We start from the raw sequence: 144179 nt of genomic DNA, 5'->3' as shown, positions 1-144179 counted from the left end.
GGTTGGGTGAAAACGTCTTGAAACAGGTCCTCAGAGAAGAAGAATAGCAAGCAGTTTACATCTGCTGGCTACTTCCTGTCTCCTATCTTTCACGGGTCAAAGTTGGCCCATGGGCTGTAACTTCCCCATATGTCTGAATTGTATTAGCTGGCCCTCCAGGAAGCTGTTAGAAAAGTCAGAATCTCCATGAGTCCTGTCCAGCCAGTGTGCAGGTCTAGTGGTCTCTCCCTGTTGGGCAGAGCCTAGCATAGTGCTCCCTTACCTTTAGTGCCCACTGTGGCCCTGGCTTTACAACCACAGCGTTAATATGAGTCATATTATCAACTCTTCCCAGTGTCCCTAACCCTGAGACTAGCTGCTGCTCCCTCAGCAAAGTAACCTGTTTTGTATGTTTGAGGCAAGTACTTTATTTATTTATTTTTTTTGCACTGACTAGTCCCTCTGCTTCGTAGGAAGTTCTTGTGATCTTCAAATATCAGGATTTTGGGGGATCATTTTGAGCTCAACTCAAATGTTACCTCCTCAGAAAGGCCTTCCAAAGACTAGCACAGCTGTCCTTATTCTCAGATAAAGAGATGCATTGACACCCTTCTTTTCTTAAGCTTGTTTCCTTATTTTTTAAGAAAGCAATTACTTTTACCCTACCAATGAAAGACATTTTATGTTGTAAAAGGAAAGGGTGTGAATCTGAGGCCTCAGCTTACTCTCACAACCTGCGGCCTGACAATTCACATAGCCAAACCACAAGTGGAATTAATGCCTCATTATAGCTTCCCATCACATCTGACCTACTGTGAATCAGCCCCCCACCCCTATCAATATCAAAATTGGCTTGTTCAGGATGTGAAGAGATGCCATTTCTCTTCCTCTTTCTTTTTTACTCTCTTTAGAACAATTAATTTTTACTTAGAACTCCTGGCCTGCAGTAAATGTAAGTCTGGCAACTGAAATTTAGAAAACAAAGTCAGTGCAAATATAAGAGGTAGCTTTTACATTGTTTCCTTCCCCCTTCATCTCTTTGCTCCTTTCCTCCCAAGGAACAGTGTCTGGGGGAGTCCCTGCTACCACATCCTCAGTTCTTTATTCCACATACTTGGGTCATTCAGGGTTTCTTATCATCTTTCGTCAACACATGCTAAATAACTCACAAGGCCCAGGAATTCATCTTGTGGCAAAGATAATACATAATAAAAATTAAAATAAAATGTTCTAGTATTTTCCCTGTAAACATTGTTTAATTTAATTTAGGGTCCTTCAAGGAAATAAAAAAGTGAATTGACCAATCATAGTCCCTGCTTCAAAATTAACCGGAGTTTTATAGACTCTGCTTTCTTAGTTGTCCCACTGCCAAGTAACTTCTATATAAAGGAGAAGGATCAGAACTGGCATCTTTATTTAACAAATTCAGAAATAAACATTGTCATTAGCAATTTGATTCCTTGGTTTCCAGGTAGTATAACCATCTGCTTGTGAAACACGCATTTCTCTGACATCTTGACCATGTCATCTTTCCTCCAAACCAAATGCCCCAGTTTTTTCCAGTGTCCCTCATGTGAAATGGTTCCAAGTCTCATTCTCTTTGAACTGTTTTATTTTATTAGAGTTTTCCCCAAAATGTGATTCCCAGAACTAAAGATAAAGCTCCAGCTGTGCCCTGAGAGGGGTGGGACGTGGGACAAAATGAAGGAACCAATTCCTTTTTAGCAGAAATAGTGTATTTCTTATAAAAGAAACCACTAATGAAATTAAATACATTTATTTGCTTGAAGAACTTCAGTTAGCCATTGAAAATGTGGGCCAGGGAGAAACAGCTTGAATATAACTGTGGATTTTGAGAGAAAAATATTCATATGTTATCTTGAGCACTATGTTTGGTAAAACCTCACTAGTCTGGTTAGCTGATTTGGAATTTTTACTTGTTGCCAGGGGACTAAGATAAAGATAATCTTTGGCCTCCCTAAGTGGATTCAATAAACAATAAGTAGTATAAAGACTGCAAGAATATAATTAATCTACTTGAGGGGACACATTTTTCAAGTACGCAGTCTGATATCATCTGTTTATGTACTCTCAACTTATATATTAATAAAGTAATTCTTGTTGCTTTTGATAGCAAGTCTATAAAAATATCTACTTGGCAGTACTCTTTTTTGGACATCATTATGTAGATATCATAGGACATCATTGTTTAGATATAAAACCATAACATGGCATTTATTTAAATAGTATACTATAGTTCATAATTTTCATTCCTTTAGACTGATCTCCTCAGTTTGTTTGGGCTGAATAAAAGTTGCACACAACACTTGGTAGACCAGCTAAGGGTTGATCATTTTCTTGACTTAATTACAGATGTTTACATTTTTGTCCTTTATATTATAACCTGGTGGTTATTACTATCCGTGTGGCAAGTATTTCTAAAAACCAAACAAATACATGACAATTTGTTAATCTTTCCCACAAAGTCATGTAATATTTAATAACAGTAGACCCAGTTTTTTTCTGCTTCTTCTCTTACAAATTCTTAGTCTCCTTCCTATGTTTCCTCTTCCTCCTTTCCAATCCCTAGAGCTGGCGCTTGATCCTTAAATTTATCTTCTCTTTTGGAGAATTCCTTCACTCTTATGGCTTTACCTCCACTTAACCTCTGTCACTGACTTTCTGATCTATGTCTCTTGCTCTAACCTCTGGACAGATTGCTGCCACTTGATTTCAAAAACAAGTAAATATTTGTCAAGCATCTACTCTGTGGTCTTTTCATAACAGTAACCTTATTTAATCTCATAACAACTTTGTGAGCTAGGTTGCATCATTCCTGTTTAAATATGGAGAAACCGAGGTTTAGAAAGTTATGCTCAACATTACCTTAACACAGCATTAGAGAGGATAGTTGGTTACTGTCTGTCACCATGATGTCTCCATCATGTTCAGAGACCATATCTGCTTTTGCTCAACAATTGTTTTTACTGCCCTGGTAAACAGTAAGCACTAAATAAACATTTGAGAATGAGTGAATGAATGGTCAGATATGCATTTAGGTAGATGATAGGTAACAATTATTTTGATTTGAGGAGTTTAAAGGCATCAGGCAAACTAGGAAGCAATTGCAATAGCCCAGATAAGAGATGATGTGGCTTAGTGATGGTGGTGTGGTAGGGGATTGGAGAGCCATGCTTTTAGTTTACAGGAGAGAGGATACTTCATTCATACTGAAAAGTGCTTTGCAAAGATCTTTAGGTTCTCACAGTCATAGTAAATGAAAATTTACTGGACTCCCAATTTTCTGGCCTGGGGACCAGGTATATGACATTGCCACCAGTTCAGTCTAGAAATACAGGAGAAAATCTACTGCCAGATTAATCTTCCTCAAACACCAATCTCAACATGTTATTCTCCTGGTCAAAAATCCATAAGACCTTCCACTGCACCTCAAACCAGATGTTGATTTTTATTTTTATTTTGGTATCCAAAGAACTTATTTTGGTATTCTATCATTTTGTACCTTCTCCTCTCCTGAGCACAAATGAATTATAAATCCCTGACAGGCCGGGAGAATATCACAGTTTTTGTTGCTGTTAAGTGTAGTATCTAGCATAGTACTGGTTGAATAGTATCTCTGTAATACTCATTTCTTCAAAGGATTTTAAAGCAATTATGCCTTTGAAATTCATGATTTTGAATATGGAGTGATTTAGAAAAATAATAATCTAACTTGCCTTTACCTGAATCTATGTTACAATTCATAACACAGTTGACTCTTGAACAACATGGGTTTAAACAGTGCAGTCAAATGTTCAAGGATAAACTATTGAAATTCAATAAGAATTCTTTTTTTTAATGTATTTTTTTTTATTGATTTCAAAGAGTAAGGGTGAGGGAGAGAGAGATAGAAACATCAATGATGAGAGAGAATCATTGATCAGCTGCCTCTTGCATACCCCACACTGGGGATCAAGCCCACAACTCGGGCATGTACCCTGACCGGAAATTGAACCATGACCTTTTGGTTCATAGGCCAACCACTGAGTCATGTTGGCTCAATAAGAATTCTTGCTATAATGTCTTATTCAAAATAATCCTATATTGTGTTTTGAATTTCTGAAACAATTAACTGTTTATGACAATCTTCAGGAGCTTTCTTTATTTCACAGTTAAAGCTTAATAATCATACTTTTTTACCACCTTGCTGAATTGAACATTAAACATTACCAATAGTTATTATTGATATCAGTTGTGATTTGGTGACCTAAATTTTAATAAGTAATTCACTAGGAATCAGTCTAGGCTTATCAATTCACCAAAAGAGGGGAGAATAAAAATAAGTATCTGTCACTGAATAGTATTGGCTGTATTTAATTGTAAAATGTTTAGAATAGCCCCCCAGTCCATAGCAATATTCAGTAAGTGTAAACTATTATTATTATTATTATTATTATTATTATTATTAACATAAGTATGAATGGCCTATAACAATGATCTTCTCAGGAGAGTATTGCATTTTAGATAGTGGCAGCAAGAACTATTTATGGAAGGTGAACTATGCTCCCAATGATCTCTGAGAGCTCATTTGAGATCTCTCATTCATTATTTTCTCTTATATTCCTGCCGAGTCCAGGGCATTCGTAGAGCAGATAATGTACTTTTCTCTACTATAGAAAAGTTGTATTTTCCCCCAAGTGTATGTTCTGGGTGACATCTGGAAACTCAGTACCCTAAGTTCAAATCTAGAGAAAATAAGGATTTATTTGAACTGCAACTGACTACTAGTCAACAATTTATTAATTAGAGAAGATAAAAATTTTAGTCATTTTTATCAAGTGTACCCTGTAGGTTTGATGCCCTGTGTAGTTATGGCTTCAACTACTTTTCCATTTGTTATGTCACTTGACATTAATATTGCTTAACAAACCAAAAAATAAAATATTCAAAACAAAGAAATCCACAAGAAAAGGATTGTGACTCATGAAAGGGGTACCCCTAAGTTTCCTTGCTGGGTAAAATGAATCATTACTGGATAATGACCTCAGGACAAACTTTTTCAAACAAAACATAATGTTTTCATTTTCCTTTTTATTTGAATTTCACTCTTATGGATTTGTGGTTATAATGAAACATCCTTCATATTTATTTCAGAGTTAGCATCTGAAGCTGGAGCCATTTCTGATCCAAAGCTATAAACCTCAGAGAAGCCTGGCCAGACACACTGGGAAATTAATGTGTGCAAATGAGCCAATGGACTATGGTGTCTTTGAGACCAGTGGGGATATAGTCAAGATTCCTCCCAATCTTTGGGAATTTCCATCTTCCTGCCCTTTTCTTTTACCTTCATTTTACCTTCCCTTGCCTATTTCCTGCATATTGTTATCTTCCTTTATAGTGGTCTCTCCTAATCTGTTTTGCTTTCCACAGTTTCAGTTAACTGCTATTAACCGTGGTCCTAAAACATTAAATGGAAGATTCCAGATATAAACAATTCATAAGTTTTAAACCGTGTGTTGTTCTGAGTAGCATGATAAAATATCGAGCTGTTCCTTACTTTTAGGGTTCTGCTCTATATCACATTCTATGTCATGCTTCTATCTAGCTGTCCTCTGGTGCCAACAGGACCTGTTCAACTTCTTCAAGGTGGGAGAAGCCATCTTTTCAGCTCACTTCTTCCCTTCCCTGATATTTGCTGGGTCAGCCTCATCTTCTAGGCTGAATGATTCAGCTATTAATTTATTATGGTATTTATTCATTCCACAAATATGTAGTAAGCCCTACACATAATAATAAAGTTAAGGGCAATAGACCTTTTCTTTTTCTATATGTTGCATGTTTTCTTGAGTTTTCCACTATAAATTCTACTGAATCTAAGAAAGCAAATATTGTTATACGTTTCATCTAGCCACATTCAAACAATGCCAGATAATTAATTTTTATACAAAATTAAACCTAACAGAGTTTTTAAAGTAAGGTATAATCCCCATGGCACCAAACACTTACTCATCTCATTTCATTCGCTCTGAGTATGATGTCCTTATAAAATTAAGCAGAAGAAAACTGGATAATTTACAGAATTTTTCATTTTTGATTAAGACATTTTGTTCTTGCTTAGGGCCTAAGCCTTAGATAGGTGCAATGAGAATGTAGTATTAAGTATATTTTCCCCTATTATTATGTGTCTACCAAAAAAAGAAAACACTACATGAAAGATATTGCGATGTCCATGAGGAATCTGACTTATCTCAAAGTGCACCCACTAGCAGAAAAATTAAGTTTTAGAAGCTGTGTGTGGTGAAGTCAATGGATGGGAAATTAAGATCCTTGGTCATTCAGAAAGAATAACTTTTAATTTGACTCAATCAAAAACAATGCTCAACATTCCTTACTATGTGTCTTTGTTACTCCAACCCCCAAAGATCTGAGCAAAATATTTTTAATTTTAATATTTGTATGTTAAAAATAACAATGTCATTAAATTGTTTACACTTATAAGCACTGTTAAGTTTTAATTTGTTTTTCTTTTTAGATAATATTTAACAATGAATGTTTTATTTGTGAAGCAATATACAGATGTGAATTTTGAATATACTATTTTTAGTAAGATTTTCCTTAGCTAGACAAGTACTCTAAACCAAGTGGACAGCATAAAATCACCCTGCCTTTAGCAAAATAAGCATTTTGGAATATGCATCCCAAATGAGAAAACAGGAGAATTCTTTTTTTTTTTTAAATCTTTATTGTTCAGATTATTACATTTGTTCCTCTTTTTCCCCCCCATAGCTCCCCTCCACCCAGATCCCACCCCCCCCGCCCTTACATCCCCCCCCCCCGTCGTCATCCATAGGTGCACGATTTTTGTCCAGTCTCTTTCCGCATCTCCCACACCCCTTTCCCCCCCAAGAATAGTCAGTCCATTCCCTTTCTATGTCCCTGATTCTATTATGATCACCAGATTATTTATTCACTTGATTCTTAGATTCAGTTGTTGATAGATGCATATTTGTTGTTCATAATTTGTATCTTTACCTTTTTCTTCTTCTTCCTGTTCTTAAAGCATACCTTTCAGCATTTCATATAATACTGGTTTGGTGGTGATGAACTCCTTTAGCTTTTCCTTATCTGTGAATCTCTTTATCTGACCTTCAATTCTGAATGATAGCTTTGCTGGATAAAGTAATCTTGGTTGTAGGTTCTTGGCATTCATCACTTTGAATATTTCTTGCCACTCCCTTCTGGCCTGCATGGTTTCTGTTGAGAAATCAGCTGACAGTCATATGGGTATTCCCTTGTAGGTAACTGAGTTTCTTTCTCTTGCTTCTTTTAAGATTCTCTCTTTGTCTTTTGCTCTTGGCATTTTAATTATGATGTTTCTTGGTGTGGTCCTCTTTGGATTCCTTTTGTTTGGGGTTCTCTGCACTTCCTGGACTTGTAAGTCTATTTCTTTGACCAGGTAGGGGAAGTTTTCTGTCATTATTTCTTCAAATAGGTTTTCAATATCTTGCTCTCTCTCATCTTCTGGCACCCCTATAATTCTGATGTTGGTACGCTTGAAGCTGTCCCAGAGGCTCCTTACACTATCTTCGTATTTTCGGATTCTTTTTTCATTTTGCTTTTCTGGTTGGGTGTTTTTTGCTTCTTCACATTTCGAATCTTTGCCTTGATTCTTGCGATCCTCTGGTCTGCTATTGGGAGTCTGTATAATATTCTTTATTTCAGTCAGTGTATGCTTAATTTCTTGTTGGTTCTTTATCACAACATCGAGGGTCTCATTAGGTTTCTTGTAGATCTCAATAAGTTTATCGGCGGCTTCTAGACAGTTCTTGAGAGACCTTAAAAGTGTGGTTCTGAACTCAATATCCTCCATTGACAGTTTTGTCCTTTTTCTTTGTTTCCACATTTTTTATGCTTTCTTGGTGCACCCCCTAGTGGTCTTTGTGCGCAGTCTTGTTGTAGTTAAGCATTGATTGTTGTAGTTAATACTAAGGGGATTTGACCTCCAGGCCAACTGGCTGTGAGAATCAGCTGTGTCTGCAGTGGGAAAACTTCTGTCCTCTGGGGAGGTGCTAATCTAGCCTTTGCCTGAGGCTATCTGGAAAATGGCTCTGTGCAGGGCTTGGGCGCGGCAGGTAGCACAGGATCAACAGGGCGGGTGGAGGGAGCAGTTATGGCTGCTCTCAGTCCCGTCCCCAGAGGCTCTGCCTCTCAGAGTCCCAGCAACCGCTGCAAACCTCGGAGAGAAAGCTGCCTTCGAGTTCTGACCGAAGCCAGACAGTCCAGCTTCTCCCGTTTGAGTCTGGGTCCCTAGAGATTCGCCCAGAATTGGAGCTCAGAATCTGAGACTCCTTCCCAATTGAAAATGACAACCACGCCCTCAGCCACCAGCCCGCTCCGCAGGAACCTCCGCACGCACCTCCGCACCTTTGTATTTTCCACACTATGCCTCCTCTGAGTCTCGGTATGCTGTTCTCTTTCCTTCTAGTTGAAGAATTTCCCCTCAGCCAGCTTTCCTGTGGTTCTGGGCGATGTCTGTTCTGTCTTTTAGTTGTATTTTTGAAGTGGTTGTTCGAGGCAGCACACTCCTGTGTTTACCTATGCCGCCATCTTGGTTTCCTCCGAGGTGGCTCTCAGGAGAATTCTTTGAGTCTGGTGTTGTTTGTGCCTCAATGCAAAACTACCACATCGCGTAGAACATTAAACAGAGAAATTACACCACATGAGAAGGCTAAATATAATCACTTTTCTAATTTCCCACTAGCCTATACTGGTTTAAGCCTAAAATGTGAACTGCAGTATCTTCTTTTGAAGAACAATTAAGGGTAAAGAATTAACATGAACCGAGTCCCTGTGATGTACATCATCTCATTTATTCCTTTAAGATTCTGAGGTAGATATTAGTATCCCCATTAGACTGGTGAGGGAACCAGAGTTCCAAAAGTTTAAGTCGGTTGTCTAAGATCATCATGCCAGAGACGTTATTCAAACCTAAGTCTATTAGACTCCAAAACCCATGCTTTTCCCCACTACATATTTTTCTTCCTGCTGCTTGTGTTTCCATTTATGTAATAAAGTCACTCTGTCATCCACAGTTGCTCACGGCAGAGCAATTCACTGAGTGTTGTTCACTGAGGATAGAGTCACAACCTTCCCTCTTTTTTTTTTTAAGTGATTTTAGAGAGAGAGGGAGAGAGAGAAACATAGATGTAAGAGAGAAACACCCATTGGCCGTCTCCCGCACACCCACTACTGGGGATCAAGCCAGCACCGCCAGCACGTGTCCTGACAGGGAATGGAACCTGGACCTTTTGGTGCATGGGACCACACTCAACCAACTGAGCCACACCAGCCACTCTGCTCTTGAGGAGTTCCAAAAATGCCAGCTCTGAACACAAGGAGCACAGGATTGGAAGTAGGAATCCTGCACAGGAACCTTGGGAAGGGATATCGGAGACCCATGGTGAAGTAGGTGTGGTGGAAAGCCAGTGGAAAAGTCCCATCAGGGAAGTTAAGCAAAGACAGATGAAGAAAGGAGGGGACAGGCAATGCAGAGAAGCATGGGGAAAGTGGTAAATGCTTAGAGAAGGGAGAGTGAATGAGGATTATCAGGAAGGCACAAGTAGGGCTTTGTGGTGAGAGGAAAGGGTGGAGGCCAAGGCAGAGATGAGACGGGAAGAAACTTTGCCTAAAGAACAAAGAAGAGTAAGTTGCAGTTTTATCTTCATTAGAAAAAGTGGAAGTTAGTCTTCTGTGACAGGCTGTTCCAACCCATTGTGTTGTGTTAAGATATTAAATTATCTCAACTGTTTGCCATTAGAAATGCGTAGATTCCCCCAGCCACTTTATAGGCAATGCTTAACGTGCCTGAGCTTGTGGAGTGTGCTATATGCAAGGAAGAGGCGAAAACAGCATGTGATGATAGCCACCTGCTTTCTCATCAATTAACCACAATCTTTCCTATTTAAAAGAGTATGCACAGATGAAAAATAATTTTACAAAGTAGAAATAACTCATTTCTTGGGGCAAATTAAATGTGATTCATAGATTTCCTGGAGGTAAATTACAGTTTAAAAATATACCGTTCTTCACCAGGTCCTAAAAGTCCTGTTGAAGTTTGTTGGAAACTTTGGTAAACTTCCTTAGATACCCAAAGGTCATACTAGGTTCACAGCCTATTTTATGGAGATTTGCAAACCTTTCAGCAATGCTGAATTGGATTTCAGTTGAATTGCATGCAAACTTGGGTCAAGTTTCAAGGGAACACTGGGTAGTGCTTTCAGGTAGAAGACAGGTGAAACTCTAAGGGTCCAAAGTGGGTTTTGCTTTGAGTTTCTTTGGGGTTCTGCTTGAACGTGACACTCAAAGCGAAACTCAGGAGATCTGAACCTCTTGCAAACTCAGGCTCAAAGGGAGGTATTTGGGAGCAAACTTGCATGTTGAAAATGCTGAGCTAAGAGTGCTAATTGGTGCTTCAGTGTGCTTTACCCAAACCTTTAAATACTAGTAGAGTTTCATCTGGAAAAAGAAGGTCTCTCTTAGCATGTGTAGAGTTTTGTAAAGCTTTGCAAGAGGTCTTTGCTCTTGCTGACAGAGAATCTGCAATAGAATGCACAAATTGCCATAATGCCAGATTGCTAAAGCAGGCTATGGAAGGATCAATCTTGAGTCACATCTCTGAATTGGGATTGTAGGCATCTTGGACAGTTTATCTGGGCAATTCAAATTAAAGCTGAATATGTTACCTGTATTACCTAGATAGTTGGCACTCTATAGATTTGACCACAGTGACATAAAAATATTCTCTTACTTATCAGAATGAATAACTAGAAAGAGAATTCTGGTCCCCCTCTCCATTAAACATATCCATAAAGATAAATATAGAATGTCAATACATGAGCCAATCACCTGTATGTTTAATGTGGCTTTACTTTTACAAGATCTGTTTCTCACCTTTCTCACCTGATTAGGGTTGGTGCTAGGGCAGAGGAGACTCAATTTACCTTTTGCAAACAAGTCAAATACTAAGTTAAACTTAACAGAAATGAGGCTGTTTTTTTGAGAAAGGAAACAAGTTGGCAGAACTTTGGCATATCAACAAAAGGAAATCACACAAAGGAAAGGATTAGTTGAAATAAAGATCAAATGAAGATAAAAAATAAATTGGCTTCGACCCAGGAAACATTTGTTGCATTTTACAAACAGGTCTTTCCTTCCCCGGTGTGAAGAACAGAGGAGCCACCAGACCTTCCCCAAAAGGTCATCACTGCATAGTGGTGATGAAATGCTCCGGAGCCCCTAAGGTAGCCCAGCACAGGTGTACAATTGGAAAGAAATGAAAACCTCCTAGTCCTAAAACTAGAAATGACATGAAGGCAATGAATATTGGTGAGCAGATTCTAAGGAAGTGGTATATCAAGTAATCATACTTCAGAAATACATAATGGCTGCTTTAACAAAATGAATAAGTAATATCTGTCTCTTTATCTATCTTCCTGCCTATCTATCATCTATCTATCTATCATCTATTTATTATCTTTCAATAGAGCAGGCATTCTGGAAGATATTGAACTTTTTTAGACTTCAAAGGACCCTGTTTGATGCATAAGTATGACCAACACCATCTAATCTCTGAGGCCCAGCACAAAATGAAAAGGTGGAAACCCTAGTTCAAAAGCAAGAAAAATGCTGTTAAAGGGACTTTACATTAGGCTTTTTCTTTGCTTTTAAGGTTGCTCCACTTATGTTGTGTGTTTTGTTTTCAAATTTCTTATTGAATGTAATATTAAGTAAAGAAAAATTAAAATTTGAAATTATTAGCATGAAATCTTACCACTTATCTTTATTTTGTACACAGCCAGTCTAAGAGAATTGCTTTTGTATGTGGAATGACCAAAGTTGCACAATAGTATTTTGTATGCTTTCTAATCTTACCAGAACAGTGGACATGTTCCACAGAATTAACTGTTTTTATCACTCCTTGATGTGCACACCTTCTACCAGCACTCTACCTTTAGCTTAGTGGTGAGGAAGGATGGGCTGACAGGAAAGGTAATGATGGGTTCGCCCTATCTTTCCCTGAACATAGAGGATTTACAGAAGGCTTGCTGGAGAATGTGACATCCAAAGATAGTATGAGTAAACTATGGACATGAGAATTTCAGGATAATATCATTCTGATTAAGAGGCAATTACTGTATGAGATGAAATAAACTTTAGCACAATTGATGATCTTATTTTTGGCTTAGTTTTTTTCTTGTTCTTGCATCCTTTGGATTCCCTGTAATCAAATGACACATTTTAAAATGAGGTATTCATATTCATCATGAGAATTAGATTGCCTCCAGCAAATGTAACTGTCATTCAGAAACTTTCATCTTTAGGTCACAGGTTGTAAACCCATTCTTGACTAAGCCATTCAGACAAATATTCAAGATGTATTAAAACTATGTCTAAAATGAAATTGTACTGAGATTACTAAATTCTAGATTATACAAAGGATCTAAAAATGGAATGATGCTGGAAATTGAAACATTATTTAAATCTGATATGGGACCTGCAGAGAAATTGAACTCAGAGGTCCTTGTGATACTATAATCATTTTGTCTGTTTAGGGAACTGAGGCTCCAATTTGGGGAATCCATTCATTCTTGTGTTTATTGCACATATTCATGTTTAAGTGAAGAAATACAAATAATATTTTAATATACCCTTAAAAAGTGCTATATATTATTTTATGAGTTTGAAATGCATTTGCTCATTAAGTTGTTTCATTATTTTGTGAAAATAAACACATTTACAACCTAAATTACTCACACACATGCACTCATTTTACTGGTATATGTGAGTAAATAGATACATAGATATATCTGCTTAAGGAGCTATTACACAAGAATGGATAAGTTAGATGAATGGGATAACAGGGAGGGCATATACTACAATATCTCTTCAGTTTTGGAGTCGTGAACATTTGGGACATGCCCGTAGCTGATAGACTGGCCTAGCATGAAGCCATCAAGCCTGGGGCTATCTCCCAGGGAAATATCTGTGCAGAACCTGAAGAACTAATGGCTTGTATATTTTTATTGGAGGCATAAGTCCAAGAGCCAGCGTAGAAAACACAATTTTTCTTAACAACACAATTACAGTTAAATAGATCATTTAAAAAAAATCAAACTGAAAAAGAAAAGAGGAGAATGAGGACTGGTCAGCCAGTTGGGTAGAGCATGTTTATAATCAGGGTATGGGTCCAGTCAGCGCTATGTACTCCATGGCCACAGATATTCCGCTAAATCATAACCTCAAAGCTATGCTTCATTAGTCATATGGAGAATCACAGAAGAAAATGTGGGTTAGTGTGTGTGAATGAAACACCACTCCAGGAAAAAACAGCTCAAAGTGTGTGCCCTGGAGACCGTGGTTCAGAAACATTTCACACAAGGGAGAAATAGTCTATAAACAGCATATGCCATATGCTTTTAATTGTCAATAGTAGAGGTGGCTTTCCACACTCATTCAGTTTCCCTTGTGACCAAGCATCTGGTCCCCAGCCACACAAAGCAATGACCACAAACCCTGTATTTAGTAGGTCTGTACTTAATTGTTAAACAGAAATAAATTGCCCACTTAAATTTTTATTTATCATAACCTAGACCTTGTTTACCTGGCTTGCTTTTTACCATTGTAAATCTAAAGTTTAAAAAAGAAAGATAAATTTAATTTTGACACACATGTTTGGACTTGACTTCTGGGGCCATTTATTTTGTGACCCCCTTTCTCTTTTTGTAAATTTCTTTGTGAAAAGGACAAGCCTTCAAAAGCAAGTGGTCTGCTTCTGCGGTCTGTTTCCTTAGACTTGCCTGGCAGTGTCTGTTCATTTCTTCACAGCCTGACCTAAATGCCACTGATAATGGCATAGGCGTGACAGAACAAGGGAAATGTCAACCAGATTAATTTGAATCAGTTAAGTCCAAGGCTTCCTTTATTCCTGGAATTTCACTTATGTGCTTTCACAAATTGTAGAAAGTGGACAAAATTGAGCAAATACATTTTTAGTAATATCAAGAACATAGTTTGACCTTATGAATCCCTGAAAGGATTTTGGGAAGACCACACTTTGAAAACCATTGTTGTGACACCTATTATTCCCATCGATGATTAATAGCATGATAGGTCGTATTCTATATAACTCTTCTTCACCAGGCTTGCATTTCACTTAACAATGTATCTTGTAGATCTTTCCACATCAATACAAGAAAATTGTCTTCACTTGCTTTTATAATAGCCTAGTATTCCATTGTCTGGATTTATCCTAATTTATTTTAGCAGTTCTCTTTTTTTAAAAAAAAAAATATTTTTATTGATTTCAGAGAAGAATGGAGAGGGAGAGATGGAAAGATCAATGGTGAGAGTAATTGATTGGCTGCCTCTTGCATGCCCCATACTGGGGATCAAGCCCGCAACCTGGACATGTGCACTGACTGGGAATTGAACTGTGACCTCCTGGTTCATAGGTCAATGATCAACCACTGAGCCACTCTGGCTGAGCTTAGCAATTTTTTTAAAAATATATATATTTTATTGATTTTTTTACAGAGAGGAAGAGAGAGGGACAGAGAGTTGGAAAGATCGATCAGCTGCCTCCTGCACGCCCCCCCCCCCGCCCACGCCCCCCCCCCCCCCGGGGATGTACCTGCAACCAAGGTACATGCCCTTGACTGGAATCAAACCCTGGGACCCTTCAGTCTGCAGGCCGACACTCTATCCACTGAGCCAAACTGGTTAGGTCAGCAGTTCTCTTTTGATAGACACTTGGGTTCCCTTTGCCCCATTACAATTTTTTTCTATAATAAACAATAACGATGTGACAGAATTTCAAATACAAGCAGGTAAATTTCTAGGGGGGAAAATGGCAGAAGTGGAATGCAAATTGCAAAGTCTGGCCAAAGTGCCCTTCGTGGAATTTGCTCCATTTTTGCATAGCTATCCAAAATACATGAACAGACATTCTCCCCCAACTTGCTATTGGGAGGTCTGCTAATCTGGTAGGTGAGCAGTATTATCTTAGCGTAGTGTTACTGTGCTTTTTTGTTGTTATGAGTAAGATCTAACATCTTTTCATATGTTAGGATACCTTGTATTTCCTTTTTTGTGAACTGTAGATTTTCTTTCAGATTGTTGATCTCTTTTCTTCTCAATTTCTAGGGGCTTTTAAAGGATTAGAGAAAGAATCTAGGGGCCTTTAAATTAGTGAATTTCAAATGCTGTATCTCAATTTGTCATTTGATTTTACATTTACTTATGGTAGAATTTTTCCATTCATATGTAGGCAACGTATCAACCTTTTTCTTAACCTTGGTTCCTGCATTCTAAAACTTGGTTTAGAAAGGCTTTTTCTAGTCCAAACTTATAAAAAAGAATGCACAGACATTTTCTTCTTGTACCTGTATCTATTATTTGATAGTTTACATTTAGTCATTGGCACCTTTGTAGAGTATCTTGGTGTATAGTGTAAAAGGTGAATCTGATTTAATGTTTTTCTATTATACTGCCCACTTTTCACAGCACCACTTATTGAAGAAGTCCTTATTTTCCACACTGAATTGAGAAGTGACTTTTATCATATAATACATTCTTAAATATATTTGTCTCCAGTAGTATATGAAAAATTGAAATATCACAAATTAGTAGAAATACATTCCAGCAGTGCTAGAATCAGTTTTTTTCATTAGCAGATTTTTATAATCCATAAAAATTTATTGAATACTTTTTGTGTGTCAAGAACTATGAGGTATGCTATATAGCAGGGGTGGGGAATGTCTGGCCCATGGGATGTATAAGGCCTGAGAAAACATTTGGTCTGGTCCTGCCAAGGCATTAGGGCTGAGTTAATGAAATATTTGACCAAATGTAGCAGGCTAATTTTTAAGTTGATAATTTTGTATGGCCTGTGAATTATGTTATAAATACCCAAATGGCTCTTGGCAGAAAAAAGGTTCCCCACCCCTGCTATATAGGCATTCTTTATGATAGATATTCCAAGAAAAGCAAAAGGAAAGAAAAAAAAAGAAAAAATGAAAAGCAGCAATGATTAGGTTGGCCGACATCTTTGTCTTTCTTCCTCATTCTGCCTTATGCTCCTTCATATGTGCTTTCTCCTAGTTGCCACACCCCACAGCAGCTTGTCCCAGATGGCAGTGGGGGCCAGGCAGCAGGAATTACTCAACTCTGAAAGGCTTTCTCTGTGTATGGATGAATGGATGGGTGATCATGTGTTTACTTTACTATTTTTAGTGTTTTGTTTTTGAAGTTAGATTATAGGCAGCATAAAAGAGCTAGGCAGCCTTTGGCCTACAGGTGTCTGTTACTACTATTGTATGGTGAGACACAGAAACAATATGGCAAGCACCAATTTTGATTGGTGACACCACAGATCAAATGACTTCTCTGCTCAAAAGCCTTCATCTTCTTTCCATCTCACAACACAACAAAGCAAAATGAAATAAGTCCTTTTAGTGGTCTATAGGACCCTACACAATTCCACTCCTACCTACTATTCTCTGGCCCAATTCCAACCGCCAATATGTGCATCTCCAAGCTTGAGGATGCTTTTCATAGACTGTAGAAGGCCATTTTGCCCACCTATGCATCAGGCTTAAGGATTTACAACCATCTCCCTGCAAAGAGCGACCTTTCATTGATTATTCTTAGCATTTACTGCATAAATACTGTAGCTCTTTTGCTCTTCCATGAAGGGGGTTGGAGTAAGGAGATGGGGGAGTACTTCTAAGACTGAAATAGCTGTCTTCATAATGCACTGCTTATTGGCCGCCTTCTCTTCCCTCTATCAATTCTCTACTCCCCTACAGGTTGCACCCTTCAACTAAACTATTTGGGGTAACCCAAACCAACACACTAAATATTGGTTATTGTTGAATGGATTACAGTAAATCTAGATTCATATTTAGAAAAAAAGTCAGAAGAGTGGACAGTTGCAGGATAGATTCATGGAAGGTGGAGAATTAGCTAAGCACCCTGGAGATACTGCTATCAGCAATAGAGAGCAGAAGAGATGGTCATGCTATGGGAAAAATGAAAATGGATTCTTGGCAGCATCTGAGAATCTTTATCTGTAATTGAGTTCTCAGAAACCTACCAGACTAAACACAGAAACAAGTACACATAATGCAGTTGCACAGGGCTCCATGCTCAGAATGACCCTCTACTTGGTTTAATGCTCTGCTATTGACATCTTGACATTCTTAATAATTTTTGAACAAAGAGCCCTACATTTGCATTTTATGCTGGGCCTCACAAATAATGTAGCTAAGCCTAGGTGTACACCATAGTTTTGCATTACAGTTGAGGGGGAGGAACAGAATTTCAAGGACTTGGAATGAGAGAAATAGATTTTATAGGTGGTAGGTCACTAAGAAATTTTCAGGATCTTCCCATTGTCTACTTTAATTGAGAGTGCTAATTTCTCATTTCAATAATTATAGCAGTCTTGGGGTCAGAAAGAAGTAAACTAACAATATTTCATGGTACTAATTATTTGGTATAAATCATGAAATTTTTTTTGATTGTATATAATACATATTCTTAGTTTTTAGTGTTTTGTTTTTTTCAGAGAAGAAATACATTTGATACTAACAAGAAAAACTTTGATAGAATACTTGACAAAAGGTCATATTTGTCATCTTCATTGACCTGTAATATTCCGTTTTTGTGGAATGTATCCTGTTTTCTGTGTATGGCATTTAATTGATCATTCTCTTGGCTTTCCAGTTAGAAGGCCATCAAGAATTTTGTGTATTATCAGTTTGACAATTGTCATGTGAGATGCTATTTTAAAAATATGCCATTTACTTTATTTCCATTTAATATAGTGGAGATTTAAAATAGTACATTGAAATACGAAAAAGATGCTTTTTGATATAGAAAAGAAAGAATTATTTGAGAAAAAAAATTATCCCTTGTGGGAAATTTTGGTATGTGGACTTTCAACCAGGGTGGCAAGTCAGTAAAATATTGTGGCATTTTCCACTAGCTAAAAACAGATGCCATGTGATGATGGGTGTTACATCTGCAGCTGACACCCACTTCAAAGAACAGGTGCCTTTAGATGTTTTAAAAAAGAAAAACGCAGCTCTTGTACTAGTCTATAGCAACCTTCAGGAAGTGATGAGTGGGAGCAATGGGAAAACTGGCTCATTGGCAGTTCTGGGTCACTACATCTCGAAGGTACATTAAGCACTTAGGTTCTCATTGCACTTTCCTCTGCATGCACCTTCAGTGTCAGAGGTCAGATTGCTAGATGACAACTTCTATTAAAAAGTAATGACTTTAGCCCTGGCACAGTAGCTCAGTTGGCTAGAGCAGTGGTCGGCAAACTGCGGTCCCTTGAGTGTGGCTCTTCCACAAAATACCACATGTGGGCTCACACGTACAGTGCGATTGAAACTTCGTGTCCACACTCAAGGGGCCAAAGAGCCGCATGTGGCTTGCGAGCTACAGTTTGCCGACCACTGGGCTAGAGCATTATCCTGATAGCCCAAGGTTGTAGGTTGGATCCCTGGTCAGGGCATATATAAGAGTCAACCAATGAATGCATGGATAAGTGGAACAACAAATTAATATTTCTCTCTCTCAAATAATTTTTTTTAAAAAGTAATGACTTTAGATTCAAAAGAATGAATTGGACCCTAAACTTACATCACATATAAGAATTAATAAACAATGGATGAATGACTTAAACATAAGAGCTAAAATTATAAAACTCTTAGAAGAAAACACAGGAAAGCTTCATGACATTGAACTTGAAAATAATTACTTAGATAAGACAGACAAAAGTACAGGGTATGAAAGAAAAAAGAGATAAATTAGACTTTATCAAAATTAAAAAGTTTTATGCATCGAAGGACACAGAATTAAAAGCAACACACAAAATAGAGAAAATATTTGCCAATCATATATCTGATCAGAGATTAATATCCAGTATAAAACTCCTCCAACATAGCAATAACAACAACAAAAAACAAACAATTCAATAAAAAAATGAGCAAAGGATTTGAACGGACATTTCTCCAAAGAAGATGCGTAAGTGGCCAATAAAAAATATTCACCATCACTAATCATTTGGGAAATTCAAATCAAAACCACCGTGAAATATTACTTCACACCCATTAGGAAGACTACTATCCTAAAAACTAAAAAGACAGCAAATGTTGTCAAGGAAGTGGAGAAATTGGAGCCATTGCACATAGCTGTGGGAATGTAAATGGTGTAGCCACTGTTGAAAAACATTATGGCAGTTCCTCAAAAAAGTAAACAGAATTATCATGTGATCTAGCAATTTCACTTGTAGGTATATGATCAAAAGAATTAAAAGCAGAGACTTTAGCAAATATTTGTACACAGTGTTCATAGTTGTATTATTCACAATTGCCAAAAGGTAGAAACAACCCAAATGTCTACGATAAATAAATAAAATGCAATATATACATACAATGGAATATTATTTGACTTTAAAAAGAAATAAAGTTGACACATGCTACAACAAGGATAAACTTTGAAAACATTATGCTAACAGAAATAAGAGAGACACAAAAGGACAAATATTGTATGATTCCACTTACATGAGGAACCTAGAAAGTAGAATAGTGGCTACGAGGGGGTGGTGAAAGGAGTAATAGTTATTATTTAATGATTAGAGAGTTTCCACTTGGGATTGTGAAAGAGTTCAGGAAATGGATAATATTGATGGTTGCACAACAATGTGAATGAACTTAATGCCACAGAGCTGTTCAGTTAGCATGGTGAAAATGATAAACTTTATGTTATGTATATTTTACCCAAATTAAAAAAAGAAATCCTTTACTTGGTCAGAAAAAGATAATGACTTTATTAGTTTTTTTTAAAATGTGGTAACATATACATATGAATTTTAGGCAAAAGAGAAAAGTACCAGGTAGAAAGCAATACGTCTCCCAATTGCCTCTCTTCATGATGAGCATAATTTCAGACATCTCCCTTTGCATTTATTTAAGATGATTGAATGAATGAATAAATGGGTTGGCAGTTGTATGGATGGAGAGATAGAACTTAAACAATTTAATAGGAATGAGGTCTTATTATACATACTACTTTTAAAATAGAAATATTATATTTGATTTGACCTAAATATAATGCAAGAAAACAAACGAAAACTGAAGGAATTGCTGAGATTCAGAGAAATGTTTCTTTTTCCACAAGAGCACTCTGGTTTAAAAAAAGAGATTAGAAACATGTATTAGGACAGTGTATTACTGACTCCATGCCATGAAAGAAAGGTTATTAACACTCTTCCAGGTCTTCTATTCCAATCTCTCAATTTTTGTCATTTATATTATTTTTACTTTATTGGAATTTATAGCATTTACACTCTATTGTGAAAATATGGTTTGCCAAAATTTTAGTTTTAATTTTACTTTTAAATGGATTTAGTGATCATGATCAGTCTTTTTTTTTTTTCCTATACTCTGATGTTACGTCTTTAGTTTTGATTCACCTTTAAGTTGGTTAGCTTTTACTGTTAAAGTTAAGCTTTTCAAGAAGGGCTCTATTCCCTGTATGATTTCACACTGAAGAATGCCTATACATTGGATGTCAAATTGCAGGGTACAGTATTCCTGAATCATATCTTTTCTCCTTCTGAGCACTGGAAGCATTGCTCTACTGTCTTATGGTATTGAATATTGCCATGAGGATACCTGAGGCCTGACTGATACACCTCTGTCCCCTCATCTATAGATAACTTCTCTTTTCGTTTGAGTTCCAAAAGAATTCTTTCTTTAATAGTAAAGCTCAGTGACTTAACCGGTATATGTCCCAGTGTTGGTAATCTGTATCAATCTTTCTTAGAATACAGGGTGTCCATTTGATGTGCAGAATTAGCTATTCCTTCATTTTAGAAAGATATAGATGAATTACATCATTTAATAACATTTTTATTAACTTTGTTGAGATGCTATTTCAAGGACAAAGTTATTTTTACATTGGATAAATTATTTGTCTTCTAATTTCCCAATTATCTTTGTCCCCCACTTTTCTAGTTATTTTAAAATTTCTTTTTTTATCTTTTGGATTTACAACGAGTATTCCCAGTTTCTTTTTGTTCAAATATCAGGTAATTAACATCCATATATGTGAAAAATTATCTGCATACATATATAAATACATTGTAATCTATAGATATTATCTATATATATAAAAGCCTAAGTGACTGTTAGGGTCGGATGACCAGAATGACCAGAATGACCAGTCAGTATGACGCACACTGAGCAGGCAGGCAGGCAAGCGGTTAGGAGCAAGCAGGCAGGCAGACGAGCAGTTAGTAGCGAGCGGTCTCAGATTGCGAGAGGGATAGCTGACTGCCAGCTGTCCAACTGCAGGGATTTGGCCTAAACCAGCAGTCAGACATCCCCCGAAAGGTCCTGGATTGCAAGAGGGCACAGACCGGGCTGAGGGACGCCCCTCTGGGTGCACAAATTTTGTGTACTGGGCTTCTAGTAATCTATAATGGTATAATTTTGGTTTTCAATTTATTTCATTTCTCAAGAGCAGGGATCAGCATGCTTTTTCTGTAAAGGGTCAGAGAGTAAATATTTTATTCTTGGTGAGCCACATATGGTCTCTGCCACATATTCTTTGTTTTATGTTTTTTACAACCTTTTAAAAAGTCAAAAAAAAAACACAAACAAACACAAAAAACCCACCCACCCATTGAAATAAAAACTTCGATGCATAAGAAAAAAAATGTAAAAACAATCTTAGCCTGCAATCACAGGCCATTCAAAAACACCTATAGTTTGTGGGCCCCTGCTGCTGAATCACTTTATCATCTCATTCTGTTGTTTATCAGCTTGACTTTTTGTTCTTTTTATTAAATCTATATATTGTTACATTGCTTTATACTCTTGAAAAATCTGCTTGTTTCTTTGTTATTTTTCTTTCAAACAAGGTTCTTCACCTAATTTTGCTGCAAATATGGTTTCTCTCCTCTTCTTCCTCCTCCTCTTCTTCCTCCTCCTCCTCCTCCTCCTCCTCCTCCTCCTCCTCCTCCTCCTCCTCCTCCTCCTCCTCCTCCTCCTTCTTCTTCTTCTTCTTCTTCTTCTTCTTCTTCTTCTTCTTCTTCTTCTTCTTTCTCTCTCTCTCTCTCTCTCTCTCTCGCTTTTTTCTCTTCCCTCCTGCCCCCTCCTTTCTTCTTTCCTCTCTCTCTTCCTCCCCTTATTTTCTCTCTCTCTCTCTCTCTCTCTCTCTCTCTCTCTCTCTCTCTCTCCTTTCTCTCATTTATTTAGTTGCCCTGACATTTCATTTCTTCTTGTTCATATTTTATTTAGACAGCTTAGTTTACTGTGTCTTCTATAATATAGTGTGGGTGTATTCTCCTTAATTCTTGTCTCTGGGCCTATTTATTCTTTCCCCTCTGGGCTGTTTGAGGGTATTTTTATTTTTTCAGTTCACTTTTTCTCTAGCATAACAACAAAGAGATGAGGGAAGAGAGAGCGTGAGCTTAACCTGGGCTGGTGCAGTGCTTGATGGGAAATCTTGTTCTGCAGAGTTTTTTTAGGGTGTTAAATGTCCTGTTCTATGGCCCACTCCAGTTAGCCAGAGGTATACCCCACCTATGGGCTTTATCTGACCACCCTGTAAGATGGTCAGCCTTCTGGTCAGCTAAGCTTCTGTTAATTTTAGGTACTTCTACTCTTGAGGAATTTCTCTTGACTTCTCCTACATCTACCTAGAAGCAGAAGCCTATTCTACAGAATTTTTAGCTCATCTTTTTTACTCCTTACTGGTTATGTCTGGGAAAGATTTAGAAGCTATACAATGTCATGTTGTGCCCATCAAAATTTTTTCCTTCTATTCATGCCTTTTATAATTTTATAGTAAAAGTTTATTCTCTTTTCCTACTTTTTTCACAATTCCCCAGAAATGAAAGAAAAAAAAATCTCCATAGTAAATATTCCTATGTGTTCTACCTCAACACCATGCCAGACAGTGTTGGTTAATTACAAAAACAGTGATAATTTAAATCAAATAAGTATTATAGTACTTAAATACCAGTGCCAGACTGTATTGGAATCATGACAACAGTTAAATAGGCAGCATAATCTTGGGAAAATCAAAACAAAAACATGGAATCGCAGGATTGGAAATGATCCTTGAAAGGCACATTTTGACTATGTACTGTCTCTGGGGAACGGGGCTGGTAGAGTGTCTGCAGTCTGCTAGAGAGGCTGGATACATCACACACACACACACACACACACACACACACACACACACACACACTCACCCTCCCAACAGTAAAAGATGATATAACAGGAGATAGTCTGATTTTAGTTGTCAGTGGAAGGGAGGACACACAGGTCTGGAGAGAATGGTGAAGACTTCCTGTAGGAGAGGGAATGTGACCTGGATCTTCAAGGGGACATAGAACTTATATATCTGTTTCTTGATTTTTAAGTTAAAAATATTGTTCTTGGCTCATAAATTGAATTATCTCAAACATGCCATGATTCTGGGCCTACATCACGTAGGTCAGACTTTGAGAAATATTGTGGGGAAAACAGCAAAGTTTTATGACTAAGTGGAAATGAGTCTAACACCTTGTTTTTACTAAATGATTATCTTGGAATTAAAGGCATAGAGAAAATAATTCACAGCTTTTTCTACTAGCATGTTCTATAATCTACAACCTTATTTTCTTCAACCAATCAAAAGTATTGCAATTTTAAGCACTTTATGGAATAAAAATATTTTAATAGACTCCTAATAAAATATTGTAGATCCTTAGTTTTATTTATTTATCAAATTTATTGGGGTGACATTGGTTAATAACATTATGTAAGTTTCAAGTGTACAATTTTATAATACATCATCTGTATATTGCATTGTGTGCTCATCACCCAAAGTCTAGTCTCCCTCTGTTACCATATATTAAAATTCTTAGCTTTAAAAGTATGTTAAAATCACTTTTAAATTTATTTGGAAGAAAATCTGAGAGACACTTGCTATGAAATTTTATAAAATAAAAAGAAGTGGGAGAGATTTGTCCCATGAGATTTTTAAAAAGTAATATAAAGCCACCATAATTAAAATAATGTGGGATTAGTATAGGAATGAGCAAACAGCAATGATATAAAAAGTACATAAACACAACTGAAAATAAGTATGTAATATGTAAATAAATTGGTATTTCAAATCAATGGGGGGGGATTGATAGTTATTCAATAAAGGGTTTTATAACCAGTGTCTAATCATTGAGGAAAAATACATAAAATATATATTATATACTCCTTTTATGTAGGAACCTCTATGTGTTTTCCTACCTCAAGTAATGTCCAAAAAGAGATCTCAGAGATATTATGTTTTTAAGTTTGGGATTAGCCAAAGATCATATCTGCACAACCTATACACACAGACAACAGTGTGGTGATGGCCAGTGGGAAGGGGAGGTGGAGGCAGGAGTGAGCAAAGTGGGGGAAAATGGGGACATCTGTAATAGTGTAAATAAAAATAAAGTTAAAAAAACACGTAAAATCTTTAAGTGCCAGAGAACTAGTGTTAATATTTTTACAATCTTTGGGTAGAGTGAGAATTTTTAAGTTTAGTGCCAAAGTTAACAGAGTAAATTACATAAAAATGAGTGGAAACATTGACTTTTTTTGGTAAAAATATCAAAAATTAAAAAGAAAAAGAAAAGAGACTAATGAAAATATTGCTACAAATATAACAAAGGAGTACTACCTAGAGAGCTCACAGAAATAGTAATAAATATAAAAGTGATGAGGTATTTAATAGTTATTTCACACAAAAAAGTATAAAATGAGAAATAAATATATTTTACATTTTGAGTATCATTAGTAACCAAAAAATACAGGGCTTTAAAAACCTAGAAAGGTATCATTTTAAAAAACAATAAATGGGCAAAGACAGTTTTTAGTGATAACATTTATTGTTGGCAAGGTTCATTCATTGCTGGAAGAACTTTGGCAAGCATTAAAAAATATTTAAAACCTTTGACCAAGTAATTCGCTTCCATAATTTTATCCCAAGAATTTGACTGTATCTGTGCACAGGAATCTTCACAGCAATATTGCCTGTAAGTGAAAAAATTGTGAACAACCATATGTTCAGTTAACTAAATTACTGTGTATCCATACAATAGAATTTCAAACAGCCTTTTAAAGTGATTTGTACAAGGATATTTAATGACATAAAAAGTCTATTGTAGAAATAAAATGCAAATTAGAAGTATTGCATGTAGTTTAAAAATTTCCATTCCCCTCTCCCTTTCACAGGCCTGTGTTTTTCTCAGTGATGGTATTTTTGGAGATTTTTATTTTATTCTTTTTCCTTTGTACTTTCTAAAATTTCTACCATAAACTCTTACAAAGAGAAAAATGGTAAATGTTTGATAGTAAGTGTTGTAAGTTTTTGCCAGTAAGTGTCTTCTGAAGGAACCGCCCTGATAACACTTTGTGGTTTGATATAATAACATCTGCTTTCCAGAGTGAATTTAATCCTGATGTAGTGTCAGGAGAGTTCCTTAATCGGAAAGACCAAATTGCTTTGTTCTCTGAAACAACACAAAATTATTTTCACAATCAGGCTTAAAAACAGAACTGAAAAATGAGGTGCATTGAAAGTATGATGCTGGTATTAAATAGGTGTAAATGCTATTCAACTCTCTCCTAATAACATAGAGGAGAATAGCAATGAGAGTGTGCACAGGCTGGATTGGAAATCTGAAGACCTACATTGTAGTTCCATTTACTCCATCAGCTAGAAGTATGCTCTAAAGCTAAAGAGAATAATAATAATAATAATAATGATAATAATAGCAGGTTTTGCCCTAGCCGGTTTGGCTCAGTGGATAGAGCGCCAGCCTATGGACTGAAGGGTCCTGGGTTTGATTCCCATCAAGGGCACATGCAGCGGATTGATGATTCTCAACATTGATGTTTCTATCTCTCTTCCTCTCTTTGAAATCAACAAAATTATATATAAAAAATAAATTAAATAAGTAAATAAATAATAACTACAGGCTTTATTATCATTAACCATTTGATTCTAATATATTACTTTCTGCAGTGCTTACTGTATTATCTCTAATCTTCACAACTTCTTTCTCAGGGTATTAAGTGTCCTTATTTTACCGTTGAAGAAACTGAAGTTCAGAGAGCTTGCTGACTTCTAAGTTGCAGAGAAAGGTATGATGATATTTCTCATTTGTTTCATTCACTAAAGTCCTTATTGCCCCCAATAAACATCAGTTAAAGGCAGTAATTTTTACTTTGGTGGCAGTGACTAAAAAGAAAGGCTCCCTAAATTATACTGACCCAAAAACTTTCACTGCTATTATAATTCTATTCAGGAAATACTTAACAAATACCTCTAAATACAAAGTACTATGTTAATTATGGCAGGAGTACATGATTGTTGAAAACGATCCTTGCTCTGTAGAGGCTTAAAATCCAGAGTGTTGCCTTTGGACCCCAGGTCCTTCACATAGGAGCTGTGTGTACCTTGGGCTTTAACTTCTGTGTTTCGCAGCTTCTTTATCTGTAAGGGTAGAGGTCCAGTGCATGAAATTTGTGCAAAGGGCTTAGCCCTCACAGCCCCTTGCAGCTCTGGCCTGCCCTCGCAGCCCCTCGCAGCCCTGGCCAGCCCTCAGAGCTTCGGCTGGCCCTCTCAGCTCCGGCTTCATCTGGAAGGTCATCCGGACGGTTGTCTGGAATGTCGTATGGATGGTCGTTCAGCTGTTTGGTCTAATTAGCATATTAGCTCTTTATTATATAGGATGAGGTAAATAATAATACCGCTCTCAAAATTTGTTAGAAGGATTAAAAGAGTTATATGTAATGTACTTAGAATACTAGTTGGCACTTATTAAAGTGCTAATATGTATTTATTAAACAACATGTAAATATATATAACCAGTCTAGTGGCTAATTATGTAATGTTGATAGTGTTCAGTGAAGAACTGCACTCCTTTGAATTCTGTACATGTGTAATTCCTTCTGGCCACATTCATATTTCTGTTGAGGAAGGACCCTGTGTATACAATGAACTAATTTATGCCTTTTTCCTACCTGGTCCTCTGCTTGTTTAGAGTGTCTGAAATATAGGAGCACTAATGTTACCAAACTCATTGGTTCATTGATTAGGTTAAATGGCACAGATATTTGAAACACTTTTTCACTAAAAAAATGTATTTATAAAGTCAGAAAAAACAGTCCTATTTCATAAATAATAAAAGTTATTAAACAAACATGAAGAAACAAATAGTGACTTGGTGAATCACACGGTATGAATTAGTAGCAATTGGCATTGCTTTCTGGGCCTGAGACTTTTCATCTCTAGAAGATTCATGACTTGATCATTCAGATGAGTCCCCTTCCATGTCACCTATACATGTTAATTAATTAATAAAATTCTTGGCAAAGTGCTGTTTTCTGCTTACTAAGTCAGATAACATTGTTAAAATGTGATATGCAGAAATGCACATATTCCCTTTCAGTTTGGATTATTTTTCTATGATTTCATTGCAATTCAAAAAGACCTCATGCAAATTATGATGTGCCAAGTACCATGGTAGTTAAGGGGAATAAGACCCACACTCAGGTCTTTGGAGGACATATTTTCTCTTTTCTTTAGAGTATTTCAGGTTATTTCCTTATTTAGAAATAATCAGTCCCTAAAAAATAAATAAATAAACCTAATTCCTTAGTGGAGAGTTCAGTTGCATCCAATCTCCTATCAGATGAATTCACTCATTATGCAGTAGTGAGAATATCTGAAGTGGTTAGTATCTCAGAAGATTGTTAGCCTCAGGCCAGGCCATTTTCTCAAAATTTAACCATAATCATGCACATGTCAAAACTCATTTACTATGAAACTAATATTGGTTTTGAAATAGGTTAATACTTGTTTAAGTAAAGGCAGAGAAAATATTTCATAGAATTTTCTCTCCCTCTCTTCCTTTGCTTATCTTTAAGGTTTCAACGTTTGAAATACACTGAAATAGCATTTTTATAATATATCTTTGAAACTTTTACTTCATAGCTAACCTGCTATTTTAAAAAATATTTTTATTCTTTCCAAAACTGATCAAGAATGGAAATTCGAAATGCCTCCTGCATTACAAAAGTGTAACCAAGACTTATGTTAGACTTGAAAAGACTCAGAGTATTCAATCTTATTTACATTAAACAATGGAATAAAAATTCAACAAAGCCTCAAGGGTTTTAAAAAAAAATTGTTTTTGGAAATTAAAAAAAAGCTTAATTTAAGCAATAAAGATAATTATCATGCTTCAAAAATAAGTTGCAGTGAATCACCAAGGACCATTTTACTATGAGTCATAATGATATGTGGTCAGAGTCTTTAGTAGGTATACTTTTTTTTTTTTTTTTAAGAATACCCTTTGGTGGTTTTCTTCTGATTTTGGAGTTTTCATAATTTGGCATTGTGTTCTGGGGCTGAGACTTTTCATCTCTAGAAGATGCACTACACTATAAATACAGTTCTTGTGGTTCACAAGTTGATCAGACAGATGAGTTCCCTTCCATGTCACCTATACAGCTCCTTTCTCCACCTCATCTTGTCTCATGTGCAGAAACATAAAATGTTCAGTTGATAAACAGGATGGTTTAAGGTGAAAGGTGAGAAGGGAAAGGGGATCATACGAAGGTTTTTTGAGGGTAGATGTATTATATCTTTGTACCTATCCCCTTGTGATAGCAGCTACTCTGTCCCTAACAGGACATCAGTACATATTTGTTGACAAATAGAATGAATGGATAAGTGAATAATCTTTGAGAATAGTTCATAGCCTCTTTTACTGTAATTGAGAAAGCAATTTAATCAAAACAAAATTGTGAATAAGGACACTAGAATAATAACATGTTAATAGTATGTTATAAAATTTTTTAAGCACTTTCACATAACTTACCTCATTTCAACTTCACAAAACTCTTATTAGGGAGGCAAGTGTTATTATAGGTGGAAAATATAAGTTTTAGGATCAAAAGATGACAGTGTTTTCCTTCAATATCTCACTAACAAAGTCCCAACCTCTGGGAGTGTCTGTCTCTGGATAGCATATCATTAGTTGTGGCCATTGTGGTGAGCAACAAACCATTCCAGAGATTAGCACTACATCAGTTTAGTGCTGAAATAATTAATCCAACAAGTGGCCTTTATGTATAGGAGGACAGAAAGGTAGGAATCAGATGGGATAGAAACTTACAAACTAATATTACACAAACAATAAACATTTAATGAGGACTTACTATGGGCCAGGCACTTTGATAGGTCTATTGTCATACATTTTCTTCATTTTGCAAATGAAAAAAATTGAGCTCTTAAAAACCAAATGACTTTCCCAAGGTCACACAGCAAGTATGTGTCAGGGGTGGAATTCTAATATTCAAAAAGTATGATAGAGGTTCTTGTCTTGAAGTGCTTGAAATTTGGTTGGAGGAAAAACCATGAATTCCACACATCATCTAGATAAACAGTTATAGTGTTACAGAAGAATGGAGAAAAAGCAAGCCACGCTTAGAGAAAGGGGAGTTACATTTTAATTATGTGCAGGCCCAGACCAAAAAAAAAGTGTCTTTCAAATTCTGAGCCCCCCCAACATGGAGGAAGCTTTTTCTATTTATACTTTTTCTAGCTCTTTGTCTCCCAAATTTGGAATGAGACTTCCGGGCCTTCTGAGAAAGAAGGCCTGTGTGCTGGGAAGGGGCCATGAGACCATATATCAAGGCCTGGCCTGGTGCCAGCTCTGACAACTCTGTCTGGGGCATAGTTTATGGCCTCTCTGGAATGGGAGTAGTCTTATTTTCCTTATTATTTAAGCAAGCAAGGGTTTACAGAATCCAAAATCGCAGGGTTAAAATTTCAAACAGCAGTTTTTATATAAGATGGATGCTTCAATAGCACAGAACAAACTCGTGTCCAAATTAATGACTCAAACAGTGGATATGTATGGCCTGAGCTAGAGTGGTTAAATTCCTAGAAGAGGTGGAAAACTTGAGTTGACCCTTGAATGGTGAGAAGGGTTTAAATAGTGTACATGTAAGGGAAAGGTGTTTCAGGTAAAATGAAATGCATCAGTGAACTGCCAATACAGGAGTGAACATAACCGAGTTAAGGGACAATAAACCACCTGGGAATATATTCATGATCATTAACAACTGGCATCTTACAGGACTTAGGGCATAGTGCTGGATAAGTTAAAAATTCAGAGGCATTTGGCATGTGATACGAGGGGTCAGACAGGGTAATCAAGGCCCAAATTGGTTGATAAAGGTTTCATGAATGAGCTGATTTCAGCTCAATTCTAACAAATTCCTGGAACTTAGATATGCATAGAAGAATAAAGGGAGAATGCTGTCGGTCAAGACACGCAGGGTTTATGGTGTGTTTTTAGGGAACAGCATTGCTCTGGGCCTTCAAAAAGACATCTTTTTTCATTATCTTACAGATTCTAGGCTAAGGGGATTGTGCTTTTTCAGTCAAAATGTATACCATTAAAACTTTGGAGTTGCTTGTCAAGAAAGACAGACACAGGCAAAGACTTTGTTTTTGTAAAACCGACAGAAGAGCTAGAGTTAGAATCATTAGGAGGCTATTAAAATAATTAAGCATTGGCATGTGAATGGGCAGTGGAAAAAGAAAAGATAGATGGAAAGATCTAAGGCCCAATTGGACATGGATTGAGGAGGAGAGGGAAAAGAGAAAAGGGTGCTAAGATTCCAGTCTGCTAACTGGCAGCCTCAGGGCATCTTGGTCATCTGCATTATAATTTGTAATATTCACCGGTAAATTCAGCCTTCACCCTATTATGAACCTATGGAGTATTGGTCATTTTTCCTATGTATGAAATAGGAAACTGAGAGGTTAAACCCGGGGCCCCGAGGCCAGGCCAGTAATGCCAGTGGACACAGGAAGTTAGTGGTAGGGAGTGGTGGAGATTGTGAAAAACTGGGAAGCACATATCTTATCTTCCATATTTGATAGATTCTATTTGTTTGCATTTTAACATTTCTGAAATTGGGGTGCATCTTACAATCCTATAGTCACTGTCAGTGAGGTGACAATTATAATGTAGCTGCCATTGCCTGAGCATGCATGAACTTGTCATAGTTGTATTATGATTGATTCAGTTTAATTACATGCATTGTTGACACTACATGAGCTTAATTGTCACATACGATGTCTTTTAAAATAGAGGCCTTCCTTCCCCCAGCTGCTGGCACCGGCTTCCCTCTGGCACCCTGGACCCAGGCTTCCCTCTGGCCGCCAGCAGGCCTCCGGGACCCAGGCTTCCCTCACAGCTGGGCTTCGTCTGGAAGGTCATCTGGAAGAATGTCTGGTCTAATTAGCATATTATGCTTTTATTATTATAGGTAGATCAGAAGTCTGACACAGGTTTCACCAAGCTAACATTAAGATGTTGGTAGGGCTGCCTTTCTTTCTAGAGCCGCCAGGAGAAAATATGTTTCCAGCTTCTAGGGCTGCTCACATTCCTTTGGGGCACAGGTCTTTTCCTCCATCTCCACACCAGCAACCGCTGAATGACTCCTCAAATCACATTTCCTAACCCTTCTTCTATAGTCACATTTCCTTCTCACTCTGACCTCAGCCGGGGAATGCTCTCTGCTTTTAAGAACTTGTGTGACTAGGTTGGGTCTACCTAGTTGATTTGGGATAATCCACCCATCTCAAGGACCTTAACCTTGATCTTTACATTTTTATATCTTAATCTTCACATCCGTAGTCTCTTTTTTCCACGTTAACTAATCATATTCACAGGTTCAGGGGATTAGGACTTGGACGTCTATGGAGGCCATTATTCTGTTTTACCATGTTCTTTAAAGCAAATATCCATCTTTTGAGAAATGACCACATTTACATATTTTCTTGCAAAACAACCACCAGTACTTTATGGGACCTTAAAAGTAGGTTATCACAAAGCAGATGCAACTATATTGTATTTGGTTACTGAGATATTTGCAGATTTTATTACAAGCCAAACAGTGCAACTAAATAAAGGGGAAAGCACCTAATCCCTCAGAATGGACATAAAGTATTTCAAAGCCAAGAGGCTACCCTGGTAGAGATTTCGAATAGCAGAAGGATAATGATTTTCTAGACCATTTAAAATCTGGGCCACATAACTTCTCGCTGTTTTGGTGTCTGCATGTGTTCAGTGTTTTTTGCTCAGTTAAATTCTAACCTATTTCAACCTGCCTTTATTAGAACTGTAAAGTGCCCTCTCTCTGCTCCTTGACCTCTTACTATGGTAAGAGTAAAGGAACCAGATAAGCTTTATGAGTCGGAGTATGTGTTATTCCTGGGCAGGAGTACGTTAGTGACAATTTCCAGTGTGGGTGGGTTTTAGCTTCTGAAGGGTGACTATTTTCCAGTTTGACTTTCTATCAACATCAAAGACCCTATTGTCATATCTGCTCCCATTTACTGCTTCAGGCTTGTATCTATTATAAAACATGTTTTCAACCTTAAGATCTTTTACAGAGGTCTGGCTTCATATATTTAAGTTTATAGTTAATTAAACAAAGGCTTTTTGAGTACATACCTATGCTAGAGGCTTCAACATATGTCAGTGTATGGCATTAACCCTGAGTGTGTCCAGGAAGTGTGTAGCCTGTTACTGGGAGCTGGGTCTCATTTGCTCCCAGTAGTGTCCACCGGGTTAACACTCACTCCAGCTATAGTCTAGACTTGGTTCCATGTGATATTGGCTGTACCCAGTAACCAATCCTATTCCAATCTCAAATTCAAAGATTGGCTAACATGGAAGTTACTGAAAGCTCCAAAGACTCTGGTAAATGTTAGAAATATTGTAATACATATAGAGCCTCCCAATGCTTTTAAGAAAACAATAGTCATTTAGATAATTGGCTTCTGGTGCTTTTTTTTAGCAAAAAAAAAAAATCAATATTAATTCTTAGTCCTATTTGTGTGAGAGTTGCAAGTGATGAAAACTAACCATGTTTTAGAGCTAAATCTCTAGTTCCTTTAGATTTTCTCAACAAATATGATTGCACAATAAATGTGAGCATACATACATGACTGAAAAAGTAAAATACTATTAGGCATTGCAAAAATCTAAAGAAAAGTTGCTGGTTAGGTTGTGAGGAAATAAATAAATAAAAAGAGTAAAGCAAATAACCTGTTTATGCAAATTTCCAGTTCCCCTTCCAGTACTTCTGCTCCCCTGTATTGGTACCCACCGAGCCTAATTCTACTGGTTCTTATTCTCACTTATAGTGAAGGTGTTGGCTGATAAAGGATTAAAATGCTAGCTTTTGGAGAGCTGGTTCACCAGCTCACCACCGGCATGGGTAATTTCTATACCCCAAAGGAATAAATATGCACTATTCCCCAATTAATATTTACTCACGTCATCTCAGCTGACCCCAAGCCCAGTCAGCTGAGCTATCACCTTAAGAGCCTGTAAGATTATAGGCAACATAAAGATCTGCAGTAGTTACTAAATATATATGGAGTGCCTGCTACACACTGTGGGTACAGTGATAACCAAAGTCAGGTACAGTCCCTGCTCTCACGGTGCTTACAACTTGGTAGAGGAGACTGATGTTATTCAATGAATAACATACATAAATGTAAAATTCAGCATGGCAAGAGCTGTGAAGGAGAGATATGTAGTTAACAGCATGCATAACAGGAGGATGTGGCCTGGCCAGGAAAGGTAAGTGATTTAAAGAAATGGCAGGATTTAAATAGATAAAACTGGGGAGGTACACAGTACCTGGCACACAGTAGATGCCCAATTAAGATAAGTGGTGGGTAAATGGTGTCCTGCTCATGTACTGGATTCTCTGTGCAACCTTGATAGTAATTTTCTGGGAAACCTGGGTTTCTTTTGATTTCAAAAGCATATCATTCTGGGACAAGAACTAGAGGTGCCTTTTTGGCTTCTCTAGAGTCTCTTTCAAAAACTGTTTTCAGGGTCCGTTAGCACCTGCTCACTGGAAGTACTCCAGCTCTGTGTGAGATCATGTGATAGGAGAGACATGGCCTTTAGCTACACACCAACCACACAAGTAGCTGTGGTTTGCCTAGTTAAAAAAAAATTCTACTTTAGAAGCCCAGAAACTGCCAGGCTCTGGAGTTGTTGTGGCGCTGTCTGTCTCTGTGTCTGGCTGTTTGTTCCCATGTGTCCTGTGACTCGAGTTCTGTCTTGTCCCTTTGCCCTGTGGTTTACAGAGGTAAAATTCTCTCAAGGAAAAAGCAACAACCACCACACGACCATTATTAAAGTAGTGGAACTTAAGGTTTGTATGTAATTATATGTGGGATGTCAGAATATTTTGCTCCAAGAAATAAATCACAGCCCTAACTGGTTTGGCTCAGTAGATAGAGCGTCGGCCTGCGGTCTGAAGGGTCCCAGGTTCGATTCCGGTCAGGGGCATGTACCTTGGTTGCGGGCACATCCCCAGTGGGGGGTGTGCAGGAGGCAGCTGGTCAGTGTTTCTCTCTCATCGATGTTTCTGACTATCTGTCCCTCTCCCTTCCTCTCTGTAAAACATCAATAAAATATATTAAAAAAAGAAAGCATAATAATAGTCCTATTTAATAAAAGAGAAACATGGTAATTAGCGTACGACCGCTACCCTTCCCATTGGCTAATCAGGGCAATATGCAAATTAACTGCCAGCCAAGATGGCGGCCGGCAGTCAGGCAGCTTGAAACTAACATGAGGCTTGCTTGCTTCAGTGACGGAGGACTCCAATGTTCCCCGCCTGCCACTGCCAGCCTCTGAGCTGCAACTCTAAGCAACTATGTTACAAATATAGAAGCTAAACAAAACCCCAGAAACCTGTTTTAGTCCACCGAGCTTCAGCCAGCAGGATCGCAACATTGTTTCAAATACAGAAGGTAAACAAAGGCCAGAAACCTGCTTTCAGCAGCGGAGGCCTAAGAGCTGGAGCCAAGCCCCAAAGCTAAAGCTGGCCCAGAATAAATTTTAAAAAAAAGAAAAAAAGGAGCAGTTGGGAGCTTCAGTCACCTGCCAGCCTGAAAACAGCCCTCAGCCCCTCACCCAGACTGGCCAGGCACCCCAGTGGGGACCCCCACCCTGAAGGGTATGTGACCAGCTGCAAACAGCCATCAACCTCTCACCCAGGCTGGCCAGGCACCCCAGTGGGGACCCTCACCCTGATCCAGGACACCCTTCAGGGCAAATCAGCTGGCACCCACCTGTGCACCAGGTCTCTAGCCTATATAGTAAAAGGGTAATATGCCTCCCAGCACTGGGATCAGTGGTGCCGCGAGGCCTCCTGGCACCGAGATCAGTGTGACAGGGGGCAGCGCCCAAACCCCCTGATCGCCCTGCGGCTCTGTGTGTGACAGGGGGCGGGGACACAACCTCTCTATCGGCCCTGCTCTGTTCATGACAGGGGAAGGCGCCCCAACCCCCTGAGCAGCCCTGCTCTGTGCCTGATAGGGGGGAGCTCCCCAACCCCCTGATCGCCCTGCAGCTCTGTGCATGACAGGGGGCGGCGCCCCAACTCCCCAATTGGCCCTGCTCTGAGCCTGACCAGGGGCTGCACCTAGGGATTGGGCCTGCCCTCTGCCACCTGAGAGCAGGCCTAAACCAGCAGGTCGTTATCTCCCAAGGGGTCCCAGACTGCGAGAGGGCACAGGCCGGGCTGAGGGACCCCCCCCCCCCCCGAGTGCACAAATTTTTGTGCACCGGGCCTCTAGTAATAATAATAAATAGTAAAGGCGTTTATTACTGTTTAGTGAAAAGGCAGGAAGGCGTGGAAAGGAGGCAGGACACAAGTGTTATTTGGTGAAAGTCATTGGTAGATATGCCAAATGGGATCTGTTGTGGGAGAGCGCAGCTGCCTCATCAATGGACAAAGCTCATGCAAAGAGGCACAGGTTCTGAGATTTATGGGTTAAGAAGGGGAAGGAGATGGTTGTCCTCAACTATCTGGCCTCACTGTGTAATTCAGCCATCACTGCTCTGATGTTTAGCCCTCAGCACTCCCAGCTCTTTCTTTTTCACTGGGTCTCACAAAAGTATAAGACAGTTTTATGTCTGAATTCCTATGTCATGACATTGCCAAAGAACCCAAACTTTTTCTGCATAGTCATCTTTAATACCATGGCTTGGTTCTTAATCACTGTTTACATCAGGAGCAGAAAGAGGTCCTCCTAACGCTAATGGCACCCATATATTGAGTGTCTGATGTGTGCCAAGTATCAGGGTTCATCCATCATACTGTAATGCTCACATACCTTGAAGGAGGTATCATCTCCATTTTATAGATAAGGAAACTGAAGTGTAATGATATTAAATGGCTTAACACAATGCACTTACCCAGGGGTTTGTGTGAATATGTGGCTCTAAAGCCTGCATTCTTACTATTGTGTTAAAACAGTGTATGTGTGTGTGTGTGTGTGTGTGTGTGTGTGTTGGAGTTGGAGGTTTTTGTTTGTTTGCTGTGTTTGTGGTTTTGTGTGTGTGTGTGTGTGTGTTGGAGGTTTTTGTTTGTTTGTTGTGTTTGTGGTTTTGTGTGTGTGTGTCTTGGAAGTTTTTGTTTGTTGTGTGTGTGTGTGTGTGTGTGTGTGTGTGTCTTTTTCTTGGGGGGAGGGCATAGTCTAGTCATTGTGGATAAGAATTTGGAATAAATTACTTAGCTGCTCTTTCCAAATCTCAGACTAATTTCCACCAGTTTTAGCAACGACGTAGCCACAATAATATTCAAATGATGGGTTGAGGATAAATTTCCTTCTCCTTCTCCAAATGTGGCTGGAGTTAAGTAAAAATAAGTGTCATTGTTTTTCTGAACACATCATTTAAATATAAAGATATTTAAGGGTTTATGAGTGCCTGGCATGTTCAAGTGAAAGTCACCTGTGCTGAGTTCCTGCTGATGGAATATTCTAAACAGAGCCACCTATACCCACTTACCATGATTACCTTTGAGGCTTTAAAATCCAGAGTGTAGAACCACAACAGTAAAAACAGACACAAGGTGTGTAATATAGAAACACAAAATTGAGAGACTTTATAAAACTCATAATAAACTCAGATCCCAGTCAACCTGGAGGAAATCTATAGTAATGAAAGCATAATATGCTAATTAGACCGGATGTCCTTCCAGGCGACCTTCCAGACAAAGCTAGGGCTGCGAGGGAAGCCCGGGTCCCGGGTGTCTGCTAGCGGCCGGAGGGAAGGAAGGCCTACTCTTATAAGAATTGTGTGCATTGTGCCTCTAGTTATTACATAAACAAAAAGAGAAAATGCATTAAGACAGTGGTTCTCAACCTTCCTAATGCCGAGACCCTTTAATTCAGTTCCTCATGTTGTGGTGACCCCCAATTTCATTGTTACAAATTGAACACAATTAAAGCATAGTGATTAATCACAAAAACAATATGTAATTATATATGTGTTTTCCGATGGTCTTCGGCGACCCCTGTGAAAGGGTCGTTCGGCCCCCAAAGGGGTCGTGACCCACAGGTTGAGAACCGCTGCATTAAGAGAACTACCTTGTGGGAAAGCAAAGTGAAATCAGTTGAATTTGTCTGTCTGTGGTATGCTTGCATACGCAGAAATACATTCAAGCATAATTCTGAATTAGGTGATCTTGATCAGATCATCCTTAGAGTCAATCCATGGCAGCACATCCCTCTGTGCCTGTAGCCATGGGTAATACCGGCAAGAAGTGTGTCAGGGATGTCAAGTCAGCATGTGCTATCCCACAATTCCCTGCTGAGGGGCTCCTTGCGGCCCCAGGAAGGATAAAGCAGATCTGAAATTTGCGAGGGACTCCAGGCCTAAACCAACACTTAATTGGAAGTAATCTTAAAGCCTGGCTTATTTATTTGTGGGGAGGAGGGAGTTCCAAGTTTGACTCGAAGACATACACCAGTGTTGCTGTTTTAAAAAACACATTGTAATCCTCCTCCTCCACCCCTTGTTTATCCTGGATAACCTTTGCTTTGACAACCCAAAACCAATAACATAGGTTGTTGTTCTTTCTTAGGGTTTTCTTGGTGAAATATTTCCTATATATAATTTTTAATAAAAAATACCTCTGAGGTTAGAGTGATTTTTTTGCTTAATTATTTTGATGATTACAGCATCTCCACCAAATTTACAAGGTTTTTCATTAATTTTGATATTTTCTGGGAGGCCATGCTTTAAATTTGCAGTGTACATTCCATTCTTAACAGGTTGGATAGTGTAAAGATTGAATTTTAGAAACTGCTACTTATTAATTAATTTATTCATTCATTTTTGCCACTCTAACAAATTATGCTTTTCTATATTTTACTATTAGAAACACTACTTCTAATTAGATTGTTTTCATGACTATTACATTATCGATAAAATATACTGATTTAAAGTAAATATTTATTTTTTCTTCTGAATAGATTAAGGGTTGAGCAGCTGTAAATGAAACCTACAAAATACTGAAGAGAGTATTCTTCAGTTTTTTAAGCCAACATATTTACTGATCAAATGTATAAAAACACTAAAAAAATTATGGTTGTGTATATCTTTCACAGCAGGAATCAAGCTAGCATCTTCAGTGATTAGACTGAAAGGTTACCTCAATGATTAGTCCTAGGAATTTTGAGTACTTATAAGAACACTTTGCAGTCTGGGATTGCTGACGTGGAAATTATCTCTAAGAATATACTTAGCATTAATTTTAAGTACACCCTTATATAAACTCTTTGGGTCATAGCAGAAGATGAGGAAATAGAATATTTCTTAGAACTATACACTAGAGCAGAATAAGGACATTTCAGACAAAAGGGTATTAGATAAAGATAGAAAGGAGTTTCATTATAACTATTAGATTTTAAAACATAAAAAAGAAATAATTACCCTGTTTCCACAGTCCATGCTATGTCCCTCTCTAAGCCCTCCTTTGAGACAGTTGTCACTGCTTCTGACCTCCCCTTGTCATTGGATGTTTCAAATCACTTATTTATAAGAGCATAAACCATATTCTTTGCAGTTAATGACTATGCAAAAGTGGCTTATTTTTTGAATTTCTTGTGTCTCTGTATTTTTTTTCTCTCTGCTAGGTCTTCCAGATAGTAGTTGTTCCAAGAACCTGCTATAAATCAATCTTCTCATGTGTCAAGCCTTAGGAAGATAACCTTAGTATGCTGTTGATGGCCCTGCAGACAATCTGACCATAACACCTCTTTACTTTTATTAGAAAAGTATTTCAATATTTCTTCAAAGGGCAATAAAGTCTATAGAGCAACAAAAGTAGACTTTTAAAATTATACCTACTGATATAATGAATAATTTCAGATTGCATCCAACACTAAAAGCATGTATGAAAGAATGTGATACAAGGAGATATGTGGAAACCATGGTCATCTTATCACCTGTCGTAATAAAGCTTTCTTTGTTTTTGTTTGTTGTTTTTCTTTTTAAGAAAGTAAGAATGGAGGAGAGGTAGACACGAGTTTTTAAAAATGTTAGTAATAGGTTAAATAAGTACATTGTTGTATTTGAGTAAATCTTATTGAATAAGCCATGAAAAATTTTCTGGTAATTGAATAACAAATTGAGTAACCATAGTTGTATGTTCATTATGAAAATTCAAAAAAGAGACAAATACTTGTCTTGCACACTGTGGATACCATTTCTCACAACTTTAGGGCAAATGAAAGACAAAGCTTCAGAAAGAGTAAAGGTGTTTTTACTGGATAGTAATAGGTCTTTAAACTTTTTTATTTTTCAGAAAATATATTATGAGATCTAGAAGTGAAATATTATTTATGTACTATATATTCCTCTCCTGAAATAGGTTTTTCCTATTGGTCTGAGAAACCCTTTCAAGGTAGCTTAAACAAAGGGTAAATGTACCACAAGTTCACCACTCACCTACTGTTATATCCATGTCATTTTATGCCATTACAAATGAGAGCTGCAATCAACATCTTTGTACATATATCCTTATACTTGCTATGAAATAAATTCCCAGTACTGAGATTGCTGAGCTAAAAATATATGTATATTTTAATTTTAATAGAAGCTATCAAAATGTTTTCCAAAAACATGTTTTATTATGTCCTATTAAAGAATGTATAGAAATCACCTTTCCAAATACAATTTCTCTGCTTCATCACCAGTAGTAAGCATTAGTACTTTTAAGTTTTTACCTTTTCTGACAGAGTAAAATGAAATCTACTCTGGTAAAAACTACTACAACTAATAAGGGAATTTATCAAGGTTGCAGAATATAAGGTCCATATAAAAAATCAGTTCTATATCTTTACATTAGCAATAAACAAGTTGAAAACATATAGATAACAATAGCTTGAAAAGCATGAAACACTTAGGGGTAAGTTTACCAATATATATGGAAGACCTATATAATGAAAATTACAAAATAGTTCTCCTCAAATTGATCTATAGAGCCAATGGAATCTCAAACACACTATTTACTTGATAGTAGTGGCCATCTATACTAATAAAAGGATAATATGCTAATTAGACAGGACATCCTTCCGTATGTCCTTCCGGACAAAGCTATGGTGGCAGGGGCTGAGGCAGAGGCAGTTAGAGGCGATCAGGACAGCAGAGGAGCAGTTAGGGGGATTAGGCCGGCAGGGGAGAGCAGTTATGAGATTCAGGCTGGCAGGCAGAGGTGGTTAGGGGTGATCAGGCAGGCAGGGGTCCCAGATTGGAGAGGTACCTACCCCCCCACCCCCACCCCGGCTGTGCACAAAGTTCCTGCACTGGGCCTCTAGTATTTGAATAATTAAAAGTAATTTCTCGTGATCAGATTGTATCAGAATATTAAAACATAATGCCTAATTTGCCCTAGGAGTTAGTAGTCAAATATGAATACCAAACACTGTTTTATACAATGCAAACTAAATTATTCAAAATACCTAAACATTTCTCTTAAAAAAAAAATGGGGTAATTTTACATTCTTTGTTAGTCAGAAAGAGTTCCAATATATACCACTTGTCTTGTCATAATTATTAATAATGTTCTCTGTCACCCTCAAAACTACTTTGATTTGATGATAAAGTATATGGTCATCTTACCTAACAGGAGTAGTATTTTAATTTCACTACATTAAGCAAAAAAGTTGAATGAAATTTAATAATAACCTGTTTTTATGTTAAATTGCTATGTTCTCATGTAACATTTTAATTCCCTTGTAGTGTGTTTATACAGATTAGGGCAAAAGTAAGTTTATAGCTGTGGGTACATGAAACACGAAGTTAACTCTTATATGATTATTTATTAATTATTGCATTATTTTTCATACAAACTATAAACCTACTTTTGCCCTACCCTGTGTTTGTGTGTGTGTGTGTGTGTGTGTGTGTGTGTGTGTGGTGTATTTGTTATTTTCTTAGTGCTTTCCTTAGGGCTTATCATTAGCATGTAAAACCTTTTTTTTAAGTAACAATGATTTAAATTCAACAGTATACAAAAATTTCGTTTTAATATAGCTCTGATCCTTCCACCTCCATTGTGCTGTTATTGTCTTAGAAATTATATCTTTATAGATTATAAGTCCCTCAATGTAGTCACATGATTGTTGTTTATACAGCTGCATTTTAAATCAAATAGGAGAAAAAAAGAATTACAAAAATTGCACATATGCTGTCTTTTTATATTCACCTGTGTATTTTTCTTTGCTTTCTTTTCTTCATATGGATTAGAATTATTGTCTAGTGTTCTTTCATTTCAGCTGAAAAGCCGATCTTTAATATTTTTTATATTTTGTTCATTTTATAATGTCTTAATGTCTCATTTTTTTTGAAGAATAGTTTTGCTGGGTAAAGATTCTTGGTTGACAGTTTTCCTCTTTCCACACCTTGAATATGTTATTACAATGTCTCTGGCTTTCATGAATTCAAATGTTGTTACTGAGGATACCTTGTACATGTTGTCACTTTTATCTTGTGCTTTCAAAATTCTTTGTTTATCTTCAGATTTTGACAGCTCGATAATGATTTATCTAGGTCTTGATCTCTTTGCATTTATCCTACTTGTATTGAGCTTCTTGAATGTGAAGATGGTTTTTCATCAGATTTGGAAAGTTTTAAACAATTATTTCTTCAAATATTCCTTCTGCTATTTTCTCTGTCTCCTTTCCTTCTGGAACTTCCATTATTATATCTATCTTGGTATAATTAATGTTTTCCCACATATCTCTAATGCTCTGTTTATTTTTCTTCATTCTTTTTTCCTCTCTGTTCTTTAGGCTGGATAATCTCAATTGATTTCTTTTCAAGTCCACTATTTTTTTTTTATTCTGTTAGTTCAAATTTGATATCAAATCCTTCTAGTGAAATTTTCATTTCAGTTATTGCATTTTTCAACTCCAGAAGTTCTACTTGGTTCATTTTTCATAATTTCTACTTATTTATTGATATTCATTACTTGATGACACATCATTCTCATACTTCCCTTTAATTCTTTAACATGGTTTCCTTTAGTTCTATAAACAAATTCATAATATTTAAAGTCTGTCTAGGCAATTCAATGTTTGTGTTTCCTCAGGTATAGTTTTTATTGACTACTTTTATCCTGTAAGTCAGTCATACATTCCTGTTTTTTGTGTCTTGCAATTATTTATGTTGAAAATTGGACATTTCAAATAATATAATGGGGCAACTATGGAAATCTTTAAACCCAAGGTTTTGTTGTTGTTGCTACTTCTGTTTGTGTATTTAGACTGTTCGAACTCATTCTATGAAGTCTATTTATTTTGCTTTGTGTGGCTACTAAAGTCCCTGCTCAGTTAACTTAGTGGTGAGCAAGCAATTGGTCACAGATTTTCTTAAAATGCCTCAACTAGTAAATGTATTCCCTTTGCTGAAGGGTTCTGTGTGCATGTACACATATGTGTATATGGGTGTGGAGAGGCGTACTTTCAACTCTAAGGCAGAGAGCTTTTATTATGTAAAAAGGGATTACTTTTATACCATATCATGTACCTTCTGTATCTTAAATTAAAAAGCAATGTAAAAATCCCCCAAACATTTTTATATAACAAAACTCAATGCTACTTTTCTCTAGTCTATGCATTGCCTTTGTTTTCTAATTTAAAAAATGACTTTCTTACTGTGCTCACACATAAAGGACCATGTGGCAATGCTTACAAACGCCTTCTTTCTACAGAAAAATACTTGCTATTCACAGGAATAAATATGTTATGCTTACATTAGACTAGAATGTAATAATTGAGCAGGCAGAAGTCCTGAACAGATTGTCTATTTAAATATCATTATTAGTACAGTATAAAAAAAATCTCACAGGGAAACCATGCTTCCAACAATTCACTATTATACTGCAATATGCCCTCTGGCATATGGAGCGGCAATGTTTCAGAATGTTTTTAAATGTTCTGCTGCATTTGATGTCTTTTTGTGTATACCCCAAAGCATGATTAGACTTTAATGTTGTTTAGATTAATAAAAATTCTGAAGACACTAACTATGAAGAGCATCCGTAAAGGCTTATTTCATCTAATTTAAGTTTAAAAGGTTTTAGGGGAAACTCATGTTTAGAATTTGGTGGAACAGCTTCCATGTTTCTTTTGGAAATTTTTATACACCACTTTTTATAGTAAAACACATGCTTAATGCATAGAAGCTGCTGGCTTTTGCAGTTCCTTATGTATGAGACTAAGAGGGAGAATGGCTTCCCCCAAAATAAAACTTATTGTAAATATAAGCATGATATTAAATTAGCTTCAATATTTGTGTCTTTAGTTTCCCATAATTAGTAATGTCTAATTTAATTATTACATATTTTGACTGAATCAAAATTTCATACCAGGGATGTGTATTAGCCATGGGAACCTACAAAGATTTCTGAATCTCATCCAAGAGTTTATGCTTTAAAATTTATTTTGCTAATCAACCTATTTATTAAATAAATAAACTTTATTCTTCACAAATGTTGAACTTCATCTGTTCATTTGTTAATTCAAAAGGTATTTACTGAGCTCTAGCTGGCTTGGCTCAGTGGATAGAGTGGCAGCTGGTTACAGGTTCTGGGTAAGGGCACATACCTTGATTGCAGGCTCCTCCCCAGTCCAGGCCCTGGTCAGGGCTCCTGCAGGAGGCAACTAATTGATATGTCTCTCTCACATCGATGTTGCTCTCTGTCTTTCCCTCTCTCTTCCACTCTCCCTAAAAATCAATGGCAAAATATCCTCGGGTGAGAATTAACCACACACACACACACAAAGTATTTATTGAGCACTTTTCGTGGGCCTGTTAATGTGTAAGGTATTAGGGATATCATTGGGAGAGGAAAGGCAAGATGTTTTCTGCTTTTAATTTCTAAAAATAGGCATAATAAAATTGTTGGGTTTAATTATAAGGAAAAATTGTGAGTTTATAGCTGATGTATTTAATCATGTTTATGGAGTTGGAGGTCTTTTGAAGGTGAGGTTTAAGTTGAAACCTGAAGGAGGAATAGGAGTTGAACAGGTGATGGGAAGTGGAATGGGGGGATGAAGGAGGAAGTGGGGCAGAGTGCGTGAAATGGGGAGGGGGTCAAGAGAAAGAGGAGTGGAAAAGAATATTCCGGAAAGGGAATAGTTTCTATTCAATGACACTATTGTTTTCTCTAGACTGCAATCTCCTCACAGTTTTATATTATTTTTCATTTTTCAGTTTGTATCTCCAGCTTCTAAAGAAAGGCTTGTCATAAGTAGGTTTTCAACAAATGAATGAAAAATATGAGTGAATGTTTTCCCTTTTTCCAAAATATTGAGCCTCACTGATTTTCCTGGTGACCAAGATTCCAACTATTAGGCACTCATATCTTTAGGTTTTGGCATTTAGGTTTTAGGAAGCCCAATTTAAATCCAAAGATCCCCTCCCCCGAAAAAAAAAATAATACATTGAGTCATATTCAGTCAATAATAAAAAAAATTGAAACATTATTAGCATTTGAGGATTCTCTGCGGCACTAGAGGTTTAGGACTTCAAAGAAAAATCAGATGTCATATTTAACTTTAATTAAAACTTTCAAATATAAAATATCAATATTATTTGCTCACTCTTCTAATATGGAATTAGAAGACTTTGCAGCTATTTCATTTAACATTTTTTGGTTTCCATTTTAAATGGGTATAGGAATGGAAAGCTACTTATTAGTCTACATGTGAATTTTTTCTAACAAAATTCTTAAAAATCTAATTGATGAAATGTTATTCTATGAACATAATAATAAAAATAACATATGACCTCTTTCTCAGGTCTATATAATCTAATTTTTATCTAGACTAAACAAATAAGCACAAGCACAATAACCAACCAAACAAAACAACTCCTTTAGTTAAATTCCTAACTACTTAACTAGAGTAAGTAACAAAAAACGAAGGAAGGGAGGAAGGGAGGAAGGAAGGAAAGGAGGGAGGAAGGGAGGGGAGGAAGGGAGGGAGGAAGGGAGGATAACTTCTTTTTCTGTCACATAGTATCATAGTAAAATCAAGTCAAGGTCAAACAAATGTAAGAAAAGTCAGGTGAAGAACAATTAATTATACATTTACAAAGTAAGGATAGAGAGCCTAATGTACTATAATTTTTTAAAAAATTAAGTCCCTAGGAATAATAACTACCCTGATCAATATATTCTTTCTATATAATAAAAGCATAAAATGCAAATCAACCAAATGGCCAAACAGCAGGATGACCATCTGAACAACCATCCCAGACCACACTACGACACCCACTGGTGTCAGGCCAGCCAAGGTGGGTGCGATGCGATTAGTTGGGGGCCCAGCCATTGCCCCATGATCACCCCTCAGAGGGAGGCCCAGACCACTGGCTGGCGGGATGATCAATTGGGGGCTCCATGATGGTCCCAAAGAGGGAGGCCCAGGCCATCAACCCGTGGGCTGGGGTGGGTGGGTGGGACCTCCCTCTGTGAGAGAAGCCTGGGTCCCGGGTGCCCGAGGGAAGCTGGTGCCAGCAGCAGGGGGTAGAGTGGGTGGTGGTGGGGGGGGAGGAAGGCCTACTTTTGCATGATTTTTGTGCATCAGGCCTCTAGTCAAATAATAATACTCTTACTTTATTGTAGATGTGGTTTCTGAGGTAGGGAGAGGCTGGTTGAATTAATTAGGAAAGTGTGGTTTTGAGAGGCTAGACTTTGCAAACTTTTAAATATGTTCTTATCTTAGAATAGTTTAGCTTTCAGGGGAACAGTTTCTTATATAAAGTTGGACATAGTTAAGTTAAAGTGTCCTATTAAAGAATGTATAAAAAATAATCTTCACTTTCAGTTATAGATGATTGGACTTGGCCAATAGTTTTTACAGGTAAAATTATATTATAATATATTCACAAATAACTAAATAAAGATTCTGGAGCAAAAAAAAAAAAATAGAAGAAACTGGGAAATGTTGGGGAGATAGAATACATTTTCTATAAGTATAGTTAAGAGAAAGCCTTTCCTTCCCACTAATGTACAAAATTGACTACAATGTTTGAAGCAAGGAAGAGTTATATTCCCAATTTCAAACATGACATTTGAGAATGAGTCAGGACAATATGTATAACCTCAATTTTAAAATAATGATGAAGTCCAAAGTAAAATCCTTTCCTAAGTTTTACTAACTTCTCAGGCAAATTGACAGTTTGTCTCTTTGCACTCATGTAATAAAGTCTAAAAAAACTTATTAGATGATCTTTTGCCTGGGTGTTTAAAAAAATGTTTCTTCTTTTCATCTTGTGGCTAATGTTTTCCTATTATCAAGACTTTGCATGTTTTTAACACCCACCCAGCCCCATCACATTATTTTTTGGGGGTTTGAGGTCTGAGTGACAAGTACATTGATACAACTGAATCATCCTTCTGCAGGCACGTCTTTGTTATCAGATTGGTTTCCAAGTAGATTTACATTTTAAAAGTGCATCCGTTGAGCAAGATTAGTCTTTGCAAAATGTGACATTTATCCTAGCGATGGATGACAGAATTTTACACTTTAGACATGTGAACCAAACCAGATAGTAAGCTGACATGTTTTTAAGTAGTTCCTTTCTTTCTGGTTATCAGATTAAACCACCAAAATGAAGCTGAAAGGGTGTTATCATGAAAGTTAATTGGATTAGGGCCAATTTTCTACCCTCCTAAGATGCCAGGATTTTCCTACAACCAAGCCAAGTTAAGTCTTGCCTCAATATAATGGAGAATTCAGAAAAACTGACAACTGAGAGGTGAAGTAAAGAAGCAAACAGAAGTTGACGTTTTCTTGAATTTATCTGCTGAGCCTAAGAAGCATTCCAAAGAGGACCAATTGAAATACAAGAAAAGTACAAAGTTGCTTTCTGTTGTTTTAGGAAAGATGGCATTAAATATACTGTTAAAGTATATTCCCTAATCATCATGCTCCATAAACATATGTTACTAACAAAACAAAGATCTGAAGTGTTATTACTGGGAAAAATGCTAACAACTTAAATATTAAGAGTATTTTTTGAGGGATAGCTGGTGGACTTTTAAAAATCTAACAATTACATGATATCGCGTAGTGTGAACAACTCCAGACAGGTTTTATTAGCTTTTAAGGAAGTTGAGCCCTAGCTGGTTTTGCTCAGTGGATAGAGCATCAGCCTGCAGACCAGAGGGTTCTGGGTTCAATTCTGGTCAAGGGCACATACCTTGGTTGCAGGCTCCTTTTGGCCCAGGCCCTGGTCAGGGCGCGTGCAGGAGGCAACCAATCGATGTGTTTCTCTCAGATCGATGTTTCTCTCTGCCTTTCCCTCTCCCTTCCACTTCCTCTAAAAATCAATGGGAAAACATCCTTGTGTGAGGATTTAGACAAAGGAAGCTGAGTGAACTATGGTCTCCCTTAAACAGCAGAGGATTTAGGCAGGGAGAGTAAAATTATTCAAGTTGAAATTTGACCAGGATGTGAGGATATTAGCACACCTTGATCTTGACATACCGAGTAATCTTTAATAAATACAAATGTCTGAAGGGTTCAGATTTTATTTTCCAGAAAAGTACTTCCTTTTGTTTGATGGAGACATAACATTATAAAACAACAACAACAAAACATGTATAGAGTCTTTTGGAAAGTTCTCTCCCTTAACCTCACACAAAATCCTCACATATCTCTTTCCTTTCCTTCTCCCAAATTCTCACCTTCCTCCTCCTCCTCCCACACCACATATCTCATTGGCATATATTATGCAAAAATATATGGTCAAGGATTTAGCCCACATTCTGCCCCCCCCCCCCCTGCTAAATTGCTGTAATATCAAAGTCACTGGTTGCCCAACCTACCTTCAGCACTGGGCATGTCTTAACAGTCATTAATATGGCATCATATTGACTTTCCGATTTTCCTTCTTTCCCTCTGGTATTTTAAAGCAAGCAAAAAGTGAGACAATGTTGTTCCCACATTCAGAACATATTAGAATACATACATCTGTTTTAATGTATGTACAGGTAAGTGTAAGTAAGTGATAACCTGTTGACAGTTAATCTAAAAGAAGAGAAAACAATAAAAATTTAAGAGGCAAATAATATTGGAAATTATCAATTTTTAGAAGCCACAATTTGGCCAACAAGGTCAATAGGAAGAGCCAAATATAGACTGATATCTATCTATCTATCTATCTATCTATCTATCTATCTATCTATCTATCTATCATCTATCTATCTATCATCTATCTATCTATCTATCTATGCTGGCCTTTATATTGGCCTCTCTTCTTTTTCTCTGCGCTGAACTCTTTATATAGAGATGTTGCCTTTTGTCTGGCTCTTTCTGAAAAAGAACCGTTAGGGAGTGTACTGATGCTTAGGGAGGGAATATCCCAGTAGGTGATAAATGGGGAATTTACAAAGAATCTAGATCATTCTGAGCCAGGGTAGACTGAATTCTGGAGTCCTTAATGTCAAAGAAAATTTCCAGTATTTAGGGAAACTAAATACAGTATTTCATTTATCAGTATAAGCAATGACTAGAGAAAACTTTGTCAAGAAGAAATGCATGTCTTTTTCTCAAGAAGATTCTTTTAAAAAAATTTATCTTTATTGTTGGAAGTATTATAGATGTCCCCCTTTTGCTTCCTTTTAAGGAGCTACTTGGTTCAAGGGACTGTAATGTTATGAGTTCTGGTCTTGTCCAGGTTACTAATAGTGACAGTATGTTAGGGTTACTCACTTTACCCAAATTTGAAAGGACACATGAAATTATAAAGTAAACAAAGGAGAAGGAGATGTGCTAGAGGATAGTCCCATTATAATGTTTTTTATGTGATAGAATTATTGTTTTAATTGTCAGTAAAATAAAGATAGCTAACATTTATTTAGCACCTGCCATATTTTAGGCATTGCAACATTTGCTTTAAAAGCATTGTTTTGTTTTCAACACTCGATGAGGTAGTTTGGCATCTATTTAGTAAGTCAAATAGTTTATTCTAAAATGACTGACAAGTCTATAGATGAGACTTAATCGAAATCATTCATCTCAAACTTACTTTTACTGGTCTTTTATTTTTTATTTTTTTCTACTTTTAATATATTTAATTTTTGCACTTTGGTGCAAAAATTTTAACACTAAGGAAATGGCTGAAACTTAACTACATTATAAGAATTTTTGTGTCCCCAATTAGGAGGAGTCTCTAAAAAAATAAAAAATATTGCCTGGCTGTTGTGGCTCAGTGGTTGAGCATCTACCTATGAACCAGGAGGTCATAGTTAGATTCCCGGGCAGGACACATGCCCAGGCTGAGGATTGATCTCTAGGCAGGGGTGTGCAGGAGGCAGCTAATCAATAATTATTTCTCATCATTGATGTTTCTCTTTGTCTCCCTCTCCTTTCCTCTCTGAAATCAATACAAATATATTTTAAAAAATAAAATATATGTCAGAACTCATATTCTAATCATAAGCATTTTTATTAAAAAGTATTGTTTGGCTCATAATAATTATTACTAAGGTCTTTATTAAGCACAACATAATACAGGCTCCTGTAGCTGCCTTTCATATATTGGTATTTCATACAATTAATGTCACTGGTTTTGCTAGTGTTCAGTTTTTAACAAGCTACATTGTAGACACTTAAAAATGTATGGTAAATGAACGATTTATCTTTGCTGCAGTTTGAGTGTTGATCTTAGACAAGATTATCTTTGTAGTATTTATCTACATATATATTTATTTATTTGTCCATCATTTCAAATCCTTTACTTCACTGTGTGATGACCACTTCTTTTAAGACAATTCCAAGACTTTTTTCTTATATAAGTTCATTCTACAACATTCATTCCCTTAGTATTCTAACAAATTTTATTTTAAAACACTATTTTGTACTTATAGAGTTAATACATGTGTTTCCTTGCCTTAAGACAAGGGTGATGCTTTTAATTTTACCATGAAGCTTAAATGCACGTGAAAGATGCATGTTGAAATAGTGTTGAAGATGCCAACAAATAAAAATTTAAAGGAGGTTTTCAAGAAATCTGAACTCACCCAAATTATAAATTTACCTGTTATTCCATGATATTAGGTACATAATAGATTTAAAAATGTTTCTTGAAAAAACTATACAAATGTGAGGGGAAACAGGCAAATTTACCATGAAATTAATAAGAGTAAGCATTAGGGTTCCTAACGTCCATGGGCTCCGCTCTGGGCTTTGGGAGAGGCCCTATTAGTTCATTCACATATTCATAAGTTATTGTAAAATTTCAAAACTGAAATATTTAACCTAATTGGTTAAGACCTTTGTCTCTCTTCACTTTGACTTTCCCTACAACAAAGAGACTTTTAAAAAATCACCCAGCTTCCCCCCCCCCCACTTAATTCCTTTGCCTTTTCCATCTAGCCCCCTACTCCCCTTCACCTCTGACAGCTGTCAGTCTATTCTTTGTATCTATGAGTTTGTTTCCATTTTTTTGTTAGTTTATTTTGTTAAGTAGATTCCACATGTAAGTGAAATCATATAGTACTTGTCTTTGACTGGCTTATTTCAGGTGGCATAATATACTCTCCAGGTCTATCCAGGCTGTTGCAAAAGGTAAGATTTCCTTCTTTTTTTATTGCTGAGTAGTATCCGATTATGTAAATCTACCACTGCTTTTTTATCCACTCATCTACTGATGGGCACGTGGGCTGCTTCCAAAGCTTGGCTATTATAAATAACACTGTAATGAACATAGGGGTGCACATAGTCTTTCAAATTAACCTTGTGGGTTTCTTCAGATATATTTCCAGAAGTGGGATCACTGGGTCATTAGGCAGTTCTATTTTTAATTTTTTTGGAGAAGTAAAGGGCAGGAAGAGCATGGCTGGACTTGAAGCCCTGAAAGTAGGAGTTATGCCATAGAGTAACTCAGGTAGGGTGGTGGAGTGGTGGAAGGTAAGATGGGAAATCAGGCAGGAGTGAAATCATAATGGCCTCCTATGCCTTTCTAAGGGTTTGGACTTACTTCATTCGTAATGTGGCTCCATTGAAAGATTTTAAACTGCAACAACATGGATCTTATAAAGAACTCCTGAACCATATTTATTTTATTATTATATTTCATAATAAAGTGCTTGACAGCCGAATAGCCCTGGATTGGTGGTTAAAAGGATCTCCTGTGGAGGAAGATGGTTTTGCCCAGGCATTATTGCTTTGCTGGTATTTCCCAAGTAGTAGTCATATCTAAATATAAAACTCTCGACTTCTACTTTTTTTCTTCTCAAGAATCTTTCTGTTTTATGAAGTTCATGACCTTACCAGTGCCTTTCCAAGTTTTTGATATGCTCTGCATTCAGCTCTATAATGCTACACAGAAATTAAAAACCACCCCCTGAATCTTCTTTGAAGATCCGGTTTCAGCTTCCCTGAACACCTCCTTGTTCGTTTAGTTATGCTGTCATTGCTTCTGCCAAGCCTGGAGTCCTGGACAGCCCCAGCCCCTTGGGGCAAAGCTTTGTCTTGATAAAGGGCCTGTCCACTGGCTCTTGCCAGTTTTCACTCAGCTGAACTTCTGCCTTAAATAAAATAAAAATAAAGAAAGAAGAGGGGGAAAAATGAATAATATGTGAAGGAAGTCAAGGGAAATTCCATAGAGGAGGGTAAGAATATCATTAGGCCAGACAGAGAGTTATAGAACTAATTTAAGTTATAGAACTTAATTTACATATGAGTTCTTGCGAGATATATGTGCTGCAAACTTGCCTTCATAACTTCTTAATGTTGTCTTTTGATGAATAGAAGTTCCTAATATTTTATTGAGATATAACTGACATATGACACTGTTAGTTTTAGGTGTACAACATAAGGATTTGATATTTGTATGTATTGCAAAATGACCACCACAAAGTTACTGAAATATCCCTTATCTTCTAGCAGTTTTGCCACCACCACCATCTTCTACTCACTTTCCCATAATTTATTACCCATGCCCAAGCCCCACTGTCTCATCAATTCTTCATAAATTGACTGTTGCTTTGAACCAGAGGTATAAGAGCTTTCGGCTATGGTCACTTCTTCAGGTCTTCATTATGTTGTGAAGACTCCCATATACCAGTAAAACTTTAAACATGTACTATTTTTTCCTGTTCACTTATCTTATATCAGTTTATTTCTTAGACCCAGTCAGAGGCCTAAAGCAGGTAGAGAATTTTCCTTCCTTTATAGACCTGTTATATACCAGCTAGTGTTTTTACATCCATCATTTCATTTACTGTTCACAAAATAGAAGACATATCTTCTTATATCCATTTTACAGATGAAAAAATTGAGCCCAAAGACATTAGCGTACATAAAGTGGCAGAAGAGGTACTGAAATCCAGGTTTGTGTGACTCCATAGCCATGGCACTTTCCATCAAACCACAATATAAAACTTATAAGAACATCTCAAGAGCTCTGGGGGCACACAGTCAGCTTTTTCACTAGATTATCAGAAACCAAATTTGGAAATCAGTGAAGGCCTTGCTACTAAAGCCTTATTTTGCTTGAGATGTAATCAAGGCTCTCAAATACTTAGAATTTTAAGGGAGTGCACTATTGATGAATCAGAGGCAAATTGTATAGTACCCCTAAGGCAGAAGTATTATGTTTTCTTTTTCTTTATTGCTCCTGTAGTTTTGTTTGTGTAGTCAATTTATATAACTCATCTACTTCATACCTCAGTGAGTTACACTAAAGTTTGTAATTAACAATTAGAATGGGCTGGACGTTGCCATTTGTGTTTTATTTCATTAAATCCTCACCCAAGGAAATTTTTTCTGATTGATTTTTAGAGAGTGGAAGGGAGGGAGGGGAGAGAGAGAGAGAGAGAGAGAGAGAGAGAGAGATCGACCTGAGAGAGACACATCTATTGATTGCCTCCCACATGTGCCCCAACATGGGCCTGTGATCTAACCTGAAACTGAGGTAAGTACCTTTGATTGGGAATCAAACACTCAACCCTTCTGTCTGTGGCCAATGCTCTAACCACGTAGTTAAACCAGCCTGGGTGCTATTTGTATTTTAATACCATCTGAAAATTTAAAGCACCTCCTAAAGATTTGTGTGAACTCACATAGATAAATTTATTATTCACAACTTTATGAGTTATGTACTATTACTACCCCATCTATATATATAAAACCCTAATATTCAAATAGACCGAACGGCGGAACAACCAAACAACCGGTCACTATAACGTGTGCTGACCACCAGGGGGCATGCATGGAACATGGCAGGCATCGGCTGCGGCGGGATGGTGGAGCAGGTGAGTGGGGGCACCAGAACAAGGTGGGGTGCTGGTCACTGTCATCAGGGCAAGCTTCTGGTGGTTACTGAAAATTCTTTGCTCCTGCACACCGCGGTTCCTCCAGGCACTCGCACCTGCTGCTAGCACCTGGCACCTGCCCCTCAGTGCTGTTAGTGGATGCAAGCGGCGGCTGCTGGGACAATTGGGGCCGGCAGCCAGGCCCGCTCACACTGCAGCCTGTGCCAGAGCTGCCGCTCGCACCCACTGCCGGTGCCCGAAGCCAGCCTCGATCGCTGGTGCCGTCAGTGGGTGCAAGTGGTGGCTACCAGCCCTAATCGCCCCTCAGGTCTTCTCCACCTCCCCTGCTCCTGAGTAGTGATTGGGGCAGCAGCCGCCACTTGCACCTGCTGCTGACACAGGCCTCATCGCTCTGCACCATCAGCGGGTGTGAGCAGGACCAGTGCCCTCAGCACGTGGGAGCTGTGGTGGGAGTGGGGCTTCTGGCAGGGGGCCAGGGGCCGTGGTGGGAGAGGCCAGGCAGGGGCACGGAGGATGGGCCGAGACCCGCCCCTGTGCCCACTGCACCCTCACGGGCCACAGTTCCTGTCAAGGTGCACGAATTTGTGCACTGGGCCCTAGTTTTACTTATAAAGAAACAGACTGTAAGATAAAAATTATCTAAAAGTGTAAAATAACAAAGAAAACACTTAAACCATATAAAATTAGCAACTATTTTTGTGTAAAATTTTGTCTTAGAGCTACATTAAACCACAATGATAGTTCAGAACAAACATTTGGTAGTCAGACACATTCAAATGCATGTATAAATTACACTTCAAGTCACTTATGAATATGAATTGAATTTTTATTCTTATTTCTTTCTATTATGGATGATAAAAAGCTGACTAAGCTTTTATTTCAAAAATTGGAGACTTATCTTTTATGTCTTTAAAGTATCACCATTTCAAAAACTCAAGCTAAAACTGAAGTGTAGTTTGTTCAGTAAGATAATGAGATTGTCTTTTACATAGCATCATTCACTTTGCATTCTAAGAAATGAGCACATTTAATTATAGGTTATAGAGTTATTCATCAACAACATGCAGCATTACCACAAGTGGCCCTAGATGTGTTATGTCTAAAAAGCTATACTTAATACTCTTAGCATGCTACACAGGGTTGTTTGTTAATGAGTGCTCAGAGGATCATGGAGATAATCCTTTATATGGCCAGATAATTGTTTACTAGAGGTATTCATGCAAGACTCATACACACGAAACCACGTATTACATGAAAGCCTGGTGACTTATTGTAGTCAGATTATCAATTTAAAAAGAGCATTTCCACTCCCTCTAAAGCTTGGGTTAATTCTTAAAAGTATATACACAAGTTTGTTAGTGCTTATTATGGGCCTAAGTAGTTCTCAAAGATGAGAGCTGTATAAGACAGAGTGCTGGCACTCACTCAGCTTTTTCACTAGTTTATCAGAAACCAAATCTGGAAGACAATCTGGAACACGGGTGTAGATCTCGGATACCTTCTAGTAACTGTTGGTCCAAATCAACAAACTGTGAGTAGTGGAATCCCGCCTCTTTGGAACTCCTGTCAGTCAACCTACCTGTAGGCGGGGCCACGCCCCAAAGGCCCCGCCCACCTGCGCGAATGCGCATGCGCTCCCGGTGAGGCGGTGACCCTGAGAGGTTGCCGTCGCGCGCTGTGCGCAGTCAGGACGTCCGGCGTGCGCAGGCGCTCGGCGCAGAGGCCTGCCGGAAGCCAAAATGGCGTCTAGGTGTTCTCCCCGCCGCAGATGGCGCCTGGTCAGTGTCTGAGCGGGTGTTTTGTAAGACGCTGTGGCGAACGCCCTCTTCGCCGCCATGGCCCGGCATCGGAATGTTCGAGGCTATAACTACGATGAAGGTAGGTAGCAAGCTTATGCCGCGATGTCACAGTCCCCGTGTCCGCCGGCATCCCAGCTTACTGGCATCCACTTGGGTCTGTTTATTCCTCGACAGTGGTGCCAGCCTGGAATTCCGAGGAGGCTCCGTTGGAGAAGATCATAGGCCGTCTGCGTGCCAGAGAATGGCCTGGTTTTATGTCGTGATTCCTGCCCGTGGGGTTGAGCTTCTTCAGGGCAGGGGAGGTGCAGTGCCGCGTCGGACGGGAAGGACTGCGGGCAGGTCGGCCGGCGGTGTTGACACGCGCGAGCGCCGCCGCCTCTCCCTCGCCGGGTGTCCTCCCAGCTCCTTTCCCGACCCCCAGCCCCTTTCACAGATGCCCAGGAGTCAGTCAGAGAAAGATAAATACCACATGCTCTCACTCATTTGTGGATTATAATAAACAACGTAAACCGATGAACAAAAACAGATGTAGAGACAGAGAAGCATCGATCAGATGCTCAAAACTCGGAGGGAAGGTAGGGGAGGGTGGGGTGAGGGGGAGAGACCAACCACAGGACTTGTATGCATGCAGATAAGCATAAGCGATGGATTGGACAACAGGGGGTGAGGGCGAGGGTGAGGGTGAGGGCAGGATTGGGGGGATGAGGGGACATTGGGGGGGATAAGGACACATTTGTAATATCTTAATCAATAAAGGGAAAATAAATTTTTAAGAAAGGCAGAAAAAAAATGCCCGGGAAACCTTGCTTATTTGTAACACACGGATTGACTGACTTCATGCTTACATTCAACTGTTTTGTTTTAACGGTGCTAACTTTTACATGGTAAATCTTTTTGTGTTTTCATACATATTTAGTGCAGAATCTGGCTTGAGCTAACTGATTATTTTCTACGAGTTTCAAATTAAATTGGAAACTTAGGGGATGGTAGAAAAGATACCTATTAAAAAGACCCAAAGAATAAGTCGATTCGATGATGTTAGGTGTATACTTAATTCTTGGTTGAAAATTCCCCATGTAAATGCATTTGGGAATGGGGGGAAAAAAATTAATAGAAGAAAGAAGGCTTCTAAAAGGATTTAGGGACTTAAAAAAATGAAATAAAATGTATATGAATGTTCTCCAGGAGTTTAAAAAAAGTCGGAATTCGTTGAGGATGAGCACAGCATCTCTAGGCAGTGGATAATTATGGGCCACGCCAAGCATAATACAAACAAATTAGAGACAAGTTTGACCGAGTGCAGAAGAGGCACGGAGACCCGTTGCTGTGTAGAGTGCAGAGCATGTAGTATGTGCTTGCTATGCTGGTGGCTGCTCATTGTCGGCACGCCCGGTAGGTTATTGTAGAGCATCAGTCTGCCCTCCCTGTCCCGGGGGCTGTCGAAGGCTCTGAGCCGCACTGGGGGCTGCAGCTCAGCCAGCCTGGCACATATATGCCAGTGTGTGCGAGGTTCCTGGTGTTCCCCTCGGCATGGAGGCCGCCGTAAGCATTGCCGTGGAAATAAGTATGGCACGTTGACCACAGTTACCTAGACAGGACTTGAGCCTGGGAGGTATTTTTGCAGATATGCTGTAAAAGACACGGATAGCCCTCATTACTTTGATGAAGTAATTTCTTTAATAATTTTTTTCTTTAATAAGTTTTACTTCCTCGGGCAGCTTTCACTGTTTATTCTTCTCCGAGTGAATGCTTAGTGGACTGTTGTAAGCTTTGGGGACCGATAGTAAAATGTTTGAGGGAGTCTAAAGGGGGAGATACGCAAGTCACAGAGGGTTCAAGTGAGTATGAGATGCTGCAAAAATTAAGTTCCAAGGAAGCTGTGTAAGTAAGAGCGCCTAGTTCAGAGTGTGTCGGAGGAGTGGAGTGTGATTTCCATGTGAAGGAAAGCTTCCCGAGAAGTGCTTGGCCTGAGGGAGGGAGTGCCAAACTCCTGGCTCGGTTGTCAGGTTTCTTTGGAACAATTGATGACATCATAACCAAGCTATTCCTATAGAATAGGAGGTTCACCCTTTTCCTTACAAAGTTCTACTCATTTTAAGGGTCCAGTATATTTCTTTTCTTCCCAGTTAAGCTTTCCTTTGTACTCTCAGAATAATAATTCTCAAAACGAATATAACTTCATGAGAGAGAGTTTATGCTCCAAAACCTATTGGTTCCCCTATTTAACTCTCGCTTTGTTCTTCTCTGTAATTTGGATAGCACATTACATGACTGCCTTAGCTATTAATTTAAAAGTGCCAGGAAGACAAAGTCCATATTTGATATTTACTCCAGTAGCCGCCACATTGCTTACATGAAGTAAATACTCCCAAAATTTTGTTGAGGAAAAGAACCGCTTTACAAAAATACCAGGAATGAATTCTCTTTGTCTTTCTATATTGTGGTACTTTTAGGGCCAATTTCAGTATTGAAAAACAATGAAAAAGATTCTTATTGTTTTTATATCTAAAAATATTTTTTGTGAATGGCTCTTCATTTATTTGCTAATAAGTTATTAACTCAGAATTGTGATCTAATTTATTGAATTACACATGTTAATCCAATAGTAGATTTATTTACTTTTTCTTTGCCATAAACAATTGGTCTTAGTCTCAGAATAAGAGTTCCTGCTTCATGAATACCCTCAGAAACTAGCTAACTATCCTTTGGAACTGGTTTAAGTATTATATTCCTGGGATCTTTCTCTAGCCACCCCACTCCCAATTCAAGTCAAACACTTGCCATATGTGTTTTGTAATTGCCCATTTTTTTGTCTTCTCTGTTTGATTTCAGGTTTGTGAAGATCTTGGGAATGTGCCTATTACTCACTCTTGTACCCCAAATGTCTCTAATAGTCCCTGACATAGTGTTAGTATTTGTTGAATGAATAAAATGCTTTGTGCAAACATATTTATATTCTTTGTGGGTTTTTAGTTTTAAAATGCTTGGTTCATTTATAATAAAACACGTTTAAATTTAGTACCAAACATGTGCCAGGTAGTTGGTTAGACAGAGTCGTGCCCTGAAGAAGCTTATAATCTCGTGGAGTGAAACGGGTAAAGTGCTTTGAAGACTTTCAATTGGAGGAGTGTGCTAGGGAGTAAAAATGACGGGGTGGGTGGGGGGTGGGGGGGGGTTGGGGGCTTGCTGCTTTTTACCCAGAGTGGTCAGGGAGGACATATGCAATTAGGTGACATTTGAATGGGAACCTTAACCTAGAGGAAGAAACAGCCTTAGGAAAATTTGGTTAAAAAACATGTTCTAGTGAGTCAGTAGAAAAAAGGCCAGTAAGCCCAGCAGAGTGATTTTGAGGGAGTTTAGGATAAGCTGGTTTTCATAGATTATCTCGTTCTACATGAAGAAAAATTGCTTTCTTGGTCTGATTGTATACCGTGTGCTTTGGGGACTGATAGTAAAATTAAAATTAGTTTAGGACAAGCACAACATCTCTATGCAGTGGACAATTATGGGCCACGCATAAAGTTGTATGAAAAATAAATGCTTTGTTTTTAGAGAGCATTTGGTAAAAAAAAATGGGTGGTTTTCATTTTGGATATTTGTCAACTCTGGAAAGAATTTAAGTATGTGGTCTGTGGGATTATTACTTTTTGATCACATGAGGTGAAAAATTGGACCCAATTATCTTAAATACTGAAGAACCATGTTTCTATCTATAATAATAAAAGCATAATGTGCTAATTAGACCGGGTGTCATTTAGGACATCCTTCCGGACGAAGTGGGGGCCAGAGGGAAGCCCTGGTCCCGGGTGCCTGAGGGAAGCCGGTGCCAGCAGCCGGGGGAAGGAAGGCCTACTCTTGCACGAATTTTGTGCAGTGGGCCTCTAGTAAGTGTATAAATACAGAAAGTCAGTAAATACCTATTTTGTAGGTAAAAATTTTAGGAAAAGTGGACAATCCAAGTTCCTTTAATTTTGATGAACAATTTAATTTCTTTTGGAAAGAATCCAGATGCTTTCTTGTTAATAACTAAGAATATATTAAGAACTTGTAATGAATTTATCTCTTGTGTTTTTATTTTAGATTTTGAAGATGATGATCTCTATGGCCAGTCTGTAGAAGATGATTACTGTATTTCTCCATCAACAGGTGAATTTTAAAAATAATTTGATTTCATTATTTAAAAATGTTACGTCAGTATTAGTGTTATTCTATGACTAGAGTGACTCCATAAGTCTAATATTAAGTAATATTTTAAAAAGTAATTATATGTTAACTTTTAACGGAGAAAAAATAATTTCTTTACCTGTAAATAGAATTTAAAGTTTTGATTTCATCATTTGGCTTTAATCAATTGGAAGAAAACTCTGAAAACTGGCTTTTCCAATGTTCTTTGCAACATGCAGTTAAACTAAATTGTATTAAAATGGTAATCTTATCTAAAACTAAAACTTGTGAAGGCAGACAGCAGTTTGTTATATATTCTCAGGAATCCTTTGAATATTAGAAACATTGATGTGTTAGCAGAGAATTCCTCTGTATAGTATTTTAGTTTATCTACTGTTAATTTGGTAAATAAATCAGATAAATGTAGTTCCAACTTCTGATGGAACCATAGATTGATTTAGAGTTCACATTCCACATCAGAGCTTCATCTTCTGTCTCATCTGCCAAAAGTTTTCTTTTTTGCCACTGTACAAAGAAAACATTCATGTGTTCCTTTCAGCAAAGACTGAGTCTTTAATCCAGATTCTCTTCTCACTAATTTCTCAAATAATACATCTGTCTTTAAATTCCTTTTTTTAAAATATATTTTTATTGATTTAAGAGAAGAGGGGAGGAGAGAGAGAGAGAAACATCAGTGACGAGAAAGACTCATTGATCGGCTGCCTCCTGCAAACTACCTACTGGGGATGGAGCCAGCAACCTGGGCATGTGCCCTTGACCAGAATCAAACCCGGGACTCTTCAGTCCTCAGGCCGATGCTCTATCCACCGAGCCAAACGAGGTAGGGCTGTCTTCAAATTTCATTCTACTCTGCAAATAGTTAAAATGTCCTGCTAATTTTACTCTACCATAAAGGGGGTGTAATTAAATATAGTTAGGTACAGCATAAGTATAATTCATAAAATTCATTTTCCACAATTTTAAAGATTTAATGTGATTAAAACTTTTATCCGTCTGCCTTTTCTTTAATACTATGGTTTGCTGAGCTGTCCTATAAACCCTTTACTTTCCTGAAAACCTGACCTGTCCTGTAAACCTGTACCACTTCATTCATTCATTCATAAATTGAATTTATTGGGTTACATTGATAAAATTATGTAGGTTTAAGGTGTACACCTTAATTCTATAATACATCATCTATAGTGTGTTCACCACTCAAAGACCTGTCTCTTTTTTTTTTTTAATGTGTGCAATGAACTCTGACGCTCTAGCCATTGAGCCAAACCAGCTAGGGTGAAAAGTATCCTTCTAATACTAATCACTTTCCATTAAAAAATCCCTTGGAAAATATACCATTAAAAAATAAAAGTTTCTGATATGATATTGCTATTTTATACAGTCAGGTACTGCTTAACAACAGGGATACATTCTAAGAAATGCTCCTTAGGAGATTTCATCATATGGGAACATCAGAATGTACTTATATATACACTAGAGGCCCGGTGCACAACAATTTGTGCACTCGGGGGGGGGGGGGGGAGGGGGTCCCTCAGCCCGGCCTGTGCCCTCTCGCAGTCTGGGACCCCTTGGGAGATAACGACCTGCTGTCTTAGGCCTGCTCCCGGGTGGCAGAGGGCAGGCCCAATCCTTAGGCGCAGCCCCTAGTCGGGCTCAGAGCAGGGCCGATTGGGGAGATGGGGCGCTGCCCCGTCATGCACAGAGCAGGGCAGATTGGGAGGTTGTGATGCCACCCTCAGTCACGCTCAGGGTAGGGCCAATTGGGGGGTTGGGGCACCGTCCCCTGTCACACTCAAGGCAGGGTCGATGGGGAGGTTGCGGCGCCACCCCCTGTCACACACAGAGCAGGGCCAATCAGGGGTTTGGGGCGCTGCCCCCGTCACACACAGAGCAGGGCCGATGGGGAAGTTATGGCTCTACCCTATCACACACAGAGCAGGGCCCATGGGGGGGTGGTTGGGGAGCTCCCCCCTATCAGGCACAGAGCAGGGCTGCTCAGGGGGTTGGGGCCCCGCCCCCTGTCACACACAGAGCCGCAGGGCGATCAGGGGGTTTGGGTGCTGCCCCCTGTCACGCTGATCCCGGTGCCGGGAGGCATATTACCCTTTTACTATATAGGGTAGAGGCCTGGTGCATGGGTGGGGGCCGGCTGGTTTGCCCTGAAGGGTGTCCTGGATCAGGGTGGGGGTCCCCACTGGGGTGCCTGACCAGCCTGGGTGAGGGGATGATGGCTGTTTGCAGCTGGTCACACACCCTTCAGGGTAGGGGTCCCCACTGGGGTGCCTGGCCAGTCTGGGTGAGGGGCTGAGGGCTGTTTTCAGGCTGGGAGTGACTGAAGTTCCAACCGCTCCTTTTTTCTTTTTTTTTTTTTTTTTATTCTGGGCCAGCTTTACCTTGAGGCTTGGCTCCAGCTCTTAGGCCTCCGGCTGAAAGTAGGTTTCTGGCCTTTGCTTACAACGTTGCGAATCTGCTGGCTGAAGGCTGGCGGTATTTGTTACAATGTTTCTTAAACTGCCCGCTCAGAGGCCTGCAGCCGCAGGCGGGGAACGTTGGTTTCCTCCAAGGATCCTCCGTCACTGAGGCAAGCAAGCCTCATATTAGTTTCAAGCTGCCTGGCTGCCGGCCGCCATCTTGGCTGACAGTTAATTTGCATATCTCACTGATTAGCCAATGAAAAGGGTAGCGGTCGTATGCCAATTACCATGTTTTTTATTAGTGTAGATTAAACTAAATGATACTGCCTGCTACACACCTAAGCTATATGGTATACCAATGACGTATTCGTGGTCTGTCATTGACTGAAACGTTGTTATATGGTGCATGACTATATTTTGAAAGTTAAAAAAACCTAAATCCACATGCTTTAGTTAAAAATACCAGTTTACTGGTAGTTAAAAATACAGAAGAAACTCAAAACCAATTATCTCTTACTTTGATGGAAAGAGACATGACCTCCTAGTTGGTTTGGCTCAGTGGATAGAGCATCTGCCACCGAAGGGTTCCGGGTTCGATTCCAGTCAAGGGCACATGCCTGGTTGCGGGCTCGATCCCCAGTGTGAAGTGTGCAGGAGGCATCAATGATTCACTCTATCATTGATGTTTCTATCTCTCTCTCCCTCTCCCTTCTATCTGAAGTAAATAAAAATATCTATAATAATAAAAGCGTAATATGCTAATTAGACCGGACAACCTTCCGGATGAAGCCGAGGCAGAGGCAGCCGCCACAGCAGGCAGGGGCTGAGGCAGAGGCAGCCGCTGAAGTGGTGGGGGCTGAGCCCCTTCATGAATTTCGTGCATCGGGCCTCTAGTATCTATATAATCCCATCTAATAGAAGAGAAACATGGTAATTAGCCGTAACTTCGCTACCTTTCCCATTGGCTAATCAGGGAGATATGCAAATTAACTGCCAGCCAAGATGGCGGTTAACCGCCAACAAAGATGGCGGTTAATTTGCATACATAGCCGCAATGCTGGGAGGCGAAAGGGATCGGAAACCTAGGCGGCAGGCAAGAGGTGGGGGGCGGGCAAAGGCGGCCGGTGATCAGTGATTGCATTGTGGATTGGAGGCAGAGAGAGCCGCTGGCGAGGCCAGCTGGCACATCCGGACTCCGGGGGCCGGGGGTGCTGGCTGGCCTGCTACCCCGTGATCGCCATGGCGATCGTGGGCAGAGAGGGGTTTGCATTTAAAACTAAGTGGGGTGGTCCAGAACTGCGTGGCACTGACAACCAGGGCAGTCTCTGCATCAGTGGCACATCTGCGGCTCGAAGTGTGGGGGGTGAGGACCATGCAAGCCAGAGGCTTTGGCTGCAATGGTCAGATAATTTCAGCTCCCGGGGCCGTGGGTGCCGGCTGGCCTGCTACCCCGTGATCGCCATGGCAATCGGAGGCAGAGAGAGCCCCGGTGCCGGCTGGCCTGCTTCCCCATGATCGCCATGGCGATCGGGGGCAGAGAGAGCCCCGGCGCCGGCCAGCTGGCACCCCTGGACCCCTCGGGGCCGTGGGTGCCGTCTGGCCTGCTACCCCGTGATCGCCATGGAAAAAAGACCTTCAAGGCCTGTCCAAGGCAGGTTTGCATTTAAAACTAAGTGGGGTGGTCCGGAACTGCGCGGCACTGACAACCAGGGCAGTCTCTGCGTCAGTGGCACATCTGCGGCTCGAAGTGTGGGGGGTAAGGGCCATGCAAGCCAGAGGCTTTGGCTGCAATGGTAAGATAATTTCAGTTCCAAGGCAGGCGCAATCAGGGAAGCCATGGGAACCTTCACAAAAAAAGAGAAGGCTGAAGAGGAAGGATACTTTCCAGAGCGGATTAAAGAACAGCTGGCAGCCTTGAAGAAACAACATGAAGAAGAGATCACTCATCATAAAAAGGAGATCGAGCGTCTGCAGAAAGAAATTGAGCAGCACAAGCAGAACATCAAGAACCTGAAAGATCATGAAACTGTGGCAGTGTCAGGGTGAGGGGACAGCCATATTTGTCAGTGCGCCTGAGCTGTCAACAACAAAAAGTGTGCGGGAGCTGGGCAGGCGCACAGACAGGCACACAGACCCCAGGCCCACCTCGCCACCGCCTGGCCTCACCGCCACCGCTGCAGATGCCGATTCCGTCTTATGGGGCCTGCGCTCCGCAGCGAGAGGCGGGGGTGGGGGGGGGGTTGGGGGGGCAGGATGTCTTACAAACTGAACTTGACCATGCACATGCCCGCCACCTCCATCAAGGCCTCTGGGAGCGTTCACCCGCCTTCCACCAGCATGGCAACATCTTCCCAGTACTGCCAGCTGCTGAGTGACTAGGACCACCATCTCTAACACACAGGGAACGGAGAACAGCCAGGTGCCCCAGAGCAAATATGCTGAGCTGCTGGTCATCATCGAAAAACTAGGGAAGGAGATCTGACTCACGTAAGCGGGCAGCAAGAGCGCGATGGAGAGACTTAAACGAGGCATCATCCACACGACAGGGCTGGTTTGGGAGTGCTTGGATGAGATGGAGCGGAACACCAGGTCCTAGCCCCTAAATCAGCGTGAAAGGCTTTCCCTCTTCTTCCAAGAAGTGACAGCTCATGCTTGCACCCCCTTCAGATGAAACTTGGTTTCAAAATGGTAACAGCTTGGTTTCTCCTCCCCGTGCCCCTCCCGTGGTTCATCAGGCTCTGAACCTCCCATCGCTGAGATGGAGAAGAGATTTTTGCAGTTATTAGATTTACATATTAGTTAGGAACTACCCAGAGCATTTTGTGTGTTTTTTTAAAGCATTGATTTACATGATGCATGTCAGTTACCTATCACAGTAAACTAGTTGGCCTCCCAGATATGTGTTTCTCTTCTGAATACATTTCTGTTACTCATATGGTTCTTTATGTTTCTCTTCTGAGCTGATCCAACTCTGAGGGTTTGTTTCAGTGAGTCCTGAGGCTTTAGTAGCCAGTGCCCATTCACCACACAGTATAAATTCTTTTCAATGTAACTTTTTTTTTTTTTGGCTTAAGCATTTGCATGACTATTAGTACTTTGAAGTCAATCTTTAAAATGCACAAGTTATAAATACAGAAGAAAGAGTAATTTATTGAACCTCACCTGACAAGGACCCCTGAAATTTCCCCTAAGGATGTATGTACATTTCAGTTCCGCCTTTCCCATCGGTGGATCCAAACATTTGGAAGACAGTGACTAATAGTGTTTGCATCTTTGTATGTATTTATTACTTGATGTAATAAAGCTTATTTTCATTAACAACAAAAAAAAGAAACTTAAAGATCATGCTGATGCTTAAGTGTACACAGTTCTCCATAGAATGGCTACATACTGTCCACTTCTATGAAGACATAGTTCTGGTAACTAATATCTATCTATGCTGCCAACAGATTATAATAAATTGTGATCAGTGGGGAAAAAAACCCAAAAAACCAAGTGGGGTGACATCGGAATTACTCAAGTGTACCCCCAACCCCTTCACCTGCCCAGACACCTAGGTTCCCTTTATAGCTGGGCTGAGCCCAGTGCCACCTAGTGGCCTGGACACCAGACCTGACCACCTCTCTGGTTTGGCCCAAACATCTGAAGTTCGCATTAGTTGCCAACTTAAGAAATTGGAGCATTCATGTAAAATCAGGATTCCCCAGTTCTCTTTCCAAAGTGGCCGATTGGGCTACCAACCAAGGGTGGTTGGTGTCACTCCAACCCTAAGAGGAACCCCCAGCTTGGGGGTGTGGTGAGGAGGAAGCTATCTGTGCAGAGAGTTCAGTTGTGTAAACTCCCACTGACAGTAGCACAGCCCAACAGTGTGGCCATTCAACTGCGAGGCAGCACAGCCATGAAACAGTCCAGCTGTTAAACAAGGCCTCTCTCCAGCTTTCAGGGGGCTTCACCTACTCCAACCCACTGCACCCCACTCTGCCCAAGTGAGACAGCTTCAGTGTTTCAGCTCCAGCAAACAGAACACGTCCCAGTGGAAAGGGAAAGTGTATCCATGGCCAGTGTTGCTCAATGGATAGAGCCTCTGCCTGAGGACTGAAGGGCCCAGAGTTCAATCCTGGTCAGGGCACCTGCCTGGGTTATGAGTTTGATCCCCAATGTGGGGCGTGTAGGAGGCAGTCAGTCAACGATTCTCTTTCATCATTGATATTTCTGTCTCCCTCCCTCTCTGAAATCAATCTATACTAATAAAAGGGTAATGTGCTAATTAGAACAAACAACTTCCAGACAACTTTCTGGATGTCCTTTTGGACAAAGCCATGGTGGCGGGGCTGAGGCAGAGGCGGTTAGGGGCGATCAGGCCGGCAGGGGAGAGCAGTTAGGACAATCAGGCTGGCAGGGGAGAGCAGTTAGGGGGGTCAGGCCAGCAGGGAGAGCAGTTAGGGAGATCAGGTCAGCAGGCAGGTGAGCAGTTAGGAGCCAGTGGTCCCAGATTGCAAGAGGGATGTCCGGCTGTCAGTTAGGGGGATCCCAGGGATCAGGCCTAAACCAGCAGTCAGACATCCCCCAAGGGTTCCCCGATTAGAGAGGGTGCAGGCTGGGCTGAGGGAACCCCCTCCCCCCGTGCACAAATTTCGTGCACTGAGCCACTAGTAATCCTATCTAATAAAAGAGAAACATGGTAATTGGCGTACGACTGCTACCCTTCCCATTGGCTAATCAGCGAGATACGCAAATTAACTGCCAGCCAAGATGGCGACTGGCAGCCAGGCAGCTTGAAACTAACATGAGGCTTGCTTGCTTCAGTGACGGAGGAAACCAACGTTCCCCGCCTGCCTTGCGGGCCTCTGAGCCTGCAGTTTAAAAAACATTGTAACAAATATAGAAGCTAAACAAAACCCCAGAAACCTGCTTTCAGCGAGCTGGGATCTCAGAGCTGGAATTGATACAGAGTTTCGATTATAGAACCTAAACAAACCAGATACCTGCTTTCAGCAGAGGATGCCTAAGCGCTGGAGCCTAGGAGCTAAAGCTGGCCCAGAATAAAAAAAAAAAGAAAAAGGAAAAAAGGAGCAGTTGGGAGCTTCAGTCCCAGCCTGAAAACAGCCCTCAGCCCCTCACCCAGACTGGCCAGGCACCCCAGTGGGGACCCCCACCCTGAAGGGTGTGTGACCAGCTACAAACAGCCATCATCCCCTCACCCAGGCTGGCCAGGCACCCCAGTGGGGACCCCCACCCTGATCCAGGACACCCTTCAGGGCAAACCAGTCGGCCCCCACACGTGCACCAGGCCTCTATCCTATATAGTAAAAGGGTAATATGCCTCCCGGCACCAGGATCAGCGTGACAGGGGGCAGTGCCCAAACCCCCTGATCGCCCTGTGGCTCTGTGTGTGACAAGGGGTGGGGCCACAACCTCCCTATCTGCCCTGCTCTGTTCCTGACAGGGGAAGGCGCCCCAACCCCCTGAGCAGCCCTGCTCTGTGCCTGATAGGGGGGAGCTCCCCAACCCCCTGATCGCCCTGCGGCTCTGTGTGTGACAGGGTGTGGCACCCCAACCCCCCCCACCCCACGGGCCCTGCTCTGTGTGTGACGGGGTAGAGCCATAACCTCCCCATCGGCCCTGCCCTGAGTGTGAGAGTGGCGGCGCCTCAACCCCCTGATCGGCCCTACCCCGAGTGTGACTGAGGGTGGCATCGCAACCTCCCAATCCGCCCTGCTCTGTGCATGACAGTGGGCGGCCCCCCAACTCCCCAATCGGCCCTGCTCTGAGCCCGACCAGGGGCTGCACCTAGGGATTGGGCCTGCCCTCTGCCACCCGGGAGCAGGCCTAAGCCAGCAGGTCATTATCTCCCAAGGGGTCCCAGACTGCGAGAGGGCACAGGCCGGGCTGAGGGACCCCACCCCCCTCCACCCCGAGTGCACAGATTTTTGTGCACCGGGCCTCTAGTCTATATAATAAAGAGCCAGGGTCCTAACGGCCAAAGGCTCATGCAGACTGGAAGTCAGTGCTGGGTGGCCATGGCTGCTGTGGGCGACCCGTCCCAGCACTGACTGCCTAGGGGGCTGCAGATCAGGCCCGGAGAGAGGCCTGCAAGAGAGGGAGGCAGAATCTGATCCATAGCCTCTGTGGCAGCCTTTGATCAGAACTTGCCTCTTTTTCTCTCCCAGCCTGGCCAATAGCCACACCTCCATTTCTCTCCAGGCCTCCACCTGGGCTGCTGGTCAGCCTCGCCTTTTTGATTAGGCCCAGAGACACCGACTGCATAGAAACTGACCAATCAGGACGAAATCTGGGTGAATGTAAGGAGCCAATGGCTGCCTAGGAGACGGAGCTTTTGACGCTGACTGGCATAGAAACTGATCAATCAACAAATCTGGGTCAACTGTGAGGAGCCAATGGCTGCCTAGGAGGTGGAGCTTTTGATGCTGACTGGCATAGAAACTGACCAATCAGAACCAAATTGGCCAGCAGAGGAGGGCAGTTGTGGGTGAGGTCAGGCCTGCAGGGGAGGGCAGTTAGGGGTGATCAGGCAGGCAGAGGCAGTTAGGGGTGATCAGGCCAGCAGGGGAAAGCATTAGGGGCGAGATCAGGCCAGCAGGGGAGGGCAGTTTGGGGTGATCAGGCAGGCAGGCAGGCAGGCAGAGGCAGTTAGGGGCGATCAGGCAGGCAGGCAGGTGAGTGGTTAGGACAAGCGGTGAGGAGCTCTCCACTACAGAAGATAAGGGCAGTGTTTTAAGAGAAGACACAAAGTAAAGCAAGGAAGTTGTTTGCTTGTCTGTAGCTTAGGTGGTTACATTATCTGGGAAAGCCTGGTTGGCTTTTGTGATTGGTTGTTCTTAATCCAGAGGCATTTACAGGAATTAACTCTGCCTTAGTTTTCCATTTGCCATCAAGGCATTAGAGCCACCTCTATCTAATGGCCTCCTTCTATGGTTACCTTAACAGTAGTGGTCCTTATTCAGTCCATTCCAACTTAAAACCTTTATTGAGCATCAATTAACATGTAAGAAAAAGCCTATTCCAATAAATTTACAAATTAGTGGTGTATAATGCAGCCAGTTAAAAATCTTTTTCAAACAACGTGCTACACAACAGTATGGTGGGTAGAGAAATAGTCCTGCCTGAAGAAGGAGTCTGGGAAGGCCTCTGAAAGAGGTGGGATTGGGACTGGTAAATACAGGAGTAAGGATGGCATACTAGATAGAAGAAACAACATGCTTAAGTAGTGGCTTCTAAGTGAGATGTGTTTGGGAAGACTCACACGATAAATGCAATTGCGGTAGGAAAGAGGGCTAGAAAGCAGGAGCCAAATTGTGGAAGGCAGTTTTTAATTTTAGGTGTGTAGTGTCATCTTATTAAAGGTTTTGATTTTAGGGGACTAATGATGATGTAATACAAAGTCACTGACTACAGGTGACGCAGATGCAAGGGGAGGCTGAGGAGGCTTGTAGGCTAGTGTTTCCTAACCTTCCCTGATGATACCCATCAGCTGAGAGTGTTTTTAAAAATACAGATCCTCTGCCCCATTCCAGCACCACTGAATCCAACTATTTCCAGGGGAAGAGACCTACAAAGTCAAATCTTAAATGAATGCCTCACATGATTTTTATTTTAAGGTGATGGGAAACAATTTTAGGCGATTTTAAGAGTCATGTTTTGAATTCTTTGAACTTTTATGTTTGTAAAAATACCTTAATTTAAAAAGTCACGGGTGTCCAATTTTTCAGAAAGCATTTAAATTTTTAGAAAGAAATAGCATTTTATATTTGTCCCCTTTCTTGTCATTGCCTTTCTGTTTTTTTTTTTTTTTATTGTATTTGTTACCTTTTGGGTTCTCATTTCAACTTCACATATTTGGACATTTTTTTCTCCCTCTAACTTCCCTCCTCCTTGCCTATCTCCCCTGGAAACCCAGCCATTAATATTTCCAAAACAATGGCCACAATGTAAGTTTCTGAGTTGATTTGTGTGTGGGTTTGGGGTAGAAAAAATAGCTTCTAGGAGATAGAGTAGAAGCCCGGACATGGACAACTTCCTTTTCTTTGTCAATATTTCCTAAGTGAAAATTGTTGAGAGAAGTATATGACTTCTTGCCTCACTTAATTTTTGATTTCTCTTAGGTTTTTCTTCACAGTTCAGAGCTACGAGAGGAAGTTGGGCAAAGTTCATTTGTTACTTTTAGGCTAAACTGAATGGCTTATTGCAGCCAGGAAAGTAATTTATAAAGTTACCAACCACAAAATGGCCCGTTTACGTTTTTTTAGTACTGACACATTTTATTAAATCTAAGAAGCCCTGGATTGTACCATTATTTTATGTACTACTTAAAAAAAAAATCAGCCATCAATCTTAACTCTTACATAATGCTAAGATGCCATGTGATTGAGACATTCCCTCATTTTGAGATTTTAACGTGAAAAAAAGTGGTCATCTTAGAGTATCTATGAATTAGGATGTTTCTTCTGCTGTTTTAGCCAGGCTGACTTTATAAAATAATGTTATATTCTCTTTGTACAAGAGGGGGGGAAATAGGGATATATATGCATTCTTGAAAAATGACCAACTTGTGGTCTTGAAAATTGTGTGCTAAAAACAGCAGAGCTTCTGGGAAAAAATAGGATCCTGAGAGACCACTCATCCATAAAGTACTAACAAAAACAGTAATCATTGCCGGGAGCCGGTCCATCCTTGCTGTTTCAAGGGACCTGGCGTGTATAGCATACTGTTCTTAATATGTTTGCTCCCCTTAGCGCTGTGTGTTTTAACCAAGGTCACCTCTCCGAGAAAGGTTATTTCCCCAGGTAGGGATTTTTCCCTGAAGTCAGGGAGGGGATAAAACCCCTCAACTAAGTGCCAGGCGGGTAATTAATCACTTTAACTAAAAACAATCATGCTTAAGCTACATAATCTTTACTCCCTGGAATGGAGATAAGAAACCCCCTAACCTTTGTAATAGAGATTGATAGGATTGAATCAACTGGTATAAATACAGATGTAACAAAACAGCAAGAGACAGAACTTAGAACACAGAACTTAGAACACAGAACTTAGAGACGGGGGAGAGAGCATGGCAAGGGATCCTGGATGGAAACTGGAGACGGAACCTAGGGACAGAGCCTAGAGACAGAACATGGCAAAAGATCCTGGACTGAACCTGACTATAGAACATGGCAAGAGAACCTGACTAGAACCTGGTGACTGAACCTGGCTGGAGAACCTGGACAGAACCGGGATGGAGATCCTAAGCAGAACCTTTCTGGAGATCCAGACCAGAACTTGGCTGGAGATCCTGGCTGGAGATCCTGGCTAGGCTGCTGATCAACTGAACACTGTCTCCGTGTCCTTCCTTCTTCGCCAACTCCATCCACACCTTTGGGGACCCCTGGACCTGCTGGGGCTGGACCCCAGCAAATCATCTTAATAAAAATTCTTGCACATTTTGAAGAGATACATTAACTTTCTCCCCCCACCCCCTTTTTTTTAATTGATTTCAGACAGGGAGGGAGGAAGGGAGAGAGAGTGAAATAGAAATATTGTGAGAGAGATACATCCATCAGTTGCTTCCTATATGTGCCCCGACTAGGGATCGAACCTGCAAGCTAGGTATGTGCCCTGATGGTATGAATTGAACCTGAGACCTTCCTGTTCACAGGACAACGCTCCAACTAACTGAGCCATACCAGCCAGGGCTACATGAACTTTCTAATAAATATTCCAATAAACATAGGTCATTACATTTTTAAAAAAATGGTGAGCCCTAGCTGGTTTGGCTCAATGGATAGAGCGTCGGCCTGTGGACTGAAGGGTCCCAGGTTCAATTCTGGTCAAGGGCACATGCCCGGGTTGCAGACTGGATCACCAGTAGGGGGCGTGCCGGAGGCAGCCGGCCAATGATTCTCTCTCATCATTGATGTTTCTATCTCTCTCTCCCTCTTTGAAATCAATAAAAATATATATTTTTTAAAAAGGTGAAAGCCTGATGGAAAAACGATGTTAAGAAAGAGTTAAAACTGATGAGTAATGTTGCAGAGGCAAAATGCTTACAGATCTTAGAGAGCCAAGCAATAAGCACACATAAAGACAGGACACATGTCCAGATTGAGCCCAGAGGAAGCATGTGGGGCTATCTGGTATCACAAAAAAGAATAATTATAGTATTAACTACAGGCCCGATGGAATCCCTCAGCCTGGCCTGCAGGGATTGGGCTGAAACTGGCCCAGTGCACACGGATTCGTCCAGGGTGTGTCTGGCCTATCTTGCCCAGTCCCTATCAGCGGGACCCCAGCAGCAAGCTAACCTACTGGTCAGAGCGTCTGCCCCCTGGTGGTCAGTGCATGTCATAGTGACTTGTGGGATGGTTGGACGCTTAGCATATTAGGCTTTTATTATATAGGATATTCTATGGTTGGAATCGTGGACTTTGTACCTGTTGCCATTATGCAGTGATGCAAAACATCGAGGTACTGGGGGGAATATCTCATAAACCAAAGCAACTTGAATAGTATACTTTAATTATTACCCTAATTATCATTTGGTATGAGCTAGTTTGGTTAAGGAAATGTGCATTATAGCAGAATAGATGGAATTCTCTCAAGTGCTCTATATTTCTTTTATTCTATTCTTCAGTTTTTCTGATGTTCTTATCTCCTTGTTATAACTGCCCCAGTCTTCAATGATTACTTAATCTTCTCTGCTTCTGCAGCACAAGTTATATGTACTACTCATTTGGCTTTTAAAATACGTCAATTCATTTTTCTTTTTTGCCTTCCTGCTAATCTATAAGGCCATCATTGATTTATACTACAAATAGGTAGCATTATGCCAGGGCATTTTGATTATAGGTTTTACACATAAGCCATAGTATCTTTTGTATTATCTATTGTATTACCTACCTTTCATAGGTAATGACTTTATGAAAACATGCACAAAAGTCAAATGTGGGAATGCTAAGCAAAAGACTTCCATGTCACATGCTTTTCCAGAAAGCTAAAGAATATAAAATCTCTAATAACACCTTGCCTTTAGAATATTGTATTGATATTTCTGTCCTTCTCCCCGTATTTTTTAATTTTATACCTTCACAATTGAACAAAATCTCCAAGAATTGAGCTCAGTGGGCATCTAGTCAAGGCAGAAGAATCAACACCTTGGGCATGCATGATATTTTCTTTGCTCACTTGTATTTTGTATGTGATATTCAGGTATATATTGGCACTTTGATGTTTTGTCTTTCCTCCCTTTAATGAAATATATAATACCCATTTACATATTGAGTGATGACACTGTGCCAGTACTGCAGAGTAGCAGAGACTGAGGTCTGAAAGTCAAAGTTAGGAATATGATACTAGTATACAGTTATCAGTGTATGATTGAAAGTATGAGTTGTTCAAAAGTTAAGATCTATGATTTTGGTCAACTTTTGGGTTTAGGCAAATTAGCAATTCTTGGAAATTGAAGACAGTCTGTTTCTAATATTTTCATAATTATACAAATAAGCAAGTTTGATATGAGGCTTGGAATATTTATACCAAGGAAGAGAAAATTTTAAGGAAGATAGAGTAGGAGGCAAGGATGAGATATTAGGAAAGATAGTTTTTGAAAACTATAGAGAAAGTAAGCTCAGGGTAATGGTTTTGAAAATAGGAGGAAATAAGGAAGATGATTATAATAGGCTAATGAGTAGTTAGTAAGGACATTTGAGAAGGACTTGGGGTATGATGTGTTTTGTCTTTGTTTTTATCCATTATTATAGAATGTAGATAAATGGCTATAGGTAGTAGATCAGAATCCTTAATTTTTGCTTTAGCTTTTGTAAAAAAAGTTAACGAGAAATGACTTTACAAAAGCATTGTTCAATCATTTTATATTCTAGCTGCTCAGTTTATTTACTCACGACGTGACAAACCTGTTGAGCCTGTAGAAGAATATGATTATGAAGATCTGAAAGAATCCTCCAATTCTCTTTTGAACCATCAGCTAAGTGAATTTGATCAAGGTATAGTAAAAGTAGTCTGTGTTTTTTATCTGAAAATGATTAATAACCAGTATACCAGAACGTCAGTTTTATTGTGACTGTTCATGATAGTGATTGTGGGTAGTAATGGTATAAATGTATCTTATATTTTGAAAGAATATACATTTTATTAAGTATATTTTGTTAGTGTATGGTTAACTATATATTTGAAAATTGATTGTGTGGCTGTTACTTAGTAACTGGAATTTTTATTGAAATCTTCACCTGATCTTCTTAAGAGAGAAAGTTCAGTGATTTGTTTTCTTTTAGTAATATTTATTGTTCATATGCTCTATCTATGTAGAACTTATGATTAGATTATAGAAGTTCATTTCCTTACAAAACATGTGGTTCCAGAGCCTGTTTTTGTTGGTTTGTTTTTTAAATTTTAAGTTGAAAGTAACACTATACAAGTGTCCTGATGGGTCATATCCATGTAAATCAAGTGTCAAGATAGAACTCATAAATGGTAATGACATTGGTTCTGAATTTGCATCTTTAGAATTCTCTTAAACATTTTAACAAAGATATTTGTATTTAGGCTTTCCTGTATTTTAAATAAATTTTAAACATGACATTATTTCAAAGATATTACTCAAGCTGTAGATCGATGAACAGTGTAGCAGAACTAAGATGGCCAGGTATAATAGTAAAACCATCTGTTGGTAGTAAGCAAGGCTGAGCTGATTTGTTCTTTCTCTATGAATGTGAATTTGTTCTACAAATGTTTATAAATTGAAAATTGATAATTACTTTGAAAACAGAAAGGGGAAATGTAAGAATCTCAGAGCTGATCAGAAAAATGGATAGAAAGAACAAATATACAAATTTAGAAAGCAGAAAGGAAAACAGCAGATATAAAATAAAAAAATTTATCAACTGCAAATACATTTAATAATCTGTATAAAAGTTTGTAGAAGAGCTGCTATACAAACTCTTTAATAGTATTTGTATATGTATATATTTTCAGGTAAAGATACTTTTAAAAATATATTTTTCAATTGATTTTTTTAGAGAGAGAAGAAGGGAGAGGGAGAGAAACATTGATGTGAGAGAAAAACATTGAATGGTTGCCTCCTGTAGCATCCCAACTAAGGATTGAACCTGAAACCTGGGTATTTGCCCTGACTAGGAATTGAGCCGGCAATGTTTCAATGCTCGGGACGATGCTCAACCAACTGAACCACCTCAGCTAGGGTTTATTGTATATTTGAAGAAAGTGTTATAGTTGTCTTTGTTGGGTGAGAGGGTAGGAATAGAGTAGAAGTCTTATACTTTTTTTCCTGTGCTTCAGAATGATTCAGACGGTACGAAATTCAAAGTTTATTTGAGAATGGAAGTTAGCATCATTCCCATCTGACATATGTAATGGCATGATAATGATAATACTGATTGTAGCTATGCCTTACTAAATGCTTTCCAAGTACTATTCTAAATGTTGTTCAGGTATTATTGCATTCAATCTTCACAGCAACCTATGACATTTTAATATTAGGTTGTCTTGCCCATTTTTAAAGATTTTAGTTGGTGAGAGAAAACTAAAGTTAGCCTAAAAGAAAACTTAAAGTAGTAGTAATTTAAGAAATTTTAAGAAATATACTTAGTGGTTAACTGGGTTCATTAACAAGTTAGAAATATTTTCACACCTGCCTCTCCCTTGTACACATGTAAAACGTCATCATCATTTGAAGTAGATATTAATGTATACAATTTACAGTTTTTTCAAGCATTAGTTATTGTTATTTAGGAGACATTTATTACAGTGATTTCTTAATGAAATTGTTCCTTTGATAGAGAAGATAGGTATGTTTGGGTAAAAATATAATCATTATAAATAAGTTGTAGAGGGAAAAGGAGAGTTGAACCGTCCTACTATAATTTCAAATTCTTTCAGGCTTGAAGATTGAGGGTTCTTTCATAACACCATTTAGCCTAGCTTTTAATTATTGCTGTCTGTTCTAGCTCGTCTTTATTCATGCCTTGATCATATGAGAGAGGTATTTGGAGATGTTGTGCCAGATGACATATTGATTGAAGCAGTTCTGAAGAACAAGTTTGATGTGCAGAAGGCTTTGTCAGTGGTTCTGGAACAAGATAAAATGCAGAAATTGAAGGTCAAGAATGAAGGAGCAATATCTACAGGAAAGATAGCAAAAGGTATGCTTTTACTTGTTCTCTTTTAGTTGTTTTACAGTTAATGTTTTAAAAGAGGCTTTGATTTGTTTGAGCTGTTAAGGAAAATGGGCAGAAAAGTTTGCATGTTACGATAACTCATTTGTTTTTCTACTTTGTGAAATTTTAAGCTGAGTGCTGTGTTCCCTCTGTCAAAGCCTTTTTTGCCTCTCTGCTTGCTTTCATAGCTAACAGGATATAGGGGAAATAAAGTCCTATTAAAAACAAGACACTTGCCTTTTGGTAGTAACTTAGAGAGCTTTTAAATTACTCTTGTTTTTTAACTCTAATGGTTCAGGAGATGGAAATTAATAGCTCGACAATGTAAAAAAATCCCTTTATGCTTATAGTATTTATAAAAGCAATTTAGTTTTATTTAACCACTTAACTGCCATGATATTTTTAATTTAATTTAAAAAGGTCCGCTGCTTGCGTCTATAGATGCTTATGGCGTACAAATGGTTAAACATCATACATATCATAATTATACTACTCTTGCATTTATAGCCAGATGTTTAATTTTAAGTTTGTAGAGTTTGTGATTAAATTTGGAATTTAGTCGACATAAGAAGGGAACTGAGATACTTTTATAGTAACTGGTATGAGATCTGTCAGTAGGAACATAATGATTTGTTAATGGGTTGAATATTTACTAGTACTGTAAGCTGAGGACTATATTTTTGCCACAACAAAGTTATATGTAGTCTGCTACCATTCAGTAAGGGAGGTTTTTGTTTTCTTTAAATTTTTAAAAAAATTTTGTGGTAAGTACTTTTAACTAACCAAATATGAGAATGAATACAAACTGTAATATGTCATCTATATCAATAGTTTATCCCAGATCGTTGTAGAATTTAAATTATAGGATGATGTTTGCTTGTTTTAAATACATTAAAAATACAGAAGATGAGCCTACTACTTTCCATTGGTTTTTAAGACATTTTGAATTTGAGACATTCCTGACTATAATTTAAGTGTTAAAAACCTCACATTATAAAATTTATGGAATTAGAACATTAATTAGCTTGGTACTTACTTGTATATGTCAATGAACAAAGTAGGAAGGTCACTTTGGATAGTTAAATGAAGGAAAAATTCTCTTATTGATTTTTAGAGTGTTCACTTTTTATTAAATAATGATCAGTTATCACTTTATTCATGTCATAATCTAAGAAACATTTAGTAATTAATGCCTTATTTCATGTTTCCTTTTGGTTGCTGTGACTGTCTTCTGCATATGTGAACCTATTCATCTGAAAATTAATGGCTCTTGTAAGGTAAGGAGTCTTATTATCTTACTCTGAAGTTTCAGCTGATAATGTTCAAAGCTCTTGTCCTCAGTCTGCAAATCATTTGGATTGCAGTAGCAAACCATTTGATTTTTCTGGTCCAGTAGCAAAATGTGGATTATATCATAATTCCTCAGTTGTACCAAGTCACTTTTTACTCCATAAAAAAAAGAAACTTGACAGGCCTAAAAGTGAAAAGAAACTAGAATCATGTAAGTTAACAAAAGAGCTGTCACTGGCTGAACTAATGGATGATATGCCAAGAGATTCTTTTAAAAGTCAGCCACCTGTCCGATTATCATCCACAGATAGTCTGGAAAGTCTACTTTCAAAGAATCTAGATGCCAATTTGTTAGGACCTCATGCATCTGAATCTGTTCCCAAAGATGATTCTGCTTTCAAAGGAATTCCAGATTTAAAATCCTTAATGATTAAGAACACGACACCGAATAACTCTTTATTTATTCAAAATAATTCACTACCTGATTTGCAAAACATTCCAGTACTAAGCAGTTTAGAAAGTTTAAATAATCCTTTCCTCCTGACTAGCTCATTGGAAAATATGGCTCTTGATAATTCAAACGCTCATAAAATGACTGAAGTTGGAAACATTTCTTCAGTTGAACAAAGTGCGAAGAATTGTATTTTAAAAAATGACAATTTGCAGTTTTTCCAATGTGGAAGTCCATCCCTAGCTGAACTGTTTCAGGACCACAAAGAAAACAATTCAACCCAATGCTGTACTTTATCTGATCTTTGTAACCAGTCATCTGCCAGTTTGGGATCCTTTCCCCTATCACAACTAGCAAATCGGTGTATGTCTTCAACTGGAGTATCAGAATTAACAGGATCTCTGTCATCTTTGGCATTTCATAAAACTCCTACAAGAGACTTTGAGAATTTATCACTTTCTGATTTGATTGCAGAAACGATTGATCTAGACAGTGCTCAGAATAAGAAAGATTCCTCTAAGCTCAGTTTATCTGAAATGAGGTCACCTGAAATAGATTCAAATATTGACCTTAGTATTCTTATAAAAACTTCAGATTTTGTTCCAAAACCCGTAGTAGACCAATCAATTGCTCCAACACCAGGAACTAAAGTTCTGAGTTCGAAGCTAGGGAAACATTCCATTTCTGCTAAGGATAGTAAGAAAAACAGTAAAGGCTCTGTGAGTAGGAAACCACCTTTTTCTCTATCATGGACCAAGGCCCTTGCTGCTAGACCTTCAGCTTTTGCTTCAACACTATGTCTTCGTTACCCATTGAAAAGCTGCAAGCGACGCACCCTTGACCTTTATAAGACTTTTCTTTATAATAGACAAGTTCAAGACATAAAGGACAAAGAAATAAGTCCTCTTATAGCAATAACACCATTTGACTTCAAATCAGCATCTCCTGATGACATTGTAAAAGCTAATCAGAAGAAAGTGTTCACTAGAGAATAGTCACAAAAGGAAAGCTTGATCACTGCTGTAGAGCGTTTCATTTTAAAGAGATTGAAAGTCTTTATAGGATGACTTTATAGTATGAATATAAGTTGTGATTTTTATATTAAAATTGTCTTACGTTGATAAGTTTAGTTGTATGAATTTTTGCACTGAAATTTCGTTTTTACTCTATCTTTTTAAAATGATAATTGGCTTTATTTAAGTTGATTGCTTATACGGGGTGTATGTTTACAAATTGCATATGAAAACTTGATATTGTGAAATCAAACCTCATACAATATTTTTGTTTGAAGCATTGAACTTTTTTTACAAGGAGACATTTTCTTTTATAAAATACTTTTGTGCTTTGTTCCTAAATAAAATGCTACCAATTAGGATTATTATAGTTTAGTGATGAAGGTTTTTCTTACATGTGGTATAGCATAGCTGAGTCAAAATTACATTTTAAAATATCAGTGGTATCATTCCAAGTTTCATTATTTTTCTGTAGGTGAAACTAAAATTTTTCTATTAGAAAAATCTTTAAATTCCTGACTTTTCAGAATACTGTAGAGGTTGTTGAAATACATTTTTGATGAAAATAAAATGAAAATTCTTTAAGGGACCATGTAAATATTGAAGTTGAATTAATGCATAAAGTATTTTTATATATTTTCAAAACTATTTGTCCTAAATGCATACTTCAAAATAAATATATAGAAAATTTTTAAGTATGGTTGTATGTTCTTTGAATAGATAATTTTATCAGATCTCTTTAACTTTTTTACCCTAAGTAATGAAATGTGGAGTTTTCCTCTTTGCTACTGATAGCTTTGCATGCTAAGTTTCAGCAATGGCAGACCAAATAAGAGCTCCTCTGGACAGTAGAACAAGTATGTAATTCTTTCCTTAAAGCAGTTTTTTTACCTAGCAATCAGAATCACTGGGGGAATTTTTTCAGAACTTGGCTTCACTTGAGACGTGGTCAGTGCCACTCTGAGGGATGGCATTTGGGAATGTATATTTTCAAAATAGTCCCTATGTGATTCTGATATGTTACTTCTGCTGAGGAACTACTGCTTTAGAGAAATAAATAAGTAGAATGAAAGGAATTACTAATGCTTAGAATAATATCTGACCAACTTGAATTCATAATTCATATTTACTAGTAATCAGGGATACCAAGGAAAATTGCTAAGTAGAAATAATTGTCTTTTACATAAGAGGATGCTGGTATTATAGTATTGATATTTCTTGAAGAAAAAATAGTATTTAAAATATCATGTCTTAATGAAAATGAAGTAAGTAGCTGACCTTTTACCAGGAAAAATATATTTTTCTCTGGCAGCTGCTTTTAATAATTTTTTTTGTATTTCTAGTTTCTATTTATTTGCATAATGACATTCCAGTCTTTTTAAGAATGTATGATGTTCTTATAGTCACTGTTTTGGTGGGAACACTTAAGCCAACATGGTCTTTATAGTTCTTGACCAAACACTTTCTTGTGATGTCTTAAGGTTTTATTTTTAATTACATATTTCAGTGCACATCATGCTTTTTAGGAGATCATATAAATCATATTTTATGATTGATTTTAAAGTTTGAATTACCCTAGATGCTGATTTTGTAGTCTTGGACCTTGATCAAACATTTTTACAATTTTGAACTTTTAGTATATGACTCATCAACTGGATTTATGTATAGGCAGTCTCCAATTTAGAAGTGAATTGTGTTCTAAGAGTTTATTTGGAACTGACAATAATTCCTGATAGAGTTAGTGCTACATATGTGGTCCACTTTGCACATGAATCCACAAATACTTTTTGAACTCATATTGAGTTGAACTGCGTGTACCTTCTTTTAAACAAACCAATTTTCAAGTAGGAAATACAATAACTTTTTAAGTCACATAGATCTTACAATGTGAATGAAATGTCCCTTTGTTGGCTGATTAGGATTATAATTACCATTTATAAGATTATTTTAGGGGGAAAATTCTATATTACAGGGTGATAGGGAAGGCAAGGAATTTTTAATGTCTCCCTATTTTTTTTACTTGTCATGGCTACTAGTCTGTCAGGTGTGTCCATGGTATGCATTTGCCCTATTGACTAGGTAAATGTCACTGTCTTGAGATTCAGAGGGTGGAACCAAGACCCTCTGCCCTTCCCCTCTTGGCCGTTAGCCCTTGGAAAAGAGACAAGGGCCTGCTTGTTCATGGAGACACTGCTAGTGATAATGATTGCTTCCACTAAAGGCATGTTCTGCACCGACGGCTGTCTTGGTAGCTCAGGTGCAGGTATGCTGACTGTTTTTGTTTACTTTCCAGATCAAATATCAATTTTGAGGTACAAAGTCATTTTTATTTGCATTATGATCAAGTACATTAATATTTTACTTTAGGAATAGAAATAATACTGTAATTACATTTTAAATGATATAAAATACAAAAGACATTTAAAATGACCATTTTACTCTTAATTTCTTGTGTCTTTTAAAAGACCATAGATGTCCTGTCCTATTGCATTCTAAAGTCTTTAGTTGGCTTTTTTGGTTATGGTTCTTACCATTGATTGCTAAGAACTAGTGTTTCATTTCTGCACAGAACATTTTGCTGAACTTCCTATTTTGTTTTATCTTTTTCTTTATTTCCTATTAACAAAACTGGCATCTTAACCTCTTTTTCTCCCTTTGGCTTTAAATCCTTCTTTCTTGACCTTTCCTTCACCTTTTTTTTTTTTTTTAATCATACAAGTAGTAATAATGATTCTCAGTATTTAATTTTTAGTATTCAGTGGGAGGTCATGCAACTAATTGTCACACCAAAGATAAAATTAATACAGTGCATTTCTGATTATTTACCTTTTAAATTGACCCTGAATCCCTGTGTGGCCCATTGCAAATAAACAAGTACACAGTGTATATTCAGGAGGGACTATGTATCAGTTTTCTGTTTCTTGCTCACACAAGTATATATTTGGTTATAAAATCAGTTTTGTGGTAGCTTGGAAATTTTCTGTTACATAGATAAAGAAAGATAATGTTGACTAGATAGACATAGATATGAATATCTTTATTAGGTTTATTTTATAATTATATAAGGCTCAGTGTATATAGTTGTATATTGTAATTTTTAATTTTTAGGGTATAAAAAGACTTGTCACTTTTTGAGTGTATGTGTTCATTTTTGTAAAAGTTACATAGAAATAATGATAATTCTGAGATTTTCTTAAGTGTGAAAACATACCATAATTTATTGATTTGAATTTTTTATATAAGCTTAATATTTTAGAATGGTATTTTAATAATTTATGTTTCTGTAAACATATTAGAAAACAAACGGCCTTATTGTGCAGAATTTCTTGTAAGATATTTGTCATTTAGACTTCTTGCTTTCAAAAAGATAAAATTATATACATTTTTACTTTTTTTAAAAATATATTTTATTGATTTTTTACAGAGAGGAATGGAGAGAGATAGAGAGTTAGAAACATCGATGAGAGAGAAACATCGATCAGCTGCCTCCTGCACATCTCCTACTGGGGATGTGCCCGCAACCCAGGTACATGCCCCTGACTGGAATCGAACCTGGGACCCTTCAGTCCGCAGGCTGATGCTCTATCCACTGAGCCAAACTGGTTTCGGCTACATTTTTACTTTTTAAGACTTACATAGAAACACTATTATAGGTTATGGTGAATATGAGCAATGTACTTGTAAAGATGGCAGTAGAAGGTAAAAGAATTGATATAGTATACATTTCTGGTGTTGACATGCCTGGTTTATATTATATGACTTAAAGGAAAACATCATTTAGTTGTAGGAGATATACCAAGTTGAACAAAGATATGATTCTTAACTCTAAAGGGTGGGGAATTTGAGTACTAAACACACAATTATATTTATTACAGTGTGGCATACATACATTACACTGTTCAAAGCTGACGTCTTTGCCTTCCTGGTCCAAGATGCTACCAGTTCCTCTGTTTCCTATCTTTATTGGTAGTCTTACCATCTTCCAGTTGTTTAGGCCTGAAATCTAGCTAAGATAATCCTTGATTTCTCTCCTTCATTTACTTCTTATAACTGATTACCAGTCCTATTCTTTCTGCTTTATAAATAAGTAAGTATATGTATGTACATATACAGTTGATTGTCATTTGTGTAGTTATATTTTGTAAAGTCATAAATTAGTGAACACTGAATGAAATGTGTGAATACTGAACCATTGCTCCTACAGGGTTAGGTTCCTGTGATTGGTCACACCATTTTTGTCAAACAATTTAATACATAATCTTATTTTATATATGTTTAAAGATACTTTATTTAATATAAATTGTTTATATGTTATTGGTTCATTAACTTTGAACTCTTGCCTGAACAAAGCATATCTAACACATCTTGTATTCATCAGGCCCATCATAGCTGCCTTGATCTTGGGGACACTAAATAGTGCTTTAGCACTACTCTTGGAGGCCATTTTAAACAGCAAAATTACAAACTAAAATCACAGTGCAAAAAACATGGCACTATCCAGTCATGAAAAGGATACTTGTGTACATTGTGAGAGCTGAAACAGGCAGTGTTACCCTGTGCGACCTCAGCTGGGAAGGTCAAATATTTTGTTCCTTTGCACTTGTCTCTGAGTGACTTTGAAAGTGCCCCAGGTGACTGTAGGGCTACAAATAAATTTTAGCGAGTAGGTGAATTAGCAAATTTGGGATCTGTGAATAATGAGGATTTACTGTATGTTTTTCAACTCACTACTCTCTGTCCTTATTGCTGTGTCTTCTCATAAAGCCCCCTAGCTTTGGACAAAGTTACTAAGACATTTAACTGGTTTCTTCTCAGTTTATTTCTGCCAAAACACTTACCGTACTTCCCAAAATATAGCTTTAATTTTCTATTCCCTTGTATACATGTTTTAAATTATATGACCTTTAATGAACTGGTTTCTGTTTGTGTACACTCTACCCAAACCCACCTAAGAACACCTGAGTTTTCTCTGCTTTTTACCCTCTCTCTCCCACCATTATTTCTCTCCTCCTGACTAATTGCTCTTTAGGTTGTAATTTACATATCACTTTACTCCCAGTCTTGTGGTAGGGAAACCTTCATATGTACCTGTATTTCACTGTATTCCTTTTATACTTCCCCCATATAAGTAGTCCCTTTCCTTTGTAACCCTGCTTTATTTTTCATCACATCACTTATATCATCTGCCATTGTGTATGTGTGTGTACAGTTGCTTTGTTTATTATGTCTCCCCACTGCAAGGATTTCATATTTTCTCTGCTGTATTCCCAGCTTAGACTATGTCCACATAAATGTAGGAAAGAAAAAAGTCTCATCCCTATACAGTTTCACAGTCTTGTTCCCCATAGGAAGCTATAAACAAATCTGTAAGCAAGTTATTTCTTTATTCTTCTAGAAACTTGACTTGCATATTATATATATACTAGCGGCCCCGTGCATGAAATTTGTTCACTGGAGGGGGCGGGGGGGCGGTGTTCCTCAGCCTGGCCTGTCCCCTCTCACAGTCCAGGAGCCCTTAGGGGCAGAAGGCGACCTGGCAATCTGGGGAAGGCGACACCCCCATCACAGCTCTGCTACTGCCACTGCTGGCAGCGCAAGCATTTGCCGGCCCTGGTTACCTGAGCTTTGGCGGCTGGGGGGCCTGAGGGGACTGGGGGACTCTGGAGGCAGGTGAACAGAGCAGCTGGGCCCGCCTTGCTGTGCGCCTGCTGCCCCAGAGGGGCTGAGGGGACTGGGCGCTGCCATCTTGTGGCTGTGGGTGCCGTCATCTTGGAGGGCATGGCAATCAATTAGCATATTCCCTCCTTATTGGCTGTGGGTGCCGCCATCTTGGAGGGCATGGCAGTCAATTATCATATTCCCTCCTTATTGGCTGTGGGCGGTGCCATCTTTGTGATGGCATGAGGGTCTATTACAGCCATGGGCAAACTACGGCCCGCGGGCCGGATCCAGCCCGTTTGGCTGTTCTATCCGTTTGGCTGTTCTATCCGGCCCGCGGAGCCGAACGAGAGGAGGGTTCTCTTGCTCTCCCCTCCGCTCCTTCGCCAGCAGCAGTGTTAAGATGTATTAGTTCACACAAACACTCCATCCATTCTTTTGTTCTGGCCCTCCGTCCAGTTTAAGAACCCATTGTGGCCCTCGAGTCAAAAAGTTTGCCCACCCCTGGTCTATTAGCATATTCCCTCTTATGTAAAAATATACGTATGCTCACATCCTATATAATATGCTAATATGCTAATGTTATATAGGATGTGAACATACGTATATTTTTACATAAATGGGAGGATACCAGACACTTCTGTGTCTGCATCATTTATAATTTTTTGCCAACCTGATAATTAGAAAAAAATGTCCATTTATTTATATTTCTTTAATGAGTGAGGCTGACTGCTTTATCATATACTTAAATTATTTGTATTTCTTTTACTTGGAGCTATCTGTTCCTAATCTTTGCCCATTTTTCTGCTAGTTATATTTCATGACTTTTAGGAATGTGTGTATGTATTTTATATTTTTACATACATAAATTATTTTATATTTTAAATACATAAATTATTTTTATATTTAATTTATGTATTTAAATAATAATTCATCTTTTGTGATATACATGGAAAATAACATTTTCTGATTGCCATTTTTCAAGGTCATTAGAAGACAAATTGTTAATTTTAATATATTTGAATTTATCAATCTTTCATAGGTTTTTGTTTCAAAGTTCCACTCTACTTTAATTTTTAAAAAATTATTTGTTTCTTCTAATGTGTTTGACAAGTTCATTTTTAGTTTTAAAATATTTGAGCCTTTGATCCAGCTGTTTTTTCTCTCTTCATATTTTTTGTTAACCCTCACCCGAGGACATTTTTTCCTTGATTTTTTTTATAGTTTAAAGCACAGCTAAACATCTGTATTTATTTACATTTTTCAAGCATACTATTTTTACAACAATGGATTAGAAGATTTACCTTAAACTAGACAATTACAGAATCAGATAACTTTTATTGACCACTTATTTTATAGTCATTTTACTAAATTAGAATTAGGAGGTCAATAACATTAAAAGGCACATATTCATATCAGAAAATACTTTTGAAAAAGCCATCTATTTACTGTTATGACATGCCATATATACAAAAGCATATTTATAGTGTCATAAAAGTAATTGCACAATGGGAGCAGGTAGAAGAGTTTCCCTTGATTTTTTAGGGAGAGTGGAAGGGAGGGGGAGAGACCAAGAGAGAGAGACATTGATGTGAGAGAGACACAACACGATTGCCTGCTGTACTGGCCATTCACGGCTGGCCGGGGTCGAGCCTGCAACCTAGATATGTGTCCATGACCTGAATTGAACCCAGGATCCTTTCAGTCTGCAGGCCGAAGCTCTATCTACTGAGGCAAACCTGCTAGAGCTCTCTTTATTTTTTTTTTTAATAGATTTCCAGAATTATTGCACATGGCTCTTCTTCCCATATGAGCTTTAGAAACAGCTTGTTGAGTTACTGAAAAAATCCAATTGTAATTTTTATTGAGATGTTTAATGTTATCAAAATATTTTTGGAGAAAAAAATATACTGTCTTCATAGATGTAAAAGGCTTTAGACATTACCCTGTTAAACAGGTTTTCTAGTATTGATTTAGTCTTGTAATATTGGAACAATCCTAATTGGTCATAATGGGTTATTCTTTTAATTTGATGAATCTTATTTGTTGATAAACTTTTTTTTTAACTTCCATGGCTAAAAGTCTTTTTAAAAAGGGTTTAGGCCATTGCTAGCAAATAAAGAAGACCTGTCTTGGGGCACGGAGTGTACACCACCAGCAGTGTGGCTAGGTAGGAAAGACAAAACCATCATCCCCGAGCTTTGCAGCATTTTTAAACATCAAGTGGGGCAGGGGACAATATAAGTAGTTCTGAGAGGATTTACATTAGCTCTAGGGAGGGGGATGGGAGAGGGTAAAGCAGTGCTAATTCTGGGAAAGGCCCAGCAAAGTCCACAAGGAAGAAGTGTCCTCTCGCTCTGCTGTAATTTTAATTTAGAACATCTCAGAATTTTTTTTTGTTATTGCTAATATTTTATTTAAGATTATTTTATCTTATATAATTAATTTATAGCTATGTGGGTTATTTGTGATTTTTTAAGTAGAACATGTAGAAAGTTTTTCTTTATCCTTATATTACTTAAAGGGCATTGAAATTATTTCATTATAGGATTCATCCTCAATATTCTATGGTCAGTTTTGAAAATTTTAATTTTCTCAGAAAACCATACTCTTACACTTTGCCTCTCCTTTATTTCTCATAATTTTTGTTAATATTTTCAGTTCTTAGATAAGGTATTTACCTTTATACCTTTTATACTATATTTAAACTTCTATTAACTGAATTATTAACTTTAAACAGCTATTTAATGAGTCCTGGCTTTAAAAGTTGAACTCATCAGAGTTATACTTTCTCATACTTGACCTCTTCTCTCCCTTTTTCTCCTGATATTTTGTCATTTATTTATTGCCAAGATTACAGCATTTTCATTTAATTCTATACTCAAAATTTCTTTAGTTTTAAACCAACCATAGTTACTTTAATATTGATTGATTCTCATGATTAGGCTTCTATTTGTCTCTTGTTTGACATCTGGTTCAACCTCTCACCTCTCCTCCCCTAAAATATACATGTTTGAAATATTCAAGTTGTTAAATATATGAAAATGATTCTGTGACCTATATTTGCATGTCATAAACAGAAGGCTTTGCAGACATTGCTGTACCATTTTCTATTATTGTATTGCTCCTCCTACTGTTCTGCTGTTTCTAGTGTGGCTTTTATTTCTGCAGAAGTTCCCTCCTCTCTATATTTCTCATGAGCTCACTGGCTTACTTTTGAACTTTCCCTTTCTATTGTTTTTATTTTTATCATCTTTTCTTTTATCTCTCTCTCTCTTTGGGAGAAAAATAAGATAGAAACATAAAATAGGACAGAAGAATCGTTGCTTTGTCTCTTCAACTGGATATTTTTCACCCTAGGATACTTGACTAGATTAAATCCTCCCTTCACCTTTGAAACTAGATTGATTTGAGAGCCTTGCTATTTCTTTCTACATATGTGATAGGGCAGACCTTTTCCCAAAGGTTTAGATCAGGGGTCCTCAAACTTTTTAAACAGGGGGCCAGTTCACTGTCCCTCAGACCGTTGGAGGGCCGGACTATAGTTTACAAAAAAACTATGAACAAATTCCTATGCACACTGCACATATCTTATTTTGAAGTAAAAAAAACAAAACGGGAACAAATACAGTATTTGTATTTGCATGTGGCCCGCGGGCCGTAGTTTGAGGACCCCTGGTTTAGATGCTTAGGTATAATGATTCCATTATCCATATCAACTGGTCTTTATCATGACAATCTACTGAAGATTATGGAAGGAAATTTCTTTTATTACTCATTTAGAGAAATTTTCAATATTTTTATATTTTAGAATGAGAACTTAATACTTATATAAAAATTAACTTTTTATCACGATAGTAAATTGGAACTCTAATTTCTAAAATAATACATTAAGTGTTGGTATGTCTTTTTTTTATATGTTTTTATTGGTTTCAGAGAGAGAAAGGGAGAGGGAGAGAGAGAAACATCAATGATGAGAATCATTGATCGGCTGCCTCCTGCACACCCTCTACTGGGGATTGAGCCTGCAACCTGGGCATGTGCCCTGATCGGCAGTTGAACCATGACCTCCTGGTTCATGGGTCAACCCTTAACCACTGAGCCACACCGGCCAGGCTGTTGGTGTGTCTTCTTAACTTCGATAATATTTTGGTTCATTTTGTTAACATATATAATATTGAAAGTCACCAGTAGCAAATACAAGTAAGCTTAGAATGGGTTGTCGTGTACTTGTGATACATTTATATGAATGGACTGCTAAACAATTGAATATTTAGGGAGTAAAATCATTGGACAATCTTGCAGTTTTCTGATGGTATTTTCTTTGCCACCTTAAACCAGCCAAGGGGTAAAATACTCCCAAAACTATAAAACTAGGTAACAGAGTCTTGTTATCCCACACAAAAAAACAGAGCTTGAAATACATGTATAGTATTGTTTGAAAGAAACATTCTTTGTGGAAAAATACTATACTATTTATGGTTTAAAATTTTAGAATTGGTCAATATAAGTTGAAAGAGAAATAGTTTGGACAAAATGAACATTATTGTGAGAAGTGAGGTTTAGCTCTTGATTGCTATTGAACCTTTTTCTAGTATTGGGTTTATTTTGATTCTTTTAGAAAAGTAGTTTAAAATAAGTGAGCATTAAGAAAAAATAGTTACAGATATGGCAAAGGAATCGTGTAATTTAAATTTAACATTTTATACACTTTTTAAAATTGATATTTCCATGCCTCACAATAAATGTAGCTAATAAATTTCTATATTAATCAGACCATTAAGAGAATTGGTTGTTTAGTTTAGTGTTGGAGGTTTTGGAGAAATATACTTTAAGACTGTACTGCACAGTTGATCTATTTTTGAAAAAGTGTGCCTTTACAATACTGGTATACTGTTGAGAAAACTATTGTGCCTCATTTTCCTTTTCCTTTGAATTTCATCTGGTTTTCCCTTTAAGTAAGCTTTCATTCAGAAAATACAGTTTAATTTTACATAATGAGGATATAGTTATTTGGTAGCATTTTTTTTGCTAGTTTTACAGCGTCAGCAGCCTATTTAACTTCATGTATTATATCTGTTTACTGCTATTTGAATATCTGTAAAATATAATTTATATCTAATACTCAAATGTTGATTCTCAGTTTTTGAGTCTTGATGGCAGGTTGTTCCCTGGAGAAGGTGCAAGAAATTAAAAATATGCAGCAGAGCTGTAAACACTTCTAACAAGATTATTTTTTCTACTTGTTTATTGTTCTGTGTCTCTTTCTTTGATGTTACCTAAGTAACTAAATGGAAAGAGTAAGATTAGATTTTTAGGAGGAGATGTAACTTCTTTCTTCTTATCCTTATTCTGGAAATAAGTCCTTTTATTGTTAGTTTGAAAAGTCTATAATACAAAGAAGTTACATGAGATATTATGAATACTTCTAAATCTATATGAACTTTTTAGTAATGTACTTACACATTTCATTTTACTAATGAACCCTCTTTTGTAGGCATATTTAACTGCAATTTCTTATGTCTTTTAAATATATATTTTTTAGCTAGATTGGTGAAAAAATTTTAATCACTAATTTTGTGCAGGCAATTAAAATAATTTTATATGTACAGAAAACGAGAATCATTTGACTTGCTGCTTTAAAATTATGTGGGCTTTTGAAAGGAAGTGGTTTATTTGAGTAAAAAAACTAGTTCAGAATGTTCTCAGATAAGTCTTAAGATTCTCTTTGTATATACACCTACACTGGAAAAACTGAAACACTAATTGCTTAATTTAAAAATAATTTGCTACAAACTCAAAACATCTTATCTTCATAATAGCCAGAACCATATATGAATTGCATGAATGTTAAGTGCAGAGTTTTCTTTTAATCTTAATTATGGTTTTTTTGACATACAAATTATAATCAGGTTACATCTGTTTGTATGTACTTCCTTTTTTTTTTAAATGTATTTTTATTGATTGCAGGGAGGAAGGGAGAGGAGGAGAGCGATAGAAACATCAATGATGAGAGAGAACCATTGGTTGGCTGCCTCCTGCATGCCCCCCACTGGGGATAAGCCCAGGATCTCCTGGTTCATAGGTTGACACTCAGCCACTGAGCCACACTGGCTGGGCTGTACTTTCTTATTTCATTCCAAAGCAGTTATAAATCTTTTAAATATTTTTTTGAGCGCTTGGTATTTTAGTAAGGGATAGAAAGGAAGGAAAAGACAAAATTCAGTTTAGTCAGCATTTATTACATGTTCACTTTTTATCAGAAAATTGTGGTAGCCATTGAGAACATAGATTTAAGTCACAGACTTTTCCCCTAGAGCAGCGGTTCTCAACCTGTGGGTCGAGACCCCTTTGGGGGTCGGACGGCCCTTTCACAGGGGTCGCCTAAGACCATCGGAAAAACACATATAATTACATATTGTTTTTATGATTAATCACTATGCTTTAATTATGATCAATTTGTAACAATGAAATTGGGGGTCACCACAACATGAGGAACTGGTATTAAAAGCTCTTGGCTTAGGAAGGTTGAGAATCACTGCTTTAGAGCTTCATAGTAGTCCTTCAGGGGCTAGGTCTGCTTCAAGAGCAGCACCTGATGTAGCCAGGGGTTTTCTCACTGAACATGTTACCTGTTTCTTTTTGTGTGGCTATGTTTATAATATTCTGTGCCGGGTGCTGCTATCTCTCAAGGGAAGTGAATCAATAATGTTGAATGTAAACTATGTGTTAGGCTTTGTATATGTTTTATTTGGTCATTATGAGACTCTAAGGAAGATTGAAGAGATTGAGGCTCATATAAATAACTTGCCTTAATTCCATATGACATGAGGCAAATTGTAACTCAAACTGAGTTCTTTTGCACTCCAATGTCCTTTTCATTATATACTAGAGGCCCGGTGCACAAAAATTTGTGCACTCGGGGGGGGGAGGGAGGGTCCCTCAGCCCGGCCTGTGCCCTCTCGCAGTCTGGGACCCCTTGGGAGATAACGACCTGCTGGCTTAGGCCTGCTCCCGGGTCGCAGAGGGCAGGCCCAATCCCTAGGTGCAGCCCCTGGTCGGGCTCAGAGCAGGGCTGATTGGGGAGTTGGGGCGCCGCCCCCTGTCACACTCAAGGCAGGGTCGATGGGGAGGTTGTGGAGCAACCCCCTGTCACGCACAGAGCAGGGCCCATCAGGGGGTTGGGGTGCTGCCCTCTATCACCCACAGAGCAGGGCGGATCAGGGGGTTGGGGCGCTGCCGCTCTCACACTCAGGGCAGGGCCGAGGGGGAAGTTATGGCTCTACCCCGTCACACACAGAGCAGGGCCCTTGGTGGGGGGGAGCTCCCCCCTATCAGGCACAGAGCAGGGTGGATAGGGAGGTTGTGGCCCCGCCCCCTGTCACACACAGAGCCGCAGGGCGATCAGGGGGTTTGGGTGCTGCCCCCTGTCACGCTGATCCCGGTGCCGGGAGGCCTCTCGGCTCCGCTGATCCCAGTGCTGGGAGGCATATTACCCTTTTACTATATAGGGTAGAGGCCTGGTGCATGGGTCGCGGCTGGCTGGTTTGCCCTGAAGGGTGTCCTGGATCAGGGTGGGGGTCCCCACTGGGGTGCCTGGCCAGTCTGGGTGAGGGGCTGAGGGCTGTTTTCAGGCTGGGGGTGACTGAACTCCCAAACGCTCCTTTTTTCCTTTTTTTTTTTTTTTTTTTTTTATTCTGGGCCAGCTTTAGCTTGAGGCTTGGCTCCAGCTCTTAGGCCTCCGGCTGAAAGTAGGTTTCTGGCCTTTGCTTACAATGTTGCGAATCTGCTGGCTGAAGTTGGGCGTATTTGTTACAGAGTTTCTTAAACTGCCAGCTCAGAGGCAGCGGCAGGCGGGGAACGTTGGTTTCCTCTGTCACTGAAGCAACCAAGCCTCATGTTAGTTTCAAGCTGCCTGGCTGCCGGCCGCCATCTTGGCTGACAGTTAATTTGCATATCTCGCTGATTAGCCAATGAAAAGGGTATCGGTCGTACGCCAATTACCATGTTTCTCTTTTATTAGATAGGATTACTTGCAACAGAATTTTATGTTATAATGATTTGACCTTGTTTGTTTTTTGTTAAGTATCTTAAACATAAATGCTGGTTTGTAAGGGAAACCAGCTTTATTATTAGTGAGATATTTAAAAGCTACTTTGAAGTATTTTTTCTGCTAGTATTATTTAAGAGACTTTGACATTCTTAGAGAATGGGTATCATTTTCTAAATACTTGCACATTAATAGTCCTAAGAATTGCAGTCCTTTTCTAGGTTATTTACTTTTATTCAGTTTGTAGTCTTGATTCCTTACTTAAACAACAATTCTGTTCAATTTAAAATCCTGAGTAATTTATTTTTTATAGCTGCTAGCACGGTGCCATTTTAAGCAAGATTCAATAATTAATATATTTACATTTATTGAGTTTATGTTTGTTGAGTAAAAGTAGAAAATCCAAATAAGCCAGTGGAAGGAAAATATATAACTAATTTCATTAGGCAGAATTAACTATTAGCACTTGATGCATTTAAGAAATAATAGTTGGCCCTATTAATGAACACTTAACTACACACCAAATGTACTAAACTTTTATATGTTACCTCATTTAATATTCAAAATAATAATTTAGAATAAGGATTATTTGTATCCTATTTTTACAATTGGAGACTGAAGCTCAAAAATGGCTAAACATCTTGCCAAAGGCTGCAAAATAGCCAATGGAACCAACATTCAGAATAAGATGCTTCTAATATCAAAGCCCTTCTCTCTAATACTTTGTGTTTTTACACATAGAGAATATTATTATTTTTTTAAAAAATGTGACCACACTTCACTTTTTAAATCCCTTTTAACGTAATCATGAGCTATAGACCTACTTACAACTTTTTTAAAAACTTGGTTAAATTTTATTTTTACTTGTGGTAAGATAACACATATATATTGTACTATGTTAACTCTTTTTAAGCATACAGTTTAGCAATCTTGTGTATATTCACATTGTGCAAGATGAAAAAGTTCTGAAGGGTAACTTCACAATACATACTAAAACACTTAAAAATACCCATACCTTTTCATCTTAGACTTTTTCATCTTGCAAAACTGAAACTGTATACTCATTCAGCAACTCTCCATTTTCCCCTTTGCCAGCTCCTAGCAACCACCCATAGACCTTTTTTTTGTATTACCAACTAGAGGCCTGGTGCACAGAATTCATGCACTGGGGGTGGGGGGATGTCCCTCAGCCTGGCCTGCACCCTCTCACAGTCTGGGAGTACTTGGGGGATGTCTGACTGACAGCTTAGGCCCGCTCCCTGCCCAACCCTGCCCAAATATTCTGAGCAGAGAGTGGGCCTAAGCTGGCAGTCGGATATCCTTAGCCCTGTGGGGGAGGCGAGAGAGGCTCCCGCCACTGCCGCTGCTCTTGTCAGGTGTGAGCCTGGCTTCTGGAAGTGCACTGACCACCAGGGGGCAGCTCCTACATTGAGTGTCTGCCCCCTGGTGGTCAGTGTGTGTCATAGTGACCGGTTGTTCCGCCATTCGGTCAATAGGCATATTACCCTTTAATATACAGGATAATTTTAGGTTTCATAGTACTGTATTATTTCATTGAACCCAACACCTATTATAGGATCTTAAGTTTTTCAATTTATTATTTTAAAAAATACTTCAGTTGACATTTTGTACATTTGTGCATTTTTAAAATTTTATGAAAGATATTTCTACAATAGTATTGTTAGAAAAAAGGAATGGGCATTTTTAAGGGTTTTAGTATGCATTGTGAAGTTACCCTTCAGAAAGACTGTAGTAATTTACTTACAATTGTTAATCATAATAATATTGATAGTCTTATGAAGGGTATTATATTCCACTGCAGGACTTTATAGTCCTACTGAAGTTTTTTATTCATTAATAGAATGGATAGCAGTCAAAGGTGGATTATGCAGTTTTGGGGAGCAGGAGGACTTGTGATGACAGTCATCGATGTGTCCCTGGAAATTGTATCCATGCTGTTATAGGTTGGTAATGTCTAGAATACCATTTATGAGCAAATGGTACCTAACTTGGAAGATTCTGGGAGCAGCAGAATAACCCATGTGATGCAGTTAGCACAGTGTGTGGCACATAGAAAATGATCAACAAATGATAACTTAATTCAAGAAGTATCCTTTTATTACCACCCAAGGAACAAGTGCTATTAAAAAGTGATTATATTAAAATCTAATGAACTGAGGTGCTTAAATGACTTCTGACTGTTTTGGGCTTTAAAAAAATCATCTATGATTTTATAAAAAATAATATCCTTGGGGATTACCTAACCTCATTCTTTGCTCTTAGCCATTTTAAAAATAAATTTTATCCTTATTGTTGATGTTTTATTTGTATATGTTTTATTTGGTCATTATGAGACTATGAGGAAGATTGAAGAAACTGAGGCTCATATAAATAATTTGCTTAAAGTATTACAGATGTACCCTCCCCCACTTTAATCCTCTCCACCCTGCTCCCGCCCCCTCTCCATGCCTTCCCCACACTATTGTCTATCCATGGGCTATGCATATATATTCATTGGCTAATCTCTCCCTACCCACCCTTCCCTCTCAAATATGTCAGTCTGTTGCATGCTTCATTGTCTTTCAGTCTTTTAATATATCATGTGATAGTTGTCTTTCTCTGTCTGGCTTATTTCATTTAGCATAATATTCTTCAGGTCCCTCCATGCTGTCTCAAAGAGTAAGAGATCCTTTTTTACAGCTTCATAGTATTCCATTGTGTAAATAAATACCACCATTTTTAATCCATTTTCAGCTGTTGAGCACTTGGGCTGTTTCCAGATCTTAGTTATTGTAAATAATGCTGCTATGAACATAGGGGTGCATATATCCCATTTTTAACAGCCTGATGCAGGTTCTTCTATATTACAGATGTTAACCTTTTTTTAGTTATACTAGAGGCCTGGTGCATGAAATTCATGCACAGTTAGGGTCCCTAAGCCTGGCCAGCGATCAAAGCCAATTGGGGCCTTCGGGCTGCCAGCCAGGGCCTTCCTTCGTTCTGTGCCACCCCCTGGTGGTTAGCGCATGTCATAGCGAGCAGTTGAACTCCCAGTAGGTCGAACTCCCGAGGGGATAGTTTGCATATTAGTTTTTTATTACATAGGATGCATTGTAAATAATTTTTCCAAGTCTTTTTTTTTTCTTTGCTTAGACCTTTTTATATAGAAAAATTTAAAAACTTTATATCACACTCATTTATAACTTACCAGATGAAATAAATAATAACAAACCCCAACCTCTAGGTTATAACTATCTTTGGGAGGAAATATTATATTCATTTTTACACTTAATACTTAATTCCTCAAAATTTATTTTTGTGTAGAGAAGTGTTAAACTTTTTCAGATTTTCATTAGAATTTTAAAGATGCATCAGTTTGTAAGCTGTGACAGGTAGTGTGTTATATAGTGGAAGAGGATGGTAGCTTTCAAATAGATCAATAATTGCCTCTAACTCTGTCATTTACTATCTGCATGATCTTGGTAAAATTGCTGAGACTTGGTTTCTTCTTCAAAATGGCAGTAATGTCTACTTCAAAGTTATTTTTTTAATTTCAAAGTTTTATGATGACTAAACCCATAACCCAGCATCTACCATATAGTAGCCCCTTAATACAATGTTAGTTTCCCTTTCCTTCCTTTTACTAATTGCTTTAAAAATCATTTTAAATTATAAAATAATTAAATCAATTATTTCTGGATATTAAATAATATTGGGTATTATCAAGTCTTAAACCATTTAAGAATGACTCTTGGTCCCATATGTGAATTCCAACATGATGTCTAGAGTTAGTGTGTGACTTATTCAAGTATGTTTAGGATTATTCAGGTACAGTAGTCTTTCCCTGTCTTTAAGGCCATGTTCTTTGAAAAATCCCCAAGGCAGAATTTAGAAAAGAAATTCAGATCTAGGTTGAGATAGGCTTAGGTTGAATCTGTGTAGGCCTTAGTATGTATGCATGTGTGTGTATTTTATAGTCACTAAAATAACAGTGCAAATGACACCTAAATAATGAAACTATTAATGTAATTGAATACCTTTTTAGATTTGATTAATACAGTTTAACTTTTGTTTATCATTTGTTGCTAGTTGGACTCCATCTTAAAATTTTCAACTTTCTTGTAAATTTTTTTCTTATTTTAGCTCCTGTGCATACTATGAGACTTTTATTTCTCTCCTGTACTTTTCCTCTGTTCAGTTCATTGTTTTTCTGAATTTTATGACTAGAATATGCTGATTCTCTCTGTTAGTTTCCACTGGAATTTGGAAGAGCACAGGTACTTGTGTAGACTGCTAGGATTTATATTCCAGCTGAACCACTTAGCAATTTACTTAACACCCTGTATCACATTTTCCTCATTCACAAAATTAGGATAATAATATTTTATTTTCTAGGGTAGTTGTGATATTAAATGAAGTATATATTAAGCCACTTTAGCATTTCTTGACACATAGTAGCTCATTAAATTTAGGTTATTTTGTATTGTTGAGATATTTCTCAAATATATATTCTTAGTTTTGCCCATAATAATATCATGCCTAATTTAAGACATGAAAAATTAACATCATTTGTGAGGGAGATGCTCAAGGGTAGATAATTGTAGGGATAGGGCTATAGATGAGATCTCTTAGGAAGAGTGTATAGTAGGTGAAACTGGAGGCCTAAGGAAGAATGGTAAGCAACATTGATATATTTGTGTAGTATTTTTTAAAGGGTTTGGATATATACAGTTTCTTTTAGTAAAATAAAAAGGCTTTGTTTTGTAGGCTGCTCTCTTTCTGGTCTAATAAAAATTTTATCTCAGTACTAAATATTTACAAATAAGATATAAATGGTTTCTCTTTTTCTTTAAGAAAAATTAATAGTAGCACAGTATTGCCTTTATTCCTAAACTCTTGAAGTAGCAAGAATTCCTATTGATATAGAATGGTCATAATATCATAATTAAAATGTATTTCCTACACTATATTATAAATTGTGTATATGCTACCTCAAGGTATATAATCCAGTCTAATATACAGGTTGAGGTTTGTTCACCCAAAGTTTATTAATTTTAAAAAATTGCTGGCTCAGTTATAGTTATAGAACACTGAACTCTGATCCCAGTGAATCTTTTGGGGTACAAAGTTTTTTTCTTCTGTAGGAGATGGATGTCGCATGATGGATTTGATGAGGCAAATTATGCAGTAAAGGATGTTTTAAGGTGAAAAGATAATTCATATTGAATAAATCACAGTGCAGCTGTAATTTCAAAGGAAGTGGTTTATTCACTATAGCCTGTTGATGTACTTTCTGAATGTACATGTGGTAACTAGAATTTAAATGTGTAGTCAGATTCAGTGAAATGATTTCATATTTGAAGTCATTTTTCACTGAAAATTTATCAATGATTTCTTTGAATTTTTGAGAATCTTTTCTTTGCATGTACCAGTATGTACTAGCATATTGAAATTTTTATAGGAATAATATGACTGACTGATAGCAAAGAGTGAACTTGGTTAGAAAACTTGTTTTTTTCTTTTTCTAAATAACCTGAAATGTTTTTTTAGCCCAAGGTGTTTTGATCTGAATGACTTTAAATTGTGAATCTGTTTTACATTGAGTCTATTGTGAATTTATTTTGAATATTTCTCTTAATCATATAAATATAAAAAAATTACTTCCTCCTTTTGAAATATTTCAAGTCACCTGTTAACTTACTGTTTTTCTCAATATCAAGGTAATACAGTCTTAATGTGGATAAAGGGGAAAATGTTACTCATAATTTTCTTACTCAAAGACAACAGTCGGGTTTTGTCATTTCCTTCCAATGCATTTTTATTCTTTGTGTTATTAAGGTTTTTGCATGCAATTATATATACCATTTTGTAGCTTACTTTTTTCCTCTTTTTAGCTTTCATCTATGTCTATTCATCTATCTGCCAATCTGCACACACATTTTAAAATGTGGAATCATTTTTTAGATCCCAGTTTGATTCACAGTTTACTTTTAAAACACTGATTAAGAAATTATAGAAGGCATTTTTTATTTAAAACAAAAAATAGTGTTCTGTACCAGTATTTTCACATCTTTATTTGTACTGTTTAAATCTGAAATTGCTTAATGCCACCAGGTAAAAAAGCTTACTTTTAAAAAATGTCCCTAGTAATATTTCTCATGTTTAATTATGGATTTTATATTTAAAAACCCAAAACCTTGGTTGTTTTTTATTGGATTTAATATTATTTCTTCAAGAACAGTTTTCGTTAACTAATACCCTATTTGAAGTGGGTGATAGTATTAAGTAGTCAAAAAAATATCTGTAGATGTCATTAGTGATTACTGATGTATACTGGTATATGTATGGGGGAGAGATTCTCACTGAATAGGCTAAGTAGTTATTTTAAAAACTAGGGGCCCGGTGCACGAAATTCGTGCACTGGGTGTGTGTGTGTGTGTGTGTGGAGGGGAGTGTCCCTCAGCCCAGCCTGCCCCCTCTCACATACTGGGGGCCCTCAGGCGTAGACCCCCATCACCCTCCGATCGCCTGATCGGCCCCTTGCCCAGGCCTGACGCCTCTGCCAGAGGTGTCAGGCTTGGACAGGGGACCCCCATCTCCCCCCGATCACTGGCTCTGGCCCCCGCCCAGGCCTGAGGCCTCTGGCCCAGGAATCATGCCTGGGCAGGGGACCCCCATCTCCCTCTGATCCCTTGCTCCACCCCCTGCCCAAGCCTGACGCCGCTGACCCAGGCTTCAGGCCTGGGCAAGGGGACCATCATATCCCCCCAATCCCCGGTTCCGCCCCCCACCCAGGCCTGATGCCTCGGCCAGAGGAGTTGACCCTCATCACCCTCCGATCACCAATCACCTGATCGGCCCCTTGACCAGGCCTGAGGCCTCCGGCAGAGGTGTCTGGCCCGGGCAGCGGGGACCCGCAGCTGCAGCGGCCCCGTGATCGCGGGCTCCGCTTTAGGCCCAGGCACGGGACCCCTAGCTCCCGGGACTGCCAGCTTCGACCGTGCCCAGCTCCCATCGCTGGCTCCACCCCTACTTCCTGCTATCACTGGCCAGGGCGGAAAAGGCGCCTGATTCTCTGATCATGGCTGGGGGGCAGGGCAAAGGCGGCCCCAGGGCCGCCTTTGCCCTGCCCCCAGCTCTTAGCTCCCCCCTGGGTTTCCGATCACTGTCAGTGGCGGGGGGGCTTCTTCCTGCTTTCCCTTTTGCCTCCCTGCATTGTGCCTACATATGCAAATTAACCGCCATCTTGTTGGCAGTTAACTGCCAATCATAGTTGGCAGTTAATTTGCATATAGCCCTGATTAGCCAATGAAAAGGGTATCGTCGTACGCCAATTACCATTTTTCTCTTTTATTAGATAGGATAGGATTATGAGGCCAGGAACCTTAACAGGTCATTTGAACTAGATTCCTCATTTGTGGCAGATTTTCAAACATCTTTTTAGTTGTTAACTTAAAACCAGTCAACAAGTGGCAGATAGTTATAATTTGCAAAGAATGTTAAACTGGATTGGACAAGTTGTTTAACTTACAAGAACCTCACTTCATCTATAATAATTAGTTTTAGACAAGATAAGTCATTCTCAATCACTTTCTTTCTGTCCCAGGACCTCAGAAATTTGACACTTTCTTGTCAACATCATTATCTGCCAGTGACAATGGTTTTCAAAGGGGAAGAGGCAAAGATGTCTTTGTTATTTTTTTATTGTTATTTTTTGTCTTCGTTATTTTGATCCAACATCTGCCAAACCGAGAATCACTGGCTTAGAGAATATATTGCTTTTTATCATATATAATGTTATCAAATATTTGAGTGACTAGTATGTACCAGGCACTGGATTGGATATTCTGGAAAATATCAAAAGTTTCCTTCTGGTGCTCATAGGTAGTGGGAGAGGTAAGGCACATTCTTTATATGGATGTTTTATAATATAGATGGAAATAACTTGCTATATGGGGATATACAATATAGGTTTTTTAATCTCAAGTCATAACATTTTGGACTGGAGCTTTCATTTTCAAGAATTTGAGATTATGTGTGACCTAAAATTGATATAATTATGCTAGATGCATGCCTTATAACCTAAGTATCCCTTTCCCCACCTAAAATCAGCATAAGCAAAAAGTAAAAAGATAGTATCCAGGTGTTACCAGGAACACTAGCCTAGCTGTCTGGTTTCCCATCAGAAATTAAGATGTAGTAGCAATTTTTTCTTTATTAAGCAGAGAATGATTTGACTGCTAGGCTCTCTAACTGTGTACATTCTTAGGAGATTTTTGAAATGCAGATATTAAACCAAATCATAATTAGTGATTTTATTAACTATTATCAGAAGTATCTGAAATCATGACTAGCCTCATCAAAATCACAAAATCATGATGCAGACAAAGCATTGACATTTTAAAAATAGGACATTTATTTTTACTTTATTTTTTTTTAAATCCTCACCTGAGGATATTTTTCCATTGATTTTTAGAAAGTGGAAGGAAGGGGGAGAGACAGAGAGAGAGAAACATTGATGTGAGAGAGACACATCGATTGGTTGCAGAGTCTGGTCAGGGTCTGGGGATGGAGCCGGCAACCAAGGTATGTGCCCTTGACCGAATCAAACCTGGGCCACTTCAGTCCACAGGCTGATGCTCTATCCACTGAGCCAAACTGACTAGGGCAAGCATTGACATTTTATAGAGATATTTGATTAAGTGGTTTTTATATACATTAGCTTCAAAATAAACCTGGTTCAGTTATATTGGGAAAATCCCTTCCATGAAGCTCTGAGGAGGTATAACCAAACACAGTGGAAAGGGGAGGGTGGGTGCCTTGGAAGTAGCCTGAAGAAAACAAGAGCAAAATTTCCTGATTAGACATATGACCTTTAGAAATATACTTAATTTTTATCTGTAAAATAATGGGTTGAACCAAATGACCTCTTAAAAAAATAGCCTGCAAAATTGCATGATTGTATGAATCTTAGTTCAAGTAAGGACTTTACAAGGAATGTGAATACTTATTTTCTGCCTTTTTCTTAGTCAGAGTTCCTGCTGCCTTCTCACCTTTCCTTTCTGGTAGGCTATCTCATCCATTCCCAAGTCTTAAGTTCCTTTACATGTTTTAATGATGCTCTCATTTCTTCTCTGTAAACTTGATTATCAAGGTTTCTATCCAATTTCTGTTTGCCTTTGGAAGAATCTCAAACCCAATGTGTTTTATGTTCATATCTAATTTAGAGTCCTAGGGATTTATATCTCATCTTTTTTTGCCTCCCTAATATTTAATTTATTAATGTATGTCTCTCATGCCTGTCCCCTCTTATTCGTTTTCTGTGCTCTTGTACTTGCTCAGCTGTAGTCATAGCATTTGTGGTCTGCAGATTTCTCTCATTTTACTTGTCTGTGTTTTCTTTAAATCTTGTCTACCTACATGTCCATCACATCTAGTTCCCTGAAAATAGAGACAATTACTCATCTTTATGTCTCCAGTGCCAAGAACATGTTACAATTTAACTTGAAAAATGGAAAGACCTGCGATAGTATCTAGGCACTGTTTTTTTAAAAAAATATATATTTTTACTGATTTCAGAGAGGAAGAGAGAGATAGAAACATCAATGATGAGAATCATTGATTGGCTGCCTCCTGCACGCCCCCTATTGGGGATGGAGCCTGCAACCAGGACATGTGCCCTTGATGGGAATTGAACCTGGGACCCTTCAGTCCACAGACCAATGCTCTTTCCACTGAGCAAAATCACCCAGGGCTTTAGGCGCTGTTTAAAAAAAATAAATAAATATTTGGTAGCAGTTACCACTTATTTAGGAAAAAGCATTTCCTCTGTGGACCTCTATAATTTTACATTACATAAAAGGACCATTCAAGAGAAGTGATATCCTGACCAACAGACTTAGTTCTCCAGAATGTATTCTCCATTCGGTGATGACATAACCATCCCCTCTTCCTTCCTTGCTAGAGAAATCTGGGAACTGTCCTTTCTCTCACCTCCCTTCATATAGTAAGGCACCAAGTTACCTAGTAATTTCTTAGATATCCCTTTCCACATTGTTCTTTGATCAGTCCATAGCACTTCTTACATGTATTACTGTAACAATTTGCTGACTGCTCTGCCCTCATTCTTGCCTCCACAATCCATTTTCCATTCTATGGTTAGAGTAAGTTATAAAAGCACAGTATTCCAATGCTTAAATTCTTTTTATAGCTCTTATCTGTCAAAATCAAGTGCCTAAATGTTGTCCATAGCTCTAAACTTATCCTTCTGTCTCACCACTTAATCTCTCTCCCTATGTCTCAGCCATGCCGACCCACTGGCAGTGGCAAGTATTATGTTGTGTCCCCTGGTCCCATTTTCCTTATTTTTTCCTCCAAGTTCATTAGGAATCTTTTGAAGAAAACCTGGCCTGATTTTTTAGTATGGGAGGGCTAGTCCTTTTTATGTGCACTCTCGTGCCTGCATTATAGCAGTCCACATGATAAGAATATGCTTGTGTGGTACCTCTATGAGGCTTATGCTTGAGGATAATAACCACATGTTATTCTTTGATCTGTTTATCCCATTACCTAGCACAGTGTCACATTGCTGGCATTCCCTCCTTTCCATCATGACTTAATATGTGATTGCCAGAGAGTAATTTGTGTATGTAGATTCCCTGGTGTCAAATGAGGAAAAGGAAGGTGCCATTTTGGTGATATCAGAGACCCACGAACTATGTTGCTTTCTGTCATGGAGGGAAGCATTGAGTACTTAAAGTAAGTACACCAGGCATTGCTCTAAGCACTTTACATGTATTAACTCATTTAATTCTTTCAATATTAAGTAGGTTCTAGTATTGTTATTTTACACATGAGGAAACTGGGCACAGAGAGAAGTTAAATGATTCCCTTGAAGTCACATAACTAGTAAGTGGCAGAGCCTGGATTCAACTCAGGCTGTCTGACTGCAGAATATATATCTTACCTACTTTACCAAACAGAGTAACTGGTGAACTGGCAGGTTATCAGGTCTCTCCTGAGGGACCATAAAAGTATGCAAGCAAATTTACATTTGCTTTATTTAGTGTTTTTGCCTCATAGGCTTGGTAAATCGTTTTGGAATGAATCCAGGAATGTTTCGTCATGCAGTGCTGAAGTTGGCCTCTCTGATTTATGCATTACCAAGAAGCCTGGGCTTCCTCGTATTAATAAGTCTCATGAAAATAATGGTATGACATTGTCTGATAAGTAAGAGACAGAAAGCAGAGAGATGCCATATCCAACACTAAGGGCCTGACTTAAGTAGGTGGGAAAGGAAAAAAATTGAGTAATATTTATGAGGAAAAAGTTAATATAAATAGTATTAATTGGGTGTAGAGGTTTCAAAAGAAAAGGGAATCAGAAATCCGTGACAGGTTTTAAGCTTGGCTGGATGGGAAAAGACCAGAATTGGTCGTTTTGTTGACAAGAGGGTAAGTTTAGATGATGTATGTATTTGAGATGGTGAGGGTATGTAGGGTTTGTAATAGGTATTTAATTCTTTTGCTAATAACTCTTTGGAGCAGTAGTTCTCAACTGGAGGTGATTTTGCCCCACAAAGTGACATTTGGCTATATCCAGAGACATTTTTGGGATGCCGCTAAACATGTTGTAATGCAGAGGACAGCCCCAGACAACATAGAAATATCCTGCCCAAAATGTCAGTAGTTCCAAGGTTGAGAAATCCTACCCAAAGAATCCAAGAAGGACAGGATAGACTTTACCATGATTTTTTTTAACCTAGTAAAAATATATGTTCAAAGAGGTCACATTTATAATTCCCTTTTAGTTTTTCACCTTAATTTTTTAAGGAATTTATCAGAGCGTTAACAGAGCTATCAGGAAATGATTTTGTTTGTACACTGTATTAAATACATGGGTTGTGGAAATAGAGAAACCCAAAGGATGCAGTCCCTGCTGTCAAGGAGCCTGGGAGTCTAAACAAGGGGATTGATTACTTAACACAAATATAAAATTGTTCAACCTGTGTGCTGTAAGAATTTTTAAAACATGCAGTACCTGACTAGTCAGGGGCACTGACCTCATTTCCTTTAGATTGTCAAATAAAAAATGACAACAGCCAACACAATAACCATCCAGGGTGAATGAATAAAAATTATACATTTTTTTGGTGTGTCACAATTTCAGTAATTGATGTGTGCCATGAGATGAAAAAGGTTGAAAATCGCTGCTTTAGAGCATTACTTTCAACCTTACTAGAGTATTCTGAATATAAAGTTGTCATTGAATGATTGATTGGATGAACTTGGAACTCTGTTTCAAACATGAACTTTCCAGCTCAGCTGGTTGACACAGTTGGTTGGAGCTTTGTCTCCTGTACACCAAAAAAAGAAAAAAAAGAAAAAGGTTGCAGGTTCAATTCCCGGCCTGGGTGCATAAAGAAGGCAGCCCGTCAATGTTTATCTCTCACATCTATGTTTCTCTCTCACATCGACGTTTCTCTCTCTCTTCCTCTCTCTCTCTAAACCATGTATCTCAATAACATAGTCTCTTGTGAGGATTAGAAAATAAAACATGAAATTTCTAGGGGATGTTTTCAGTATTATGTTGTAATCAGGATCATTGATGGGAAGCGTTTGGGTTGTGGTACACTAATTCTAAGTGTTATTGCTAAGTATGTTTTTACTTTATTCTAAGAAAAGAGAGAATACATTTCTAGAAGTATATAATAATACTTTTTAAATTTTATCACATTTCTCCCTACCAGCAGTGTTCTAGGCTGAACTCTAGCCAACAGTGTCAGCGCTCTTCTCCAACCCCTTTTTTTGGCAACACTAGATGCTGATAAAAAAGTAGAAATAGCCTGACCCGTGTGACTCAGTGGTCATAGCACATGCCGGGGTTGCGGGCTTGATCCCCCAGTAGGGGGTGTGCAGGAAGCAGGCGATCAATGATTCTATCATTGATGTTTCTATCTCTCTCTCTCCCTCTCCCTTCCTCTCTGAAATCAATAAAAATATATTTTTTTCAAAAGGAGAAATACTTTTACTATTCTTCCCTCTTTCTCTTGCCCTCCGTGCCCCCTCTTCCACTACTTCCTCTTTTCAGTCCTCCCTTTCTCCTGGTCCTCCTCCTCCTCTCTCCCCCCCTCCCCCCGCCCCCGCCCGCCACTCCCATTCCTCTCTTCCCTTTTCTCTGCCACATCTTCCTTTGTTGTGTAGTTTGACCTGGTATATTGATTGCTCACTTTTTTGGAGGTTTTTTTATTATTATTATTATTGTTCTGTAGGAGCTCTTTTATTATATTTCCCCACATACTTTATGTCCACTTGTGGTACCCTTAATCAAGGAGAAATTTTAAAATTTTTATATAGGACTCATCAGTCTTACCTGAATTTATAAATATATTTTTATAATTCCCCTTTAAGTTCATATTTTAATCAATAAGAAATTTATATGATATACCATAGACATGATAAAGCCTTTTCCTCAAGTGAATAGCCAATATTCCCAATACAATATTGGATAACTTATCCTTTTCCATTGATTTGAAACTTCTCTTTGCATTTACTGAATTTCTATTTATAAATGTATATAATATTCCTATACATTCCTATATGATTTTTCATATACTCTAGTATTATTGCTATGTATAACAAATAAAAATATATTCCTATTAATGGGTCCATTTGCATTTATTCTGATTCATCAAGCTACTCTTGTGCCATTACCATGTTAACTTACTTCAGTAGGAGGTCTTTTTGTTTGTTTGTTTTTGTTAATCCTCACCCGAGGATATTTTTCCATTGATTTTTAGGGAGAGTGGAAGAGAGAGGGAAAGACAGAGAGAAACATCGATATGAGACAAACACATTGATTGGTTGCCTCCTCCATGAGCCCTGACCAGGGCTTGGGCCAGGGAGGAGCCTGCAACCAAGGTACTTGCCCTTGACTGGAATCGAACCCAGGACCTTTTGGTCCACAAGCCGATGCTCTATCCATTGAGCCAAATTGGCTAGGGCTATAGGAGCTCTTGATATCTGGCAGTTCCCTTATCATGGTTCTTAATTTAAAATTTTATTGGTCATCCTCTCACATTAAATCTTCTAGATGAACTTCAACATCAACTTGGCTTGTGTTCCCCCCAAATAGTCCCATTGATTGGATTTTGCACTCTTGGGTCTTTTTTGTGTGTGTGTTATTATGTACTCCTTAACCTTACTTGTATGACACTTAAATAAATTTAAAAAAAAAAACACACCACACAACTGGGTTCAAGTTTAGGTATGGCACACTTTTTGTGCTACTGTCAATGACTAGGTACATCTAGCATTTGTTGACCCTGTCATCTATAATCATTTTAAAAGGAGAACTTAATGGGTGAAGCACTATTCAGTCAAACTAGAAATAATTACAGTAAACATGTACTGACCACAAACTTAAATTATTTTTGATATGTTTTGTTTGAAGAATATTTTTTAAATTAATAGTTGAGTGCTTTCACATATATTAGTTATAGCATCTTTGTGAGATGATGTAGGTGGTGATATCCTCATTTTGCAGTGGGATAAACTTGGTCTCTGGAATCTTTGATAGCTAGGTCAGGGCTCAAGTTCTAGAATTTTCTGGTGACAGAGCCTTAGATTTCTAGCCATACTGGACTAATTAGAGTTGATTACTTTTCCTCTATTCTTTTTTTTTTCTTTTTCTTTTTATTGAATAAGATATTACAAATGTGTCCTTATCCCCCCAATCCTGCCCTCACCCTCACCCCCTATTGTCCACATCCATCACTTATGCTTATATGCATGCATACAAGTCCTTTGGTTGATCTTTCCCCCTCACCCCTATCCTCCCCTGCTTTCTCTCTGAGTTTTGAGCATCTGGTTGATGCTTCTCTGTCTCTACATCTGTTTTTGTTCATCCGTTTATGTTGTTCATTATAATCCACAAATGAGTGAGAGCGTGTGATATTTATCTTTCTCTGACTGACTTATTTCACTTAGCATAATGCTCTCCAACTCCATCCATGCTGTTGCAAATGGTAGGAGTTCCTTCCTTTTTACAGCAGCATAGTATTCCATTGTGTAGACGTGCCAAAGTTTTTTAATCCATTCATCTGCTGATGGGCACTTAGGCTGATTCCAAATCTTAGCTATTGTAAATTGTGCTGCTATGAACATAGGGATGCATATATCCTTTCTACTTGGTGTTTCTGGTTTCTTGGGATATATTCCTAGAAGTGGGATCACTGGGTCAAATTGAAGTTCCATTTTTAATTTTTTGAGGAAACTCCATACTGTTCTCCACAGTGGCTGTACGAGTTTGCATTCCCACCAGCAGTGAAAGAGGGTTCCTCTTTCTCCGCATCCTTGCCAGCATTTGTCATTTTTTGATTTGTTGATGATAGCCATTCTGACAGGTCTGAGATGGTACCTCATTGTCGTTTTGATTTGCATCTCTCGGATGATTAGTGACTTTGAGCATGTTCTCATATGTCTCTCAGCCTTAAGTATGTCCTCTTTCAAAAAGTGTCTATTTAGGTCCGTTGCCCATTTTTTGATTGGGTTGTTTACCTTCCTTTTGTTAAGTTGTATGAGTTCCCTATAAATGTTGGAGATAAATCTTTATCGGAGATGTCAATGGCAAATAAAATTCAAGAGAATAGAAATTGTAACAAGCATCTTCTCAGATCACAATGGCATAAAATTAAAAATCAACTACAGTAAAAACATTGAAAAAAAAATCAAACACTTGAAGGCTAAATAGCATGCTATTAAGCAATGATTGGGTTACCAGAGAGATCAAAGAAGAAATAAAAAGCATCCTGGAAACAAATGACAATGAAAACACAACAATCCAAAATCTATGGGACACAATGAAAGCAGTCCTGAGAGGGAAGTTCATAGCTCTACAGGCCTACCTCAAAAAACAAGAAAAACTTGCAATAAATGATCTAACCCTATAACTCAAAGAGTTAGAAAGAGCAACAAGAAAAGCCCACAGTATCCAGAAGGAAGGAAATAATAAAGATCAGAGCAGAAATAAACAACATAGAAACCAAAAAAACAAAAGATCAATGAAACCAAGAACTGGTTCTTTGAAAGGATTAACAAGATTGATGAACCTCTAGCCAGGCTAACCAAGAAACAAAGAGAGAGGATCCAAATAAACAAAATCACAAAATGAAAAAGGTGAAGTAACAACTGACCCTACTGATATACAAAGGATTGTCAAAAAATACTATGAACGACTCTACTCCAACAAACTGGACAACCTCAATGAAATGGACACATTCCTAGAAAAATACAAGCTTCCAAAACTCAACCAGGAAGAATCAAAAAACCTGAATAGGCTAATAACTACTGATGAAATTGAAACAGTAATCAAAAAGCTTCCAGCAAACAAAAGCCCTGGATCAGATGACTTTACAGGAGTTTTATCAAACATTCAAAGAAGAACTAAAGCCAATCCTTCTCAGACTATTTCAAAAAATTCAAGAGGAAGGCACACTTCCAAGCTCTTTCTATGAAGCCAGCATTACCCTAATCCCAAAACCAGATAAAGACACCACAAAGAAAGAGAATTACAAGCCAATATCCCTGATGAACATAGATGCTAAAATCCTCAACAAAATTCTAGCAAACCGGATCCAGCATTACATTAGAAAGATCATACATCATGACCAGGTGGGATTTATTCCAGGAATGCAAGGCTGGTACAATATCCACAAATCAATAAAGGTGATACATGAACAAGTTGAGAGACAAAAATCGCATAATCGTATCAATTGATGCAGAAAAGGCATTTGACAAAGTCCAACACCCTTTTCTGATAAAAACGCTCAGCAAAGTGGGTATAGAAGGATCATACCTCAACATAATAAAAGCCTTATATGAAAAACTTACAGCCAACATCATACTCAATGGGCAAAAACTAAAACCATTTCCCTTAAGAACAGGAACAAGACAGGGATGCCCACTTTCACCACTCCTGTTCGACATAGTATACTGGAAGTGCTAGCCAAAGCGATATGACAAGAAGAAGGAAATAAAAGGCATCAAGATTGGAAAAGAAGTAAAATTGTCATTATTCGCAGATGACATGATACTGTACTTAGGAAACCCTAAAGACTCCATCAAAAAATTATTAGACATAATGAATTTGGCAATGTAGCAGGATACAAAATTAATGCCAAGAAATCTATGGCATTTTTATATGCCAACAGTGAACTTACAGAAAGAGAAATTTAAAAAAAATCCCATTTACCATTGCACCAAAAAAATTAAGATACCTAGGAATAAACTTAACTAAAGAGGTGAAAGACCTATACGCGGAAAACTACAGGACACTGAAAAAAGAGATAGAGGAAGACATAAACAGATGGAAGAACATACCGTGTTCATGGATTGGTAGAATCGACATCATCAAAATGTTCATACTACCCAAAGCAATCTATAGATTCAATGCACTCCCCATTAAAATACCAACAGCATATTTCACAGAGCTAGAAAGACCGCTCCAAAAATTCATCTGGATAAAAAAACAACAACAACAACAACAAAACTCCGAATAGCTGCTGCGATCCTGAGAAAGAAGAACAAAGTAGGAGGGATCTTAATACCAGATATCAAGCTGTATTACAAAGCCACTGTTCTCAAAACTGCCTGGTACTGGCACAAGAACAGACATATAGACCAATGGAACAGAATAAAGAACCCAGAAATCAACCCAAACCACTATGCTCAACTAATATTTGAAAAAGTAGACAAGAACATACAATGGAGTCAAGACAGTCTCTTCAGTAAATGGTGCTGGGAAATGTGGTCAGACACATGCAGAAAAATGAAACTATTCTTTTATCTGTAGAATTTAAATAGTATCCTAGGTCTGAAGCTTGGGGGATGCCTTGTTAGCAGCTTGGGAAAGGTAAAGGAATTATAGAATGATGAGACAGAGTAGCATAATTTATGGAAAAATCACATGTAAGTTTCTATGATTTTACCTAATCTTAATTTACCCTTTCCCACTTCTAATTATCTTTCCTAATTTAATTTAGAATATTTAATACTACTTCTCCTTTATACTTTTTAACTTACTGGGTGAAAATAAATCTATAAAAGGTCTTTTTTTTTTTAAAGCCTTTTATTCAAAGCCTCAATTTCATAGTCTTAGTATAAAAATTTAATGATCATTGCCCAGTCTTTTTCAGAATTTTTGCCCCAATGACACTTTAAAATGCCCTTTCTCATGTTATTTTTGTCTCCTCTTTATTTTTCAGGGTCAGGTTAAATCTCATTTCATTTAAGTCTCCCATAATCACTTAGGTACATACTTTGAATTTTCTTGCTTATTGTCTCTATAACTCACCTCCAACTTTTATAAATGTCTCTCAATAGAGTAAACGCTCATTGATAATAGCCACCATTTGATTGATTTCTTTTTTTTTTTTAAATCTGGGTATGTCACAAGTTGTATACCCTTGGCATATCTGAAGTAGGAATAAAAACCTACCCTTGTGGTTGTTACGAAGGAAAAGAGCATGCAGAGCACCTGGCAGGAGAGCACATGAGAGTGTCTATAGCAAGTGCCAAGATCTCTAAATATTAGGAGGCAGCTGGTATTAAGTGTAAGAAGCAGGTAGAGGAGGTTATTGTCCAAAGAAGAGATCTAAGATAATTTGCAAAAGTGAAAGAAATCAATTCATGGTTTCAAAATTTAAACCACTAGGGATTAATCATTAAACTATTTATTGAGTGCTTGTTGTTGGCAGAGCAGTGGGTGATGTTCTGTGGACTAGGTGAACATATCTATAAGGCAGTTCCTACCTTCAAAGAGTTAGTAGTCGAATGCTAAGTGTGCTTAAAGACCAAAGGGGTGAGTCTGAAGAGGGTAAATTGTGGATGTGCAAGCAGAGGTTTTCATTTAAGTTCAGCAAGAGTTTGAAATAAAAGGTTTAAGACTGACTCTTTATTGGGTGGTATTCAGATCTATAATACTAGACATTTTTCTTCTAAGAAAAGTTTTGCACTTAAATAACCACATATTTGAAATACTACACCTTTGTTTGATGTCCTATGAGAATCACCAGAATGAAAAATAATATACTGCATCCTGAGAAATATTACAGGATCACATTATGATTTTTCTCTATGCTTAGTGACCTTTTATGTCATTTCATGACACCTACTTTTTTTAAAAGTCAAAATTATACTATTCAATGTACTAAATGTGTAAGTGGATCAAGACATTTTCCTCATGCAAAATGATTGGAAGGTATTAAAATTAATCTTAATGGGAAGTGGGAACATATAGCCTGGATTGAGACATTTTTGTGCTTTGTGATTCTTTCCCCCTATTCTTTTAACTGAGGCCAAAATCCACCGTGCCGTTTTCTTATCTTAGTCAATTAGGGTGTCCTCCCCCCAACCCTCATACACAAAACATCAGGATAATGCTTTCAGTTTCCTCTTTCCTAACCTTCACTCAACTTTCACTCCTCTCTAAATTTGCTATAATCCTAGGAACTATGTTTTTTATGAAAAGCAAATACCTCTATTATTCTCAATGTTTTTCTAGTATTTTTCTACTTCCTTGCCTTACCTCATTGATACCCTTTCAAACCTTGGGGTCTGGAAAGGCAGCTTTGTTCTTTTTGCTGCCTTTTCCAACATTGCTATTCCTTTATCCTTTTTATTTTTTTTAAATCTCTGCTCCCTTAAAATTCCTGTCATTTTGCCTGAATCAACCTTTCATTAGTCCTCACTGCCCTCATCTACTGGCCACTTTTTCTTATACACTGAAGACCTTGGCAGCAGGTTTACCGTTTTTTTCTCCACCCTAAACTCTTCACAACCATAGCTTGCTTGTGCATCACTTGGAAAAACCAGGTCTGACACCCTGGGCTTTCAGTTCCTTGGCTACCTCACTTCCAGTGACTTTCACCTCTCATCAGCAATTCACTACTGTCCCCTCCTTCAGAATTGCTAGTTCACACATTTTATTCTGGCCACAACTGCCTGGTTGTGCTCATGTCTTACTTTCTCCCAGTGCATCAATACTCTTATATTTTATTTTTTTTAATATAGTTTAGAGTTTATTATTTACTAGAGGCCCAATTCATGACATTCGTGCGAGGGACTCGGCACCCGCAGCCTCGGTGACCACCTCTGCCTCAGCCCCTGCCGCCACAGCTTTATCCAGAAAGTTGTCTGGAAGGATGTCTGGTCTAATTAGCATATTACGCTTTTATTATTATAGATAATTTCAACCCTCCCCCTTTTGCCAATACCTTCAACTACCTTCTTTTTCTGCTCTCTTTTTGCACCTGTTGGGTAGAAACTTAACTTGGAATGAAGCATTTAATAATGTCCTATCTGTGCCTGTTCCTGAACTGTACATTGCTAGAGAAAGTCACAGAGAAAGGCAGATTGATTCCCTCACAAATTCATTATTACAAGTCTTAAGTAGGCTCTCAATATTATCCAACAATTCTCCTAATTTTTTAATATGCAAATCATTCTCCTTTGTGCAACGATTGTTGAAAACTTGATTTGCTTCACCAGGCTTTTTACTTTCCTCATTCACCCTCAGTATCAGCAGGCAACTGACTGCTTGCTATTTCTCCAGTGTCGCAGTTTCTGTAGTCTTATGTGGACCCAATCCTGATAGGACTCTTGTTGAAAATTATAAAGTTACATTCTAAGCAATTCCATGAATTCCGTGTCTGTGTGTGTATTTAAAGGATCAAATACCCATTAAGTCTTACTTTGATGGAGCTCATAATTTATCCTACTCCATGTTCTTAATTCACTTTTTCTACAATGACCTTTCCCCCATATTTATAGATAGCAGATGTCTTACTAAGTTTATTGTGTGCAAGTAAAATAAATGCAGTGTTCAGCACAATTCAGCAGACTCTCAGCTTTTTCATCAGTTTATAGGTATCACAGGATTAAAAATAGTTTAGACATCTGCTAACTGACCAAACAGTTTTAGTATTGTGAAAGGGTGTGGTGGGAGAGGGAGATAGAGGGTCTATGTGTATTGTCAGAGCAAGGTGCAGTGCAGAAACCACCTCGTGACCTCTTAATACTGAAACTTAAGAGTCAATTCAAAATTAGGAAGAGATTTGGTGGAGGTTAAGCCCAACAAAGGCCTGATATAGGGGATTTTCCAAAGTAAGGTGTCAGAAGAATTTTTTTCAGCTTTTTAATATTTCACTAAAATGTTTTAGAGAAAAGAATATGTGTTTATAAAGACGTAAATTCTATGAAATGTAATTTTCATTATATATTTATTTAATATATATGTTTCTATAAATGAACTTCTAATTAATTAAACCTCTGTATTTTACTCTTTAATTAGGAAAATCAATAGATTCCCAGTCATCTCGAAGTGAATGTGATATTGTGCCAAAAGTTGCTAAAATGACTGTATCTGGAAAGAAGCAAACCATGGGATTTGAAGTGCCTGGGTAAGATTTATAAACCTCCCCCCTCCTTTTTTGAAATTAGTTTGTGTCCAGTTAGACTGTCAGAAAATGTATCATTAACATTGAGCTATCCACAATCTTCAGTATGTCATAGTACAGAAGAAGGGGATGAGAAATTAGACTTAATTCTAGACTTACCCATGTATGTAACATAATCTGTCTCACTATCAATTTTCTTATTTAAAGTAAATTATTTATAGCTACTTTAAAAACATGATTTTGTGAAACCTAACACTGTTGAGATAGGGATAGGGACTCCTTGTGCCACTAGATGGCGTAGGTAAGTAGCATTTGGGAATTACTTATAGGGGGTGGGCAAAAGTAAGTTTACAGTTGCAATACAAATAAATAATGCAATAATTAATAATATAAGAATAAACTCTATTTCACATACTCATAAATGGTTTTAGAGCTAGCTCTGGGCATTCAGGTAAATGTTTGCAAATTTTAGTCTAAATTTGATTTCACTTAATTTAGCCTGTTGGAATTCTTTACAGGATGGGAGCATTTTTCACATTAGTAAAATTTTTTCTCTGTAGTTCAAGATGAAACTAGTTTAAGCATTATTAAAAAAATGAACACCAAAATTGGCTATTGGAGATTTTGCAAAGCACAATAAAATGGGAATGGATATGAGGTATTTAACAAAGTTGAAGATATGACAATCTGTTTCTTTCCTGAAGTATAGGAGTAAGTGTGAAGCATATAAAAATACCCCGAGAGGGAAACGTGACTTGCAATTTAACCTACTCTTTGTCCTAATTATATTATCTATAGTCAATGATGGCAATGTAAGGCATATCACAGTCTGGCGATGGTTAAGTCACATTCTTTATAGCTATCCACACGATAGCACTGCTATAGTTTCTATGGAGAATAGTCAAAGAGGCATCTTCATTGTCAAGGAGAGAATACTTTAAACTAGGTGGTCTTGTTTCTACTTTATGTATCTGAGCTCCTTGCTAGATTCTAAGCTTCTGAGAGTAGTAGATAACTTCCTCATTTCTATATGATCTTTTCAACATCAGTGCCTAGTATGTGTTGTCGTTTTTAGTAAATCAATCAAATATTTTTTGAATTAATGAATTGAGACTCCTTTCCCAAAAGTATTAAGAATATGTAGACACTTAGAGATAGCTTCCTTAAAGACAATTTGAGCAAAAGAGATTGTAAGTCCTCTCCCTTGTTAGAACAATAAATTAGGGATAAAACTCCTTTTTTACTACTAATTTATCTCCAGGAACACATTTTGTGTCAGTCTTTTTAAAATGCTCCCTTTATGCCATCTGTTTTGTTAGGATTATATGGCTAAGACTATGGGCTTAATTAGAATTTGAATTTCAGTTATTTTACAGGATGTTTTCTTCTTATAGTTTTGGTAGACTTTTTCTTCTGAGATCTTCCAAGTCTGTATTTGTGTGGTTTGGGTCTAGCTACTTATCATTTCTACCTTAATAGACTCTAACCACTTAGCAGAGGTCATTTTTGGTTTGCAAGTGTAAGGAAGATGAAGAGAGGACTTCTCTGCCCTTCTGACATTATAGGACATCTGTCAAGTTGGTTTTAACACTCTTTTCCTATCTCTGCTTTCTTTAGAGTAACTGCTGAAGAAAATGGTCATGGTTTCCACACACCTCAAAAAGGACACCCTAGTGAAGATACCAGCATGGCTTCTGCTGATGTTCTAGATTCTGTTTCTAAATCAGCTGTTCCATCCCACACCGTTCAAGCATCAGAGGAACAGAGTTCAACACAAACACCAGTGAGAAAGTCTGGCAAGCTGCGGCAGCAGATAGATGTCAAAGCGGAGCTGGAGAAGCGGCAAGGAGGGAAGCAACTCCTCAACTTAGTGGTCATTGGTAATGTCCTTTGCCCCACTGGACTGTCAGTCAACTCTGCCTCAGCCTCACAGTTTTCTAGTTGCAGTATGGGAACTTGTTCCACTCTGCGTCTCTCTGTGGGTGTAACGGACATGAAGCAAGGGGGCATTGCATCATAATGCTTTCTAGTCACCCAGGGTGAAATAATGCCAACTTCCAAGGTCGTTAGACTTCACTGTGACCTTTTCATTTGTGACCATTTTGAAAATGGCATGTCTTGTTGACAATTTTAATTTCCAAAAATCAGGGAAATTCCCTTTCTCTCTAAAAAGACATGCTCTTTTCCCTCCATTTAGTTGTTTTAAATATCATTTAATAAAAATTGGTATTTATTACTCTAAACACTGCTGTGAACTATTGAGTTCCATGTTCATGCAATGCCTCAATGTGAACAACATTTGGAAAATGTACCTAGTATTAATACTGAATCAATTTTCCTTAGGTCATGTTGATGCTGGGAAAAGTACTCTGATGGGCCATATGCTTTATCTTCTGGGTAATGTAAACAAAAGAACTATGCATAAGTATGAACAAGAGTCTAAAAAGGCTGGCAAAGCTTCGTTTGCATATGCATGGGTCTTGGATGAGACTGGAGAAGAAAGGGAAAGGTAGTCACTATATTTCAAAATTTTCAGTTTGAAATTATATTTTAATTAAGTATGTAAAATGTGTTGAATATGTGTGAAACACTATTAAATATTTTAGACTATTTTTAGAAAAAAGATTTTAATTATTTGGGAGATATTTTTACTGTAGTTTTCATTACTACATACATAATGAATCCAACTTCTATGAGAATAATTTAAAAGAATGTTTATTAAAACTTTTTTTAAAAAGCAGTAAAATACTTAGCTAATTATTCAATGAGTGACATTTCTGTTGTTACTTCCCTAAGTATATGTCAAATTGCCTTGATTTTGAATTAAAATTATGAGTAAGACTTTTAATTTTATGTTAGAATATAAAGGAAAGGTAACTTTTTATAGTAAAATGTCTAGTAAATGCAAATGACCAGACTTAATTTACTTTTATGCTTTTTGTACTGTGTTCCATGAGACAAAAGTCAACAAGTGTCTAAACCTATCTCCTACCATATAGTTTTAATCAAGTCAGTTACTTCTTCTGTATCTGTTACTGTGTTCAGTGCTAATATTGGGGAGATTCCAGCAGGAGAATGCAGCTAGAAATACTCAATGTTTCTTTTGAAGCCTTTTTAGAATGGTGATATACTGTATATCATGTTAGAATTATAGGGGTGGGGGACTCAGGGGCACCTTTGTGAGGAAAGAAAGAGAACCTTAATAATTAAGTGAAATCGCAGATATGTCAGCTGTCTCAAAATAATTACTCTAAAGATCTGAAGTCCTCTGAAAGTCCTGAATCAGCAATGGTTATTCTCTGTGCCTGTGTCTTCATTCTGAATGTGAATAGAGAATATATTTGGATTTTCATGCTTTGTAAAAATGTGTATTTTTTCTTGTAGTCTTGGATAGTCTACATTATAATATATAAGGTAATTCTCAATAGAGGGGATCTTAATATTCCTTAGCTCTTTTGATAAATAGGAATTTATGTTACAGTGTTTTTTTCTCTTATTAGGTGACCCCTTTATTCTACATACAGTATCACATACTTGTTTTCCAACCTAGTAAGAAAAGTTAGTGGGACAGCTGCAAATTTTTAGAAAATTTATATTGGAAAACAGTGAAATTTATGTATGGTATCAGAAGACTAAACAAATTTTTATCTACTAGTTTACTGTGCAGATTATTAAAGTATATGGGTTTTTTTGCTGTGTTACACCTATTAAGTACATAAACAGATTGAGGACACTATAAGTTAGAATGGCTTGTGTGAATTTTCTTAAGTGAGTTGAGCTGGGAAGTGACATAATAATCTCATTCCTAGAGTAGTCAATACTTGTAGTGGTTTTTAAAATAATACATCTGCTGGTTATCTGTCATATTTCTGTTGCTGCTAGTTCTCTGTTATTCAGCATGATGCAATTTTTAGAATATCCCTTTATTCTGTAGCTAGGAGAAGCTTCCAGATACAGAATGGGAGTTTTAACTCGACAGTTGATGTTCCTTAATATCATTTCAAAAATAATATGTGTCGCTTACCCCAGCATGTTAAATATTTGTAAATCCTCCATTCTAATTGTGTGTTGAACAGAAATTAGTAAAATGAGTGACATCTTTAGGCTTACAAATCCAGACCAGAGCTGAGTGAAGAGTATATGGTGGTCAAAGAAGTCTAGGGAGGATCTTGGAATAAGTCTCGGTTCATCACTAATCTAAAAGCAATTATTTGGGGATTGTTAAAGAGAATGAAGCATCATTTCAGAGGTTCAGATGGCCCATGGGTTCAGATTAAACTAGAATGGTTTGAGTAAGGAGACCCACAGTTACCTTACTGTTAAGGTGAACATGTATTTTATCATGATAGTTGTTGATACTAAGTAGTAAAAGGGGGTGTTCATTCATTACTCTGGATTATCCTGGGCAAAACAGATGAATAATTACCTAGTTCATTGCCCACCTGATTTCTCTTCTAAATTTCTAGAATGAGTTAGTACCTTTGTAGATGCTCCCTGGACTTTCTTATAACCTGATCCTGTATTTGTGTGGCTATCAAGAGGCACTGTATTTGGTCTTTAAGAAGGATGAAATGGGATGTGAAACAAACTACTCTTCATCTTTCTTAATTTTTTAAAAAATGGGGCCTCTCCTTTGATATCTCCTGTTTTCTAATGTGTAACATACAGATGAAAGTTTCCTAACTTTGTTTCTATAATTAGTGAAGCGTAAACATAAGAAGGTGAGGAAAACTACCCCCTGATAGTGGTCATTCTTCATTTTACCTTTTCTTCATTTTACTGTTCCTTTTTTGGAGATGTCCACACATATCCTTCTTTGTTTCCAATCTACATTGCTTGCCAAAAGAAAGAAAAAGAAAAATCTTTGCTGCATCCACAACTTTATTTTAAAGCTCTATGGGTGTAATTCTGTCGCAGCAGAAATTCTAGCCCAAATTGATAGCTTAATTTCTCCAAGTAATAGGCTATATAATAAAATCCCCATTATTACTTAAGATTTTAGACTGTCATTTAACTTATATTATGAAATAATTGAATCCATTACACTGATTATTTATATAGTGCATTCTAACCATTTTCGTTTTCTTTAAGGGGAGTAACAATGGATGTAGGTATGACAAAGTTTGAGACCACAACCAAAGTTATAACATTAATGGATGCTCCAGGCCATAAGGATTTCATTCCAAATATGATTACGGGAGCGGCCCAGGTACCAGATATTTCCTTAACAGTAGTGCACTACATGTATATAAAATTTCCTGATGCTGAGGTTATAATTCTAGGGTTATCACTCTTAAAATATTTTAAAATTTTAACTTTTAAAAAATTAGAAAAAAATAGAGAAATATTTTTCATGACCTCTTTATCAGTACTTTATAAAACTTGTTCTGATTTATTACAAAGACACAAATGTGTAAAAGCTATAAATTTCTTCAGTTCGCAGGCTGACGCTCTATCCTCTGAGCCAAACCGGTCAGGCTATAAATTTCTTTATAGTAAAAATAATGGTAAAAGTGCTTGATGAGATATACATTTTATTTATTAAAGTTGGAGTGACGATTTCAGCATCTGCCTTTTTGCTATATTTATATTCATGTTCTATATATTTGTTGAAAGTGAATTTATGCAGAAATAATGAAGCTTGGGAGTTTTCCACCTATAGTTTATTTACATTCTTTATAGGGTTAATTTAAAAAACAATTAGTTTGTAACTTACATGTAACACTGCACATATAGGACATTGATTTCTTTTATAACAGATGATTATTGGAAAATATGGAGAGTTCAAAAATTTGCCTGTGCCATCTGACAAAAGTGTGACTTCTGTTTTAATTTTGTTTATGTTTTCCCTCCTTTACCTAGCTAGATATTTTAATAATTATATAGTCAAATATGAGAATTTTTAAATTTTTTATCATGATTCCCCTGCTGCATGCTGGTACTCTTTTAATTGAAAAATTGTAATCCATCTGTGTAATTCTTTTGTTTTATTTGCTTTGGTGTTTGGTGTCAGGTTAGAATCTGCCTTTCAGATCTGACCAATACACAATTAGCTGAAAAATCTGCCCTTTGAATTAAAATTCTCTTACATTATTTCTAGTTTTGATTGTTTTTTCTTCCTTAGGCAGATGTAGCTGTCTTAGTTGTAGATGCCAGCAGGGGAGAGTTTGAAGCTGGATTTGAGACTGGGGGACAAACGCGAGAACATGGCCTCTTGGTTCGTTCTCTTGGAGTAACACAGCTTGCAGTTGCAGTCAATAAAATGGATCAGGTATGTAAAGGGTTTATGAGGATTTTAGATGCTAATTAAGATGTTATTCTGCCATATTGAGGACCTCAGATGTGACTAGTGTAAAAGTCCATTTGCCATTCTGAAAAAAGAAATTCATGATTCTGATATTAAATAAATGGTATATGAGTAATTTTAAGCAAAAACATGTCTTATCTTCAAAATTAAAATATCTTAAATTTGTTTTTAGTTACAAAATAATGCACATTTGTTTTAGTATAAATATTTTTTATTATATGCCTTTTCAAAAACTTGACAATATTTTTGTGCATGTTTCCAAGTAATGATAAGTTTTGTATAAAGAGATTGTTTTTATACCTTTATTCTAGTTTATTTTAAAGATACAATTTATTCAAACAGTCCCACACTTATGAATATTTCTAGTTTTGTGTGTATTCGTGTGTGTTTAGAAATAGTTTATTCTGTGGAGATTTCTGGCTTAAGGGCATATAAATTTTTAAGACTCATTGGACGTGATTAAAACTCCTTTCAGAGAAGTTCTAGTTGCTTCCTTATGACGTATGTCATAGTCACTTTCCCACATTTTATCAACACTGCTGATTTTAAAGGATTGTTTTCCAATTTGCTAAATAAAACATGATATTTCTTTTCCTAACTTTTTAGTATTTACAATAATATGTAAATATACTTTGTATATTTATTGATCATTTATATTTTTTCTTTTGGAATTATTTATAAATTATTTTTGAATTTTTTTTCTTATCAGTTTGTACGTGTTATTTATTAAAGATATTAATCTTTTATCTTGTCAGATATTTTTACCAATTTATTATTTTACTTCTCATTTTATTTGTGGTGTGCTTTTGACATATATTCAAATTTATAAATATTTCCTTTTAAGTATTTTCTTACCCCGGAATCAGATACTATTCACCTACATTTTTTACATAGTTTTTCTGTGATATCATTATCACATATACCTTTTATCTTTTCTCAGTATTTTAGTATGAAAAATTTCAAATGTAAACAAAAGTTGAAAGAATTTTAAAACAAACACCTATATTATACCCATTACTATAGATTCTACTACTTGCTTGATCACATTTTTTTCTATCTTTCCCTGTATCTATCTTAATGCATTTCATTTTTAAAAAAATATATTTTACTGATTTTTTACAGAGAGGAAGGGAGAGGGATAGAAAGCTAGAAACATCAATGAGAGAGAAACATCGATCAGCTGCCTCCTGCACATTCCCTACTGGGTATGTGCCCGCAACCAAAGTACATGCCCTTGACCAGAATCGAGCCTGGGACCCTTGAGTCCACAGGCCAATGCTTTATCCACTGAGCCAAACCGGTTAGGGCAATGCGTTTCATTTTGATATGAATTTCCAAGTCACAGACATTGCTACCCTTACCTCTAAATACTACAGTATGCATAATGTTATCCAGAGTTCATATTACATATACATTTTTAGTCTGTTTGGCTTTGTTTTATTTCATCAGTTGGTCCAAACACAGTTTAATAAATTATCCACTTTTCTCCCCAAATTTGAAATCACTTTTGACATATACAAAAATGTCTGTGTGTGATTGGAGTTTGTTTCTAGGCTTTCTGTTGTAGAAGCTACTTTTAGATCATATTAATAGTGAGATCTTATATTCTGAATTTTAATTTTAACCAGTTAACTGCCATAATATTTTGAATTTAGTTAAAAAAGGTCTGCTGCTTGCATCTATAGATGCTTATGGTAGTTAACTGATTAAAAGATTTCATATTTAATAGATTTTTATTTATTTTATAGTCTTGATTATTTACATTTTATTATGTAAATTTAAATTTTATATATAGCCTGGTCTGAATCATAGTTTTAAACCTAAATTGGATCTTTATCAGGTTAATTGGCAACAAGAAAGATTTCAAGAGATTACTGGAAAACTTGGGCACTTTCTTAAGCAAGCGGGTTTTAAGGTATGATAATTTTAAATTTATTTATGTAGTTAATTTTCTTAAGTCTCATTTTATTATGAGAGAAAAAACTAATATGTTGGTATTCTTGTCTTGTTAAATGTCATGAATTCTTTTTGTTTTTATTTGCCCTGGTATCATGTATATATTACATTTTAGTTCTTTGGATTACTTCACCTTAAATTGCATATATTTTGTAAATTGGCTTGGATTTAATACAAGTAAAATACTTTTTTTCCACCTATTTAATTAGGTGTATGGTTTAGGGCGATTACAGAGAAAAGTAGAAAGCAGTAGAGAGGAATTTCTCCAGCAAAAATGTGAAATATGTCTATGTTACTAGGTAAAAATGCTTGTGTGTTTTGGAACATATTTGTAAATTTCACACAAAATCAAAAAAGTTGAAAATGTTGGAAGAGATCAGGATTGTAGTACTATGATTTCTATTACTTTTAAAAAAGTACATTGTTGTTGCTTTTGCCAACTTGGTGCAATTATGGTAATGGTGAACCTTTTAACTTTTTAGAAACAATGTTGTATTAAGTTTCATATATTCAATCTTTTTTAATAGGAAAGTGATGTTGCTTTTATCCCTACAAGTGGTCTCAGTGGTGAAAATCTAATCACTAGATCCCAGTCAAGTGAACTTACAAAATGGTATAAAGGACTATGTTTACTAGAACAAATTGGTAAGAATATTGCCTTGCTAATTTTGATGCAATATAAACTTGCTATTAATTATTGTTTAGAGTTCTTTATGCTAGACAGCGGTGTGTGTGCAAAAGCATAGGATTTGTAGTTAGAGGAGCTACATGACCAGGTTTGAAATCACATGCAGTATTTAAACTAATGCTCACTTTTCCGTATTGAATTAATGAGGCTAATACCTACCCTACCCACCTCACAAACTGTTGTTGACATTAAATGATTTAATATGTGTGAAAACATTTTATAAACTACAAAGTATTATATGAATGACAGTCAATTTGCTATTAATTTTTATATTTAGTAATTATTTTCTAAGAGAGATGGGGCTTTAATGGGATCTTAGGACATTAGTCAAAAATTACTTTTAAATTAAACCTAGCTTTTTTGCCATTTTTTCCAGATTCCTTCAAACCTCCTCAGCGATCTATCGATAAGCCTTTTAGATTATGTGTATCTGATGTTTTCAAAGGTAAGTGCTACCTCTGCATTACTGTTGCAGTATGACCCCTGCCTTCTGTTATCTCCTGACCTCTTTTCTTGGACAAAATTATTATATTGTCTTTCAGATTCTCCCTTCTTTATGCCAATGTGAGGATCACTGCCAAATTTAAAGGGCACAGTACTAGTTACTTAACTCCCCTGCCCAGAAAAATCTTCAATTTACTCACTATTTCCCCGTCTCATATTTATTTTTCAGGTATGAAAAAACTTTATCCTTTATCTTTCTAGCCTCATAGTTTTTTCTCACAGGAGATCCCCTTAGTTTCTGTATTCTTCTATCAAACTGGATTGTTCACTATTTCTTAACCATATTGGAGGGTCCCTGTTGCCACAGTGCCTACCCATGGTTTGTTCTCTCTCTTTATTCATTTCCTATCTATCTGTAGGTGTTTGGATTCAATCAGGAGACACCAACCACATATAGGTAAAATGGGAAGTTCAATATATTAGTAAAGGATTGTTAATGTGATAAAAGAGTGATATAAGATATAAGGAAACTATGTAGTACCCTAGGGCTGAGGGAAAGTACCCAAACACAGAAGGGTACAGACATTGCTGGAGGAGGTGGTGTATTGAATACCTAAGAATACATCTCACTTAATGAGTGTAAGACCCTATCCTATATAATAAAAGCCTAATATGCTAAGCATCCAGTCCGTCTGGTCGGCCATTCAACCAATCAAAGCATAATATGCTAATGATATGCTAAGGCTGCTCAACTGCTCGCTATGATGTGCACTGACCACCAGGGGGCATACGCTGAACACAGGAGCTGACCCCTGGTGGTCAGTGCGCTCCCATGGGGGGAGCGCTGCTCAGCTAGAAGCCGGGCTCACAGCTAGCGAGCACAGCAGCGGTAGTGGGAGCCTCTCCTGCCTCCGTGGCAGTGCTAAGGATGTCCAACTGTCATTAAACAGACATAAGGATGTCAGACTGTCATCAGTCAGACATCCCTCGAGGGCTCCTGGACTGCGAGAGGGCACAGGCTGGGCTGAGGTTTGTGCACCGGGCCTCTAGTATAGAAATATATAAGATGGAAATGGAATAAACAATCTCAGTAAGCAGAAGGATGCAACATATTTATATATTAGAAAAATCAATACAGTAAAAATGTCACTGTCCTCCATATCTTCATTATTCACAGAGCAGGCAGTAAAGTGGATTTGGAACTGAGAAGCAGTAAATTGATGACTGGCGAGTCCACCAAACACATCCTCTGAGGTGTTTCTCTGTGTTCTCTGTATCCTCTGTCATTGCATTTCTCATAAGTGTCTGAGTGCTATTTCACTTAGGCTGTGAACTTCCTGAGGGCAAGGACTGTCTGTTCTCTATCTGCATCTGCAGGACCAGGCTCAGTGCCTGGCACCTAATACATGCTGATGTTTAATAGTGAATGAATGAAGGTGTCTCACAAAAATCATTTTAACTGTTTGTACGCCACAAGTATCGGCGCAAGTGGCGGACCTTTTTTAATTAAATTCAAAATATCGTGGCAGTTAACTGGTTACAAAGCTGAAATTTATTATTGTTATTAGCTTCTAGCATTCTGGTAGTAGAAGAGTATATATGGTAATGCTTTCCAAATTACTGTTATCTATGTAAAATACAAGAGGTGCTTAAGTTTCTTTTTTGATTAACAATGTTTGCTGACTCTATTTGTTCATCTCCTGTTCTGTCTTCAGGCTACTTCCTGGCTTCTGCCTACACTGCTCCCCTCAGTATGTTCCTACCAAATGATCGCTTGGTTGCCCAAGTCAATAACATGTTTCAGTTTTATTTTCCTTCCATCTTCCTTGAATTTGGTGTTACTTCTGAGACCAGTAGCCACATCTACCTTAAAACTTTTCTCCCTTGGTTTCTGTGACCCACTTTCTCCTGCTCTCCTTTCTATGTCTTTGACCTCTCTATATCTTCTTTGTGCTCCTCTCCCTCTCTCTCTTAACTAGTGCTCTATTGTGTCAGTCCTCTTACTCTACATGATCCTTTTGTACAGACATGCATGAGTTCATCTGCCTCCAGTGTGTTGATGCTTCCCAGATCTGTATCTCCAACCTATCTGTTCACATTCTCTAGGTAAATGTACTACCTGCTCCTGGACATCCCCATAGGGAATGTGCTCCCAGGGCTCCATTCTCATGGAATTTGGTGTGATTGGTGCCTCCTAGAATGCGTCTTCTCCACATGTATGTCTTGTAGACACTTCAAATTCACCAAGCCTAAAATGCATCTTATTGTTTAACTTCCTGTCCCACAGTTAATGCATTATCATCTCAGATAACTCCCTTTTTGCCATTATCCCCCATTTACCTTACCACCCTAAGTCTGTTATACCTTCTTCCCAAATTCTTGAGTTTCTACAGCCAATGTGTGCATTTCAGTCAGACTTCCTTCCTCTCTGACATGAAAATGCCATCATGTCCCTTCTCTGTTCACAGTTCTTAACCGGCTCCCATTGCTTAACTGAGGATGAAATTCAAGCCCTAAGCGTGATTTACAGGGCCCCTTTATCATCTGTCCCTTGCCTACCTCTGTTACCTCATGTCTTGCCTTCCCTCATTATTTCATGTGGTCCCTGTAAATTCCATATAAATGACACTGGGTCTTAGCACATCCCACATGCGGTTATAACTCTGTGCCTTTGCATATGAAGTTTCCTGGGTCAGTGGTGTTTTCCTGCTTCCCCTACCCATACACACAAGCTACCTGGTGATCTCCTGTTCCTTCTCCTTCTAAGTGCCCAGCTAAACTGTAATTGTTCCCCCTCAACATGGATTCTTCTGTGTAGCTTTTTCTGTTTCTAGGTGTTCATTATAAATAACCTTTGTCTCTGGACAATGTAATTGTTTTTGTCTTTCTCTGCACTGGTGTAAACTCCTTATGGATAGGTGATTATATTTTCATCTCTTTATCCCCAGAGTGCCTGGTACTTAGTAAACATTCAATATATATTTGAAGAAGAAATGAATTTCCACTTTTTGTAATATGAATATTTTTATTTGTAAGAAAATCAAGAGTAGAATGTGATTGCCATATTAGTCGATGTTAAAAATTCTGAGATGAACATTGATGTTCATTGAACTACAGTTGTATATAACTACTAGGGAACCAAATAGAACTAATAGCATTAATCATCAGATAACATTGCTATGTGAATCATTATAAACTTTGGGTATGTTTTGCAGATCAAGGATCTGGATTTTGTGTAACTGGGAAAATTGAGGCTGGTTATATCCAAACTGGTGACCGACTACTAGCAATGCCTCCTAATGAAACCTGTACTGCAAAAGGTATTCCTCTGCAAAGTTCTGCTAAACAACCCTTAAGTTGAGACAGCAGATTTTTAAAAAGTAGTGCAATTATTTACTCCAGAGTAAATAACCTCTTACTGAAATTGTAACTGACTGTCAAAATGATACTAACTGTTGAAGATAAAAATGTGAAAACATTAAACGATTTTTTTCTGTTGTGACTATGTGTGTATATATGTACCTATAGCATTCTAACTGTGGTAGCATTTTTTTTTTTTTGATGCTGATGTGAGAAGTCTGTTTAGAGTTTAACCAGATGTAGAGACACCTGACAGATACATTTAAAATAGTATTCAGTAGTAGAAATTAAATCTAACCTAACTGGGCACTAAACAGTCAGTGGCAAAGCAGACTGCTGCAGACTGTTGTTTTGAAATGTGTATTTTAGAATCACTATATGGTAACAGCTTTGATCACGTTTATACCAAAAAAAAAAAAAAATTATAGGAAGACCTAAGAAAATAAGATGTAAATGTAGAGAATCCTGATGTTGAAAAGAGAAATTAATTGTGAGCTAGTTTAAAGTACACCAATTACTGCTTTTGTACATAATCTAATATATGACCTTTCATGATGGCTGATAACTGTTCTCATCTTCTAATCATTTGATCTTACATGTGTACATTTATTCTCTCCTGAATTCTGCTTAAAAGTTTATAATGTTATACTTACCTTAAGATTAAATCTTTCAACTAAGCCTCGGACTTCAACTTAAAAATGAAGATCTGTTTATACTATGAAGTAATAGTATTTGTAACAATTTTAAACTAAGGTGTAATCTACTGGGAATGTTAAAATTTTTTGAAATTTCAGTTCTTCTGCTTCTGTTAATCTTGTTTATAATTTATATCCAGAGTTGTACCTGAGTTGTTTATAAATTTGAATGTACATTTAAAAATATTAATTTGCTTATTACTTTAAAAGCTAATTTCTTGACGATTATAAGAAATTAATGACTGTGTGTCTAGGTAATAGTGTTAAATCTACATTTAAAGATGAATAAGGGGATGAAAGATAAAATTATTTCCATTTTATTTTTTTCTTTCTGCTTGCTTAGAGATCATGAAAATTCTGTTTAGATAAACAATAATACATATACTTTTTAAAAAAAGTTTGCCAGTTCAGATCTCTTGTTTTTTAAAATGATCAAGAGCTATAATACTTTTGAAATACTGATTTATGTCAAGAAGCTTTTTTTGAGAATAGGAAGTGTTTTGTTTTTTTTAATAACCAGTAAACATTAATTAAAACCATGTTTTTAAAATTATCCAGGGACCTTACAGTTTGATTGCTTTGTGACAATTTGGTCACTTTTGAAAGTCCCACATTCTGTGCCTTACTCCTCCTTCCTGTCACTTCGTTTCCAGAAAAATTCTACCCATTTGTCTTTAATCCAGTGGTTCTTAAAGAGACACCAGATCAGAAGCCCCTGAAGAGTATAGCACCCTCTCCTGAGAGCTGTGCTTCTACCCCAGCATGGAGGCTCTCTGTTCTCAATTTCTAACCCTGTTGCTTTGCTTCATTTATTTAGTTGTTTAATGCACACTTCTGTCTGAACACTTTAGGTCAGTGGTTCTCAACCTTGGCTGCACATTACAGTCACCTGGGAATCTTTTTAAAATCCTGATTTCTGGGCCTCATCCTCCGGAAATTCTGTTTCTTTGTTATGGGGTGGGGCCACAACGTTTTAGTAACAAAGAAACAGAATTTCCGGAGGATGAGGCCCAGAAATCAGGATTTTAAAAAGATTCCCAGGTGATTCTAATGTGCAGCCAAGGTTGAGAACCACTGCTTTAGGTGCTACTGTGGCTCATTACCCAGCTGTGTCCTAAAAGAGAGAAGTGACTAAATCTGCAACCAACAGTGGAAATTCTTAATTATGTTTTTACCTTAATAACATTATCAAAGTGCATGGAGTGTTGAAAAATAACTTTTTGTGTGTAATGTCTGTCCAGTGAAGGTCTTCAAGAAGATAGATATCATGTATAGGATGATACACGTTTGGGGCCAGAAAATTAGATTATATATTATCTGTAGATATTTTATATTGTTAATTTAACTTCTGGTATGAATGCCCTTCGATCTTAAATTAAGGCAATCTCTAGTGTATGTTAAGTATGTAGCTCCTGTCTTCAATGCCACATTTCATAGCAAAATCAGATATGTTCATTTAAAATCTGCATTTAAAAACTAAATTTAATTAGTTGAAAATTTAGCAGATATTCCTTAATATTAGAATTGCTAACAATTTTAGAATCAAGGACCTCTTTGATACCTTGATGAAAAGTTTGGCTCTCAGAGTAATTCAGATGTGCACATAATTGAAATTTTGAATAAAAGTGTAGGTTGTCCCAGAATCCTTAAAACTCTCCTTGAATTTTCAAAAAGTCTTAAAGAAACTCGCATAAAAGTCTTAAAGAAACTTGCATAAGTGTATGCTACATAGGAAAAATAAGTATTTTCAGAAATATGAGGGTAAATTATAATTTACTAAAAACATGTCATTTAAGAACTATTCCACAGTTGTTGCCCTTCATACTGTCTTCATCACAAGACTAAAGTTCCAGTGGAAAGGAGCTTACCCCATAAACTTAACGCATGGAATCATAAAATATGATACTCCTTTTAAGTCTTTGAATAAGGCAGCTGAGGATTGCCCTTATAGTTGTTCTCCAGGATAATCCCTAGGTAACAGAGGTATGTGCAGCACCTGGGATCATTTTTAAATTAAAATTTTTTACACTATTAATCTCTTTTTATATAACCAGTTATCACTGTGCATCTCTCTGTCTCTGGGCAGCCATTCTTTTGAGAAAGGAATTGGTGAAAGGGTCTGCCAAGAGCACGTCTGACTGAGCAATGATGCCCATGGGCTCCTGGGAGAACACAGGTGGTGGTTTAGGTGGTTGTCTAATTCAACGTAAACTGAAGACTGCACAGCTTCCCCAGTCCCATTTTTTATGTTACTAAAAGTAATTGGTGCTGTATTGTTATACCTACAGCCATTAATATAACAGAAATATTTGGGGCCTGTTTAATTAATATACTCAGTTGTATAAATGAGTTTAAAATTCTTGATTGAAAAAGCAGAGATGAGCCTTTTATGGACAGATACAAGTCACTTTATGTTTAGGGTGATTTGCCAGAGGAGTCAATGTAGAGGAAGTGTGTCTTCCTCAGCATGCACAGTTACTCTTCTCACTCTCGATCCATTCATATTGAAAATGATGAGTAGTGACTGATGAGGCACAATCAGCCAAACTCTCTTGGTTGTTATGGTTCGATATTGAGGTGTTTCACTGTATTCTTTGGTTCTTACTCATTTCCAGGAATCACTCTGCATGATGAACCTGTCGATTGGGCAGCAGCAGGCGATCATGTTAGTCTTACGTTGGTTGGGATGGATATCATCAAAATTAAGTGAGTGAGAAAATGAATTTAATCAACCATTGTTTTAGATATAGGACCTCAAAACACATACATTTTGCATTTGACCAGTTCAAATGAGAGAATGAGTATTAATTCTGAATCTCATTTGGCCAAAACCAGGCACTGTGGAAGTATAAGGATAATATGCAAACCTACTTAAAATTGAAATCAATACATGTCAGCTCATGTACTTCTTTGAGTGAAAGCTGTTATGTGTGAAAATGATATAAGGTATAAAGCCAGACTTTGACCCAGAAGGGAATATTTAGAAAAAGACCCTAATTTGCTTGCTTGTTTTACTTAGTGAATGATTGTAGAGGTAATCCTATTGGAGGTATGTTTATTTGTCCCCCAACTACCTTCTCTCCTTTTTTCTTGTTACAGTGTTGGCTGCATATTTTGTGGTCCCAAAGAACCCATTAAAGCTTGCACTCGATTCAGAGCCCGAATCCTCATCTTCAATATTGAAATTCCTATCACTAAAGGATTTCCTGTAAGTTTCAAAATGTTCAGTTGTTACTGTTTTTACAAATTCAAAGTCACTTTATCCTTAAAAGCAATAATTCTTTTTATAAGTGATAGTGCTATGGTTATTTTCAGCTAACATCTTATTACTCTAATCCAGAAAAATATGAAATTAGAATTTGAAAGTCATTTTTATTTTGATCCTTGAGCCTGAATATTTTCAAAGAGGCATTGAGTAGATATTTCATAATCAATAGGATACAAACTGATGGTAATACTATAACTTATCTAGGGAAATTGGTAGATCCTTTTTTACTGTGTTCTAAAGGTTACCTGACTAATTGTAAATTGGGTTTTTCTGGGGTTTTTTTGTTTTAATATGCTTATTTGTAGTTTTTCTGATTATAAAAGTGATACATTGTTACAGAAAACTATGAAAAACACAAGAAAATAAACTTAGCAAGATTGTTCTAGGATTGCATAATCCATAAATATACTCGTATTCTCTTTACATTTCGGTGTGTTTTTCTGTGTATGTGCTGTCTACCCTTTGGTTTTATGGGTATATTCTGGGGTGCCTGCCATAGGGTAAACTTAATTGTGCTGAAGCAACACCTTGAGACTCTGCATGCTGTGAGTTTGGTTTGCCTGTTATCATTGACCAGCTTCATTTGAAACATACACCTTTATGGGAAGAGGGTGATTTTATGATATAATGTTATTTATCCAGAAAAGATACTGTTACTTGTGCATAGTATGAATTCCTTGTCTTATGTGTAATTTTTTTTCAGATATTCAGGGCCATACTCTGTTCATAGGTTGGTAACTTGTGTTTGCCACTTAACAAATGAGCATTTTTCCCATTAGACTTTTTTTTTCTTGATCAGCTTATGTAGTACAGATTCTGCATGATAGTAAAAAAATGTTTCTCAGTGGAATTAAATGGCTTCCTTTTGAAAATATAAACAGTTCACCATTCGATGCATCTTTGCAATAAAAGTAAGACAGTAATAGTAATTGACCTTTAAACTTCATTTAAGTTAGTGATAGTACTTAAGGGGTTAAACATACATTTATTTAGCTAATTTAAATTCATTTTATACTTACACTATTTGAGTCATGTGCTTTGCTGATAATTCTTTGTAATTCTATGTAAATTTGATCATATAAAATGTTTATAAGATACTGTTTAAGTTTTTTATTTTTATAATTATAGTCCATTTCTCCCATGAGCTAAAAAAGGGAGTAGAAGCTTCTCTCCAAAAAAAAACACAACAAAAAACCTGTTATAGTTGAAAATATTTAATTTTTAAATATTCAAAATGCATGTATTGATAGTCAAGGAACTACAACTCAATTGCTATGTACAAATGGCACTAATTCTTAGAAAGCAGTATGTCCAGTGGAGAAGTTGGAGAGGTTGGTTACTGCATGTTTTTACTCACGCAGCAATAATTTTCGCCAATGGAGAGGTACAGAGGTCAACAGGTCAATAGTTACTTTGAATAGTAATACTGTTTTCCTGTCTACTGTAGTTTCTTAAAAATAAGTATGAATTGAAAGTTTTTCAGTGCTGCTTAATGAGATTGCTCTCACCTATATTGATTCATGAATGCAGGATGAAACGTGTTTCAGAAAAGCAGTCACGTTTTGTCATTGTCCACTTCCTGTGGGAAGAAACCTTTCAAAATATAATTTTTAACCAAGAAAAGGCTTCCTAAGTAATTAAAATTTTACTATTTAGGGACTTGTTTATTATTGCTACATAAATACAAGGTGATGCAAAAGTAGGTTTACAGTTGTAAGTGAAATACAGAGTTTATTCTTGTATTAACCATTTTTAAGTGTTTAGTGGCATAAAGAACATTCACATTTTTATGTATTCATCATCACCATCCATTTCAAGACCCTTTTTATTATCCCAAACTGAAACTCCATACCTACTGAACATTAACTCCCCTTTCCTGCCCCCATCCCCTGGTAATCACTATTCTACTTTCTGTCTCTGAATTTGACTATTCTAGGTACCTCATATAAATAGAATCAAATACTATTTGCCCTTTTGCACTTTGCTTATTTTACTTCACATGATGTTTTCACGCTTCATCCATATTATAGCATGTATCAAAATTTCAGTCATTTTTAATGCTGAATAATATTCCATTTTATGCAAATGCTACATTTTGTTTTTTTATTCATCTTTTGATGGTGCCCTTAACTCTTACCTCCTTCTTTGGGAAGTAACCCTTCAATTTTCCTTTAAGAAATTTCCTTTTCTCATTGGCTTACTGTGCTACTTAATAGATTATGTAGCTCATTATAGTTTATAAAACACTAGGCAATTTAATTCTTTCAACCCCACATGAAGTACAGAATCCTAAATCTTATATGAAACTTTTCAGGCTTCTGTTTTCTGAATATGCAAACTATTTTAGCCAGGAAATTTCAGAATAGAAGTGTCAGTGTTTCTTCAGGGAAATAGCATAAAATGGTACTTACAAACCACTTAAACGTTTGATAGCTTGGCCGCTTCCTGGGTATTGGATTTTTTCACTAACCTAAGCTATAGACGTAGTGTACACTCAGTCCTTACTATTTGAATGGAGGACAGCCTAATTCTGACTCCAGTTGACCTCAGCAAAAGTTTGTCTCTGACACATGTCACCATAACCACATTAGGTTACTAAGCCTTTTTGATATTAATTTTCTTATATCTAAAACATGAACAATAATAGCTAATATGTAAGGCCATCAATTAACTGAATGTTCACTATTTTAAAGTGGCTAGGCACTACTTTAAAATAGCATCTGATTTTCCTCATTTCAGTGATAAGGATCCTGAAGCTGGGCTGTTGGGGATAGAGTTGTTAAAGGACTTGTCACAAATTGTACAACTGGAAAGTGTGGAGTTAAGATTTGAACTCAGATCTGTCTGACTTCAAAGCCAGTCTAAACTCCCCTATAATATTTTATTCTCATTATCCAACAATGAATATATTAATTCCTGCTTAATGTCACATGATTCCCATTCCCTAATTTTTATGATGAAACATATGTTGAACACCTTTTGTACCAGTCACTGTCTCTGATCCTATTTAATTCTCATCTCACCCTATAAGGAAGGTTATGTAATTCACAATGACTGGTGGAGATGTTTGGACTGCCTCCATGACCTTTTTCCCCTAGTAAGTTGGGGAGCAAGCTAATTAGAATGGTGAGACTTAGAGGAGGCAACTGGAGATCCTAAAAACCCCAGGAAATAATGCTGCATTTAATATAATTAAATGTGAGCAAGTAATAGGCCAGACATGCTGTGGTAAGCAGTTATTCAGTGTTACAGTGTTTTGTTTTAGGTGCTGTTACACTACCAGACTGTCAGTGAGCCTGCTGTTATTAAACGATTGATTAGCGTCTTGAACAAAAGCACGGGTGAGGTTACCAAGAAGAAGCCTAAGTAAGTCTTTTAATGCGTAAATAATAAACACAAGCAATTTAAGCAAATTTCTTATAGTTTAATTTTTCGTGTGTAATATTTTTAGGAGCAGTAAGTAAACTCTCTTTTTACTTGTTCCAGAAATCATTTTTTATGGACTAGATTAAAACAGACACAAAAATAAATATTTAAGCTCCTCTATAGGTATGAATGCTAGATGTAATTTGTTCTGCATGGTGGTAATGGTGGGGTGTGATTGTAAATGAAATGGAAATATAAATTTATATGTATGTATCAAGCAATGTAAAAGTAAAGGCATTTTTTAAAAAAACAGTCCTACATTTTAAAAGATGAACTTGAATTTTGCCTAGCCACTGGTTCCAAGTTCCAGCTGAGTGTTCTTAACTTCCTTGTCTTCTCCTTACAGGGAGTCATTCCCTGTGCTAAGAACAGCCAGGGAGAAAGCGAACTACACACACTGTAGCACCTAGTTTTTTCTACGTGGAAAGTATTTTCCTTCTGCTCCATGTCCACCTGGAACCTTAGCTGAGCTCATCACATTGGTCCGCTCTGCTTACTGTTAATATCTTGGCCTAGTTGTGGACCATTCCCCTTTGGCTGGGACAAGGCTAGCACTTTCAAAGGAAGTGCTTCCTGAGAAGCTTAAGTTTCTTACCCTAAATCAAATACAGGCTAACCACAGTTTGGCTTGGCTGCTTCAGCCTTGGGGTTTTCCTCCCTTCTTCTCTATGGGGAATCCCACCCAAAATCCCCTTTTTTTCTGTCCTTGAGTGTTCCTCCTCATCTGCACCTGTGTAAGAGGTCAAAGGTGGTTAGTGGGTTAATGGGTTAATGGGTTGGCTGCAAGTGGAAGAGAGAATCTTCACACTGCTCTAAACCATGCCTGTTTCTCCGTTAGTTATAAAGGGCTTCTTATCTTTTAAAGATCCTTCTTTATTTTTAACCTCAGCCTTTAGCTTCTGGCATGAGTGTCTTCCGTAATGTGCTGAGAAATGTGCTAAGGACTAACATTTCTGGAGGACTACTGTTTCATAGGCTCTGTCATGAATGCTTTCACAGGTGTATATGCTCAGGAACCATATGAAGCAGGTACTATTATTTTCCCCATTTTTTAGATGAGGAAACTGAAGCTTAGAGAGGTTGTATCACATGTTCAAGGTCACAGAACTAGCAAATAGCAGAGCCAGGATTCTAACACAGTTGGTTGGTTCACATAAGTCACATCCTTTTTGACAGGAGCCAGGTTGTTTGACCCAGACCAGTGATTTGGAGAATTCTCAATCTGAAATTGGCTCATCAAATCTAATCCTGAATTCCCCGTCCTGCTTATAAGTCCTAGCTCAGTGATAGTAGGTCTTAGTATATTCTCATGTTAGTTTCCCTTGTCATCTTATTTATAACTTAGTCCTTTCCTTCTATTTTGCACCAATGCCATTTGGCCTTTTCCTTTTTTTTCCACTAAAGGCACTTTGTAGACTCAATTGCTTTATATGGAATGGAATTGAACCTTCTAGAAACTAAGCGCAAATCATAAATGTATTGGATCTTCTCCTTCCTAAGGAATGAGACTTTGGCCTGAAATTGTCTAAAACCAATATTTGGAAATTGTGTAATACTTGTTTAGAAACCTGTTTAGCTTGTTCTATCAGTCTGTCTCCGAACTAATTTTTCAGAAGATGAGTCTGATTGCTATTCTCTGTCTTTCTAGAGCAGATAAAAATTAAAATAGGGAACAATGTCAAAATGTCCCCTGTTGGGTTCTGCTTCTTGTAGTAAATAGGGTGTTGTGTCCACGCATTTTTTGGATTTTTGTTGGTTTGCTTATCTCTGTGAACCTGTGTATAATCAGACCCATGCCCCATCCCCTTTATTTCCTACAAACATCGTATTATGGGAAAATCTTATGTGATTATGTCCTGAACCTTTGTTAAAGAACCGGTTTCTGTGTTGGCACTAGGAGATGACCCTCTCTAAAAAGACAACTTCAACACATAATTTATTAATTAGAATTTTACTAGGGAAACGTTAGGGCATTGCATTCCTCTTTTAAAGTACAAGTGCCTCGATTTCTTGATTATATAATTGAAACTCTGTTTCATGGGAATGACAGGGAAGGCTTTGGTAGAGGGGGCTTTGAGTATACTTTATGTTGTAGCAGTGATGGCGAACCTTTTGAGCTCGGCGTGTCAGCATTTTGAAAAACCCTAACTTAACTCTGGTGCCGTGTCACATATAGAAATTTTTTGATATTTGCAACCATAGTAAAACAAAGACTTATATTTTTGATATTTATTTTATATATTTAAATGCCATTTAACAAAGAAAAATCAACCAAAAAAATGAGTTCGCGTGTCACCTCTGACACGCGTGTCATAGGTTCGCCATCACTGTGTTATAGCATCCTCCCAGGAATAGGTTTACATTTGAAAGATTGGTAAAATATATATAAGGAGAGAGAGAGAGAGAGAGAGAGAGAGAGAGAGAGAGAGAGAGAGAGAGACTGAGAAAGAAAGATGAACTAATATTTCTTAAAATATATGTATAGTCCAGCCAGCATGGCTCAGTGGTTGAGCATCAACCTATGAACCAGGAGGTCACGGTTCAATTCCCAGTCCGGGCACATGCCCAGGTTGCAGGCTTCATCCCAATGTGGGTGTGCAGGAGGCAGCGGATCAATGATTCTCTCTCATCATAGGTGCTACTCTTGCTCTCTCCCTCTCCCTTCCTTTCTGAAATCAATACAAATATTAAGATATATATATATATACACACATATATATATATACTAATCTATAATTTCTGCTGTGATTTTTTTTTTCAACCCAGAAAAATTCAAAGGATACATTTTCATTTTAAGAAAAATTTATTTTCTTTTTAAGTTTTGAAAGACTAAGTTGATTTGTTGATTTTGTATTTTTCAGGTTGTTTATTACATTTATTCACCTCTATGGGATGTTCATTTTTTCCTTTTTTTTCTTGATAGGTTGTTGACTAAAGGTCAGAATGCGTTGGTAGAGCTACAGACACAAAGACCAGTGGCTCTTGAGCTGTACAAAGACTTTAAGGAACTGGGGAGATTCATGTTACGCTACAGTGGTTCTACAGTAGCTGCTGGTGTAGTCACTGAGGTATTGTAAAGTGACCGGTTGTGTGTCCATGGTTATGATGTTTTTTCCTACTTTTTAAAGGTGATTAATGAGATTATATGGCTTAAGAGAAATACAGTTATGGTATTATAAAAAATTTTAAAATTCTTATTAAAATTTCGTTTTAAATGGGAAGAAATGTTTGGTCTTGGAATTTCCTACAGTGAGACTTCCAAACTATGTCCTCCATCAGTAACATTGCTCAAAATTAAAGGAAATTCATTGAAAAGTCTGTGAGTATGCAATCCAAATGATGAGAATACAGATTTTGAAAGTCAAATAAGTTGGGGACAGTAATTTCATTAATAGAAGAGCCCACATTAACATTTTTTCATTATATGACTGGCTTTCAGGACATTTGAAATGATTCATTCAAAAAGTTCAGTTACCATATTAGTAATGTTTCTGAAGCAAACCTGTTATATAATGTGAGGTGCAGCTGAGTTATGGAGAAAATAGCCAGAAATGAACCAGAAAATATCAGTAATTTAAATTTTTTTCTACACTATCATGATCAACATAAGTCTTATGAATATTATATTTTAAGGGGGGGGATTTACTCATTTATATAATTATTTTCTGCATGAAACTTATTCAAGTCATTTAATTGTATGTATACTTTGAATAGAGGGCTTTAGGTTGTATCAAAACCCAGTTGCACGTGTGTCATGTAAAAGACTCTGGAGTTAAACTGCCCAAGTGTCTGTTGCTGTTCCGCTGATTCCTAGCAGCATAAGCACAACATTTCTCCCTGGATTTATTCTTCTATAAAAATGGGTAATGGACTCTGCTTCTCGGAGCTGTGGATGTGAAATGAAATGATTAGTGGAAAGACTCGGCACAGTAATTGACACATATAAAGCATTCCATAAATGCTATCTCATGTCATTGTCATCAACATCACTTCCAATCTGCCAAAGCACTCTTTATAAAAGCGCTTTCTAGAAATAAGATGCAGTCCCTTGTGGGAAATAATGGAGTGATTATAGATAATCTCAGAAATAGCATGACTAGGGAAGGGAACAGTGGCAGGAAAAAGAAAAAAGATTCATCTTGATAAAATGATTTCACTGTCAGTTGCCTTTTGTTGTTTGTTCTTTTAATATGATTGATTGAATTTTAGCAAATATGTTTTTCTCCTTTACAGATAAAAGAATGATGGGTCAGAACTTCTCCACTGCTTCCAAATGCAAGGACATAACTAAGCTGTGTTTTTAAAGAATCCAGTTATTCAATTAAAGGAACAATGTGCAATTGGTATTTTTTTTAAAAAAAAAAAAGAGAAAATTAAAGCCATAATCAGCAGCAAAGAAGTATTGATTATCACTCCTGCAAAAATTTCAAGTTGCCAAACCAGCTTTCCCTTTGAAATGTTAGTAAACGGATTTACTTTGCTAAGATTTACGGAAACTATCTGAAATACATGTTAAAAGAATTGAATCATCATGAAATGAACTCAACTTCCAGCCAAACTATGGAATGTTTACAGTTTCCTTTTGGTTTTCAACTCTACCGCATACATTTTGGAAAAATAACTAAATTGGGTGGTTGGGGTAGTTAATATTTGACCAGTGCAAATTTTTGTTGTTGTTAACTCTAAGGAAAGATTTACTGAAGGTCATAATCTTAAAGGTATTTTGTGTTGAGCATAAGAATATTCTTCCTGTAACAAGTAAACTTTTGAAAGATTAGGTTGGAATTAGTGGAAACTCTTCCTTTGTTATCCAAACTATTATTTAAGGTGTAAAGCCAACTAATAAAATGTCTTAGTTTGAGCATAACAGCAAAATGTGTTTTGTTTCTTAAATGTATGTGAGATTTTTTACCACTATCACTAAATATGACTTTGGGGTTTTATGGGATCCTTTTTTCTTTTCCTTTTGCAAAAAGTATGTTTTTATTGATTTTAGAGAGAGAGGAAGCAGAGGGGGAGAGAGAGAGAAACATCAATGTGAGAAGGAAACGTCGATCTGCTGCCTCCTGCACGCACCCTACCATGGATCAAGCCTGCAACTGGGCATGTGCCCTGACTGGGAATCAAACCAGCAACCCTTTGGTACATAGGACAGTGCTCAGCTAACTGAGCCACACACTGGCCAGGGTTTACGGGATCTTTTTTACTTAGGAATTTCCCAACTCTTTCACATGAATTCTTGCTTTTTATCTTAATCACAGATCAAATTTAGTCTCATCCATTTTTTAACCATAACTTAACTTTATTTTTCCTATTCTCATTTTTAGAACTACATACATGATAACTTTATCTTTCTCTAGCATGCCTTATGGACTGTAAGTCCCTGTAAGAGTCATGTTTTTATTTTTATTTTAAATATATTTTATTGATTTCAGAGAGAAAGGGAGAGGGAAAGAAAGATAGAAACATCAATGATGAGATGGAATCATTGGTCGGCTGCCTCCTGCACACGCCACACCGGGGATCCAGCCCACAACCTAGGCATGTGCCCTGATCGGAATCGAATCGTGACCTCCTGGTTCATAAGCCAAGAGTCAAGTTTTTCTTAAAGTGTCAACAACAAACTTCAAGGCATATTTATATAACAAGTGTTGTTGGGCTGCCTCCTGGGTAGGGCTTGCTTTTGGGTTGATTTCATCCGCAGCTGAGCCTGGAGTTCTGATTTAATGGACCACATAACTTTTAAAGTTGGGGAATGGTGTGATCAGGCTTACCATCTACAACAGCATTTTTTCTTCTTATTTGAAGAATATCATTCATGATAAAGTGCACAGAGCATAAATGTGCTGCTTGGTGAGTGATCACCAAGTGAACACACCCATATAATAAATACATTTTTTATTAAGAAGTATTTGTGTACTTGTCACTTTAGAGTGAACTTGCTAAGGTAAGAAAGTGTTTTATCTATTTACTAGAGGCCCAGTGCACAAAAATTTGTGCACTCGGGGGGTCCCTGAGCCCGGCCTGTGCCCTCGTGCAGTCTGGGACCCCTCAGGGGATGTCCACTTGCCAGTGGGGAGCAGACCTAAACTGCAGTCAGACATCCTTAGCGCTGCTGAGAAGGCAGGAGAGGCTCCCACCACCACTGCTGTACTGGCAGCCATCAGTCTGGCTTGTGGCTAAGCAGAGCTCCCCCATGTGGGAGCGCACTGACCACCAGAGGGCAGCTCCTGCATTGAGTGTCTGCCCCCTGGTGGTCAGTGTGTGTCATAGTGGCCAGTCATTCCCAGTCTTTCTGCTGTTAGGGTCAGTTTGCATATTACCCTTTTACTATATAGGATAGAGGCCTGGTGCACGGGTGGGGGCCGGCTGGTTTGCCCTGAAGGGTGTCCTGGATCAGGGTGGGGATCCCGCTTGGGTGCCTGGCCAGCCTGGGTGAGGGGCTGATGGCTGTTTGCAGCTGGTCACACCCCCTTCAGGGTGGGGGTCCCGCTAGGGTGCCTGGCCAGCCTGGGTGAGGGGCTAAGGGCCATTTTCAGGCTGGTCAGGCCCCCCAGTGTGGACCTTCATCCTATGGGGGTGTGGCCAGCCTGGGTGAGGGGCTAAGGGCTGTTTTCAGGCTGGCCACACCCCTTCATGGTGGGGTCCCTACTGGGGTGCCTGGCTAGGCTGGGTGAGGGGCTGAGGGCCATTTTCAGGCTGCCCACAGCCCCTTCGGGGGGAGGGGGTCTGCTGGGGTACCTGGCCAGCCTGGATGAGGGGCTGATGGCTATTTTCAGGCTGGCACGCCCCCCCTCCCCCGGCAACCCAAGCTACCAGCCTCTCCTTGAGCGGAGGCCACAGCCAGCTGGAAGCAGGTATCTGGGATTTATTTATCTTCTATAATTGAAACTTTGTAGCCTTGAGTGGAGCTGAGGGCCGATCAGGGCAGGCAGGAAGCTTGGCTTCCTCCATCGCCGGGGTCAACCCAAGCCTCCTGCTCACTCCAGCTCCGTGGCCGCTGCCATCTTAGTTGGGCTAATTTGCATACTCGCTCCTGATTGGCTTGGCATGGCTTGAGCATAGCGGAGGGACAGTTAATTTGCATGTTTCTCTTTTATTATATAGAATCATGTTTAGCAGGAATTTAACAGCTGTACCTGACAGAAACCTAATTTCAAGTGACTTAAGCAAAAAAGAAAGTACCATTAGCCCTGGCTTTTACTCAGTCTTGATGGAGCAGCTCACGATGTCAGCGAAAACTCATGCTTTCTCTAGTGTTGGTTTGCTCTCAGATTCCATACAGACCCCCTGGGATTCTACATTTAGACCCTCAGACCCTCATCCAGGGCAAGGGTAGGCTAAGAGAACATGTCTTTTTCCAGAAGCCCTAGAAACATGCCATCATTGACTATAACTGAATTTCATTATTCCCTTGGGGGCAATCTTGGGGTTGGATGTGAAATGAATACCACTCAAAATACATAGGCTTACTTGCTGCAGCAACAGAGACCACACACCTTGGTGCTTTTGGGGGCGGGGGAGAGCTTAAAGAATCTGAGCGTATTTAGGTAATTTTGAGGGCTCAAGTGAGCAAGGGTTTCTTCTTGATTAGGTGCTGTCAGAAAGTGGGAGGAATTTTGCAATTGGGTATTGATGTTTATCTAGCACAGAGAAATGGAACAAGGTAAAGCAGCAGCAGTTGCACAGGTTAGCCACAAGAGGGGGTTGCCCAGGCATTTTTGTGGTTTGCACAGTGACTGTTGGTCATTCTCACTTCATCAAGTTCACAGTGACCTCATCTGACGTAGGAGATCTGGGAGCTGTTCATGTTCAGCAGGAGAACACCGTGGCCTTGCTGCAAGAGCCAGGCCAGCTTTTAGTTCCCAGATGCTCGTTTCTCTCTCTCACATTGAAAGCCCTGAAATGTGCAGAAGTAAATTAAAAGTATAAAACAAAATAATGAAATAAATCAATGAAATTATACCTCAAATATGGGGACTTAAAGTAGTGGAAAAGTAAGCATTACGTTTAGATTTTCTCTTAAAAGGATAGACTCACACTGCAAAGCTAATGATATGCTATTTACCAAAGATGCACCTAAAATAAAATAAGAGATTGCAAGAAAAAAAGGCACAAATGTATCAGAGAAGTAAAAGTTACTACCATGGGGTGGGTGTCTACCATGTGCCAGGCAATTTTCACGCAGTAGTTCAGTTAATATGACATTTTCATAATTACTATATGGGGCAGGCATTATTAACCTCAATCTTTAGATAAGAAGACTAAAGTTGAATAAAAACAAATCAATTACAGAGCCATGATTTGAATTTGTATTGAAGCCTTACTGGAAGGCATGTCTATTACACTGCATTGCCTCTCTAGAAACCAGGAATAACATTAATACTAGAGTAAGAATTTAAAGGAAGCAAACAAACAAAAAGCCTTAACTGTGATAAAGAGAACCATTTCATATCGATAAGAGGCACAACCACGGGTACAAAAATGGAACAAGTATCAAATAGCATCAAAATGCATAATGGAAATTTACTAGGAATAAAAAAATTAAAAGATATAAATAAAATTATCAAGGGATTCTCAACAGTCCTGCTTCATAGATCATGGAAACAAAAGCTCACAAAGGACTTGAGTAACATAATAAAGTAGAAAGATTGAGCATATATTTAAAATGAATCCTCCTATCTAATAAAAGACAAAAAGGGTAATTAACCGTACCTCTGCTATGCTTCCCATTGGCTAATCAGCGAGATATGCAAATTAGCTTCCAACCAAGATGGCAGCCGGCAGCCACGCAGCTGAAGTGAGCAGGAGGCTTGCTTGCTCCAGTGATGGAGAAAGCCAAGGTTCCCGGCCTGCCATGGCCTGCTCTAAGCTCCAGAAGCAACAATGTTTCAATTATAGAAGCTAAACAAACCCCTGATACCTGCTTTCAGCCAGCCGTGGCCTCAGAGCTGGGAGCGCCAGTAAAGGCAACAGAGTTTCAATTATAGAAGGTAAATAAATCTCAGAATTAAAAAAAAAAAGGAGAGGCTGGGAGCTTCAGTCGCAGGCCAGCCTGAAAACGGCCCTCAGCCCCTCACCCAGGCTGGCCAGGCACCCAAGCAGGACCCCCACCCTGATCCGGGACACCCTTCAGGGCAAACCAGCTGGCCCCCACCCGTGCACCAGGCCTCTATCCTATATAGTAAAAGGGTAATATGCAAACTGACCCTAACAGCAGAAAGACGGGGAATGACTGGTCACTATGACACACACTGACCACCAGGGGGCAGACGCTCAATGCAGGAGCTGCCCTCTGGTGGTCAGTGCACTCCCACATGGGGGAGCTCTGCTCAGCCACAAGCCAGACTGATGGCTGCTAGTACAGCAGTGGTGGTGGGAGCCTCTCCTGCCTTCTCAGCAGCGTTAAGGATGTCCGACTGCAGTTTAGGTCTGCTCCCCACTGGCAAGTGGACATCCCCCGAGGGCTGCCGGGCTGCCAGAGGGATATCTGATTGCCAGCTTAGGCCCAATCCCCCAGGGAGCAGGCCTAAGCCAGCAGGTGGTCATTCCCCGAGGGGTCCCAGACTGCGAGAGGGCACAGGCCAGGCTGAGGGACCTCCCCCTCCGAGTACATAAATTTTTGTGCACCGGGCCTCTAGTGCAATGATAAGTCAGGTTTCCTTCAAGAATTTGATAATGAAGTTAATACTACTCTTGGAGAGTTATACTTTTAAGGCAACTCAATGGCTCAGACCATAGGT

General features: G+C 37.9%; 1 protein-coding gene across 4 annotated transcripts; it reads left to right on the top strand.

The window, feature by feature from the left end:
* Window positions 1–55436: 55436 nt before the first annotated feature.
* HBS1L (HBS1 like translational GTPase) lies at window positions 55437–139311 on the top strand. 4 transcript variants are annotated; one of them, XM_059700396.1, is made up of 18 exons: window positions 55460–55670; window positions 59672–59737; window positions 74064–74186; window positions 76167–76361; window positions 114187–114295; window positions 115910–116172; window positions 116636–116801; window positions 119384–119501; window positions 120417–120563; window positions 122440–122514; window positions 123083–123200; window positions 123620–123688; window positions 126903–127007; window positions 130358–130448; window positions 130842–130950; window positions 134276–134376; window positions 137360–137504; window positions 138670–139311. In XM_059700396.1, exons 1-18 carry the CDS (start codon window positions 55628–55630, stop codon window positions 138679–138681), a joined length of 2055 nt encoding a protein of 684 aa, XP_059556379.1. In that variant the 5' UTR covers window positions 55460–55627; the 3' UTR covers window positions 138682–139311. The 4 variants fall into 4 exon arrangements, with proteins under 4 accessions (XP_059556380.1, XP_059556381.1, XP_059556379.1 ...); XM_059700398.1 differs by lacking the exons at window positions 130358–130448; window positions 138670–139311 and having other exon boundaries at window positions 55458–55670; window positions 137360–137507; XM_059700399.1 differs by lacking the exons at window positions 55460–55670; window positions 59672–59737; window positions 74064–74186; window positions 76167–76361 and adding an exon at window positions 77854–77877.
* Window positions 139312–144179: the final 4868 nt, after the last annotated feature.

This window comes from Myotis daubentonii, chromosome 6 (assembly GCF_963259705.1).
Source record: "Myotis daubentonii chromosome 6, mMyoDau2.1, whole genome shotgun sequence".
Taxonomy (NCBI): Eukaryota; Metazoa; Chordata; class Mammalia; order Chiroptera; family Vespertilionidae; genus Myotis; species Myotis daubentonii.
Note: the sequence above shows the minus strand (reverse complement) of the source record. Positions and strands in the feature narration are given on the sequence as shown.

What these genes read in the sequence shown, in the direction of transcription:
- HBS1L (XM_059700396.1), top strand. Translation starts at nt 55,628, where the DNA reads ATGGCCCGGCATCGGAATGTTCGAGGCTATAACTACGATGAAG. An exon ending in CTGTATTTCTCCATCAACAG is followed by an intron (nt 59,738 to 74,063) that starts GTGAATTTTAAA and finishes TTTATATTCTAG; the next exon opens with CTGCTCAGTTTATTTACTCA. An exon ending in TTAAGCAAGCGGGTTTTAAG is followed by an intron (nt 122,515 to 123,082) that starts GTATGATAATTT and finishes CTTTTTTAATAG; the next exon opens with GAAAGTGATGTTGCTTTTAT.